At 39.9% G+C, this 144,179-nt stretch overlaps 3 protein-coding genes and 1 long non-coding RNA gene across 10 annotated transcripts; 1 reads left to right on the top strand and 3 right to left on the bottom strand.

Moving 5' to 3' along the window:
* Positions 1–17,601: 17,601 nt before the first annotated feature.
* On the bottom strand, positions 17,602–35,525 carry LOC131237508 (acetyltransferase At1g77540). 3 transcript variants are annotated; one of them, XM_058235327.1, is made up of 3 exons: positions 35,154–35,525; positions 18,989–19,080; positions 17,602–18,096 (listed from the first exon to the last, which is right to left on the bottom strand). In XM_058235327.1, exons 1-2 carry the CDS (start codon positions 35,427–35,429, stop codon positions 19,009–19,011), a joined length of 348 nt encoding a protein of 115 aa, XP_058091310.1. In that variant the 5' UTR covers positions 35,430–35,525; the 3' UTR covers positions 17,602–18,096; positions 18,989–19,008. The 3 variants fall into 3 exon arrangements, with proteins under 3 accessions (XP_058091310.1, XP_058091309.1, XP_058091308.1); XM_058235326.1 differs by having other exon boundaries at positions 17,602–17,983; positions 35,154–35,524; XM_058235325.1 differs by lacking the exon at positions 17,602–18,096 and having other exon boundaries at positions 18,794–19,080; positions 35,154–35,523.
* A 20,852-nt stretch (positions 35,526–56,377) lies between these two features.
* LOC131237504 (V-type proton ATPase 16 kDa proteolipid subunit) lies at positions 56,378–73,486 on the bottom strand. 3 transcript variants are annotated; one of them, XM_058235318.1, is made up of 4 exons: positions 73,345–73,486; positions 72,955–73,240; positions 61,867–62,032; positions 56,378–56,714 (listed from the first exon to the last, which is right to left on the bottom strand). In XM_058235318.1, exons 1-3 carry the CDS (start codon positions 73,421–73,423, stop codon positions 61,900–61,902), a joined length of 498 nt encoding a protein of 165 aa, XP_058091301.1. In that variant the 5' UTR covers positions 73,424–73,486; the 3' UTR covers positions 56,378–56,714; positions 61,867–61,899. The 3 variants fall into 3 exon arrangements, with proteins under 3 accessions (XP_058091301.1, XP_058091300.1, XP_058091302.1); XM_058235317.1 differs by having other exon boundaries at positions 56,378–56,649; XM_058235319.1 differs by lacking the exons at positions 56,378–56,714; positions 61,867–62,032 and adding an exon at positions 69,564–69,935.
* LOC131237505 (aldose reductase-like) lies at positions 73,465–99,655 on the bottom strand. 2 transcript variants are annotated; one of them, XM_058235320.1, is made up of 5 exons: positions 99,516–99,655; positions 99,099–99,170; positions 98,098–98,151; positions 96,230–96,406; positions 73,465–73,677 (listed from the first exon to the last, which is right to left on the bottom strand). In XM_058235320.1, exons 1-5 carry the CDS (start codon positions 99,627–99,629, stop codon positions 73,627–73,629), a joined length of 468 nt encoding a protein of 155 aa, XP_058091303.1. In that variant the 5' UTR covers positions 99,630–99,655; the 3' UTR covers positions 73,465–73,626. The 2 variants fall into 2 exon arrangements, with proteins under 2 accessions (XP_058091303.1, XP_058091304.1); XM_058235321.1 differs by lacking the exon at positions 73,465–73,677 and adding an exon at positions 75,640–75,776.
* On the top strand, positions 99,594–133,389 carry LOC131237506 (uncharacterized). 2 transcript variants are annotated; one of them, XR_009167288.1, is made up of 3 exons: positions 99,594–99,731; positions 100,453–100,533; positions 133,290–133,389. It is a non-coding gene; the product is annotated as an uncharacterized LOC131237506 (long non-coding RNA). The 2 variants fall into 2 exon arrangements; XR_009167287.1 differs by lacking the exon at positions 133,290–133,389 and adding an exon at positions 101,202–101,216 and having other exon boundaries at positions 100,453–101,148.
* The last annotated feature ends 10,790 nt before the right edge of the window (positions 133,390–144,179 follow it).

The raw sequence follows: 144,179 nt of genomic DNA, 5'->3' as shown, positions 1-144,179 counted from the left end.
TGTTTATCAGGGAAACAGCGTAGAGTTTCATTTGTTAAATCTGTTTCCCATGTTAATAAATTGCATGTATTGGATTTAGTTTATTCTGATGTTTGTGGTCCTATGAGGACAAAAACCATGGGTGGAGCATTGTATTTTGTCACTTTTATAGATGATGCACTAGGAGGGTTTGGGTTTATGCTTTGAAATCCAAAGATGGGGTCTTTGTTGTGTTTAAAATATTTCATGCTATGGTCGAGAGAGAGAGACAGGTAAATCATTAAAGTGCATCCACACTAACAATGGTGGTGAATACATTGGTGACTTCCATGAGTATTGTAAGTCCCTGGGTATACGGCATGCACAGACAGTTCCCAAGACCCCTAGCATAATAGTGTGGCTGAGCAAATCAATTGCACCATTGTATAGAGAATCAGATGCATGTTATTCCATGCAAAGTTGCCCAAGATGTTTTGGGGAGAAGCAATGCACACGGCAGTGTATTTGATAAATAGGTCTCCATCAGTCCCATTAAATGGAGAAGTACCTGAGAAGGTGTGGACTAGACAAGATCTATCATACAGTCATCTCAGGGTGTTTGGATGTAGGGCATCTATTCACGTACTAAAGAACAAGAGGTCTAAGCTCGATACGAATATCAGGCAATGTGTATTCTTGGGGTACGGTGATGAAAAGTTTGGCTACAGATTATGAGATTCGACTGAGAAGAAGCTCCTTAGGAGCAGAGATGTGGTCTTCTTTGAAGATTAATGTATAGAAAATATTTGTAAGCCAGAGAAGACCCAGCCTAGTTCAGGTGAGCTAGAGAACATAGATCTGGTTATTCCTCCTGTGGTGCTGATGACGAAGGAATATAGCAAGGTGTAGAGGACGAGGGAGTTCCTACAGAAGATGGATCGGGGGAGCAGCCTCCACTTAATCCACCTATTGAGCCACAGGTGAGGAAGTCATCTAGGGACAGACATCCATCCAAGAAGTACTCGCCGCATGAGTACATTATGCTCACTGATGGGGGAGAGCCAGAAGATTATTTTGAGGCCCTAGCCGATAAGCATAAGGGGGGAGTTGAAAGCCATGCAAGAGGAGATGAAATCCTTTTATAAGAACCACACCTATGATATAGTGAAATTGCCTAAGTGCAAGAAAGATCTAAGCAACAAGTGTATGTTCAGAAAGAAAGTTGAGCAGAAGAATTCACAAACAAGGTTCAAGGCCAGACTTGTGGTGAAAGGGTTTGGTCAGAGGAAAGGTATAGACTTCAAGGAGATATTCTTACCAGTGGTGAAGATGACATCTATACGGGTGTTACTTGGGTTGGCGGCTAGCATGGATCTGGAGATAGAGCAGTTAGATGCTAAAACTATTTTTCTCCATGGTGACCTAGAAGAAGAGATGTACATGCACCAACCAAAGAGGTTCGAAGTCAAAGGCAAAGAGTATATGGTGTATAGGCTAAGGAAGAGTTTGTATGGGCTAAAACAAGCTCCAAGGCAAGGGTACAAGAAGTTCAACTCATTCATGTTAAAGCATGGATATGATAGAACGGAGTTGGGCCACTCTGTGTTCATGCACAAGTTCTCAGATGGTAATTTCTTAGTTCTATTGTTATACATTGATAATATGCTCATCATGGGTAAAGACAACAAGAAGATTGACAGGCTAAAACAAGAGTTGGGCAAGTCGTTTGTGATGAAAGACTTGGGCCCGGCTAAATAGATCCTAGGAATGGAGATAACCCATGACAGAAGCAGTAGAAAGCTTTGGTTGTCACAAGAGCGGTATATTGAGAAAGTATAACCCCCTGAAAATGGGGGTCGAGCACAAACTCGACTCCCGAGTTCCAACGCATCACTTATGCAACATAGATAATGATGATTAAATGTTGTCCATATTAGTGCATTAAACATGAATGGGATTATACCAAAACAGTATGTCATACTCCAAAGACAAATGAATTTTGCGAGCGGAAGACTGTATTAGATGTATATGATATATGAACTGTAGTAAGTCTCCAAAGTATGATCGGGTTACTAGGTTAAACATATACATGTATACTCCCAAAATATACAAAAAAAAATATACATGTGTGCTCCAAAATACAATCATAACGAGTGTAATGATATCTAGTCAGCATCCCTGTAAGCCCCGTCAATCAGAACACGGTCTACATAGACACGCCTGATAGCTGCATATAGGAGAAACCCTCCTCATCATCCTCAAAGTCTGGCTTCGCCTCGCAGGCTACGCCATCATCTGAACCTACAACATGGTCTGGTTGGTGTGTACAACACCGTCCCATAACGTGGGAGTGAGTGATCAACTCAATGGAATAATAAAGCAAAGGTTGACATGTTCTCAATTCAGTCAAGCAGTAATGATAAAGTAGACATATCAAACATTCCTAGATACTCTTATTAATACAAGGATGAAATGTAAGCATGATGCATGCTCTCGCCTACACTCCCTCGTGCGACACCATCTTACGGTCGCGGCATGCTTTCTTCCCTCTATGCTCTTCAACCCGGGGCACATGCAGTGCGATGAAATGAGCATGATTACCGAGTTATTATTAGTCCCTTTCATAGAGCAGGATTGGGAATCCAAGGTACCTCCCTTGTATCATTCCCAAACAAGGATCCATTCTAGGGTCGTCAGTCCTATGTAATCTCATATGATGTTGCAGTTCTAGGTCATTGCAAAGGGCTCGTCACCTTATCAGTGCAGGCCTAGTGTACTCTTGTTGCTACGTAAGGGCTCGTCGCCTCTACGCCGTCTTAGCGTACGTTCGAGGTCACTACAAAAGGCTCGTCACCTTATCAGTGTAGGTCGATAGCTCGAATACAGTGTCTCATACCACCATATTCGACTCATGAGTCTGGGTTGCTCACTGGTCACTACGGGGAGGCTCGTCACCCCAGCGTAGGCTGACAGCTCGACCACGGTGTCCCATACCACCATGCCCTACTCATGAGTCTTAGCGGATCGAGGTACCAAGGTTAACGAGATTTCACTGGTAAGTTTGGTACCTTAGGTTCAAACAGTAGCGTCCATACATGGTGAACATATAATAGGGCCAATCGGGTTACTTGACGAGCTTGACTAGTACGAGCGCACGTTGAGTTAATTGACATGACCACTGCCGACATCCCAAGTACGACTCAGATTCATCAATCACGTCTTATATGACGAAACAACCTCAGCCACCTATTCAAAGCCCGTTACCGATTGCCTAGACTATTCCGTAGTCCCAAACACATTCAATTGTAACAGATAATCATCTAAGCTAATCAGAATAATAATGGATCAACAATTCCAATCATACAAGCATGTGAGCATTTGATGGATTTCAACTTAAACATGAATGCACACATATACAGTCCCTAAGTAAAATAGACAAAGAATATAAGTTACATGGAGGAAATCATACACATCGTTAAAATAGTTGAAAATCTCTTCTCAACGCCCATATATCGTATAATTTATTACACACTTGATCATTCAGACATTTCTACAAACACTTAGACTACACATTCCAACATACATGACGTATGTTCGTGATAGCACGTCTTAGGGCAAATCCTTTCGCAAAGGAGTTATTACACATACAACTAGCATAAACATATGACAATTCATCATGGCAAACACACATTCAAATTTCATACGTATACGATACTTTCTACATATACATGGAATACACTAAACTCTATATAGTTCATATATATCAGAAACGTGAAACAAACATCGCATTTGGCATGTGAAATAGCACCCACATCAGTAATAAACCATTAACCAACATTGAAAGCCTTGAAAACCATAACCTATACGTCTATAGTCCGCACCTTTCGCCGGTAGACTCGTAACGAACTCAGTTTTAAAGCTAAGTCTTTGTCTACGGCAGATTGGCAACCTATAGCATAAATTAGGTTAGCTAATTCATAACTTACACTATCTGAAACCCTAAAACAGATTAGGGTTAGGTTTTCTTACCTAAGAACAGGATTGGTATCGCCCGTATAGCGACACAGGAGTGGTGGCTAAGCACGTGGAGCGTCAGGGAAAGATCCCAACATCTATCTCTCACACTCTCTCTCTTCCTCACTTTCTTCTTCTCTTTTCTCTCTTCTTTCCCTTAGGGTTTGCAAAAATTCGTATGGCATATGAGAGAGAGTGTTTAAGGTCTTTATATAGGCCCAGGTTTGATGGGAATGGCCCCATGGCCAAGGTTTACTTAGGTTATATACAAATATGGACTGTTCCGGTCCAACGGAGCACTTCTGGTGGCCCCTTTTTCCACGTGCGGTTGGACTTAAGCTCCCTGACCATGGATCTAGGTCAGGCTGAGTTTTCGTTCCAATCAGATTTACAGATCAGCTGTGGCGGACCAATTTCAGTTCAACGGTCATGGTCACTCGATCAGGGCCACAAGTACATCGACATATGTGAGACATTTCTCCTGATCCGAGGGTGTATTTGGGTCAGATTCTGATAGTCTAAATCCTTATATTTGGCCCGCAAGCGACATGACTCAGATTACTTAAATTCAAATTTTATTTCTAAATATTTTCACGTTTCTCACATTCTTCGCTCCAGGCTCAAGTTGTGCGGTTCTAGACACAATTAAAACTCGATTTTCGAGGGGGTTGTCAAGTCCAGTATTGCGGTCATAACTGTATAGTTTTACGGTTATTGGACAGAAAGTCCTTAAGCGGTTCAATATGAATGCAACGAAGTCAGTCAGTACTCCACTGGATGGTCACTTCAAATTGAGCAACAATCAGTGTCCAAAGACGAAGGCAGAGGTGAATGAGATGAGGAAGATACCCTACGCGTCAGCAGTAGGAAGTCAATATATATGCAATGGTGTGTACGTGCCTAAACATAGCATATGCAGTTGGTGTTGTCAGCCGGTATCTTGCCAATCTTGGCAAAGAACATTGGGCAACAGTGAAATGGATATTGCGGTATCTAAGAGGCTCATCCAGGTTGAGTCTATGCTATGGTGACGAAAAATCTGTATTAGAAGGCTACACAAATGCAGATATGGCAGGTGACATAGACTCTAGGAAGTCTACATCTGGGTTCATGTTCACGTTTGCAAGAGGAGTGGTCTCTTAGTAGAGCAAGCTACAGAAGGTCGTAACATTGTTGACGACAGAGGCCAAGTACATTATCGTCACAGAGGCATGTAAAGAGATGCTTTGGATGAAGAGGTTCCTATAGGAACTTAACCTGAAGCAGGAGCAACACGTGGTCTATTACGATAGTCAAAGTGTTATACGCTTGAGCAAGAATCTAAGTTAGCACTCCAAGTCGAAACATATAGAGATTCGGTATCACTGGATCAAGGATACTTTGAAATAGAATGTGTTACAACTTAAGAAGGTCCACACGGATGATAATGGGTCAGACATGATGACTAAGGTATTGCTTAAGGGCAAGTTTGAGGTTTGTAGAAACCTGGCTGGCTTAAAGAGGGTGAATTCCTCCTAAGTTGAGAAGGAGGAGATTTGATGGGATTTTTCTCCTCAGTTTAAAGGAGAAGTTGTGCAGTGCAGATGTCCTAAATCTTGCTGGACCACGCTGCTTGATCGGTCGAGTAGCCTGCTCGACCAGTCGAGGGTCGCTCGACTCAAAGTCTAGCAAGCCATGGTTTTTTACCTCGACCAGTCGAGGGCCTGGCTCTACCAGTTGAGAGTCTGCTCAACCAGTCGAGGCCCTGGCTCGACTAATCGAGGGTTACGCAGATTCAGTCCGGATTTGGTGTGGACTATGTAAATTTGAGAAAGTTTTCGCAGAGGTACGGAAAGGAGTTTCCTAAACCATAAATAGGGGTCCCTAGGGCTATTCTAGGGTATGTTAAGGCTTCCTAAAGTGATTCTAGAGGAAAAGAGAAAGAAAAAAAAAGGAAAGCTTATGGAAGGGATGGTTCTTCTCGTAGAGGTGATCTACTGTGTAGTCGATGTCTCAGTGCTTCTACGTCTTCGTAATCGGTGAGATCTATCTGTTTTCTTTATTCTCTTATTATTCACCTACTCCTGCGTGAGTAAAGAAGGTTTGATCCAAGCTGTGTATGCTGATGATTGGTTGTAACATTCTACTTTATAGTGAATTGTTGCTCTAGACTAGGTCCTGTGATTTTTACCTCTTCGAGGGTTTTCCATGTAAAATCTCGTATTGTGTGGTTTGTGATTTGATTTATTTCATTGCTTTATTATATCCCATAATTCTGGTGTTTTTAGAGGCGAGATCCTAAGGTTTTTGTGCAATGCTCCCAACAGTGAGATGGACAAAATGATAGATAGAGTGGATGTCACATACCCATCACTGGGAACATCACGGTGCTTTGTTTTGCATGACCTCGTGATTGATGACCCGGATTGTGCAGTGAGGTGATTGCACCCATTTTTTTAAGGTGAGCTAACTCCAAAAGCCTGTCCTCAGTTCGGATCGCAGGTTGCAACTCACCTGCGTGAAGTCGGAATCATTAGTAATCGTCGGTTAGTTATATAATGGTGAATTCGTTCCCGATCCTTGTACACATGGTCCGTCACACTATGGAAGTTGAGTAGTGTAAACATTATGTAGGACCCACCGATGATGTATATTCTCTGTAACACCTCGAGTTTTTAGGGGTCGTGTAGGAACTCGGCTCCCGAATTCCCATGTGCCACGGGTACACTAATGGGCTTCAACTTTTAATTACATTTAGATGATGTCATAAATAATAGAGAGTTTAGCAAAGCATGAAGCATAAGTAATTCATAAAGCAGTATCAAGTGTCGCTAAATATAAAAATATCCAAACCATAAATCTCAAATCATCTAAATAGGGAACTAGTCTCACCCATACATGTCCCAAAGTGACTAGAGCCCTGACCCATACCCCGTGATAACCCGAACTCAGACTAAAAGGATCCGCCGAAAGTCTGGAAGTGGGGAAGCTCCTCTTCCTTATCCATGCTCACCCCGCTCGGCTCGTCGAGCTCCGCCTCACCTTCATCTAGTAAAGGGTCTGGTTGGTGTTTTAAAGCACCATCCCAGAGTGAGAGTGAGTAGCTAACTCAGTGGGTGTCATTAGCTATAAGTTACATCAAATAACAATTTCATAATGAATTTAATGAAAAGCATAAATTCATAAATCACTAACTAGTCTTTGTTAACGCATATGCATGAGTTATGTATGATGCATGACCTCACTTACAACACTCCCTCAGCGACTTCGTCTCAGTGTCGCGCATGACCAACACTCCCTCATTGTGACCTCAACTGCCGAGTCGCCAAATCCTAGTTAATGCAATGCATGGATAATGTTAACCGAGTATTTAGTTAATTCCGTTCATCCAACAGCTTGGGGAAACCGGTACACCCCGATGATATCAATGCCCTCATCCATTTGCGAGGCCAGGACCCCTCAACGTGCGAGACCAAGACCCCGCGATCCTTTATCCCATCGGAGTCCCCACCACCGATTGCAAGCACGTAGGGAGTGCTGGGAAGCGGGATGGCTCGCGGTCACTACGGGGAAGCTCGTCACCCTAGCATAGGCCGACAGCTCAGACATAGTGTCCTATTCCATCATGCCCGGCTCACGAGACTGGATCAGTTTCTAGTTGTTGTCAGTGGGCGTCAGTGAGCGAGGGGTGTTCCAGGTTCTAGACAGGCATGAATAAACATGGTTAGCAAGCATGGTTGGTCAGTCAGTGGACTAGACCACTCAAATTCAGGCGAACACTTAACGCACGACATTGGGTGCAAGCAACCCACGTAGTCCCACTACTGTCGCCCATTCACATTCGCCCAAACCAATCAGTTTAGTCACGGGACGGCCCAACCAACGGGACCACCCTCACAAATTACAGATACCTAAGCAATCTAGAGAATGGGCTATGTTCAATAACACTTCTAAGCAGCTAAGAGTTCATTTTCAAGTTTAGATGGAATTAAACGTGCAATACATCAAGGATAAAATTTCAGGATATTAAGATGAATGCAACTACTCTTAACAACATAAATTAGACATATGTGTGGGTGGTGGTGCCGGATTTCCTAAGAGCTAAAAGATCACACATCATCCATAGTGCAGGGAAATACAATCATACATTCAACAGGGAAGAATATGCAAATATCAGATGCAAGAATGAACATGCAGCACAAATTCTATGCCCAACAGTTTGGAGATTAATCAAACATCAATACATGCAGCACAAATTCCATGCCCACACAACTTGAAGACTAATCGAACATCAATTTACCATCGCATGCATGTTGGGTAGATGTATCATATAGGTTCCTAACTAGGTTTTCTCTAAATTATATATGCATATCAATCTAGCATCCACAATCATTAAATTTATCCTAGAATGGGTACTTGGCCACCTAAGGATAATGGTGCGCACCTTAAGAGGAAATTTTCATTCTTTGAGATCTTAGGGTTTGGGGATTTGGATAAAACTACCAATTCCTAAATCAAAATCAAGAAAAACAACATTAATGACTAGAAATCTACACTATGTTGCTTAATTAAAGGGAAAATATACCATTCTTACCTCTGATTCTTTACATAGGTAGATTTGGTGGAGGTTTTATAGTAGCCACCGGTTTGGTTGAGGAAATACCAACCCTACAAGCATCAAGATTCTCCTCACTCGCACAAATACTCTCTCCCCTATCTTTCTCTTTCTCTTCTCCTTCACCCAAGGTAGGGCATGAAATTCATATCGAAGAAGGGGGTGCCCAAATGAGGTCTTTTTATAATGCCAAATTTGGTGTAAATGGTCCCAAGGGTTGGGTTTTTACTATACTAGCCCTATGGGAGAGTTTTTCTAACCTCTAGGGCCCACTATGGGGTGTACATATTGATATACATCGTAGGATAGTTAGCCTTAACAATAATCTATATATGGACATGATCGGCCCACCATTTAGATGCGTCAATCGACAGATATGATTAGAAGTCTGTTCAACGGTTACCGATGGTCGATTGAGGCCACAACTATACAGATATGGGTAGAGAAATATCCTTACTCTACGTGTGAAATTTGGTCGTAAACTGACGGTCCGAAATTCTCAACTTTGCATTAGAGTGGACGACCTAATTCACTTAAGTTTTAGCTTCTTCCTTTAGGGTATTTGCACTTCTCATGCACTCGTCCTTCGGCTCAAATTGAGCGGTTCTGGACACTACCCACGTCCAACTCCCGTGATAGACATCGAGCCCAGTAAGACGGACATTATTTTATAGTTTTGGAACTAGTGGCCCACTAACGAGCAGTCTAGAACTTGTTCAGAAAATCGGGGCATTTCTGGAATGAATTAGGTATTGAGATTTCTCATAAGCAATGATTAGGGCTTGGATTAACTATATTTATAGTGACTATTTATAACTAGTGAAAGTAGAGGTTTGGTCATAATTACTCTAAACCGTCGGTTTTAGGCTAAAAGAGTAACGGGGTTGATTTGGTCTATTAGTCAAGATTCGGACCCTATCTAACTCGGTTTCGACTAGATCTTTTAATTTGTTACATTTGTCTTGATTAATCAGTGGTAGGTCGGTTAGATTTGAGCTCTGTGTGAGCAAATCATGTGGCTAAATTCGGTGTTTAAGTGATCGGGCAGATTCGTTGGCTTCCTACGGTTGATTAATCAAACTTATACAGTTCTTTACTGGTACCACCTGTGTATAAACTAACATTGAGTGCTAATGATCAGTAAGTGATATTATAAGTTAATTTTAAAAAAAAATCAAAGATTTTTGAAAATCCAAGACAGTGAAAATCCAAGATGTTACAATATTCAATTTGTTTTTCCAGCTCATTTTAAGGTAAATTGAGGATCCTTACTCTTGCTCCAGTGGTAGACTCCCGGGAATTTCAAGACCTTGTCAAGGGTTTGACCATCCATAGGTGGTCAAATTCCACTACGGTGTGAGTGTGTGGGGGTGTGCGTGTGTGTAAAATAATAATAATAATAATAATAATAATAATAATGAAGATAATGACAACCACCGTTGAAACATTTCTAGGGCCCACAATGACGTTTATTCATCATCCAATTTGTTCATGAAGTCACATGGACTTGGATGAAGGGAAAACACAAATACCAGGTGGATCCAAAACTGTTGTAGCCCCCAAAAGTTTTCAACAGTAAGTTTTCAATTCCCACTATTTTCTGTGGTGTATTTATGTTTTCCCTTCATCCAGATCTGTGTAACCTTGTGAGCAGGTTTGATGGAAAATACACATGCAATGTGTCTGGGAAAGTTTTCAATGGTGGGATTGTTGTCACCACTGCTTCCTGTACGTGGTGTTGTCTACTCGAGCCTTCGATCTGCCTTCTTTTTGAGATCACGGATTAAAATGATCTTTCAAAATAGATGGACAGCTTGGATAAAACACATATATCATGGCGGGCCTTGCAGAGCCCCTGATAGGACCATTCATCTCTAATTAGGTCCTGATGAGGGTAGTACTCAATCTATCTCCAAGGTTAAAATATTCTAACGTATGAGTTTTAATTTTTAATTTTTATTTATTCCCAAGAAAGGTGAGATCCATCGTATCAACGGATTGGATCACTGAAAGATTATGAGAAGGTTAAAATCTTGACGCATACTATAGCGATTGGTCGCAATGTATGGTAGAAAAGCTTCATAATTCAGCGTAAGCCTTTGGCCTCCAATAATATAAGATCTGCTTAGCTGTTTAGAGAAGGAATAAAAAACAGAGGGTATCTCTTGTTGAGCAGCTTAGATCTTGAACACGTGTGGCATGTTTCCACGTAAGCTAGATGAGGCAAAAAGGGACTGGATTGCCTGGTGACACAATCATTATGGTTATCCTGGGGTCGGCATGACGAAAATTGATTGGACGACTCGCGGCTGTCAGATATAAAGTCTCACCTAAAATGATGCCTACAGTATTCTACATGTCCTACAATGGCTTATGTGTTTTATCCAGGCTGTCCATTCATTTTGATCGTTATTTCAGGGAATGGGCCAGAGAGAGAGAGATCTAAATCTCAGGTGGACCATGCAGTAGGAAAACTGTGGTGATTGAACAACAACGTTAAAAACTTTCTAAGGTCCACTGTAATGTTTATCTGCCATCCAATCTGTTGATTAGATCACAGAAACACAAATGTGAGCTTGATTCAGAACTGTTGTGGGTCTCAAGAAGTTTTTAATGGTGTGTTCAATAATCACTGTTTATGTGGTGTGATATGCATGAGATTTTGATCTACCTCATTTTTGGGCTCATGTACTGCACTGAGCTGGGAAAATGGATGGACAGCAGAGATAGGACACATAATCAAGGTGGGGCCACATTGCATTGTCGGAGCTACTTGTAATGTCCATGCAAAATATGTTTGAAAATTAGAAATGAATTGTCCTAAAACAAGTTGGCCTGACATGATGAGATTTGATTGGGCAGGTGTGGCTGCATAGAAAAGTCTACGCAAAGCATGTTTTAAAGTTATTTGGTACTTGACCCGGCTGATCTTGATCTCTAACTGCTACACATGGGTCATTCAAATCTTGTCATGTCCTGTGATCACATGTATATGTCAATGAAATCCATTGTTTGATATTTCCTTAAATAAAAGTCAGAGCATGATTCTCATGGGTGGTGTAACAAAATATGTGCCAATTATAAAAATTAAAATTTTATCAAGTACACTTTTTCTGTATGTATTCCACAAATTACTTGTTTTTGTCCAAAGATGAATTTTTTTTAATGATAGTTAATTGTATTCATTCATTTTTTTGATGATAACTTGTTCTTCAGTAAGATTCCCTACATATTATTGAATGAAGGAATCCCATTGACCCAGCAATGACCTGATATGACGTAATTTGATTGAGCCATGTGCTGTCGTAAAAGCCGTACTCATTGGGTATGTATCAGACATAATAACTTTTGGCCTGCATGTTTTCCATATCTAATGGGAGGGTTTGCCACATCACCGTGAGGTCAGTGGTGTACCGGTCAACATGCAATCTATGATTATGTCCTAGGTTGGTTCTGATAGCAATGGCCCAATCAAAGCCCACCTTGCTAGGTCTCTGGGGAATTCCTATCCAGCCAAATTGCAAGCTTGTGCTAAAAAGCAAGTGTTAACTTAAGACTTGAATTTGGTGCAATTGTTATTTACAGGAGTCGATGTATGTATGAAATCCACTTTGTATATTTTATTTTAAAATCTGTGTTTATACACCTATGCATATTTTAAGCCCATCCAAATATTGAATCAGGTTAATACTTGGTTTTTCTCTTCATCTACGTGAGAATCTCTCTATGAGCGAATTGGATGACATATAAACATCACGGTGGACCCCACGAGGGTTTCAATGGCGGGATTCCCTATCATCACTGCTCTTTGTGGTGTGACCCATCAGAGTGTTGGATTGAACTGATTTTTTAGGCTGAAATCCTGCCATGAGATAGACAAAATGATCATAGGAGTGGATATTACATATCACATACGCATCACTGTGGGCATCACAGTGCTTTGTGTTGCACGCATTGCACGCCATTCCTATTTGTTCTAGGAAATTCCATCGCCTTTCAGCCAATTAATTAGATATGTCCCACCACTGCTACCCTACTTACCGAACGTGGATCTCCTGCGAAAGCCTTTTGATGCTAGGTGGGAGCCACCGCTATGTTTGTAAGAAATCCACTCCGTCCATTCGTTTTGTGAGTTCATTTCATAACATGCGATAAAAAATCAAAAGGATTCAAAACTCAAGTAGGTCGCACGAGAGGAAACAATCGGTTTTCCGCGAGCACCGTTGAAACATTCTACTGGCCTTGAAAGTATTGTATCAGCCTAAATTTGATGTGTTTTTACTTCATCCAAGTGGTAATAACCTTATAAGCTGTTTGGATGACATAAAAACATCAAGGTGAAGCCCAGGAAGATTTCAACGGTAGGAATTTCTTTCCCCAATTTTCCATCTCGTGAGACCCACTTGAGTTTTGAATTCTCCTAATTTGTGGTCGGATGTCATGAAATGAGCTCGCAAAACGGATGGACGGAGTGGATTTCTCACAAAATTATCAGTGGGTCCCACTCGCCAGCCTTTGGCAGGAACTTCAGGAAGTTCCTTCGCTGGAAACCTAGATGAGGCCCACCAGGATATTTGTGAGAACTCTACCCATTCATCGGTCTTGTGAGCTCATTTTAGGAGTTTAGACCAAAAAAGAACAGGATCCAAGACTTAAATGGTCCGCACTAAATGAAAAGGTGGGTAGAAAAATTCCTACCGTTGAAACCTCCCAGGGTTGATAGTGATGTTTACATGCCATCCATACCGTATATAACGTCATTTCTACTGTGATGAACAAAAACTTTTGTGGCCCCACGAATATTTCAAATGTGGAAATTAATCCTCACCTTTTCGGGTCCACTTGGGTCTTAGATCCAGCTCATTTTTGGCTTCATCCCCTAAAATGAGCTAAAAAAACGGATGGACGGGGTGGATTTCTCACAAACATCACGGTGGGCCCCACCTAAGTTTACGGGCCTCGAACAGAAGGCTTTAGCAGGAAATCCGCGTCCCTACTTATGTTGGTGATTGACGACCGGGATTATGTAGCGAGGCGCTCACCACCTCCTTACTGTGGTGCAAAGATTCTTTAGGGCCCACTGTAATGTATGTGTTTTATCCAAGCCGTTCATCCATTTTTCTGGCTCATTTTAGGACACGAGCCTAAAATTGAAGCCTATCCAAATCTCAAATGGACCACACCAAAAAAAAAAAAAAAAGATGGGATGACGAGGACCACCGCCGAAACCTTCTTAGGGCCACAATGACGTTTAGTTGTCATCCAACCTGTTCATAAGGTCACACAGACATGGATTAATGGAAAATAAAAATATCAGCTTGATCCAAAACTTTTGTGGCCCCCAAAAGTTTTCAAAGGTAGATGTTCAATTCCCACTGTTTTGTAGTGTGGTCCACTTGAATTTTGAATATACTTCCATTTTGGTCTCGTCCCCCTAAAATGAGCTGAAAAAACGGATAAAACACATACATCATAGTAGGCCCCACTAAGTCTTCACCACCACAGTAAAAGGGCGGTGAGCGCCTCACTACACAGTCCGCGTCCGGTAAAGCCACTGTAATAAGGTTGGTGTCCCATCCATCTCCATCACGCATGTTCGTCCATCACCAACAACCTGACACGCCAGGTGGACCCCACTGCGAAAATTAAACTGAACAGACGATCCTGATTGTCCGATCGTTGGCTCGCAGCAAAAGGTTCTCAATTTATGACGGTGGGGCCCATTGTACAGTTATCCAAACCGTTGATATTGAATAGCGCCTTCTGGATGGTTGACATACCAGAAATCTCCCAGATGGGGAGAATACTAATACCCACCGTTGATTTGAGGGCCAGCAAATAGGCCGTAAGGAAGAAAGCAAGTCTACATCCAACCAAAAGAAAGGACCAACCACTATGAGGCCTATCGCATGAATGATTTGGATCACTGAAAATGGGCCCACAAGAAAATTCCAGGCAGAACATTACAGAATACATCCACACCGTTGAAATTTTCGAATAAATATCTCAAAAGACGCTTTCATGTCCCACGCGTACGGATATCGCTGTTGGGGTCATGAGACATCGTTTTCACGTACCCACCAAAACATCGTTGAAATAATTATTTTGTCCATTTGAAAAGTGAGGCCCACCACTTAATAAACTACGTTATTGGAGTGCGTTTGGCAAAACTTAATTTTATAACTGAAAAATATCATTTTCAATGATTTTGATAATTCATACCAAAGACATTCAAGACATTCAATGCTTAAAATTTATTATTTATAGCATAAATGCATTTTTTTTATTTATTGAATTTTGACTAAAATATCTTAAAATTAACAAAATTATCCTTGAAGATATTCCCGTTCGAGAAAAAATTTCCCAAAGTATTCGAAGGTCAAATCCTTCTCAAATCATTACTTTCTTCGTGTTAATTTCCATTTGATTTATTGTAAAATTTTGATTTTTTTATGCCTTTGTAGGACCTATCATGATATTTATTTTCCATCCATACCATTCATAAAGTCACACAAACTTAGATGAAGGGAAAACATAAATATCAATTGATCTACAACTTCTCTGGTCGCCAAAATTTTCAAAAAGGTAGACGTCTAATCTATTTGCTCTATATGGTGTGGTCTGCTTAAACTTTGTATGTCTCATTTTTATGCCCATGCCCTAAAATAATCTCAGCAAATTGATGAATGGTTTAGATATAACACACACACACACATGTGTATGTGTGTGTATATACATGTAGGCCTAATGATATGTGCATCAGTTTGCACGGACTCCATCATACCCAATGTAAGTGCAAAAATCTGACAAGCACCTCATGAAACCCCTGGTGCCCAAATTTTATTTTGATCCAAAACTTTGGTGGGTCATGCAAAAATAATTTCTTCACTTGATTTGCATCTCTTTGCTATGGTCTATCAGAGTTTTAGATCAAGGTGAAAATTGGTCTCTTGGGTTTCATGGGATGTTGCATCACATGGACCGTTCGGATTATGTGTAAAGATGCACACGTGCATAGATGAGCATGCCTCAAATAGTTGAATGCTCAACTGCCCACAAGTTCGCACGGACTCGTGGGAACTTTTTTAGAACTCATCGTACGTCACGCAAGTCCAAAATCTTAACAACCCACGTGATGCAACACCCCAGGGAACCCAATGACTTTGACTTTTACTTTGATTCAAATCTTTTGTGGGCCATGAAAAAAATCGTTTCCTCCCTTGATTTGCATCTCTTTGCTGTGATCTATCATAGTTTTAAATGAAGGTGAAAATTGGTCCTTTGGGATTTCAAAGTACCTTACGTAAGTCCAAAATCTTAACTACCCACGTGATGGAGCCCCAAGGGCTTTGACTTTTACTTTGATCCAAAACTTTGGTGGGCCATGAAAAAAAATAGTTTCCTCCCTCAATTTTCATCTCTTTATTATAGCCCACCATAGTTTTAAATCAGGGTGAAAATTGATCCCCTGAGGTTTCATGGGATGCCACATCACATGGACCTTTTGGATTAGATGTCTATGGCACGTGTGCACCCTAAGTTGAAAATTGAAGAATGCTGCTTAGGTTGTTCATGGGCATGTTGACCATCCACATGGCACCCACTCGGATTTTTATGCCCATGACACGTATAAAGATGCACACATGCTTAGATGAGCATGCCTCAAATAGTAGATTGTAAACTCAACTGGGCCCACCATGATGCGTGTCGAACATATAAACCGTGCATTTGATGGGTCCCCTTTAAATTATGGGATATCCCAAAAATCAACCGTATACAAAACTCAGTTGAGCCATACCATCTAAAATCATGTGAAGACATGCCTAAAACATATAAAAGCACTTGGTGGGGCCCACCTGAAATTTAGATGAGTCTAAAACTTGGTCTAACTCCTCATCCAAGTGGGACACACATAATGGATGGGTTGGATTTGTGAACTACATCTCGGTGAGCCCAAAAAAATGATTATGAATGTTTTAATGGAGGGTTACCCCTCTCAACTTTTGTATGTTGTGTGGCCCACACAAGTCACAGATTGACTTTATTTTTAAGCCCTAGGCCCACCATGGAATGGTGCATCTAACTAATGGGTAGATGTTTGACACGCATCATGGTGGGGCCCACATAGCTCGACCTCATGGGGAGTTCCCATGAGCTCGACCATATATATATATATATATATGAACACGTTCTATGCGGTCGAGCTGTGTGGACCCCACCATGATGCGTGTTGAACATCAACACTATGTATTTGATGGGTCCCCTTTAAATGATGGGATATCCAAAAAATCAGCCGATATATGGAACTCAGGTGGGCCATACCATCTAAAATATGGACCTGGACCTGGACCTGATCTCAGATTTTCTTGTGACCGAGATGAGCCCGAGAACAAGACATTTTTCATGTTAGTGGATGGGTTGGGACTGAAATCAACGACCTGATCAGTAAGTGGGCCCAACCCAATAAGATGAAAGCCCACTGTACGTTGAAGGCTGTCCTGCAAAAGGTCCTAAGAATGTATTTTAGAAATTGGTAAGCATGAATGCATGAGCGTGCTTTCGCACATGTGACCTGGTGACACAAGTGCAGGATCCAAACCGCCCGCATGCTAAGCCATGATGTGAAAGTAACATGTTTCAAATTTCAGGTGGTGGGGTATTCAGGTGGGCCACACAAGCCCACATCTCCTAACCATTTGCGCCATTGGCAACAGACTCTATCAACTGCACTAACGCCGATCAGCTAAAAATGACTTAAAATCATTTTTTAGTGGCAGCCAAACAGACCCTTGTAATTAAAATAAATCCTTGTAATAATGTTAAAGCAGAGTTATTTTGTAAGGTTAAGTCCTAGTAACGCGCTGCCCGTTGATCGTTTTTTCAATGAAGCACAGCAAGCATAGACTGTTATATTATTTCAGCCGCTCAAGACAATACAGTCTACTAGAATAGAACTGATTCCGAAATTCACGGAGTTCATGCTATACGAAAGGAGAACACGGTCACCATTGGAACATTTAACTTTTGATCTCCTATGAGAAAACAGCTTATTTCAATGGTCATTGGAATCGGGTTTTGTACATGATCACGTTTCGAAGAGAAACTAATAATGATGCTGTTATGCATTCCCCATTCCGCGAGCTAATTAATAATAATACTAGAATTTCTGTTCTTTTAACAATCTAACAACCATTTGAATAGCGAATGGAGGCATATGACAAACAAATGGTAGGAAGAAGGCAAAAAGAAATCACCCAATTCTTGCTACCACGACTTGTGAGAGCGCTCTGATACCAAGTTGATTTGAAGGAAAGAAGGAAGAGAGAGATTCAGCACGGTCCATTGCCACAACTGTGGCTAGTGTAGGAATCATAGAGGGTGCGTCAAAAAAGCCCAAGGAGATGATCTATACCTTGTCTAGCAGAAGAAAGGTGAGTGATTATCTTTCCAAAAATACAAACCATATAACACCAATCACGGAGCCACAAACCGACGACGAAGATAACTTCACAGTGAGGATCTGATCAAAGCTGGCAAAAGTTTTGCATCATATATATGGGGTAGGTTCCCATGTGCAGGTTCACATACAATAGTGTGCATGCACTAACACACGTAGTCCGAGTTATTACTCTAATGGGGCATGCAGCTATGCAACTATTCGATTTCTCCTGGGCAAACCTCACAACTTGTAATTGTAATTCATGTCAAAAACCATAAAATTTCAGAAATAAACATAATGGAAGAGAATGTCATGACATGGAAATCACATCTACTTAAGTTCATATTCAGAAGAAGACATGGCTCCACACTATGTAAAGAATTTCTATGCACTGAAGAAAAGCATCATATGGGGTTTAAACATAAGAGAGTTTCAAGGCTAATTAATAGGTAGGGAAGTCATGGTGCATCGGAACACGAGTAGCATCCTGGTGCACCATTCTATGCAAATGAGGACCATCCAAAATTATGATCAGATGGGCCTCACGATGGATGGCAGGTTCCCATAAATCTCCCAAATTAGAGGTTATTTACCCTTCATCACAAGTCTACAAACAAACAGTTAAGAGAAATCATATGCAACAGTTCAGAGAAAAAGGCTCAAGATCAGACGGACTTCAATCTGGAAGTCTTTTTGGGTCATCCCTCTAGGTCCCATATGATCAGTGTTCCAGACCAAAGAACTGTGGGGCCCACTTGTTCAGAGCATATGCATTAGGACACTATACATGTTATCATACATGGAGACTATAATTCTTCTTCAAGAGACAATGTTCAACAAGTTCAACTACTGCTACAATAAGGGCAGATACTTCATAACCATGAAGAATGAGTAAATCTTTGTATAAGTACACAGTCATTTTAATGGCAAGAACAGAGGCGGAAGGAAACTTTGTTTACAACATTGAGAGACTATGTTCATACCAGAAAGCAATACACAAATGTCATATGGAAGATTTCAGATCCTCAGCATACACGAGTGAATTCCATGATGGATTCCGAGGAAGAAACGTGTCCTGTGGTGAAAAAAAAAGATAATTCAGCAATTCCTCATCCAACAAAAGGGAAGTATCCCTTCTCACATGCAAAGAAATGAAGTAACAAAACAGCAACCAAAGCTATTAGAGAGAGAGAGAGAGAGAGAGAGAGAGAGAGAGAGAGAGAACTGTTCTTCCCAATTTCCTATTTACATTTTTATTTTTTTTGGGTAGTTGAGATTTAGGTTCCATGCAGTCTCATAACACGAATGCAGACTCAATTCATTCTAGTGATTTTTGAGCAAGTACTATCAGTTGTCCATGTATCCATCAAACCATCATGCAGACATCCATGCATATGTACGACATATCCAGATCCGACTGTCTTCATTTTAGGTCAGAACTATGAACAAGGGCAAGAAAAAGAATGCCAAAAGTAGGAAAAATAGATGAATATAAAAAAGATGATATTATTTTCTTACACTATTTGTCCTCGTTTTGAAGTTCTAAAAATGATCCATCTCCTTTTCTTTCAAAAGAGTTAATAAAACAAAATTTAACGAGTTTGCCTTCCGACATTGAAATCTCAAATAATTCCATGAAAAATATGTTTCATGTGTTGTTTTTCCTTTTCTAGACAATTTCCAACAAGACGCCTTCACTGGCAGATTTAACAGCTGATCACCTTGGTTTTAGGGGTGGGGCAACATAAAGAGATTCACAAACGCTTTTTCACTTTGGAGTGCCTCCTGGTATGCCTTGATGCACCATCCAATCGAATTGATTATTAATATAAAAAGTGGAAATGGCCGAATTGAAAAGGATGTTGCCCAAAGAATTCAATCTGGGTGGAAGAAGTGGAGACGTGCATCTGGAATTTTATATGATCGTTGCATACCACTCAAACCGAAAGGGAAGATTTAAAGAATAGATATAAGACCAGCAATGCTTTATGGGACAGAATGTTGGGCAGTTAAAGAACAACATGTTCCTAAGTTGTGTAGCTGAAATGAGGATGCCGAGATGGATGAGTGGCAAAACGAGGAAGGATAGAATTCGAAATGAATGCATTCGAGAGAACTTAGGAGTAGCACCAATAGGTAATAAGATGAGTGATGGAAACATCTCGCACACACCCATGCCCCTTATATGCACATATGCAAGGAGGAGGAGGGCCCCACCATCGATCTGAATCGATGATGACGTCCAAAGAGGGCCTCCTAGTTAGAGGACTGTGTTTTGGTTCCTTGGAGTGGACCCGATCGTCATGTGAATCCGACCATTGGATCTCATGATCGTGGCCCACTACTCTAGATGATCTAGTACTTTGAGTTTTGCTTATTATCATTAGTGGAAACATTATGAATGATTTTGATTGCGTTGATTAGTTGCTATTTTTGTTACTTCGTTTCTAAGTATTAGCATGCGCACATGGCGCGGCTTTTGAGGTTTAGGGTTTTCTTATAAATAGGCAACGCCATGTAGGCTTTTTTTTCATTGAAGTTTATGAATAAAATTCCGTGTTTTTCCTTCTTCTCTAGTTCTCTAAGTTGAAGAATCTAATTGGGTGCGAAACCCTCCCTTCTTCGAAGGGCTAACTACCATAGTGCGAAGCCACAACCATCTCAAACCGTCCTCACCTCCTACACCCTACATCCATCATCTCCCACAGCTATCCCATCTTCATATCCACCCTTTTTTGTACCCAAGTTTCCCCCTACAGCAGATTTTCAGATTCTGGCCTTCCAGGGGGCTGAAACTTCGGCGGAGCACCACGCAAAAACCGGACAGCAGATCAACGTGAAATCTGCGCACTTGCGTCTGGACCCCGCTAATGTCCACACGTGTGGAACCTCTCGGGTTCATCTCTCCTCTATGTCACTCCTCTAACCTTGTTTCCCGAACCTGAACCCTAACCGTAGATAATCTTAAATCCCATGTTCTATTCCACTTTTGCAAACCCTAGGCATTCCTGATTTGAAACATGTGAATCCCTTGGATTGAGAAGTAATCTTTTGCATGTGTGGATGAATCTACTCTCCTTTGAGCATTGTTTGGTCTATAATTTTTAATTGATCCGGCCCTAACATGTGTAGGCTTGGACCCTCGTAGATTCCCCTTGTTGAATGCTTGACTTTTTTTTGTGAGATGTGGAAATTTGTGATTATTTCAAAATTAGTATGATCTAAAGCCTGAAATCTTGCATATCATAATTAATTTCATGTCCTGCATCAATGAGAGAAAGTAGACTTAAATGGTTTAGTCATTTGCAACGGATACCAAGAGCCACAACAATTAGGAGTGAGTTGGTACAAGTTGAAGGCTCTAAAAGGGAAGGAGAAGGCCTAAAAGGACATGGATGGAGGTAGTAAGAAAAACTCGATGACCTATGGTCTAACTAAAGGTCTGGCCCTTGATAAAGTAGAATAGCATAATAGGATTGATGTAGCCAACCCCAATTAAACGGTATAAGGCTTAGATGATGATGATGATGATGATGTGAAATGGCCAAATTTCAATTGATTTTCGTAGCATTAATATTAAGGGATTAGGCTTAGATGGCAACAATGTCTTTTAAGTTTGACTTGAGAGGAATGTAACTGCAACTTGAGGGCTCTTTACCCTTTCAAGAAAGAAGAAGAAAGAAGAAAGCAAAAAAACAAAAGTGACCACAAACTTGAGGGCTCCTCCTCATCATGAGCATTGTGACAACTACTGCTAAGATTTTTAAAATCTTGCGGTATTTTAACAGAAAATCAATTAAATGATATTAAATGATAATATCGCAAGATTTTCAAAATCATGGTAGTTATAAATTTTCACAATTTTAACATAAAAAATTATTCGACAGTTAAAATATTTAAAATTTCACACATTTAAAATTTTGAATTTATTTATTAATTCATAATACATATTTTTTAAAGATTTTTTTGCGAGGTATTTCTGTAAAGGCGATAATAATGTGAGGAAAACACCAAAATCTGAAAGTCTCCTAAGAAATTCTCAGACTGAAAAATTGCCAAGAACAATATTTCCCACTATGATTACGGATACTAAGAAACTTCATTACAATTTGACTAGGTCCTCTTGCTTGAATTGACACTTTGCAATTCGATTCTTGTGCATCCAAACAAAGCCCAAGCATTTGGAACCTATTAGAGATCCTTGTTGGAGGGGAGTTGCAAAGGGCTTTCTCTAAAGCCACTCTTTCATATTTGCAAGGTGGAGAGAAGAGATAGGACAAAGTATCCTTATGATTCTTGTGCTTGCAAGGTAGAGAACAAAGATGAGATGGTGCATCACCAATGTTTTGTTGCTTGTTAAGGTGAGGAGAGAAAGCAATATAGTTTATCCTAAGGTTCTCTTGGTTGCAAGGTGATGAGAGACCCTTTTCTTTTTCTAATTGTAAGATAGCTTAGCTACTCTTTACATTGTGACAAACCACGTAAGTTGTGAGTTAGAGGTGGCAATGGGCCGGTGATGCAGGACACATGATTTAATGCTATCATGCAACGTGGATATTATGAAAGAGTCCATAAATTAATTCAATTAACAACAGATGCTAACCTACTAAGTAATTAAGAGTAAACAATAGAAAATAAAATCTAATTTAACCTAACTCACATGCCCGCATGCTAAGAAATCACATAAATCAATTAAAACTAAGACCGATGGAAGGATAGAACTTCCAATTTGGCATAGGCACATTTCACACTCAATAGACAAATTTGTATGTTTTACGATTAGGGTTAGGAAGGGAAAAATCTGAAATTTGAAAAATTAGGGTTAATGGAAATTGGAGATTTTGGAATTAGGTTTTTTTTAGAAATTGGAGAAGGAGAAAATATCAAGTCCTGCCAAAGATGGCTCTTCAAGAATGCATCTCCAAATATATGGGACATCAAGTGCTCCAAAAATCTCAAGGATAGCGAGGCTGATGAATATATGGCTCTTCAAGAATGCATCTCCAATTATAAGCCTACTCCCTCCCAACATGACAGCATTGTATGGCTACTGGAAAAGTCATCGATCTTCTCAGTCAGGTCCCTCTATGCAGCTATTTATCCTGCGGCCCAGCCTCAAAGTGAGGTCACCCCCTTTACTTGGAAATATCAAGTCCCGCCAAAGATCAAATGTTTCAGGTGGCTCGCGGCTCGAAACAGAATTCTTACTATTGATAATTTAACCAAGAGAGGCATGCAGATTGTCAATATTTGCCTCTGTTATATGCGCCAGGCGGAATTTGTGAATCACTTGCCGGTTCACTGTTCTTTTATCTCGCCTATTTTGATGGAGTTCTGTCAGCTTTTTTTGTCCTGGTGTGTTTCGAAAATGGTGGATAAACTGTTGATTGCGTGGAATGGGTTAAAGTTGGGTAAAACCAAATCAATTATCTGGTGCATGGCCATCCTTGCCATTTGGTGGGCTGTATGGGAGGAAAGAAACGACAGATGTTTCAACGATCGATCATCTTCGGCAAAAAGGGTGGGTTCTAGGGCTAATTTGATGATATTAGAATAGGCGGGCAATGTAAAGGATTTATCTAGGTCTTATCTTTCATTTTTAGGTCATTAGGAGTCGTCTGCTATCTCAGTAGTCCTCCTTTTTTGTTTTTTTTTCTCTCTTCTTTGTAGTTTGTTTCCCCTCTTTTAATGAATTTCTTCGTTGCTTTAAAAATAAAAATTAAAAAAAATGGAGAAAATAGGAAATTGAAGATCTAGGGTTTAGAAGGTTGTAATGGAAGGAAAAAGAAGAATATGAGAAGAAGAAGAAGAATACCTTTCGAAGAAGTGAGAGAATGGATGTAAGAAGAAGAATACCTTGGGGAATCCACCACCAAACAAGCTTCTACCCTTCCACAATTTAATTGGAATAGAGGGTTTTTTTGAAAAAAAAAAACCTTGAAAAATAATGAAGAAAATTCATTCACACAAGAGAGCTTCTCTCTTTTTTCTTTCTTCTCAACAATACCACTGGGGTTGGAACTCCACTCCCCTTGTGGTTTTATAAATTAAAAATTCAGAATTAAAATTCAACATAATTACAATTATGCTACTCACTTAAGTAAAGTGGCCTATCGTCCAAAATAAGAAAACTAAAACATTTATTATCAATTCCAATCATCAAAAGTCTACGCAAAGCATGTTTTAAAGCTATAGAAAGCAAGATCAGAATCCAAGGGGCCCAGATCTAAAAAATCTGATCTTCCCATAGCCTGATTGACAATATCCAACGGTTGGATTGACACTAAATAGAAATCATATTACTAAAATGATCTCCTGAGCAGCCCATATGCATCATCCCAAAGTGAGGTCTTCTTGATGCACGTCCAATACATATGGGGTCTTCAAAATGGCCCGGCGGGCTCTATCTGGATCTCATCTCCCATCAACAAAGAAAGTTGCAGTGATGTGGGTGGTCATTTTCGTTTCTGGTACACCCGAGTAGGTCCTTTGATGTCCCCATCAATTTCCCTCTGCTGAAGAGATTTCGCCTCTAACGAAATAAAGCTACAGTAATGCTCAAGGAGATCCAGGTCCCGTTGCTGAAGCTCTGCCTCTGTGATCCATGTACTGTCTAACTTTAGTCTGCCCTTCCACTTGACAAGGTACTCTTAGTAACTGCCATGTCGTGTAGAAACCACTTCTTCATCCAAGATATCTTCTATTTCCTCTCTTCTCATAGGTATAGATGGTACAGATGAAATTAGTTGATAAGAGGGGTAAGGTAATGGTCATGGGTCTTGGGACAGGTCAGTGGCATCATCATCAAAGTTCATGTGAGGATTAGAGGAAGGTCCTTGAAACGGTACAAGATCTTCCACATTAAATGTGGAACTGATACCCATGTTAGGTGAAAGATCTATCAAGTAGACATTCGAACCCAGTCTTTTCAAGATTTAAAATGGTCCAGCGCTACGGGCTTGTAATTTTATTATGATTCTCTGTGAAAACCTTTTTGAACGTATTTCAATCATGACCTCATCACCCATAACAAACTCTTTAAACTTATGGTGTGAGTCAGCAATCATTTTGTATGTTTCATTACTTATATTGATTCTTTTTCTATTCTCCACCTGCAAGTCATGCATATGTTGTGTAGATGCATGTGCAAACTCTGAAGGCCTGTGGAACACAGACATGGGTATGCAATCTCTAGGGGTCCTAGGCTCATCTACATGTCTTTCCAAATTCACTTCCTCCCCCTGACTCATTTAATCGTGATGAAGGTTTGGTAGAGTCAATGCGTGAATGTTTCGTACGAGTGTAAGCTCATTGGGTATGTCCTTTAGAATAACAACACTGGCCTCCTCCAATACTTGACTCACCTCAGATGGTAACTCTACACTACCCTTGAGTGCAACCTCAGGTGGCATCTCCATAATAACCTTAGGTGTGACCGTCAAATCAGTTTTAGTCTCTTTCAGAATCTTTGGCATTAACTATAGGAGAAGATTCAAGTTGAAGTTTTGTCACACCTTCAGGACCATGTTTCTTAACGTCCTCCTTTTCTGAGGTGCTTTTGAGCGGGAGAGGCTTCAAAACAATCCGTTTTGCCTCTATACAGAAACGAATACGTATTCGAGCGACCGAATAGTGTTGCATCTCTGTCATACAACCAAGGCTTGCCCAAAATGATGTGGCCTATATCCATAGGCAAAACATCACATCACAACGTGTCCATATAGGAAGCAAACTGGATGGGAATGGGACAATGCTGAGAAACCAGAATCAAAGATGCGTCAACCCATGAGACTCGATAAGGCTAAGGGTGAGGAATGGCTAGTACACCTAAGCAGTCCACAATGCGAGCAGATACTACATTGATGCAACTGACACTCTCAATGATCACCATGCAGTTTTTGCCACCACAATTAGCATAAGTGTGGAAAATTGAATTCATGCGCCAATCATCACTTTCTACAATTTAGCTTAAGGCATGGCTAATAATTCGAAGTGGCACAGTCTTAACTCCTTCAATTTGATCCCCAGCTTGTGATTGGACATCTTCTCCAGTATCAGGATTTGCCTGAAGGGAGGCTTCAAGCCGATTGATACACAAATTAATTACGGTCAATTGAGTCGCAATGGTCTTATTGTACACTTCAATAGCTGTCAGACGATTGTTAATAGCATTAAGGACCTCAGCAATCTGTTCCAGATTCATAGTGGGATATAGGCCAAAACCACATCCTGAACGAGTGGGCATACACAAGGACACTCTAAAGAAAACCCTAGGTCCTAGGACAATGTGATGCAATGATAGTACTAACCTAGAAATCACGCTAGACACACTAACCAGAAAATTCAACAAGTCGTTATCCTCAAATCTTACGTTGAAAATTCAGCAAGATAGTAATTCGAGGATACCAAACTGAAAATTCAGCACGGGTGTAACCTGAAAATTACAAGTTGACAATTCAGCAATGTGACAACCTGAAATTACTATGCTGAAATTTCAACAATAGTAAAAGTGGAAACGCTAACTGAAAATTCAGCAATAGGATACTCCAAAAATTTAGCAATATGATCCTATATGCAACGAATGCTCTACTAAACCTAGATGTGACTCTAACCTAGATGCAACACAAAAAACCTATGCTAAACCTATGGTCTCTTATACCAAATTTGATGCGGGATACATGATTCAATGCTAGCATGTAACGTGGAGATTATGAAAGAGTCCATAAAATAATTTAATTAACAAAAAATGCTAACCTACCAAGTAATTAAGAGTAAACAAGAGGAAATAAAATATGATTTAACCTAACTCACATGCTCATATGCTGAGAAATCACATAAATCAATTAAAACTGGGACCAATGGAAGGATATAACTTCCAATATAGCATAGGCACGTTCCGCACTGAAGGGACAGATTTGTATGTTTTATGATTAGGGTTAAGAAGGGAAAAATCTGAAATTTGAAAAATTAGAGTTAATGGAAATTGGGGATTTTGGAATTAGGTTTTTTTTTTAGAAATTAGGGAAAATAGGAAATTGAAGATCTAGGGTTTAGAAGGTTGTAATGGAAGGGAAAAAAGGAAGACAAGAGAAGAAGAAGAAGAAGAAGAAGAAGAATACATTTCGAATAAGAGAGAGGAAAGATGTAAGAAAAAGAATACCGTGGGGAATCCACCACCAAATAAATTTTTACCCTTCCACAATTTAATTGAAAGGGATGGTTTTTTAAATTTTATATATATATATATATATATATATAAAACTAGAAAATAATGAAGGATGATGGAAACTATCCTACAATGCAAGATGAGAGATCAATTACACATTAATTTCAGCAATCAACATGTAAAATCAAGCATATCCTCATAATAGATTTTAAAATTCAGAGTTATTACATGAAGATCCTAGGTTTTCACATACACGGTCCACGAAAATATAAAATAGTTCAAGAGTGGCCCACTTGGCGGTGGGGACTTCCAATCTAGTGTAGGCACGTTTCACACTTAAGGGAATGACTAGTAGGTTTTATGATTAGGGTTAGGAAGGGAAAAATCTAAAATATAGAGAATTTGGGTTCATGGGAATTGGGGATTTTGGAATTAGAGATTTTAGAAATTGAGAAAAATAGGAAATTGAATATCTAGGGTTTAATAGGTTATAATGGAAGGGAAAAGAGGAAGACAAAAGACGAAGAATACCTTTCTAAAAAGAGAGAGGAAAGATGTAAGACGAAGAATACCTTTCGAAGAAGAGGAAGAGAAAGGATGTACCTTGGAATCCACGACCAAATAAGCTTCTACCCTTCTAGCCAGACGGCCTGGCCCAGTGCCGCAGGGCTAGTGCCTGGGCCCAGGCCCCTAAACCACTTAAGGCAATGGGCCCCTAATCCAAGACTGATGCTCAGACCAAGCCGGGGCAAGGAAAATGATGAATGGCCTAGCCCGGCCCTAGAAGGAGGCAAAGGAGAGACGTGATTGATTCTATTAAATATCTAAGGATGCATCAAGCAAGTGGGACCTGTAGCCCGTCATGGCACACATGCTTGCGTCAGGAAAAAAAGAAGAAGAAAAAGAAGAAGAAAGAAAAACAGCCCCGACAAACTTGGCTTAGGTAATTCCCACCCCCGTGAATCTAAATAACCTAGTACAGTGGTTTTATAGAAGAGAGGTCAACAGGAAGCAGCCCACACACTCACACAACATGTTTATATATCAACCCTGATTGCACCTTCAGGACGATCCAATGACATACATATGGTTGTTTTCTCAATCATAAAAGACAAAGAAAACTAGAGAATACACGGCCGTATTTTTTTTATGTACTTCGTGAGAAGACTCGGCTATATATAGGCCATAGCTTGGCCTCTGAAATGGTCAGGCAATTACAAGCAAACATTCACTGATGTAATTGAAAAGGTAATTTAAGACTTCGCAATGTTTGAAAAATGGTTAGATCAATAAAAAGGATTTAGATGATTAATAATATACATATATATATAAGCTTAGGCCTCATTGTAGCCCGTCATGGCACACATGCTTGTGTCAGGAAAAGAAGAAGAAGAAGAAGAAGAAGAAGAAAGAAAGAAAAACAGCCCTGACAAACTTGGCTTCATGCATGTGGATTGCCGACTCGTCCGAGTCGAATGCAACTCCTCCAAATTGACTCATACTTTCTCTCTCTCATGAAAGAATCAAAGAAATTATATTGGTTCGCAACCCTGTTCTTTTTCTTTTTAAAGGGGTCGATTTCGGTGAAAAGAAAGGAAAATGGTGAAAAGAAAGGAAAATGAAGCACTTTTTCATAACGAGATGTTTCACAATGTGTGATTAACAAAGAAACTTATGGATTCCAAATACCAATCATTACACTTTTCAATAGTCAAATTCTTTTCCACACATTCCAAGCAACCATTGTCTCACAAAATTGAGATTGCCACTTGCTATAAAACAAGACCCTAAAAATGGAATTCATGTGAATCCATGGTTCAACAGTGCTCATGGTATTAATGGATTCCATCATCGGATAATCATTACACTTTTCTTTTCTTTTTCTTTACTTTCCAATGAATCAAACATGCCTTACAAAGAGTATTAAAACCCAAGGAAAATTTGCAAAAATACAAAATCTTCAATTAAATTAAATTGGAAAACAAACTAGATGTATTCCTATGGATTTCTACCTATATGATTAAGAATAACGCATTCTTTTTTTATACAATATGCATTGTATGGTATCCTTCCAACCAACTAGATGAATTTTTATTTTTTATAATCCCACAATTATTAGATTCAAACGGATGATTTACACACTCCACTTGTTGCCTACTCCACTCGTGACCATTAAAAGATGAAGCCAGGTGAGGAAGAAGGGACTAGAATTAACACCTGCTCCTCAACAAACACATAATTTGCTGAGTTGGATTTCATGCATGTGGGCCCATGGTTTGATGATCCAAACCACCACCATTGATGGTGGATGCTGTGTAGATCTCCCGGTATGAAGATCCCAACCCCTTATATTGTGGCCTAAAATACACCCATGAAAGGGAGGAAAAAAAAAAAAAAAGTACAGCAAACGTCCAAATCTACCAGAGAAAATGCCAAATATTAAAGTGGTATGATGTTTCAATCGGGGAGGAGATTATCAAGGCATCCCCCAACCATGCCGAGATGCATCATTTCAACAATTTGGATTATTGAACCATGGGCACTGAATCCTATAGGTTAGCTAAGATGTGGTCCTTGATGGGTGGATAGGCATAATAGAATTTGTGCAGCCATCCCAAGTATTTGGTATAAGGCTTAGATGATGATGATGAACCATGGGAACAAACTTATCAGCATGCAGGCCACAATAATTCCTCATTTACAAACAAGCAGAAAGATAAAATGGGAAAGATTGAATCATCACAGCGTTTAATCAATGAAATAAGGTTCACTTGGAATAGAAAAAGGATCGTTTTCATTCAACCTTAAATGAAAAAAGGACTCGTGTCTTGTTTGGTAGTCAATGAGACTGCCAAGGGCCCTTGGAACATATTGGTAGGGAGGTCCATGGGTACCCAGATCTATAGATACTCGAAGTATATGACATGATTGATCAGATCCTGGTCCAGATTTTGGGTGCTGGAAATTGAATTTCAAATTAAATGAGCGATACATATATTCACAGTAGAATAGCATACATGCATCCTCCATAAAAGCAAATGCATATATCCACCAAAACAGATACAATGTATTTACCACTATTCATGTATGTGCAATAATTGTTCAATGCATGTGACTTTTTACTAAGAGTGTTTTTTTTTTTGGTTAGCTTGTTAGTACACCCCACTGTCAGTTCACACTTCACTGTTAGCCACCCCCACTAGGGAATCGATACCATGACCTCTGTGTTAAAACGAGGTATCTTTCACTCAGTCTACCACTTGAGCTATAGATCAGGGTGTGACGTTTTACTAAGAGTTACCTAAGAGCTATATACATCAAATTTAGCACATTTGTAAACACACAAAAGCTTCTCTCATCATTCTGTGAGCTTTTATATGTTTGAGTTCTGCTAATGTCTTCAAAAGGTTTAGAGATGATGGCATATCTTCCTGGTAGAGCAAACTAGAAAAAACACCATTCCGGTATTGAAACTAGATACAGACTTTGTGAGAGCCTAGGCTTGGTTGAATCCCAGGGATGGTACGCAAGAGCTTTCTTGCATCTTTGGGAAGCGTAAACTGCCTTCAAGAAGAGGCATTGCAACGCCTTTGAGCCAAAATTCTTCAAGTGGGCTATCCTTTCATCATAAAAATTAACATTGATAACCTTCCTTATATGGGTATGTTTAAGTTGCAACCATCTCGATTTTCCATTGTGCTTTACACAAAGCAACACTGTTGTCAAAGTATATGGGAATAACAGGCCTTGGGTTGCTTCATATAGGTATGTCCGTAAATATTCTTTGAAGCTATTTTGCTGCCTCTTGCTGATGTTAGGCGATGAACTTAGACTTTATTAAGTTGCAACTATTTTCCATTATATGACCCACCATATAGTTTGAACAAAGCATTATTGTTGTCAAAGTACATGGGAATAGCAGGCATTCAGCTTGTTCCATAGAGGCATGTCTACCAATATCTCTGAAGCCATTTTGCATATTCACCTCCTAATAGTCGGCATTTGGCTTGTTCCATAGAGGCACTTGGCTTGGACTTCTAAGAAATCATTATGCCTCTCAAGGTGGAAATCCAACCACTTGAAGAGTTCAAATTCCAAGTGGCATCATTGTAACCTTCAATTACAACCAGATATCTCTCATCACAAATATCACACTAGCTCAGCTCATGAATGCATGCATCTACCATGCCACCAATGCTACTCATGCATGCATGCATCTACCTTCCTCCCGTGCACACATGCATGTCATACATGTGTTAGAATGCATGAACATATCTCAAGCATATGTCCAATCAATCATCAATGCAAGTGCACGTGACTCATCATACAAGAATCACAGCATGCATAATAGCCAACCATGCATCCTTATGTTCATGCAATCATATCCACCTATACATATCGCGATGCATTCATGTGATGTAATATCAACGTGCATTTCTTGTATCATCCACATTCCACACGTGCTATCCATGTTCCGGCCCATATAGACAGGTTAGCTAACTGCTATCTCATGTACACGTGTCGCACGTGTGACAAACCTTGTTGGCGGCTTATACATATTGAGTTGTATACTTGTGCCACACATGTAACAGTCCTTGTGCACGTGTCACCCGCTACATGACTAGCCCATCATACAACACAGAAAACATAACTGCAGCTTTCACAGGTAGCGAATTGAGCAATTTGTGGCCTGCATGTGTTGTGCAAGCAACAGCATGTGTGGCTAACCTAAACTACATTGAATGTAGGTAAAGCAAAGGTGGTCCCAATAAGATCCACACGCGCACACACCAAAAATACACAGTAATTTCAATTTTCCCTGCCCATTGTCAGTAACTCTCCTCATCAAAGCAACCAAGTCTTATGAGATCAGGATGGACCAGACTAACACACACTAGAGTGGCCATTTGGGAATTAAATTGTCTTTGAATTGTTAATTTCCATAAGGAAGGGATGTCCTACTTGAAGAATTTCGACTCATGTATGCATCCCCAAGGTGTACGCATACTATCCCCAGAATTCAACCGAGTCCAGACTCTCACAGTCTGTATTTAGTCTCAGTACTAGAATGGTGTCTATCACTGGTTTGCATTACCAAGAAGATATATTATCCTCTCTAAACCTTATTTAAGACACAAGAACTCAAACTCCAATACTCTTAGAATAAGGACAGAAAAAAAAAAAAAAAAAAAAAAGTAATCTACAAATGGACTAAGGTGGGGTGTATATATAGCCCTTAGTGATTCTTGGCGAAAGGTCATATACACTGAACAATTATTGCACATGCATGGATAGTGGTGAATACATCCTTATATCTTTTATGGTGGATACATGTATATGCTTTTATGGAGGATACATACATGGTACTTTAATGTGGATACATGTATGGCATATTTAATTTGAAACACAATTTCTAACATTGAGAAGATCCAATATTTCAAATTTGTATCTAGAATGAGCGGAAAAGTAAAAAAACAAGACCAGATATGATTTGCTCATTATGAGAAAATTCAAAAACTTTATTGACCAAACCAAGCATTAAGCTTCTAAGTAGGGGTGTACGCGAACCGAGCTAGCTCGGTTAGCTCGCTCGACTCGACTTGAAAAAGCTCGATTCGACTTGGTTCCAAGCTGAGTTCGAGCCGAGTTGAGCTGATTTTTTGAGTTCAAAAATGAGTTCGAGTAGGCCCCAATTCGACTCAACTCGGATCGAATCCAGCTCGAATCGAACTTGGATTGAACCAGTTTGGTGACTCAGTTACTTTGCCATTGATGTTGCTCACCAACTGTTTGATAAAATGACTCAACCAAATGTGGCTGGTGGCAAGGAAGGTTTGGCTAGTGGCAAGGAAGGTTTGGCCGGTGGCAAGCAAGGTATGTACATTAAACAAATACCTTTTTTCTCTTCTCTTTTTTTTTTTGGAGTTTTTATGTTACTTAGAAGGTGTTTGATAAAACACCTGTAAAACCATTGCCTCTGTTTTACATATTTAATTTGAAACACAATTTCTAACATTGAGAAGATCCAATATTTCAAATTTGTATCTAGAATGAGCGGAAAAGTAAAAAAACAAGACCAGATATGATTTGCTCATTATGAGAAAATTCAAAAACTTTATTGACCAAACCAAGCATTAAGCTTCTGAGATCTCCTTTATCCAAGTTTCTAAAACCAAACGTACATTCATTTTATAAATAATTGAAAGGGTTGGTGGAGTTTGATATGTGAGGCCTGCTACATATCGCAATAAGATACAACGGGACTCTAGCTGTTGGATTTTGTTTTGTTTTCTTTTCTTTTCTTTTCAATGACCCAAACAGTTTATGCGATGGGGCTCCCCTTGGATGGGGGATGCCTGAAAAAGTTCCTGGATTGTATATTTCAACCCACTGATGATACAAAGGTTATGGCGACTGTTCATGTTCAAATTAAAAGAGGCAAACTATCAAAGGGTTGAAATAATCCAATTGTGAGCTTTTATTGGTCAACTTTGCACCATCCAAAGTGGGACTGATCATATAAACAGTTTGGATCAATGGAAGATGACACAGATTCTAATGATAAAGTCCCAATGTATCAAATTGCCATACATCAGAATATATTTGAGCAAACCTCCCTATATGTTTGCAAGTGAGATAATTATTCCACTCTCGAATCCCTGAACTGATGATGAAGTTTTGTTTCTGCAGTGACAGATTTGGGTCCATGTCTAAGATCCAATTAGAGGTCAGTTTGGCTGCCCAAAGATTCTAGAGATGATTTGAATCATCCAATATGTGGAACCTTTTGTGCATAGACCATCTGAGATAGGACCCAGCATATCAATTGGCATTGGTCACCATCCCCACAAGGCCCGCCAGACAAATGGTCCTAATAACCAAGGATAGCCCTGCATGACGGTGGAGGTGCTGCAGGCTACAGTTTCCTGAAGTCCAGCGAGCTGGCAAAACCTTATTGAAAAGGTGAGTTATTTGATACTCCGGGCCACGTGTGATGCTTGATACACAGGTACTTGGAAATGGTACACATGGCATATATTAACACAAATTAAACCAACTAAATTCTGGAAGCCAACTGTCGTCAATTCAATATATAAAAATCAGATTGTCTTAACAATTCCTGGATCCTTACTCTTGCTCCAGTGGTAGACTCTCAGGAGTTTCAAAACCCGATCAAGGATTCAAGTATCCATAGGTGGTGAAATCCCACTAGGGCGTGAGTGCGTGGGGTGTGTGCATGTGTAAAATAAAAAATAAAAAAATAAAATAAAATAAAATAAACAATTCTATCCTCTGATTCTTGGGATGAGGATTGCCTTCCTGTGACGTGAAGCAACATGGCGCCCACTGTGATGTTTGTGAGAAATCAACCCCACCCATCCATTTTGCCAAATCACATTAGGACATGGGACCAAAAATGAGGCAAATTCAAAACTCAAGTGGGCCACACCACAGGAAAAAGATGATCCAAAACTTCTGTCACCCAACGAATGTTTCAACGGTGGACGTTCAATTCTCATTGTTTCCTGTCATGCAGCCCACTTGAGTTTTGGATCTGCCTCATTTTTAGGCCCATGTTCTAACATGGTCTGGCAAAACAGATGGCTGGGGTGGATTTCTCATAAGCATCACACACCTAACTTCCCCTCGCAGGAAGTTATTGCTGAAGCCTTTCGTTTGCAATTCATGTAAACTCTTTAAAAATAATAATAATCATAAGATCAATGGATATTTTTCAATTCTAGCGGTCAAATAAATGTCCACGAATCGATTAATAAGATAATCAAGTAATTTTTAGTTCATGATACATTTAACATGGAACCCACAATTTGGACCGTTTGATTTGAATTATCTATATCCCACGAAAGCAATTTCTAAGTGCCTGCGAATCATCCATTTCACTCTGACAGAATATCAAATTATTTCTCTTGGTAAAAAAAAAAAAAAAAAGGAAGGAAGGAAAGAAGGGAAGGGGAGCGTACAGAGACGTAAGAACAGGTAGGGATGACGGACATGGAGTGGGCCTTGGCATGATTTAAGGCGGAGATGCAGAGATGGGAGGCGAGACCTTGGCCCCTCTTGCTAGACGGCACGAACGTGTGGAGGATATCCATCACCTTCCCTCCATTCCTCACCTCGTACTCTAAGAAAGCCTTCTTGTCCTCCGTCTCGAACCGATTCTGGCTCTCGTTCCACACTATCTTGGCATTCCCGCCCCCTCCGACGGCTGTCGACGATGGTGATGGTGATGTGGCCATCCCTCTCTCTCTCCCTCTCTATAGAAATGATATGATATTTACACCCGTTCTTTTTATACTTCGACGATCTTCTCAGTCTCAAAATGATAGGGGAAAGTTATTTGCTAGTCCGGAACATATAATGCTCGATAAGCAGGCCGTCAGAAATTGTATACGTGGAAGCCCCCGTCTCCAAGATTTGAACCAATGACCACTGTTTCCTGTGGTGTGGTTCACCGTTTCCTGTGGTGTGGTTCACCTGAGATCTGAATCACCTTATTTTTATAGACCATACCCTAAAACGAGCTGGCAAAACGGATGGACGGCGTGGATAGGCCCATGGTTAAGGACTCGCTAAGCTACTACCCCTCAACTTATCCAAGCCCTCCGCTAAGTGCACACGTGTGTGCAATAAAGCTCATGCACAGGCCCACCATGTGGTAGCGCGGCACATCGGTGCGAGATCCAATTCAGACCAGATTGCTCCAACCTTTGCATGTTTTATTCCAAAAACAAATCTGGTCCACTCAGCATGTGGGCCCCATTCTTGGAAAGGTGAGATGGGTTAGAAAACTTCAGCTGAGTTTTTGAGCCGTGCATCTGTCCTGCAGCACACCTTATCAGTAGATCACTTAGGGCATCAAGATGTGATAGTAACTTTTTAATGGATGGATTAGATCTTAGACCTACTTTGCCATGTTGGCACATTTGAGGTGCCAACTTACCATGAGGAATGCTCACCTGCGCACCTTTTTACCTGAGCACCCATGCACACCTCTGCACATGCGTCGTGGGCAGATAATCTGAACGGTACACGTGAAGTGGCACCCATTGAAACTCACTGGGCACAATTTTCAGCTTGATCTAAAACTCCCGTGGGTTATGACAAAGAGAAATGCAAATCAATGGAGGAAATTGTTTCCTTTTCAATAGCCCATCAAAGTTTTGTATCGGGGCTAAAAGTTAGGTTTGTTGGGGTGCTGCATCATGTGACCCGTTCAGATTTTGTGCCCATGACACGTGTGCAAAGGTATGCATAGGTGCTCGCGTTAGAAAGTGTGCGACATTCATCAACTTACCTCCATTGCATGGGGGTGTACACGAGTCAAGCCGAGTCAAGCTTGCCACAACTTGACTTGGCTTAGCCACTAGTTGACCCCAGCTCAAACTCAGCTTGGCTCGGTCCTCGAGCTTGACTGGCCAACTCAGCTCCGTTTAGTCAATAACTCGAGCTAGTTCGAGCCAAGATCAAGCCTCTACGGCATTTTCTCAAACACATGGAGTGCATCTTTAAATTCTCACGGAACATGAAGTACCAACATCGGTTTACAGGTATTTCATCAAACACTTAGCAGACAACATAAAAATCAAGATACAAGGGTATTTTGTTTCATATTCATACCTTCATTGCCACTAGTCGACACTTCGTTGAATTATTTCATCAAACACTTGTTGAGCAACATCAATATCAAAATAACCGAGTTACCAAACTGGTTCGAACTGAGTTCAATTCGAGTTGGGGTTCAATCCGAGTTGAGTCGAGCTTGAGCAAGCTTGAACTCGGCTTGGAATTTTTTTCGAGCTAAAAAAATCAGCTCGAACTGAGTCAGCTTAAGCTTTTTCGAGTCGAGTTGAGTCAAGGAGATAACCGAGCTAACTCTTTTCATGTACACCCTTACTATTGCAAGTGTATGGACTTAGCAAAGCTCCGGTAAAATATATGCACAGGATTATTTTTATTTTAACCATCCACCATATGTCCACTAATTAAATAATCAGATAATTAAAAAGCTGATGGTAAGGCCCACTTTGATGCATGTATTCTGTATCCACGCCGTTCATCCATTTTGCTATATCATTAACCCAAAATTGTAGTAGGATGCAGCTGTCAGGGGATCCTAACTATAGGAAACAAAGGTCAATGAACTGATTATACATTTTGCAAATTTCAGACTAATACAATAATGTTGATCTTATGTTGATTTGCCATGTCATTCTTCCATAAGTGTCTACGGGAGAAAATTTCCTGCAAGTGCCCACGTTAATGCATTCTGTGTTACATCCATGAAATCCATCAGTTTTCGACAATCTAATGACCCATCTTTAAATGCGTGTAAAAAACATAATAGAGTTAAGGGGCCCCAAGAGTGCCGTCCAGGACCCATACAGAATTAAACAACATAGAAGAAATTGCAAGGATATATAAGATATATGACAAACCATGAGCATGCAGGTGAACTTCGCATCGAGATATTTACATAATATGTTTCGTAGAATTGACATTTTGAATTGTTAAACAATTACGTGTATTGGTCAAAGCACTATCCAAGATGCAGGAGTCAGCAGTGCATCATTTCCATCTATTTTAATATGGTCGTTACAATACGTAATACTATCTGTTTTTTTATTACGATAAATAACACTTCATGGTTAGAAGATATGCCGGTATATGCATTCCATCTATTGCATTAATATATTCTTAGATTAATAAATTACATGGGTAAGAGGAAAACAACTACATTACAATATCAATGGACAAATTATAAAAACAATTAAGCATGTATATTATCTCACCTAGAAGTATATAATGACCTGTATTTCTTTATACTCGATTTTTAAATGTACTCGAGTGACAATAGAGACTTATCCAATGCATTAGGTGAAAATATATGCATACGTCCGAATGAAGACTTGAAGATATCGAGAATCAGTATATGAAACTTTGACTCTGGAAATCCCGACGTCATCGGAACTATTTAGAATCCTTGGATACATAAATATAATTGTACGACTTTGATTTAGCATCCTTAGAAAGTCAATGATTTTGTGACATAGGGGAGGATGTGATGAGGTTGATCATCGTCTTCCTTGATCGATAAATACCTTAAATATAGAAGGTTCTCTTGAATCCACGAGAGCTTTTTTGAATCCACGAGAAAATTAAGAAATTTTTTAAAAAGTTTATTAATTGAATTAATTATAAAAATGAATTTAACACCCTTTAAATGATCCTAAACAAATCTTTAAAATGTAATCAAAGAGTCCTAATCAAAATAGGAAATAAATTCAGAAAATTATGCAAATTTCGTATGTCCGTCAACCTATTGTCGACTGGTCGAGTCAACCGGTCGAATATAACCAAAAAGTGTCCATGGATTTAAACTGAAAAATCTATGATTTTCGATTTGTCGACCCAACCTATCGACCTGTCAAACTGGATTTCAACCGGTAGATCTGATCTCGTCGACCTGTCGAAATAGGCAAAAAACATCTAGTGAAAATATGCAATTTCTAAAATTCCAGTGGAACTTCGATCTATCAACCACAATGGTCAACCGGTTGAACTATGCTAAGTGTGTTTGATCCTTCTTGGCTTCTTTTCTTCAATCCATCTTAGCCATGAAGGAATCCGCGACCCGTTCTACATCAATCCACTCCACTTCAAAAGAACTATTCCCCGAGTTATTCTTTGAATTTGGTTCATGATACTTGTACAGGTCTGCAACATCAAAAGTACGCGAGATCTCCATGTCATCCGGAATATCAACAACATAAGCGTTGTTATTGATCTTTCGGAAGATCAGTACCAGCTCAATCTTCTTGCTCTTTTTTTTTGTAGCTCCCAGTTGAAAATCTCTCATTACGTAAATGAACCATAATTTGATCGTCCACGTTCATACACCTTTTTACCACTGATGCTTGTCGGCTTGCTTCTTGTACTTATCATTCGAAGCTTGCAACTTGGCTTGCAGATCCGTATAAATGTCCACGATTCGGTCTACCATATATTCTGTTGCAATACTCATACCCGGGAGCTTAGGCAAATGGACCAAGTCAAGTGTGTAGTGCGGCACTCGACCATAAACGATCTAGAATGGGAACTTTCTTCTCGAGTAGTTCATCATATTGTTGAATGCAAACTCACTTGAGATAAGGCCGAATCTGACTACTTCAGTTTGGAACCTGAAATACAGTGGATGAGGTTTTCAAACGTGCGATTCACAACTTCAGTCTGCCCATCGATATACAAGTGGTAGGCACTACTGAACTGAAGTCGCGTACCAAACTAATTCCATAAAGTTCACCAGAAGTGGCTAATGAACTTTGTTTCACGGTCGAAGTAATGGTCTAGGGAACCCCGTATAGCCGCACGACCTCTTTGAAGAATAGATTTGTCATGTGTATTGCATCGATGGTCTTCTTATATGGGATAAAATGTGTCTATCTTTGAGAAATGATCTACACCACAAATACCAAATCCATACTGTGATGTGTTCGTAGGAGACCAAGCATGAAGTTCATAAATAAGTCCTCCCAAGGGGACAGCCTCCGTACTTCCCCATTCTCAGCTCATAGCACCCATACGCCAGATTCCGATCCTGGGATCCTACAAGGAGGATTTTTTAACGTACATTTGTCTCATAAGAAGCATAACCACAAGTTTACCCAAATCACAAAGGCAACATCATCATACATATCCACTAATATAAATAGTTGAATACAGAGCTGAAGGGGAAATATACATATATCGAAAATCAAAGCTCCAAAAGACTACTGCATGCTCCAAGCTCAACGCTGCTACAACCTAATGCCACCTGCACTCATCTATCGTGCATAAGCTTATAGAAAGCTTAGATGATGGTGTAAGTGTGTGAGTAGAATATGCGTGCTCAGAATGTAGTATCAAAGTAAATGGAAATACTAGTAAGTCCACGAACCACACAATATCTGAGTAAGTAGAAATACTACAAGCCCATAAAATATCATCAACCTCGTCTAGGATACGTGATGAAAAGACAAAGCAAGCCAATGTCGTATACTGAGAAAGTAATGTATGTTGGATATGTAATGCGGAAACATAATGATCCAAATATCAAATACCAAGGATGCAATACAATATGCAATTCAAAAGAGCTACGAATACCATCAGCCTCATCCGGGTCATATAAATACAGAAACATAGCACCTAAAATTCCATATGCCACGGATGTAATGCAATATGTGGTATGTGGTGTGTATGAAATGACCAAGATGTAGTGTGAAGTCAAGATGATAATATGTGGTATCGCTTGCTATGGGGTTTATCACAAAGACTTATATCCAAACCAATCTCCATACCTAAATTTGGATAGTTAGACTCAATGTGGTAAATCCCGATCTTAGGTTAGTCGTGCGCCCAACCGAAATCCTAGTCATACGAAGGTATATGTAACAAAATAATTGCGCACCACCAACCCGAGTGAATAGTGAATGAATGAATGAATGAGTATGCAATTCTCGCTCAATAAGTCCACATATCGATACGGTTCCTCTCTTGGGATCATCACCGGGTCTAGTACACACCACACCAGCTTACCACCCTAGCCGCACAGCCCAGCGGGTGGAAGAAACCACACTATCCGCCTGAGGAGTCTGTCAATACCTACCCGGCTCGTCGATAGCGGACCCATTTACGAGTGGTCAAACTCAGCCTATTACAGCCCCTCACTCGGGCGGATAAGGCTACACCCCCTCCCAATCGACCACGACACGGTGGAAGACGCGGCATACTAGTATTCGGCGGTGCTCATGTTCCACTAGGTCAGACGTTGGGGCAGATCCCATGGAGGTTTAAGGGCTTTCACCAATGGACATCTAAAGTGCCAGATGCTCGAACCAAATATTTTGGTGTCTCATCCGGCCATCCATGACATACCCGTGGAGGCTACGACCCGATGTCGCTAGGGCGTACAACGATCATGTCACACATATGCGAGATGCATGAGTCACACCGTCTAGTCATGCAGCAATCCTGCACGTACCGCGCGCTCATGTGGGTAACTCCTATAATGAGTCCCATGAATAGTCTACCCAATGACATATGCTATGATTAGTCACTACTCATATCAAACATACTTATGATTGATATGGCTTTATTCATGGATGTATACTAAGCATGTTATATGGTGATGAACTATCCTCACAACGAAGATGGGCATAGACGACCTACACATAACAAGTATGAGCCTATCAATGGGCCCTAAGGAGAGTCATAATGCGGACATTTAACCAACATTATCCTTATAATGTGGATGTCAAACCATCATTGCTCCCAAGGCATGGCCCGCCATAAATATCATTACACAAACCATAGTAGAATCACACATTGCAATGGACCTTAAGTACATCCCGTTGGGCCTCGACCCATGGGCCACATATGCATCACATGGATCGCATCCACAGGCCGCACCAATGGGCCTCATATATATCGAGTCGGCCATATCACATGGGCCGCACCAGTGGGCCTCATGTACATCAAGTGGACCGCGTCCATGGGCCGCACCAATGGGCTTCATAAACATCGATTGGGCTGCATCAATGAGCCGCACTAATGGGCCTAATACATATCACAATGGGCTTTGTCCATAGGCCTCAAATTCAAGCAGGTGGGTCCCATCACATGGGCCTCAAATATACATTACAGGTGGGCCTAAAATATAAATTATAGGTGGGCCTCAAATATACATCATAGGTCGGCCTCAAATGGGCTGGAAATATATCACAATGGGCCTTATCAAATGGGCCACAAATACATAACAAGTGGGCCCTGCACATGACCCTCAAATATATCAAGTCAAAAGATATCTGGACCATACCACGGCTGGATTGCACGGTGTGGCCCACCGTGATGTATTTGAGATCCAACCAATTCATAGGTTAACATAGCGATAGATGAAGTGCAAACAAATGTCAGCTTTATTTAAAACTACAGTAGCCCCTTAGAAGTTTGAATGGTGGATGTCACTGTCCTCACTATTTCCAATGGTGGGTTCCATGTGAACTATAGATCTGACTCATTCTTTTCTCATGCCATGAAATAATCTCTCAAAATGGTTGTAAGGTGTGGATACAACACATGCATCATGGTAGGGTCCACACATGTGGCCCACGGAACTTACTGACGTTAATCAACAACTCAAGCTGCTGGAGCCCACTGTCCCTTGGATGGTTTGAATACAACATTACATCATGGTGGGCCCACACAGAACTTGCTGACATCGGTCAGCTATATAGCTAGTGTGTAGTAGCTCAGCCAACCTGTTTCCACAATAAGTGGGTCCCATGTGGGACCCATCATAACGTTTATCTTCCATCCCATCTGTTCAAAAGGTCATAAGGACCTGGACTAAGAGGAAAAACAAATTTCATGCAGATCCAAAACTTCTGGGACTCAAAAAGGATTTCAGTGGTAGATGTTCAATCTTCTACTGCTTTGTAGAGTGGGCCACTTGAGTCCCGTGTATGGCTGATTTTTGAGGTGACCTGCTAATGAAAGGGGACCCATCAAATGCATGGTGTTGATGTTTAACATGCATCAAGGTGGGACCTGTAGTGGAGCCCATAGACCCTACGTCCAAGCAGCGGACATTGCTTGCTGTAGCGTCCTGTGGACGCTGGCAGCTCCCTAATGTTTGCTATATATATATATATATATTGTATTTCAAAGGAATTTCATAGGTGGGGCCCACATCGTGAGGATCCACCCCGCCCACTGGGTTCCCGGGCTCGTGACAAGTCCAATGAGCCCAATATTGGGTATGTTTTGGCATGTAGAAACATCAAGGTGGGTCCTAGTCTATACAATCAATATCATTGTTTTCTATGGTATGGCATAATCGGATTAGCTTCATTTTTTGGCTCAACGCCTAAAATGAGTGAGAAATAGGATGGACGGCGTGGATCATATTCATACATCAAGGTAGGGCTTGCATGAGCGGCCCAACCCAAGGCTTTGAAACAAAGCTAATATTTTTGTTGTTTGGTGGTCGGTTTGGGACACTGTCCATTCACACTTCATTGCATGGCCACGTCCAAGCATCCCTGACGCTGGACGGTTTTAATGCAACACTTATTTAAGGTGGACCCCACCTACGAACGTCTGCCTGGTGGGCCACCAAATGGCTGAATGGTGTAGATAAGACACACATCAAGGTGGGGTCCATCCGGGTGGGCCAAACGGCCACATCATCACACCAAAAATATGAGAGAGAGAGAGACACGTGCGATGGAGAGACCTCGACACTATGGGCCCTCCCTTCCATGCATTTAATCATACATCAAGTGGGTCCCAATACATGTGGGCCCACCAAATCAAATCAACGGTGGAGATTAATTTTCCACCAAAATAGAAGGTCTAGATGACCCTTATTAAACTAGAAAGCAAACATCATGATGGGGTCCATTGAGAATAGCCCTATCATGGAATGATTAGGACAATCAAGGTGGGTCATCGGCCACATCTAAGCTCCAAAGTGAGATCCATACCATCAATTGGTAGGCCCCACTTGACCCATTATCAAAAGAATTAAATCTAGGCCTATAGAACACCCACCTTTAATCTCTTCTTCCTTCTTCCCCCAATGCATGCTACAGCTCTATAGGAACAATTTCAACGGTTGAGATGAAACTTGGATGGTGGAGATGGGAGATAGAAAGTGGGCCACACATAGCTCTCTCATGGAGCTTGGACATTGGATGCTCTCATGGGGTTTGCTTGAAAAAAATAAAGAAATGAGAGAGAGAGGATGGGTGAGTGAGTGATGGGTGATGGGTGAGTGATGTGTATTTGACATGTAAGGGAAGGGTAGCTTTGACTTTGGGGTTGTTTTGGAGATGGGACATGTACTTGACATGTGAGGTGATTGATTGGATTAATTTAACATATTGTAGAGATTCTCTTCGGATTGCAAATGTGCATTTTTTCTCGAATCGAATGCGGGCCCACGCTCTTGCCTAAGTATCGCCTCGCACGTAATACGCAACGCCGAACATGCAGTAGCAGCGGTCGCAATGGTACAAGTCTCGGATTAAGCCAACTCGGATCTATAGGATATGACTTATGGTCTTCTTATATGGGATAAAATGTGTCTATCTTTGAGAAATGATCTACACCACAAACACCAAATCCATTCCGCGATGTGTTCGTGGGAGACCAAGCATGAAGTCCATAAATAAGTCCTCCCAAGGGTCGTCAGGCACATGTAACGGGGTGCAAAGGCCTGTATTCTGAGATTGCCACTTGGAGGTCCGACAAACATGATAGCGCTGCACCGCTTTACCCACATCACATATCGATTATAGCCAATAATACTATTCCTCAACAAGAGCCCGCGTCTTGTCTCGCCCAAGGTGTCCATCAAGGTCTACTCCATGTAACTCTTGAATAATCTGCTCCCTCAAAAAACTTTGGAGGATGCACAATTGATTTCTTTTGAAGAGGAAATTGTCTTGCATATGTAAGTCACTAGGATGACGCTCTTAGTACGTCATTCATGCATCCTTATAGTCCTCATTCTCGGCATACAACTCTTTGAGACAGTCGAAGCCGACCACCCCATTGTTTATCGTAACCAATAATGATGCATGACAGCTAAGTGCATCACCCACCTTGTTCTGCTGCCTTGACTTGTGTTTTAAGATGAACATGAATTTATATAAAAATACGACCCATCTACTATGCACATAGTTCACATTAGCTTGACTATTAATAAACTTTAAGGCTTGATGATTAGTGTAGAGAACAAACTCTCTTTGAATCATATAATGTCACCAATTTCGCAATACTTGAACCATTGCGTACAGCTCAAGCTCATATGTCCGCCATTTCTTTCGGGCTTCTCTGAGCTTCTCGTTGTAGAAGGCTACCAACATTCTGTTCTATGATAAAACTCTAATTCTGATATATGAGGCTTTGCACTCAACCTCAAACAGTTTGTTGAAACTGGGAAGAACCAAGACCGATTTTGTAGACAATCGATGTTTGATTTCAATAAAGCTCTTCTCCGCCTCATTGGTCCATTGAAACATCCCCATTTTCATGCAATTTGTTGTGGGTGCAACTATAGTGCTGAAATTCCGCCCGAATCAACAATAGAATGTCGTCAACTCTTGGAAACTCCTTACTTCATGAATGTTCATTGGAATCAGTCATTCCCTGATGACTCGCATATTTTCATTGTTCACACAGATGCCCGTGGACGTCACAACAAATCCTAAGAGCAACAAGTAATCCATTAGGAAACTACACTTCTTTAAGTTAAGGTACAACTTGTTAACTTCCAGGACCTGTAGCACATGGCTGAGATGTTTCATGTGCTCCGTCTCACCCTGGCTATATATCTGTATATCATCAAAATATACTACCGCAAATTGGTCAATGAACAGGAACAGCTTCAACACTTGATTCATCAGACACATAAAAGTATTTGGTGTGTTCGATAGACTGAAAGGCATAACCAACCACTCATACAACCCTTCATTGGTCGTGAATATCATTTTTCACTCATCACTAGGTCGGATACAAATCTGATGGTACCCGCTCTTTAGATCTAGTTTAGAGAACATCTTGTCACCTTTTAGCATATCACGAATCTTGTCCAACCGTGGTATCGAAAATTGGTATTTAATGGTAATCTTGTTAATTGTCTGGCTATCGACACACATGCACCAACTTCCATTTTTCTTCAGCATTAATAAAGTTGTCATGACGCATAGGCTCATGCTCTCTTTCAGAAGACCCTTATAGAACAATTTCTCCACATTTCCCTGAAGTATCTCACACTCTTTCTGTCACGCCCCGAAAATTGACATCGAGTATAGAGACCGCGGTCTCGAGTTCCCGGGTGTGAACCAAATGAAAATGTACGTGTAATCTCGTTTAGATTCACATTCATTTCACACATGAATAATCAAAGTAACGCAATTCAAGTTAGTGGATCCAAAGCAAGGTAGAGATAACGAAAAATTCAGAAATATATGGCTAACAATAAAAAATACAATTCTAATAGTAGTAGTCGCCCAAAATGGGGATTATACAATCTATAATGAACATACAACAAAATCAACATACAAAGCACACCTAATCGAGCACTCCAAGATATACAAGCATAAAATTAAATAAATGCAATGTCTTTTAGTTTCGCTCGATACTCCCAGGATATTACGATTAAAGTACAAGTCAATCCAAGCCTACCCGCCGGAGGCCTCGATAGAACCTGTATCAACAACAATGCTTAGTTGGTAAAACACCATCCCAGGTGAGAGTGAATAGCTAACTCAATGGTTCCATTAGTTCTAAGTTACACATGTTATCAATACAATCAGCACAAGCAATGATGAAACAAGAAATCAATTACTTCACAAATACTCTTATTAAATGCACATATGAGATTATGATATGATGCATGCTCTTTCCAACCAGCACTCCCTTACAAGCGACTTCAACGCCTATTTCGCATATGCCAATACTTCCTCACAAGCGACACCATCGCCCAATCGTAGAACCTTATCTAATACAATATGGTGAATGTGTATGTTAGCCGAGTAGTTATTAAGTTTCATTCATCCAGCATATTGGGGAAGCTATGGTACCATCATTTTATGGTCTCAGACGGATCACGAGGCTCGAGCAGCCGAAATGGCTCCTTACCTGTGTCCCTTGATCCATTTCTGAGCTTATCACCCAAACGACAACTCCCCACTAATGAGGGACTAACACTGTCCCGACCGATCACAAAGGACTCGGATGGCACAACCAGAACACACGGGGTTAGGCACCCAATCGACATGTGAAGGATGCCCACAATTGATGCAAGAGTCATCACCCAAACGCAATTGTGGGACGATCGTGGTATCATTCCAGTTAGATGTAATAGATTTACAGTTTTCTTGATTGCTCATTGGTCACTATAGGGAGCTCGTCACCCCAACTTATGCTAATAGCTTGGACACGGTATCCCATACCATCATGCCTAGCCCATGAGTCTAGTGGATCGTAACACTAATGGTTATAAGTAGATTCATTCAGTGGAAATGGAGTATCCTAAATTCTAATTGTCATTGTCAACATGGTGAACACACTCGATCATTCGATTCTTAGGCTAATTCGCTTGGCTTAGAGAACTTTGACTCAACTGGTATTAGGTGCGAGCAGCCCGTGTAGCCTAGCTACTATCGGTCATCCATGTTCGACCTGGGTCGATCGAACAAGTCTTGGATAATCGTCCTAACTCAGGCCACCCCCTTGGCTCAGGCGGTTAGCCAACTGACCCAACATCGTAACACTCCTAAATATCGTTACGGACTAAACACTACGTCATGCAATCTTGACATAGGTTCCACTACATAACCACTTAGGCATTTCATTGAACATGTGAGCATTCGTAGGGTGATATATTCACTAATACATTAAATCAAACATGTGAGCATGCATAGAGTAGTACAATCACTTAAGTATTAAATTAGCCATGTGAGCATCGACAAAGTAACACATTCCACCACTTAAACATTCCATCAAAATGTGAGTATCCATATCTGACTAATAGCATATATTATCGCTAAATCAAAATATGAACATATTAGCATGCACACATTCAGTTACAAGCAACTAATCATTGATCGAGACCCTTAACGGTCAATAAAAGATAACCTAGAGATCATGATCCGCACCTTATGATGATTCATCCAATTCACGGTGCTCTTGGGATTAGGGTTTTAAAGAAAATCTTTGAAAGTCCTAAACAAGCATACCAGCTTGTGAGATTAGGGGCAAACCACTCTTAAAATTGTAGATTACAAGTTAGATTCAACACTTACTTCTAAATGTTGCCGAGAAGCTCTGACGACGGCTCCAGTTATGGCGAGGCAACAAGAGAGGGTATGAGAGGGTGGAGGTGCACCAACACTCTCTCTTCAAGCTTTCTCTCTTCTCCTTTCTCCTCTTTCTCTTCTCTTTCCCTCTATTTTTCTCTTATTCTAGGGTAAAATGGGATGGGAGCAATGGATGCCTCCCAAAATCTCTATTTATAGCACCAGATTTGGTGCAAATGGCCATAAAGGCTAGGTTTTTACTATAATAGCCTTAGGAAAGTGTGTTTCTAACCTTTGGGGTCCACCATAAGGTGAGGGGTCGACATACACTATAAAATAGGTGGCCCTAGTGATGATCTGCATATGGATATGATCGACCTGCCATTTAGAAGCATCGATTGACGAGTATGATCATAAGTCAATTTGACAGTCATCGATGGTCGATCGAGGCCACAACTATATAGATATATATAGGGTATTAACTTAGGTCGTTATCCTAAATTTGATCATGATCTAATGGTCCAAAAGCCACAACTTTAACTAAGACCGGATACAAACAACTAACTTAAGTTATTGATTAATTTCAAGAATATTCACACATCTCATGTACCGGCCTTGCGAGTCCAAGTTAAGCAAATCGAGACGTAATTTCGGGTCAATGTTCCACGAGGATGTCAAGCCTACTAAGAAGAGAACATCTTTCTATAGTCTTGGTTTTAGTGGCCCACTAATGAGCGATATAGAGGTTGCTCAGATAATCAAGGCATTTCATGATTGAATTGGGTAGCGAGATTTCTTGTGCGTGATGATTAGCGTGTGGATTAGCTAAGTTAATAGTGCGACCTATTCACAACTAGTGAAAATGATGATTCGATCATAATCCCCCTTAAATCATTCGCTCTTAAGCTAAAGGAGTAATTGGGTTAATTTGGTTTATTAATTAAGATCTGACCCCCAGTTGTCTCGACTTTTGGTATATCTTTATTTAGTTATAGTTGTCTAGATTAGTCAATGATGGGTCAACTAGATGAACAAATTACGAGGATAGACTTGAGGTTTACATGATCGAGCGGATTCGTTGGCTTCCTATGGTTGGTTAATCAGATTTGTGGGGTTCTTTATTGATAACACCCACGTATAGGCTCACCTCGAGCGCTAAGGATCAGTAAATGACAACGTAAGCTAGTTATATCAAAAAAATTCTTGGTTTTTAAAAATCCAAAATAGCAAAAATCCAGGATGATACACTTTCAGACTCATTCGATAATGAGGGTGTTTGGGCAAGCCAGCCCCGAAGACCAAGTTTATAGGATGTTGGATGTCCCGCATAGGGGGCAATCAATCAAGTAACTCTTTGGGATAAATTTTTTTTTGAATTCATTTAGCAATGGCCTTAAAGTTGGAGGAATGTTTAAGGGCTCAGATTCCTCATTATTTACCACCATAGTGTACACTTCGCCGGTTTTCTTGGATTCCTCCACGAAATTCTAAATGGTCAGGAGGGAGCTCCCCTCCACTTTAGAAGCTTTGGGATAGTTCTCTGGTGCCATAAGGGCAAGGATCGTCTTGCGACTGTGTCACGCCCCAGACTCGGTGTCTCATCCTCAATGGGTCGTATCACGGTCTGATTATCATGGTCGATCGAGCAACATTTGATATACTTTCATCTCGTCTACGTCACAAAGTATTTCTCTTTATAATTCCCTCCAATTGAAAATGAGATGGTGCATTATTTAGTTACATTGGTCTCATACACTATTTTATCTAACCAATCGAGTAAGGGAAAGGATGTTTTGTCGTAGATAGCTGTAACTTGTCCACAATCACCTTTGAGACGATGTTCTTGCTACTGTCATTGTCTATGATTATATCATATACATTGTCGTTGACGGTACACCGCGTGCAAAATATATTGTGTCATTGCGAGTGCACCTCCTTCCTTGGAGTGTACAATAACCGTCTCATGACTAAAGAATCTTTATGATCCTTGGCCATACATTCTTTATCATAAGCTCATTCTTCAATGTCTTGTTCATTCTCATCAAATCTAAGGTCTTCTTTTACTGCCTCACCTTCAACGTCCCTTCAATAATGGTTAATTGGGTTGTGGGGCATTGATGACAGGTGTTTAATAAGTGGTACGGTTGGCCACAATGAAAATAATGGCCCGACCTTAGCCGATCATAAGGATTTGAGATCTTGCTCGAACCTGCTGCTATGGGCACTACACGTTGAGGCCTAGATGGACCACTCCTCGTGTCACGGTTTGTGGTTGTGGGAGGTTGAGGATGCCCTCCTACTGGTTCCTTTCCTTTGGCCATTGTCGAATCTTGCGTGAGACCTGTTATGGGGACCCGAGTCGAAGGATAAGGCTGAGTAGGGACCCTTACAAGCTGCATTTTTGCCATACCAACCAACTGAATCACTTCATCCACAATCTTGACTGGGTGCTCTGAACTCAATCCTGAATTATCGGTCATAAACCGCCTATGAATTGTGCTACCTTTTACGATTTGATCTCCAACAAATCATTCTGCGCTACCAACCGCTGGAATTCTTTGGTGTAATCTGTGATGGTCTAATTCTCATGCCAATAATTTTGGTATTACTGGAATAACACCTATTCATAATCACTTGAGAGGAATTGTGATCAAAGAAGGCATCTCATCTACAGCCATGATCAGATGGCGCCGTGTTCTGTCGAGCGCTTAAGAGTTGTAATTGCTCCCATTATGTAGGAGCACCGGACTTCAATTTAAACGCAACCAACTTCACTTTCTTTTCTTCCGGCATGTCCATGTAATCAAAATACCGCTTTACTTCGGCTAACCAATCAAGAAAGTCTTCTACATGCAGTAAGCCATTAAAAATGGGAAGTTCAACCTTACCTCGATAGTCTCTTTCAACACAATCTAGTCGATTGTCTCTATGAACCAACTGTAAGGTAATGATGCCACCGATGTCCTCGTCATTGGAGCTCGACTCATCTGGGATAGTCTTCGGTTTTCCTTCAAAAGAACTCTAGGAAAATTGGGGTTGTGTTCTATAACAATCATGGGCGGTCGAGTATCGCCTTGGGCTCAGGGCAGAATTAGTACATCCGTAATACGGTCGAGAGTTGCCTACAACCCTAGCATGGTCAACTGACTCTTCTGGTGGAAAACTTCCATTCTTTCCGATAGATAACGAATCCATGGATCATCGTCCACAGGATTTTGGTCCATTCTGTTGTTAGTCGACACCAATTAAAAAATGGGAGGACGTGATGAGGTCGATCACTGTCTTCCTCGATTGATAAATACCTTGAATCCACGAGGCTCTCTTGAACTCACAAGAGCTTTCTCGAATCCTAAGAAGTTTATTAAATTAATTAATTATAAAAATGAGTATAACACCCTTTAAATAACTAATCATAAAATCCAAAACAATAGAGAACATCAAAAATCCAAAAACATTCAAAAGATTTCAAAAACCCAAAAAATTAGAAAATCTTCAAAAACCTTTACAAAATCCAAGCAATAAGGTATCAAACTTATTCAACGAGCTGCATGAGTTCGAAGTCAACATCTATGATTTTGACATAGAACTAATCTTTGAACTCATGTGATTGGAAGAAGTCAAGGACAAGGGAAATAATGACCTAACGCTCAAACTTGAGGAACTTCTCAATAAGTTCGATTCCAAAGCCAGCGTTGTACCCGTCAACTTTGAGATGTTCAATCTAGGATCCCCCGAGACTCCTTGGAAAGTATGCATTGGAAAGAACTCGTCCCATGATAATAGGCAAAGGATGATCGAGTTATTGAAACCATGATTGTTAAATTTTTCCTTCTCCTATGAAAACATGTCAAGACTCGACAAAGACCTGGTTGCACATCAACTACCCATGAAGCATGAAATCAAGCTAGTCAAGTAGAAGTTAAGAAGAATGAGACCAACATAGATCCTAAAAATATGAGAAGAATTGATCAAGCAATACAATACGGGTTTTATGGTAGTATCCAACTACCCGGATGGCTCACCAACATCGGCCCAGTTTTCAAGAAAGATGGCAAGGTTTGAATGTCCATCGATTTCCGTGACCTTAACAAGGCCAGTACAAAGGACTTTCCACTAGCCCACATTATTACTCTAGTTGACAACACAACAGGGTATAAGATCTTCTTTTTCATGGGTGGATTCTCTGGTTACAATCGAATCAAGATGGTCATGGAAGATCGTGAAAAGACATCATTTATTACGTTGTGGGGAACCTTTTGCTACCGAGTCGTGTCGTTCAGATTAAAGCATGCCAGAACAACATACCAGCAAGTTATGATGATGTTATTCCATGACATGATAAACAAAGAACCCAAATTTTATGTGGATGAGATGATCATCAAGTCTTGAAGCATTGATGTGCATTTTAGAGATCCCGAAAAGCTCTTCAATCATTTGAAAATTTTCAAGCTCCGCCTCAACCCACAAAAGTGTATCTTCGAGGTAACTGGAGGCAACTTACTCGGATTCATTGTCAGGGAATATGGCTTTTGGGTCGACGAGTCGAAAGCCAAAGTAATCATCAAAATGATATCTTTGAAGATTGAGAAAGAAATCCAAGGCTACTTGGGCAGGATCCAATATATTCGTCGCTTTATTGCCTATCTCACGCCCATATGTGAGACCATATTGAAGTTACTCTACAAAAACACACCCAAAGAATGGAATGAGGACTATTAGAATGCCTTCGACAAAATCAAGGAGTACTTGTAGATCCACCAATACTACTCTCTCCAGTATTAGGACGATCGTTGCTACTCTACATCTTAATAGTTGTGGACGCTATCACATGCGTCTTTGGTCAACATGATGACACGGGAAGAAAAGAGAAAGCAATCTACTATCTCAGCTGCCAATTCACAAATTACGAGTTTAGATACTTCCCAATCGAAAAGACATGCATTTCCCTTGTTTGGGCCACTCAACGCATGCGTCAATACATGATTGATTATCCAATCCTCCTACTCGCACGTATGGATCTATTGAAGTACCTGTTTTAGAAATCGATACTAACTGCCACAATAGAAAAATGGTAGGTGTTGCTTTCTAAGTTCGACATTTCTTATGTCACTCAGAAAGCAATCAAGGGGAAAGCACTAGCCGATCATTTAGCGGCACACTCTTTGCCCGACTACCAACCATTAAAGACTTTCTTCCATGATGAGAATATCATATTCCTCAAAAGCCAAGTACCAGAGGTAGACGAGCGGACCTTATACTTTGATGATGCAACTAACACCAAATGAAGTAGAGTTGGGGCAATTCTCTACTCTTCATATGGCATCTCGTCCCTATCTTAAGAAGGCTAGCTTTTGGATGCACAAACTAGGTACCCGAGTACAAAGCAAGTATAAACAGGCTTAAAGTAAGCAATCATCTTGAGAGTGAAGAAGTTGAAGATCTTTGGTGATTCGCAACTCATCATCAATCAAACAAACGGTGATTGAAGAATAAAAAATGAAAAACTGGTTATGTATTGTTTCTATCTCGAAAACCTCACCGATGAATTCCATTGAGTCACTTTTACATACATGTCATGTCGTACACACCAAGAATCAATTTGCAGACGATTTGGCTACATTGGCATCCATGCTAGAAATTCCTAAAGTAGCTACCCAATGGGAACTCACAATTGAACTTCAATAAGAGTCGACATTTTGCCTATAAATCGAAGAGGCCCAAACACCCCCTGACAGACGTCATTGGTACAGGATATTTAGAAAATCGAGTATACCTAGAAAATGCCACACCAATGGACCGCCACACAATTCAACGATCGGCCGCATAGTTCACGATTAACGGTGACATTCTATACAAATGGTCCTTTAATTAGGTCCTACTATGATGTGTGGATGAGACAAGCTGAAAAAGTCATGTCTAAATTCCATGATGGAATTAACAGTTACCATATGAAGGCACACATGATGGCCAAAAAGATCCTACGGCTGGGATACTACTAGCTCACTATGAAAACAGACTCCTGCCAGCACATCAAGACATACTTTAAATGTCAAAAGCATGCGGATTAAATACACCTCTGTTGAATGGGAGCTGGGAGATAGGAGGTTGAAGAAATATGAGATGATAGAACTGAACGGCCCAAGCATCTAGCAGAGCAAGAGATATCACTTTAAAAAGAGATTGGAGCTAGAAGTAGTGCACTTTTAAGGGGCCTATAAGTTTTGTAAGTGGTACAAGTGGTATTTAGGAGTGTTGAATGGGAGCTGCGAGATAGGAGGGTTGAAGAAATATGAGATGATAGAACTGAACGGCCCAAGCATCTAGCAGAGCAAGAGATATCACTTTAAAAAGAGATTGGAGCTAGAAGTAGTGCACTTTTAAGGGGCCTATAAGTTTTGTAAGTGGTACAAGTGGTATTTAGGAGAAATTCACTTGTAAGTCACAACTTCACAGGAAAAAGTGACCGAAAACTTTATAGGACTAGGGCGAGGAAGTCACTTCCTCGTAAATAACTAACAGCTAAAAATCATGAAATTAGTTACAACTTAAAAACTTGCAGTCATCCAAACAACCTCTAAAAGAGTTGAGACAAATTGAGACTACATCACAGGAAATTACAATATAAAAAAGTGAAGGATACGAGGAGTAGCATAAACATTAGAAAGGATCCATGGTGAACAAGAGAAGACCATGAGTGGGTTAGACTAGGGACGAAGTGACAATGTTAGGTGTCCTCTTTCGGAGAAAGGCAATCTTGTGGCTAAACTGTAAATGGAGCGAGTAAGAGTAACGGGTATGGAGCAGATGCTAAGAAGGGAAGTGCGAGTCCCCCGGGCAGGAGAAGATCCATCTGTGTGTCCGATTGAAAAGCATTTGGATGGCCCATTCTTAGATATCAAGCTTGATTAGGAGCTCTGAAAGGGGACCAATCATAGTACCCCGCAAGCAGCAGATTAAGAGATCCAGGTTCACGCCTGCCAATCTAATTTCTCCATTGCATTTCAGCCACAGGACTGCCTTTCTCCGGAGAAAAACCGTCCATTAAATCATCGCTGCTAAGTCACTGTTTCAACCCACCAATTATCTTCATGTTCGCCTACTGATCCTAATAGCTACATGCAACTACTTGTTTTCCTTCACCTTTTTACTGTTAAGTTCCTTCTCCTGATGAAATCTCCATCCGCCTTTCCTCTGTTATTGTGCACTCCCAGCTTCCACAAGTTTTCTCAGAGATTAAAGTTCTTTGCTTTTTTGGCTTCTTCCATCCTCATCACCACTTCATTCGCCATAGATCCAAATGCATCAGTATATTTCTAGTCTCCACTCCAATCAGCAACTGTGGGCCAGGCATGGTGGGGACTGTGTGGACTATAATTTGCCTATAGAAAAAAGTAATCCATCCAACCCAACTATATCGTGGTCATGACCCATAAGATACACCAACCCAATATCTTTAACCAGTCGGCCAATGGGTTGAAATAAAAGATATTCAACAACCACATGAACATCCATTAATAAGAGGCAAGGATCTGTTTTTTTTTTATCGGTTTGATTTTCGGATATGACCTATCACCAGTATTTGGTCAGTTCCTTTGGAGTAACAGGTAGCTTCGAACAGGTATTAAAGATCAACACTGCAGGAATATTGAATAACTCTTCTTTTATCATTCACTGGTAAAATTGGTACTTGCAAGGGCAAATAACCACAGCCTACATGGACTGGGTTCTGGTGAGAGCCCAACCCCAACCATGGGCTACGGGCCTGAAAGCTAGGCCCACACCTGGCTGATGCCAGGTGCAAACAACCGTAGATTCTGGCTCAGGTAGGGCCTTGAATAGATAATGCTGTGGGATTCGGTACAATAATACCGGTTATGTTACTGAGGCTGCATCCCACCATTTGCTTTTGTATGGAATCCATCCACGTCCGAAAGGGCCACACCACCATGAAACTGGTAAGACCCAAAATAAGGCCGAAACAACCAGCACGTAGGCCACCACATGAATTTGAAAGTTCTTGGGGGTGGATATCCATTGTTTTCTATGGTATGGCCCACCTAATGATTGTATAGACCCCATTTTGGAGAATCCCAGCAATCATGGTGGTTTCACTTGATAGATGGGTTGAATGGCACCCACACATCAGTGGTGTAGACCCCAGAGAATTAAATAACATCAGCATGCAAGTGAATAAGCTTCCACGCATCTCTGGCGTCTTAGCTGAGCTGGTAGAGACATCCCTACGAGGGACTAATCCAGGCTCTGCGCCCAACTTGCCTTACCTTACGGACGCCTTGGAGGTTCCAACTTCCAACGCTTCACCAAAATGAATAAAGTGAACAAGAATTTAAGTATCCACCCAACTATATAGAGCAACTAAAGGGCCAAGAGGCTAGTTAAGAGATTAATCAGAATGAATCTGTCATTTACGTCTAAAAGAAACATGCTCAAGCTCTCCCCATTCCGAATGATCCTCCAAAATATCTTGGTGTTCCTATCTTAGAAAGAAGACCCAAAGCCCGTGATATGATATTCTTAATTGATAGAATAAATGATAGTCATCCCATTCAGAAAGGTACAGTTCCGACTCCAGCAGCTGGACAAACCTTGAAATCTGTAATTGTGGGAATCCCAAATTGTGCCATCAGTTTATAAACTTCCTCAACCAGCATGGAAGAACTTCAAAAGAAAAAAAGAAAAAAAAAATCAATGTGATCTCCTACAGAATAATAACAGCATTAACTTTTTTCAAAAACATGGTTAGAACAGATCTTTTTTTGTTCCTCTACAACTCTGCAAGTCCTATTGCCCTTAGATTTCATTATGCAAGAATAAACATGGTTGGCAAGGGCCTGTTTGGCTCTGCTTAAAAACACAACTTTGGACGATTCTAATTCCTGAAACTACATAATTAGTTATCAATCACAATTGGTTAGGGGTGGGTGTTAATTGCTTGTTAAAAAAGCAATTAACATAAAATTGATCATCCGATAAGCAACTTGGAGACATTTCCAAGAGCACTTTTGCTAGCGGACCTCACTTGAGGGAGGCAGAACACGTGTCAGATTAATGTGTACAACACATATTGGAGATCCGGGCCATATATGGAAACCATAGCACACTTCAACAAAAAAGCATCCACAAATCAGAGGCTAGGATTGTTCAACCAATCTAATCATTGGTCTGACTTAGCTATGTTGGGTTCCACAACCCAGTTTAATTTGAATTAATAAAGCAACATGTACAACATCTGATAACCAATGTATGAAGCACAATACCCTCACCAAATTATCAAATAAATCTGTCTACACGTATCGGTACAAAACATGTGTCAGATATCAGACGGACAATGCACATGTCAGAGATCCAAGCCATTCATCAAGTAGGGTACACCGTGAACACGCCACGGACCATAAATACTGTTGGTCCTCTGATCAGGCAGGGAAATGTCATTATCATGATTATGTACACCTTATACCAAATAATTGGGGTTGTCTTCATGAATCCCATTCCACCATTCCACTCTATCAAGGACCATGTCATCAGTTAAACCATATGTCATCAAATCTTTTCTTACCACCTCCACTCATGTCCTTTTGGGTCTTCCCCTTGCCTTTTTAGAGCCTTCCACTTGAACCAATTTACTCCTTCCTAGGACCGTCAACAGGTCTGGTTCAGACTAGGCCAAGGTCAGTCCAAGCCCGACCTGAGCCCATGATGGACCAAAATGGACAGGCCCGAGTCCAGCCTTGTAACTTAATAATCGGCCCAGCCAAGCCTGATCCTAGCCTAAGCCTATTTACCACCCCTGGAATTGAAATAGTCATCTAAGATAATGTTAATTGCTAGAGGAATTGGAATAGTCATTTACGAGAATATTAATTTCTATAAATAATTATGAAAAAGAATACTAATTGCTACTGGAGCTGGAATAGTCATCCAAGGAGAATGTTAATTGCTATTAAAAAGTTGTTGAATCTAAGATCACCCATTAAATATTTTAAAAAATATATTGAAAAAAGAAAAGAAAGAAAGAGGTGGAACTTTTGAATATACCCTTGGAAACCATAAACAGGCCAACCTAACGGGGCCTTTATACATAGCTCAAGCCTATCCCAATTAATAAATGAGCTTCATTTTTAGGTCCACCCCAACCCTTGGGCCACATATGCCAGCTCAAGTCAAGCCCGAAGCAAGCCAACCCATGGAAGACGAGCCATCCAAGCCCATTGACAGCCCTACTCCTAATTATTGTAGTTCTTGGTTTCATTGCCAATGCCCAAACAATACAAATCTATTTTCCCTCATCTTATTACCAATTGGTGCCATCCTAAGTTCCCCCAAACACATTCATTTGCAATTCTATCCTTGCTCATCTTGACATTCGTCCATCTCAACATCCTCCTTTCAACAACACTTCATCTTATGAACATGCCATTCCTTGACTGCCCAACATTTTGTCTTATAAATCATGGCTAGTCTTATAGCTACCCCATAAATTGTTCTCTTCAATTTGATCGGTATTTGGCAATCGCATAGAACTCCAAAGGCACACTTCGCTATATCCATCCAGCTGTAATTCTATGACCAACATCCTTCCCAATCTCCTCGCTTTATGAATTATCAACCCAAGACATTGAAAATGGTTAGGCAGGTCTAATTTGTATGAGAAAAGCGATGATGAAAATGATCATCATCAACTAAGCATTAACCAAGTAAATTGGGCAGGCTACATGCAATTCCGTAGTTCTACTGTACTAGGGTTGCTAATGGTTGAAGCTAGCCCATCTGGCTCCCGGGCTTGGCCCGCATCAGGCTGGACTCGGGTTGGCATATGCAGTCCTCAGACCTAAAAGTGAAGCCCATCTATCAATCAGGTCCAACATCCTTCTGGACTCTGGTTGGCATATGCAGTCCAAGGGCCGCACCTAGACTTAAAAGTAAAGCCCATCTATTAATCGGGTCCAACATCCTTCCCAATCTCCCCACTCCATGAATTATCAACCCAAGATATTGAAAATGGTTAGGCAAGTCAAATTTGTATGAGAAAAATGATGATGATGATAATCATCTAAGCCTAAACCCAAGTAATTGGGGTCGGCTACATGAATCATGTTCTACTGTTCCACTCCATTATAGATATTAATAGGCCAGGCTAGCTTGTTTGGCTCCTGGACATGGCTCACTTCGGGCTGGACTCAAGCTGGCATATGGAGCCCAACGCCAAGCTGGGCTCGGGTTGTTTACAAAGGCTCATCAACTCGGCCCGAGTCCAACACCGACAGGCTCGTTTATCATTTCCAAGGATATATTCAAAAGTTCCAGCTCTTTTTCTTTCTTTTTTTCTTTTTAAAAGAAAACGTATTTTTAAATTATTTAATAGCTAATCTATATTAGACAACTTATCAATAGTAATAAACATTTTCCTAGGTAATTATCTTAATTCAAATAGCAATCAACGTTCTCTTAGATGACTATTAATATCGTCCTAACTGACTATTCTAATTCCAATAGCAACTAACATTCTCCTAAATGACTATTAATAGCAATTCATATTCTCCTAGGTAACTATTCTAATTCCAGATATGGCAAATAAGGCCTGAGTCCAGCGCCGACAAGCTTGTTTATCATTTCCAAGGGTATATTCAAAAGTTCCACCTCTTTTTTTTTTTTCAATGTATTTTTAAATTATTTAATAGCTAATCTATATTAGACAACTTATTAATAGTAATAAACATTTTCCTAGATAATTATCTTAATTCAAATAGCAATCAACATTCTCTTAGATGACTACTAATATCGTCCTAACTGACTATTCTAATTCCAATAGCAACTAACATTCTCCTAAATGACTATTAATAGCAATTCATATTCTCCTAGGTAACTATTCCAATTTCAGATAAGGTAAATAAGTTTGAGCCTAAGCTAAGGATCTAGCTGGGCCAGTTATTAACTTACAACAAGGTTCCTGTCCATTTTGGTGATGATAGGAGAACTAAGAAATGATTTTTAATAGCTGACTTGACCTTAAGTGGCGTCTATACCACTCGTCCCAAATTTCTCCCTGCTTACAATTCATAGGTCAACTTATTACAACATCATGGAATATTTACTCTAATCAAGTACTTGAGAGGACACACACTCTCCCTCCCTCCCTCCCTCTACCAAAACTCGCCTATGCTCCAATAGAATTGCTCCACCAACATCAGAAGCAAGTGCCAGGTGCCTATCCATCCCAGCAATGTCCAGCAGTCCCCAAATTTGGTAATTCTCCTCTAATGTTTTCAATACAGAGTTAACCCCTACCACTTTCCCTAAGGGCCTGTTTGATTTTCCATGATGCAGGTAAATTCCTGGTAAATAAGTAATTATTATTTTTTCACTTGTTTGAAAATAGGTGAGTAATTCCACCTAGAAAATCGGTCCAAAAATATTGACTAAAATCCGTGGGCCCTACCGTAATGTGTATGATCTATCCGTGTCATCCATCTGTTTTATTAAAATATTTTAGGGCATGAACCGAAAAATGAGGCAGATCCAATGCTCAATTGGCCCACATGAAAGGAAACAATGGACTTAATTTGTCCACCGTTGAGAAGTTGCTTCTTGTACTGGACCCACATTGAGGTTTATTCACCATCTAACCCGTTCATAGGGTCACATAGACATGGATAAGTGAAAAACATAAATATAAGCTTGATCTAAAACTTCAAAGGGCCCCAAATTTTTTGTTTTTATGGTAGGCATTCGATTCTCACACTTTCATGTGGTGTGGTCCACTTGAGCTTTGGATCTGCCTAATTTTTGGGCTCATGCCCTAAATTTAGTTGGCATAATGAATGGGCGGTGTGGATATGCCACACACATTACGGTGGCCCCCATATTTATTTTACAAATTTCTCCATTTAAGTATTTAAAAAGAAACCGGTCAAGTCAGCATCTGGAAAGATGCAGTAATTACCTTGGTAAATAATGATTACTCATTTATAAGGTAATTACAGTTGAGCCAGAAAATCAAGCCCCAACGCAGCTTCTGACTGGTGGGCAAAATGGACTCTTTAGAAAATGCCACTCCCCAATTATGTGGCTAGCCATTTTACCATATACTATCCAGAGCATCTGGTGAACTTAACAATAGAATTTTCGACAATTGCAACTCCGAGACTCTAAAATTGGCCTAATGCTCCAAAAGAATCGCAATCCCCAACCCAACCAAAGAGAAAAAGACAAAAAGAAAAAGAAAACCACACATACACGCATTGAAAGCACTGGAGAACCATCCTAACAGCTCAAGGCTCCTCCTTCAGCACATACCACCTAGTAATTAGAGAGCCAGCCATATTTTAGCTTATGCTATTGACTTGTTGAAGACCTCTTGGCCAAGTGTGCAGTTTCGCCATACGAAGAGTGGATAGATCATCTCCTAGAAATGATTTTGGATGTTGTAAATATAGATAAGTCTAGCTATGCATTTGTTAGAACTTTAACTTAGTTTCTTTTACAAATTTTAGCATTTACAGAAAAGAAGAAAAGGTATTCACACCACGGGCATTTTACAATGCACAAGGCATAGTATCATCCTCTTTGTCACTAAGCCATTGTCCAACATACAACCCTACGACCATCCATATCAAGTGTTTTCAGAAAAGAACTATTCATATCAAGGAAGAAATTAAGCACCTCAGTTTTAGAGGAATGTCATTAGGGGGACAATAACAAATATATTGGAACTCCTCCATACAGAAAAGGTCCTTAATTGAATCACCAGGAGAATCAGAAAACTAAAAGTAATTGCAAGTTTAGCCGTATTCGATGTTCTATGTAGACATACCAAAGGTTTCCAAAAAGCCATGGGGCTTGATTTTCAATCCGCTCGAGATTGGCCAGCTCGAGACGAGAGAATAATACCAACAATCAGACCGTAGAGAGCGAGTGCTTCTGCAAAGATGAGTATAAGAATCATGCCCACGAACAGCTTCGGCTGCTGAGCATTGGCCCTGCAAAAAAGGAGAACGCAAACTTGTTACCATGGTCATATGCTCTATTTGCCAACAAATATCTTTTTCCCAAGTGTCAAACTAGCATTTGGGTGCATCACCACATTGTGGTCGCAAGGCTACAAGGTACCTAATCCTAGGACACTAGGTGGTGTGGAAAACAGAACGGCATTATGCAGCCCCACAGGCAAAACTGGAATTGCATTCAGATGAAAATAAACATTTTGAGAAATTCCTTTTGTCGATTATAAAAACCAGTGTAACATATTCTGGACACAAAGGCCAAGCAGTACTGGAGATTGTAAGATGAGCCTTCCAACAAGCACAAAATAGTCCAGTTTTAATAAAAGGAGACAACAAATTTTATTTGACCTGATATTCCTGAGTCAAGGATAAAGATCCTCGAGCTGAGAAACTGCACCATACACTTTTCAGTTCTGACAAATGGGCCTCATTTGTCGGAACACTCAGAAACAAGACCACAAGCATGCTATGCAGAGCCTGAGGCTGAGGATTTGAATACATCATTTCCTGACACTGCTGGTTGATGGGCCCCCAACATTTGGAATTACTGTGAACTAATAGAAGAAAGAGTTTGGACATCTCCTCAAAACCAAAAAAATTAAAACATGCAAACCTCGAAACCTCCCGAGTGAATGTCCATAAATTCACTGGGCCTCAAGTGAGGCAAGAAAACTTGGGTTTTTGAGATAATTTCTAAAGCCAACCAACTTCTCCAAGAGTGGGATACTACACTAGGCCTACATATGGCTAGTGTGCTAAGTTCCTTTCCCAGCATGCCCAACTTAGTCAAACCAGATAGTATATGCATACAGACTCGGAAGTATGGAGAACTGCTCAGCTGCTGATTTGACTGATTACACATTTATCACATAATCCAACCGCAATTAGTTAGATAAGCCTTAGATGATGATGGCACAGTGCCATTTATCACATAATCGAGTAAACTATTTTGTGTTTGATCTGATGAATAAATCTCATATAAAGCAGAATAAAACTATGGCTGCATTCAGAAAATGCACTCAAATAAGCATTCCATCCAAATATTCATGGGACGGATGTTGGTTTGAATAGAAAATCCGAAAATGGCAAAGCAGACCAAAGTTGCATGCATACTTGTCTTCCAATGGAAGCAATCCAATATTCTGAAGGCCATCTCCAGAATTGCAGCAGTCCTCCATGTATAGTATATTTTGAAAAAATTTAATACTTAAAAATCCAAAATGGCCACTTTTAATATCTTGGGTTCATAATTCATAAAAGTGGCAAGATTGGGAAGGATGTGACCCATAGAATTCAAGCTGGGTGGAAGAAATGGACACGTGTTATCATTGTGTACCAATCAAACTGAAGGGGAAATTTTATAGGATAGCTATAAGACCAGCCATGCTTAATGGGACAAAATATTGGGCAGTAAAGGAACAGCATGTTCTTATGATAAGCGTAGCTGAAATGAGGATGTTGAGATGGATGAGTGCAAAGACGAGGAAGGATAAAATTAGATATGAATGCATTCGAGTGAACTTGAGAGTAGTACCACTATGTAATAAGATGATGGAAAGTAAAATGGTTTGGTCATGTGCAATAAAGATGAAGAACTACACTGGTTAGGACTCGGGAGTGAGTTGGTAAAATTTGAAGGCTCTAGATGGGCAAGGGGAAATCTAAAAAGGTCATAGGTGAAGTTATAAAGAAAATACTTGATGACATATGGTCTAACCAGTGTTCCAAATATCAGTGATACTATCGGTATCCCCAGGACTATAATACTAAAACCCCAAGTGATATAGAAAATTCCAAATTTGTTAAACATATCTAATTTTGATATTATCCGAGATGTTTGGCAAAACCAACCGAACCAACGATATTTTGGACTCTGGACAGCATAAAAGTTCACTGGTATCAAGCAATACCAATGATAATATCGTTGATACCAAGGATACTTCCATAAAACGAATGAAATTCACAAAATAAAACCCAAAAATTGAAAAATCGGAAACAAACCGGAACTCAAAACTGACAATAAATCCATAGAAACTTCATTTTTAAAGTGTCAGCATAGATTGCATTGTCTATGCCATAATTCTCATGCATTGACATGGATTTGTAGCAAATAAATCAATATTTGATTGGGTAAAATGGGGAAATTTTGGAAAATTTTCAATTCCCTCCATTTTTACCCCTAAAATTGAGAATGAATGTTTAATTACTTGAGTGGGTAAATAAATCTATATTTGGGTAAAATGGGGAAATTTTGGAAAATTTTCAATTCCCTTTTTTTTACCCCTAAAATTGAGAATAAATGTTTAATTACTTGCATCTTACAGTATTTGAATGATATGAACTCATTCTGGAAATAATTGCACTGCTTTTCTCTGAAGACACATGGTTTAGGCCCTCGTAAAATGAAAACTTATTATGTATGGTTGTTTTTTGCAATACATTAATGCCTAAAAGTGTACGTGTCTTTTAACATCTCATGAAGTTTCACTGAAAAATTCCACCTTTTTCCCAATGTTTCCCTCACCTCAGTCAACAATATTTTTCCGAGTATCAATGATATCAATCATGTTCTTGCATCCCCAGTCATCAATACATGCAATGATACTGATACTCCAAACATTGGGTCTAACTGAAGTCGTGGTCCGTGTAAAATGGTGGAAAATGAATAATGTAGCTGACCCCAATTAGTTGGGATAAGGCTTAGATGATTATAGCGGTGGTGGTGATATAAAACTAAAAAATGTGTCACAGCCACAAGCATTTTATGCGAGTGCGAGGAAATGTTACTAGTCCTTAAAGAAACCAAATAACCTCTGAAAGATAAAACAAGGAAAGCAAATAGTAAGATATAACCATAAATCGCAAGATACTATTAGAATTTTTGGAGAACGATATTTAAGCATACGTATTTCGAATTGTTTCCCTTAAGAATTTCTATGAATTATGCGATTCAAATTGCAAATCATAGTTCTAATGACAATCGAAGAACCAAGCACAATGGTCATATGGATGAATGGCCAGTCTGCTCAATAGGGAATTTAGTAACAACCAAACACCACAAGTTTAAAAGTCCAATGCTCAAAACCAATTATGAATTTTGATCCAAAATAAGATAAGTGAAACCAATGGATCACAACCCCCCAATTCCAAGTTCTCTTATAAATGTAGAGGTATAAGCTTTGTGTCAATTAAGTAAGCTACCAAAAGTCACATTTCGTATAGAGTTATGGTACACATGATGGCAATGCATAGTCACCCTTCTGATGCAGCTCCAAAGTGGGCATGATCATATCAATGAACTGTTCAGTCATTTGTTGTGCTAGCATGGCCGCATACAGTATATCTTCAATTTCATAAAAGAGCCTACTTCTAATCAATTACAGGGTTTGGAGTTGTTTTGGGATTTTTTTTTTTCATGGATAACTTTGAATTTTGTTAGAAAACAAACAGCCTCTTCTCACCTAGAATACATCATCAACAGAATATCCATTCTATCGACAGGGATCATACAAGGATTGATCTCCTATCAATGATGAGGAGAGTTCTTAGCTGGCCCTTTTTTTGCAAGCTGATTAGTTGCAGAACTTGCATTGTGATAAACATGTGGAAATGATACAACCATATGCTCACTTTTCAAAAAATAAAAATAAAAATTGATACAACCATATGCTAACAATAATCTAGAGCCTCTCGATCATATTAGCAATCCTCCATGGAAATCTCTCCGATTTTGCCCATTTTAGCAATCCTTGAATCAACTTCAACAATAATCAGGGATGAATTAAAGTTTTCAACTACTTGGATTCCTCAAAGGAGCATAGTAGCCTCGGCAAGATTACAGTCCGAAACCCAATGGGCCCTGAGAACTGAATTTGCATGATGCCCTAAGAGCCTTCTCATACATAGGAATGCGGCAACGTCCTACTAGTGAATTCCGTATGGTGCTACAATTAATTGCTATCATGGTAGGAGTGATCGATTGGAATTTGGAAGATTGTGACTATAACTATGGTGCACTAGTAGAGATGCCCAAATTCTGTAGAGATCTACAACTGAAGAACTTTCTTGAGCTAACATCAACTTGTACTCTAGCGTGGCAATGAAATAACCTTAATCTCCTAATATCGTTGTAACATGTAAAACCTTCAGCATTATGGTTTCCACTTACAAGATTGGAAGCACTGTCTTCTCCCCTCTGCTTGCGATGTGTTTCATTATGGTAGACAGCTTCTGGCGTCGCATGAAATCAAAATAGTTGTCCAACAAAAAGTAGCAAATCTGAACATGAGTGAAATCCATCCGCCTCCTTCCTCTCTACGCTCATGTGATCCAACCCCTTGCTAGCATCCACATGGGTCCAATTCACAAAATCCTAATATCACTGCCGCATGTAAAACATTTGGCACTGGGTTCCTACTTGCAGCACCAGAGCATTGTCTTCTTTGTCCCCTCTTGCAATGTGTGGTTATAGTGGTTCTATGATGTTACCTAGCTTGTCATGATTCTTTAAGTCATTTTTTGACACAATGATGATTTATAATATATGTTATTATGTCATGAGCTGACCCAATGTCACAGCCCGAAATCCAACATTCGGGTTGGCCAGACCCTAATCTCGCATCTCAGGACATGATTCATATATATAATGTACATATGAACAATAACCACAATTTTAAACATCAAATCACATAATATTATTCCACATTACATACACTTTACAAATATAAAGAATAAGTATACAACCACCATCAACAAACTTAATCTCTCATCCACTATAATTCCTTTATGATAAAATTCAAACCAAAAGGAAGCAAATACTAGCAAAGCGGAACTAAACTTCTAGAATCCACTCCACTCGCTCTCCTAACTTGATTCTGATCCAGAAATTTTAAATCCCAAAAAGGATGAGCTGCGAAGTCCAGAGAGGTAAATTCTTACAGGTTTCCAAATATTTATGCTTTCCAAAAATAACACTTTTTACAAATAGAACTTTCCAAAGTAAAACTTTATTATTTAAAACATTTCCAAATTAGCTCACTTTCCAAAAATAACTTTCTTTTAAAAAATAACATACTTCCTAAAAATAACTCACTTTCCAAAGATGACAACATATCAAGAATAACAGTTTTTCAAAATTTTCAATTCTTCAAATACAACAATTTACCAAATATGGTTGTTTTTCAAATCAGTTTACCAAATATAACAGTTTTCTGAATATAGCAGTTTGTCTAGATACTGCAGGTTGACCAACTTAGCAGTTTTTGTGAATCTAGCATTGAAAATCAAGACAAGTAATGCAACTAATTAGAAACAAAATTGCTCCCAAGAATGAACTAAAATGCAATGATAACAGATGTCAAATCACATAATGCATGATGCAATGTACAAGGGGTGCGCCATCACCCACAAGTACGAGTCATCGGTAACACCAGGGACTTTTTTACCACCAGTAGGCCATAACCCTTTGCCAATACAACGCATGTCCAAACCATGGTCTCTTGTAGTTCTCATTATGTTCATCCATGTGGACCCACAGTGAGGCACACGATCAGCTCGGTAGGGCAAAAACTACATGCCGTTCCTATAAGTGACACTCGCACAATACACCTGAGCCAAGGTAGGCCAAAAGGATCCAATTGGGGCTTAAGGTTTGAACTAAGGGTCGCTAAGCCCCACTTATTTTCACTTTTAAGGTCTTTCAACATAAGGGATAGTATATCGCCCTACTCTTTGCCGGTGTTTCGGAAACCCATGATCAGGTTATCAGTACCCCATTTGTTTATGCATTGCAATTTCTCCAGGGAGGTTTGGGTTTCCATCCTTCATTTTTGTGGTGTTACCTGGGTTTTCCCAGAAAGCATCGTCGATTTTTTTAGGCAGTGGCATCATGGGAGATTTGGAAGGGAAACCAATAGGGTTTGGAGATTGTTCTTCTTAGCAAGGTTGTGGGCCCTTTGGAAGGAAATAAATTGCAGGTGCTTTAGGGATTCTCTCAATAATCCCTCAGGGGTTTGCTGTTCTGCTAGATCTCTTATGGTCCAATGGAGGGAGTGAGTGGAGCAACGTTCTAAAAGTTATTTTGTTTAGCTAGTTTTAGTTTCCTTTTACTTTAAATGTATTGTAAAAGATTTATACTGAAGAGTAAATGAGTTTTAGTTTGTGGCGATTGTATATTATTTGTTTATTTCTGAAAAGTGTATGTGTTGTGGAATAATATTATGTGTTTTGATGTAATAATTTGTGATTTATGGTTTATTTGCATTGTATATACGAGTCATGTCCTAGGATGCGGAGTCGGGGTTGGGCAACTCGGGTGCCAGATTTCAAGGGCGTGACACCCCAATTGTTGGCATAAGGCTTAGAAGATGATGTTGTTATCTCATGAGAGGAGCTTTTAATTTCCTTTTAGGTTCTCTCTTTTATATAAGAAGATAATCGCCCTAACCCTTCTAATGCCACAGACAATGGTGACCCTAGCATTCATTGTGATGCCCGAGAGTGACCCACCGCCACATGAACATAGTTGCGCAACTTGATCAACCATAGGTCACTTTCTCTTAGGGCATGTTTGGTTTTCCAATTATGACGATAAATGGTTGTAAATGGGTAATGATTATTTACTATTGTAATTGTGTGGTGACATCACTTACATTTGATTACAATGATGATTTTGCATTGTTTGTTTCACCCAAAAATCACTGTAAAAATGGTAGTTTTATAATGTGAAAATGTAATGATTATAATTTACTTTACCTACTTCCTTTACAAGTGCATTTGACTCTCATCTACGAGCCATAATTCATGTTTAAACAAACAACTATAAATGATAATGACGGCTCATTTACTTTGCATTATAGGAACGGGCCCTTAATGTTGCTGAAACAATCCATTGAAATCAAGAAGCCCTGACCACAAAAATCCATTACCATCGGAAATTGGCAAATGCCATGGTTGACATTGTCATGATTGTGGAACTCTTGCAACTATCACATCATAGATGTTTTAATGGTGGTGGGTTTAACACGAGTTTCTTACGCCATTGGTTGTTGACCATTCAATGTCACTAAATTCCGGCACAGACCACAAAACTCCAACACATGTGAATTTGGAAACGAATCTTTACGTCGTTGGATCTGGACTCCAAGGTGGTGGGTTTCCTTTCGGGTTTTGGTATGTGAGCGATTGAAGATAAAGCCTCTTATGGGATTGGATTTGTATTTTGGGCTGAATGGGCCATTGAATACCAAATTTATGAGTCGACCCAAAACAGATCATAAGTCATAACAAGTCTTTCCTAATAGTTGCAACTCTGTGTGTCTCATCTCTAAGATCATGGGTTCAAGAACCCATGCATGCGTGTGGTGTAAGAGTGTTGGTCTCATGTTTCCAAAATAAAAATAAAAATAAAAATAAAAAATAGTTGCACCTTGCCTCATCTCTTCTCTTGGCTCAATGGTAGACACTATGTCTCATCTATGAGGTCATGGGTTCAAGAACCCATGTGTGCATGGGGTGTAAGAGTGTGTGTTTCTCACCTTTCAAAAAAAATAAAAATAGTTGCACTTTTGCCTTGGTTACGGCCACCTGCAGACTGTGTTGTTTGACAGTTAGTGTTCGCAACGGGGAGGCTTCAAAGTTGGCTCTGATGCAACCAGCTTGCCCACTTCACAGATATATGGCTTTGAGGATACCTTTTGTGAAGATTGATTTGGTTGGATCTGATGTATGTTGCTGGGAACACATAATGAGATCCACCAGAGCTGTCTCCACAAATTGCTCAACCATGTGAGCCCTATTGTATATACAATTTGCATGGGTGCACTTGTGTTTTTTTCATTTGCAAGAGATTTGAAAATCTTCCAAACACACCATCGATGACCTTAACAAGAAGAAAAAGTCAGCACAAACTTCAACACTAGAGCAAAGTATTAATCATGTCTTGACGGACTTGATTGATATTTTGAGAAAAAAAAATTGCACAAGGCACAAGCAATGAGACCATGTGCACATATAAAAATGGACAAGAAAATACACCTCAACCAAATACACCATTCTTAACACTATACATGACAACTCATTAGGTCATTTGAGAAAGATGGGTTTGGCCATAGAGTCCTAATTGGAACTATGCAAGTGCATTTGATCGAGACTTTTGAGTCCTCAAATGTGGGTGGAGGCATATACTTGCCCACAAATGCATCCATGAAGGACAACCTCATCAAGTCAATAATTATGAGATGATCTCTGACCTAGTGGATGCGGACAGTCATTCATTGTCAAATAAAAGATTTAACACGTATTCAGGACACACCTGAATTCATGGGAATTTATGAAAGACATACTACTACATAACAATTTTGTAAAGACTCTCGCAAATCTAATTCAACATTTGGATCTACAAGCTCTTGGAGAAGTGCTACAAGCTCCAGCCATTGGATCCGTCCTAGAGAGGTGTGCTCGTAGTGCATCTTGTGTAAAAAAGCTCGTGAAAAAGTGTGCTACGACCTTTGGTCATTGTGGCATCATTAAGACCCAAAAAGGCAAGATGAAAAAGAAGTGTAGAGTAGGAGTAACATCCCCACCCTTAGGAATCCAAAATCCCCTAAAGCTTAAGTGTGAAGCTAAGAGCAAAGTAATAGTGAAGGTATCTCTTCGACAAAATAAAGATGCCATGTTTTGCATGTGGGAGGCTAGGGCATTTTGTCAAGGAATGTCATATTTGTCTTGATTAATCTCAGATTCTCAGTGCATTCAAGTAATGTTGGAACCAACCATTGATGCCTCCAATGTGGATTGCTTTTTGGATCATGAACAACACAACATGTAATGAGCAATGAGGATTTATTGAGCACCCCCAGGCGAGGCTAGAAGAGTAGTAGATATTCATGAGGAACAAGGTGCATGGACAAGTTCAAACAATCATCTTTTCACATGAAAAACACAACGATGTAACCTGAAAGTTATTAAGTTCCTCATTGGGGGTTGGTGCAAGTGCACAAACATCTAAGTGTGGTTCTATGGTGCTCCCCTGAAAGTTGCATCTTTTGGTTCCTTACTTGGGAGGACGAATATCTTTTCTTTTTTTTTTGGAGAGAGTTGGAAGAGGTTCTTGATTATTGATAAACTTCAAAAGGGGTCAATGGTTGTCCCTAATGTGTGTGCGATGTGTATGATAAATGAAAAATCAGCAGACCATCTAGTTATTCATTGCCTGTTTGCACAGAAGGTGTGGATGAGTTTCTTTAGGCTTTTCAATATGTCATGGGTGATGCCCGACTCTATTGGCAATCTCATCATGGATTGGCACGGTGTTGGGCTTGGGAAGCAAACAAGGGTAATTTGGAGATTGGTTTTGCAGGCAGTCCTTTAGGCAATTTGGGTGAAAAAGAAATGGAAGATGTTTCAAAAATGAGAATAATCAGAAGTGAAAGTAGGGCAATGCTTTATATGGTGGGATGGGCCCCTTCTGTAAAAAGTCCTGAGGATAGTAATTTTTCGTTCTTTCTTGGGTTGTAATCCTTTGCGCTATCTCAGTGCTTTTCTCAATAAAATTACCCTTTTTTTAGAGAGATAAATTACCATTACCTCTCAGAAAAACCAGAACGATGTAACCATATGTTATATTATACTCTCCTAAGATGAGGAGAAATTTAATGCTATGTTGCTTCATTTGGAAGGATAGTTTTGGCATAGTATCTAAGTCATGCACAATTACTTAAGATAGAGCTGTACATGCTCACAATTTTTAATTTGGATGGTTTATTTAAGTTAAGAGTTAGTTATAGAACCTTCAGTTAATTCAGTATTTCCCTTGTCTACTTTAACAACTGTAGATCTACCTTATGCTATTGTGAAATTTCTTAAGTGCAAGCTAGATTATGGCATATAGGAAAGAAGAAGCTCACTAGACTTGCTTAAGAGAGTTTGTTGAAAAACCTAACCAAAATTGACCTTCCCCAATGTGAGCATAGTTGTATATGGCAAGGCATCTAGGAAACGATTCTCCAAGAAAGATGGTATGATAGACTGCTGCATCTAATTCACTCAAATATTTGTGGACCACTGAGTGCTAGCACCTAAAAGGACCTTCTTACTTCTTGTAATTCATCAACTATCTTTTGAGATATGGCGTGCTATAATTGATGAGAAAAAATGAATGGCATGGTTTACCTCATATCTCACAAACCCAAGGCTCTAAAGCAGCATTTTAAGAAACATAAAAGATTGGATATCCTAATTCAAGTAGGAAGTTGGAGAGGAGAGCCAAAAAACTTATCAATTCAATGTCTATCATCATCATCATCATAGCCTAGGTCTGGCCTAGAAAACTTACATAATAGAAAAATATATACGACAAGCATACATAAAATTGTTAGTTCAACACTCAACAGTAGCTTATTTACTTACAGGGCATGCCAAAGGTCACAAGTATACGGAAAACGAAAAACAATTCTCCATTGATAGATTCACTGATGGACGGAAAAGAAAACCCTTAACAATTGAAAAGAAGGCGCCGAATTACTTATCCTACACATTGAATAAAGAAATTCTGGCATTGCATGGCATTATATGTGGTGTTCTAAACCATTAATCTGGCAGGCACCCATGAACAGGCTATAGTTAAATAAATAATTTAAAAAAAAAAAAAAAAAACAATTCCACTGATCAGATTTATGACTACAAACATGCATAATGAAGAATATTAGCAACAGTCAGGCTCGATCAAACATTATCTACATATAAATGAATAAGAATCTGCACAATGTACACAAGTTAGAAAAGACACGATCTTCAAAAATCCAAATGAATAAATAAAAAACCTGAAGAATGCTAACTGCTCAGTCACCAGACTCGCTGCCAGATCTACAAAAGAAAATGAATAGAGAGAGATAAATTACCGGACGCCAGCATCGCCGACAATCCCAATTGCCATCCCGGCCGACAACCCAGCAAGCCCGCAAGCGAGCCCCGATGAGAGGTGCGCATACCCATCAAAAAGATAATATGATTTCGCCTTCGGGTTGATTCCAGTGCTTATAATAACGGCGATGATCAGGCCGTAGATTCCAAGGACTCCAGCCATGACGACGGGCACGATCGATTTCATGACGAGTTCCGGGCGCATCACGCCCATCGACGCGACACCGACACCGCTCTTTGCCGTGCCGTAGGCGGCCCCCATGCCTGCGAAGAAACAGATCAGGACCGGAGATAGAAGAGAGACGGACATAGATAGAGATCGTGGCCGTAGAAAGAAAGGAGGGGCAGATCAGAAAAGAAGAAATTACAGGAGAAGACGAGGGCAGCAGCGGCGCCGAGGAAGCCGAAGAAGGGAGCAGTTTCGTCGCCGCTGAAAGTAGAAGACATCTTCTCCTTGCTTTTTCTGCTGCAAATCTAGGGTTTTGCTCTCTCTCTCTCTCTCTCTCTCTCTCTCTCTCTCTTCTCGGTGTTTTTGGCGGAGAAGAAGAGATTTCTGGATCCGAATTATTATATGATTGAGGATGATGATGGGAGCTCGAGGATATATGTATTGTGTACTCGGGCATATTCATGAAATGAGGCCAGATCCACTACAAAGCTGTGTAGATTAAGGTCAACCAACAATGTGACGTGTATACGGCCTACCATGATGTTTACATGAAATCCAATCCGTCCATCATGTTTTTAATTTTATTTTATATTTAAAAATAAAAATCAGTAAGATCCCAGTCTTAAATGGGCTACAATAAAAGTAACAGTTAATATGGGGGTGCCCAACCATTGAAAACATTCCAAATAATTTGTCGGCCCACCGTAATTTTTTATGCCATCTGATCCATTCTAAAGTTGTGCCCCACCAGGATGAATGTGAAACCCTAAAATCAGATGGTTCTAAAACTCAGATGGGTTACACAGGAAAAACCATGCCTAAGGCCTCTAAAATCATGGGATCCACTAAGCTTTGGATCATCCTGACATTTGTCCTGCAAGAACATGAGATGGTGCCCATGATGGACAGATTGGATGGCGTGCACGCATCATGGTGGGCCCCACACATCTAACGTATATTAATCTTAACATGTTATGTATTGGAGCACACAGCACCGGCGTCCGTACCGGTCGGTGATTCGGTGCTGGAAAAGCTCTGGTTTGCCCCACCATGTATGTTTTTTGTCCACACCGTCCATCCAGTTTGCCAACTCATTTTAGGGTAATATCTCAAAAATTAGGCAGATCTAAATCTCAGTGGACCACACCATAGGAAACGGCAGTAATAGAACGCTTACGGAAGTTTTGGATCAAGTTTATGTTTGAGTTTTTCTTTTGGTTGAATTAACTGAACAGGTTGGATGGCAAATAAGGTCCTTACTCTTGTGCTCGGGTGGTAGGTTCCCACAGCTCCAAAGCATTTGATATTAGAAAGATGAAGAAACAAGGATAGCATGGGAATATATGTTAGACAATTAAATGAAAATTAAAGAAAATTATTTTGGTTTAATAAACGTGACAGCCAGTGAAGTTTTTAACGGTCGGCATTCAATCATTACTGTAGTGTGGTTGGATTTGAATTTGCCTCCCGGCCGTGTCCAATAATGAGTGGATGCGAATTGCCAGTGGCCCTAGGCACATGAAAATCCTGTGGTCATAAGCTACGTGGGCCTCACAGAAATTCCCGTGACAAATCCACTCCGTCCATCAGTTACTCAAGATCACACTAAAACAGGAAAATTTTTAAAAAATAAAAAATAAATAAAAAAATCAAACAGACCCAATGCTCAGGTGGGCAACACTACATGAAACAGTGGGGATTGAAGGTCCACCATTAGAAACTTCGTGGGGGCCACAAATTTTGGGATGATATTCGTGCCTACAGTTCATCTGAGTGGTAATAACCCTATTAACGGTTTAGATGGCATATAAATTTGGTCAGCTACTCGTGCTCACTGTTTCATGTGTGGCCCACTTAAGTTTGAATCTTCTTAATTTTTAGATTCTTCATTTGTTATCATCTTGAGAAACTGATGGATGGAGTGGATTTAAGAAACTGATGGATGGAGTGGATTTATGACTGCTATCTCTGTGCCCCACTTAGCTTACCCCATGAACTTTCGTCCAATATGAGTTGGCAAAATGGATGGACGGCGTGGATAAAACACATACATGATGATGGGCCCACGGATCTTTTGCAGCATCGACCAGTGCCAACGTCATTGTACACTATGCAATACGAATCCATGCTATTCATCCCACTACATATTCGACCGTTGGCTGTTTCTGTTATCCATTGTTATTTTAATAGCCAGGTATCAGAATAATCAGATGGGTAGGAACGTCCAACGATAGTAATTTTTGAAATAGAGACGATCCTGTTGCTTCTTGCAACATCACCAGCCACGTGTTCCATGGAGAGATGGCTCTACCTTCTCTGTCTTCTCTCTGAATAGAGGAATCATATATAATGTATGCCACTGCAAATTTCTTCGTACATTTAAACATTGACAGCTAGCAATTGATATTTGTATAGATCTCATCTGGAATTTATAAGGGCCAATCATAGGTGGGCCCCACTAAGCAACATAGCATATCAAATTTGGACCTGCGAATAATGAGCTAGCCGATGAAATAATGGGAAAATGAATTGATTTGAACAATCTGCCCGGCCGTTGCTTGAATTCAAGAAATCCAATAATAGGTACATCTGCAATGGGACCCTTCAAATCAATGGGCTAGAGTGCCCGGCCTGCAGGGAGCAGAGAAAAAACAGGCATATTTGAAATCTTGGACTCCATTGAAAGAGAAAATAGTCTCTCTTAATCTGACACTTTTCTGCCATTTGACACGTAAGGGAAATTAGATTTCACAGAGTCATTAGGCTTTTTCACCTATAATTTTTTTCTTACACAAGAAACAAAAGTAGAATCAATATAAGATTTCAGCTGAGTTTTCTCTACAGATCAAGCATAACCTAACATTTGGAATCCATTATTTTAATTTGATGGTCGAAATAATCATTATCGTTTCCTTTATACTCCTATGGGATCCATGATTTAAAACAAGTGCCCAGGGCCTCTTTGGAACTGGCGATTAAATGGTATGGAATTACATCAAATGGAATTAACACTATTATTGCACAATAATTCATTGTAGGGAAATACCATGTTATTTTGGCTGTACAATTTCACATTTGGGATTAAATTCTTTCTTTGGAAAAATCACTATATTAAGTGAAACCTGCATTTGGTGGTCAATGGAATTGTAATCAATGGACCAGATTTCACAAAAGATGCCGGTCGCTTGTATGCAAATTGTAATCAATGAAATAGATTTCATGACCTATGTCAGTCCCCTATACACATACAACTCGAAATGTCACTTATAAGGGTGCATATGAATGGGCAGCATGGATAAGACAAATGCATCAATGTGGGGCCCACGGATGAGGATTTCAAAATCCACTAGAATCCGGTAGAGTCTACTATTGGAACTAGATGATATGATAACTAAATTAATCTAATCCTTGCCTCATTTCCGGACATCAAATAAATTTTGCATGGGAATAAATGCAATTCCATGCCACCTAATCCCATGTACCAAACGGGCCCTTAGGGTGTTTGTCTTAGGAAGTTATTGCCCCAAATGGAAATTTTTAAGACAAGAAGAACCAACGTGCTAAGAAAAACGAATTTTAGGGTATCTAACATTATCTTAGTCGAATGTGATTTTAAAAATGAAAATTTTGGCCGTTGTCCCGTTTGAGCATTTAAAATAAATTCACTTGTATAGAGATGTCAGGAGTGATTTTAGCCGCGCAAGGACAACTCGCAATTCGCATAATGAAAACTAAGAGTGGATGTTGTAAACTTGAGAATCTAGAGAATTATCCCTGATGTTTTTCTATATTGCTTCAACCCAAAGGTGGGTTTAAATAACCACTCTACGAGACTATACAAGGAAGCTTATTTAGAGCTTCTCTATACATAGTATATTACATCTAATGATAACTCAAATATGAAATATTCTCATACCCCCCTTAAACTGATGTGGAATAATAAACTAATATCAGTTTGCCACGAAGAAACCTATGATGGGATAAAGTTATAGTTTTGGTAAATAAATCAGCAAGTATAGGTCTGATGTCACATGAGGAAGAGAAGTAATTCTAACTGTGTATTTTTCTATCACAAACTGGCAGTCCACTTCAATGTATTTAGTGCGCTTGTGAAATACTGAATTAGAAGTCAACTGAATAGCACTAAGGTTGTCAGGATATAATGGAGTCGGCAAAGACAAATGAATCCCAAAATCTGTAAACAATCCCCGAAACCAAGTAATTTCACTACATGCATCTGCCATTGCATGGTATTCGGCTTCTGTACTGGATCTAGATACCGTGATTTGCTTTTTATACTTCCAGCTAACCAATGATTATCTTAAGAAAACACAATAGTCAGTGGTGGACCGTCGTGAAATGGGACAACCTCCCCAGTCTGCATCAGAGTAAGCAAATAATTGTATATCATGTGATGATGGAAAAAAAAAAGCGTCTGATTGAGGGTACCTCGAAGGTATCGAATAATGCAATGAACTGCCTACATATGCAATGTACAAGGTGCCTCGACAAACTGGCTAACAAACTGCATATGAGATATCAGGACAAGACATGATGAGATAGACTAATATCTCCACCAGCTGCCTATAGGATGTAACATCTAGGAGAAGGTCTCCACCATCTTTCCCATACTTGACATTAATTCCAGATGAGTCTCATGTGATTTGTTATATATAAGATTTACTAACTTGATCAGATCACAGGTATACTTCCATTGACTTATGAGATAACCTTGAGTATTATAAGAAATGTCAAGACCTAAAAAATATGTTAATGGCCCTATATCCTTCATATGAAATGAGGAGTGAAGTGATGATTCGAGATCAACAATTCGTTGAGCATCACTTCATATGATGAGAATATCATCAACATAAACCAATAAAGCAACAAGACCTGAATTAAACTTGAGAATAAACAGTGATGAGTCATATTAGCTTTGAGAATAGCCCAGCGTGGTTAACACCTCATGAAAATTTTCAAATCATGCTCTTGGTGCTTGTTTGAGTCCATATAAAACTTTAGATAGCTTGCAAACTAAACGTGAATCCTTGGACTTATAATCGGGAGGTCGCTTCAAGTAAACTTTTTCTTTAAGATTCCCATGAAGGAAAGCATTCTTGACATTGAGTTGATTGAGTTGCCAACCTTTAAAAGAACTTATAGCGATTAAAGAACGGACTGTTTTCATTTTTCTACCAGAGCAAATGTCTCATAATAATCAACTTCATACTCTTGTTTATAGTCCTAAGCCACTAGCCGAGCTTTGTATTGATCTAAGCTCCTATCAGATTTTAATTTCATAAGCCACTATACCCATTTGTTGCCTATCAAGAGACAGTCCCAAGCTCGCAACAAGACGAAGAAGAATGACCAAAAACAAAAGATTGCAACGCCTCATCCAAATCCTAAGAAGGGGAAAGGAAAGAAGAAATCAAGAAAGTCAAACATACTTTGCTTCGTTTGTGAAAACTTTGGCTACTATGACCGCCAATGCATCCAAAAAAATGGAAATTCCTAAGTCACTAGATACTTTGTTTGTACGCATTTGTTCCAAAATCCTTTATGTTGATACTCTATCTGACAAGTGGATTTTGGATTTAGGTGTAACAAAGCACATGACACGAGATCGTTGATAACTTGAGGAATTCCATCCTATAGCCAATGAGAGTTACAAGGTGTACATAGGGAATAATGTTGCCTAAGACATAATAGGGATTGTCGTTATTATCTTTGTACGCTCATAGGGAGGATAATAACCCTTTGTGATACTCATTTTGTACTGGACATGTATCAAAATTTAATTTCTGTTTTTCGGTTGTTAGTTGATGGTTTTGATATTCGTTTTTTCGGGACAAAAGTTTCATTAAGACTCAATAACTTCATCTTTGCATGAAAATTTTTAATTTCATATTTATTTATTTTAGACATAAATAGTGATAATGCACATATTGTTTTATCTCATATGTCGAATGAAAATTTAGTCTCTGAATCTCTAAAATGACATACGAGGTTAGGTCACATTAGATAAACCGTATGACAATACTAGCACGTGCTGATATGTTGAGTTCATTATCTAAAGTTGATTTATCATTTTGTTTACGTGTCCGGAAAGACTTCTCAAAAACCATTCTCTTAAACGATTAACTCAAAAGGTTTACTAGATATAATCCATTTAGATATCTATGCACCCTTGAATGTGTGTGTTAGAAATGAATGTCAATACTTCGTCACTTTTATTGATGATTACTCGCACTTAGATATGTGTATCTCATCTCATACAAATCAGACTTTTAATTATTTTCTCAAATTCAAAGTTGATGCAGAAAATTAACTTGAGAAAATGATTAAAATTCTTCGATCTGATAGAGGTAATGAGTATACATATGAAATGTTTAAATTATATTGTGAAAACGTTGGCATCGTTTGACAATATAGAATGACTTATACTCTACAACAAAGTGGAGTTACAGAGAGAAGGAACATGACACTATTAGACATGTTTAAATTGATGGTGGCACATGTTAATCTCTCTACCACATTGTGTGGAAGCGCTGCTAACAATCATCTATATACTTAATAAAGTCTCATTTACATCCATTCCTAAGACCTCATACAAGATGTTGACGAGGATGATTCATTCTCTAGCCGACCTATACCCTTGGGGATCTTTAGGATATGTTTTGGTACCTGCTCTATATAAAAGTAAACTTGAAAGTAAATTTATTATGTATTTATTTAGCACCCCATGTACTCAAAAGTGATACGTTCTAGTTTATGAGGATTGTAGAGGATGGACTGAGATAGAATCTCGGGACGTGAATTTCCTCGAAGAAAGATACGCTAGCCGAAAGAAGCAAAAGGCTGCAATATATATATATATATATAAAAATTTAAATCCCGATGTATCTTAGGAAAGTGGGATTTTTACTTCACAAAATAAAGATGCACCTATAGTTCATTAGGATAGTGGGAGTACATCTCAACAGCCTCCTGAGTTACATCGAAGCGAAAGATGATTGATTCCCCGAGGATACTTCGATATCGATGGTCAATCCTTCTCTTGCGTTGCAGTTGACAACGATGAACTTGATTTTTATCAAGATGCGTTATTGTCACCAAATTTGGCTGATTGGGTGGCTGTCATGGATGAAGAAAACGCCTCTATGGAGAAGAATAAGGTCTAAGAACTTGTAGATCCGTCTTCTAATCACAAAGTGATAGTAATAAGTGGGTACTCAAGATCAACAGAAAGGCAAATGGTACAATGGAAAAGTATAAAACACAGTTAGTTGCTAAGGGTTTCACAGAGAAAGAATGTGTTGATTACGATGCAACTTTTTCACTTGTTATAAAATTCTTCTCGATATACATAATCTTGTCCATTGTCGTAAGTTTAGACTTAGAGTTATATCATATGGATGTAAAAATCACATTCTTAAATAGTTATTCGAATGAAGAGATATACATGCAACAATCCATAGGTTATGTGGACAAAATGTATTCAAAGAAAGTCTGCAAGATGTTAAAATATATCTATGGGTTGAAGTAATCTTCAAGATAGTTGTACATGAGATTCTACTTAGCAATCACCACTTTCAAGTTCATAATGAACCAAGAAGATCATTATGTATACATGAAATGGTCTGAAAGATGTTTTATGATACTATCTCTATATGTAAACGATATCCTAATAGTTGGTAATGACATGCAACTGTTGGCGATGATTAAAGATTAACTTTTCTCAAATTTTAAGATGAAAGATCTTGGTGAAGCCAAATTTATTCTCGGAGTAAAATCATCAAGGACCATCATATGAGATTCTTAAGATTGCCACAAGCCACATATATATAGAAGATCTTAGAGTGGTTTTAGATGGAAAATTCAAAAGTTGTTGAAACACCTATGAGGAAATCTAATAAGTTAGACAGGAAATCGTATCCCCAGACTGAAGCCGAGAAATTGGTTGTCCTCAGTACCTTATACGAGTGCAGTAAGTAGCTTAATGTATGATATGCTTTACACTAGACCGGATATTAGTTATCCAGTTGGCATAATTAATCGTTACTGAGTAACCCAGGACAATCTCATTAGCAAGCCATTAAGCGTATATTTTGCTATATCAGAGGAACAAAAGACTTGATGTTGTGTGATGAAAGCACGAGTCTTGAGCTTAAAGGATATTCTGATGCTGCCTGGAGTAATGACACCGACGAGGGACAGTCTACTTCAGGATATGTCTTCTTGCTTAGAGGACTAGTGTTCACTCCCCAAGTATAGGGTTGTGATATAGTAATAAACTCGGTGAGACCGAGGTAGAATCCCAAGGGACTGAAACTTGTACGTAATCTGAAACTAAGTAAAAATAGAACTAGACTAAGATAAAATCTAAATCGATTGAATTTGAGGGAATAATGGTGAAATATTAATATAAAATTTAGAGAAATCAGAGGTAGGAAACGAGGGATTTAGAGGATCCACTTGTAGAGATCAGGGAGATCTTATGCCTGCTTCAAGAACTCAACTGGACTTAAAGTCCCCTCTTCATCCAATTAGAGGGTGTAACCATGAAAATCAAAACTGAACTTCCTTTGATCTAGTTTTCAAGAGATGAAAGGTATAAGAATTTAAATGGATTCCATCACCAAACCATGCCCAGGAGACAAAGTAAACAACAGAATTAAATTAATTGCCAACCAATCATCGTGATATGAAGGCTAGGAAGGGTATCGTCATCTGACCATGCCCAGGAGACGATGGTGAACAACAGGGCTTCCTGACGTCATAAACATAAAAAAGCAAGAAACATGCTGAAAGCTATAACAGACCCATTGTAATTTCAGTCACAACAGACCATTAAAAACTAAAAAACATTCCCATAATAAAATTAAATCAAGATCCATTCAGTCTAAACAAAAGGCACAAGCACAAATTCTCCCATCACGCTACAAGCTTCACCTCTTAGCCATAGCTAAGAGGTTTAGGGCCTGTTTGGATTCGCGTATAGTATTGTATTGTATTGTATTTGGGTACTGTTCATGTATACATTGGACAGTTTTCAAAATACATCCAAATCAATCAGATACTAATCAATGTTTGGATAGGAGGTATTGTTTCGTATAGTATACAATACGTTATACAGATCAATGTTTGGATAGGATGTATTATGTCTGCATATTGTACAATCTTAATGTTGTCCCTAATACTATGATTCTCATCTTAATGAAACATAACAATGCAAATCTCCACTGCATAGGTACCAGATATCTTGTAATCGTACAAATGAACGGCCCTGATCTTACAATGCATAGGTACTAGATATCTATTAATCATACAAATTTCAAACTTTCATCCGCTATCGAATACAGCGCAATGAAATCGAAGTATTGACAGCAACAAAGCCCACTGACAATACCATCAGTTCAAAATTTTCGCTGGAGTTTGTATTCGCACGCATGGGATTCAACTCCTATTCACTCCAATCCAAACACGGTAAACGTCAAATCATAACTTCTAATACGATACAATACATCTCTAAACGCGTATCCAAACAAGCCCTTGGCAACCCATGGACATGATTGCACTGTACCTTAAGGGCTTGTTTGGATTCGCATATAGGATTGTATTGCATTGTTATACAATACAGCAGTAATACAACGGCGGATGTAGCCCTTTTCATTTTTGATCAGACTGGTTGGGAAGGACTGGCTTTGCATATGTAATCAATGAATGTATGCATGTTCAATGTTTATTGAAGGATCGATCTATGTGGACCTCGTCTTCACCACATACACTCATTACACCATCAACCATCACGTAATATCTATGTAGGCCCCATCACGGTTTAAGTATTTAATCCAAACCGCCAATCAACTTATATACATTAACATACAGAATGCGTCAATCCACCGTCCACATTATGACGGTGTATGTTGGCACCCCACTTCTAGACTATGCACCCACAATAACAGTCTGATTTACTTATTAGGTGGGCCTTCTTTGATTTGGTCTATCCACCGCCTAGATTTCGTCACCTAATGATCTCCAAGATAGGGCCAACCTTTTCACGTCGTGTAGATGTAGACATGGCAGAAAATCGGATTGAAAACTTACGGCGGATAGACCCTCTGCGTAGGGTATAGGAGAGAGGTGTATACGGAAGTACTCATCTCCTCCTGTAAAAGAGGGTACACGAGAGAAACGGTATCCATGAATGAAAGGAGGGATATAGTCCATTTAGAACAAGGATCAGTTGTTGTCCCAGAATGTATAGTGGGAAGAGAAAACCATACCTTCTTTCACTTCTGCCCTTATAGTATGAAATTTTAGGCATAAGAGAAACCATGTTTATGGAATGATGGCCCTAAGATGATGACATCCCATCTTCAACGTAGGCGAAGAAGACGAAGCAAGCAACTGCGTCTACGTCTAAGATGTGGCCGTAAACCCATCCATTCCTTTTACAAGAGGGTTGAAAACAACGGAGAAGAAGAAGGATGGCACAGGAAGATGAGATGGACACACGAAGCACATAGAGGTTTGACAGAGTTCTCTGCTATGAGAGGCGGTGCAATGTAATGACATCGCTGCACTGCCCGATGTCCTCGTGATGTACGTCCAAACTGCATGTCCACGCGCTTCATGTTCGGCGCTGTATTCACATGCCACGTACTACCGCGGATTTTAAATCCAATTCAAACGCGGTATATTGTATTTATTCAACTTAAAACAATGCAATACATCGAGTCCGGGTGATCCAAACAGGCCCTAAAATAAAAACAGAAAGATAACAAAAACATCTACTCCCTGTCTCTCTGCTTGCACGTTCACATTTCCGATGAAAAAATCCATTGCTCTCTCTCTCTCTCTCACGTCCCTTTATAGGCGCTGCAGACGGTAGATGTGTGTAGAGCACCGACCTGCCTTTTGCAGGCTGTTTGCAATAGGGTCGGACTCTGTATCGCACAACAACAGGGCTTCCTGCGTAAGGATGATTGGTGGGGCCCACTTTAGCTATCATTTGAGAGATTCATGCCGTCCATTAGCTTCTCCTCGGAATTTCGACTGGAGATGGTCTATTTTGATCGTCCGTTGATGCAGCCCAGGGAAGAATTCCTGCTGCAACAGTGTTTGAATGGTCATCTTGTGATTGCTGTAGCGGACATGTATGCATGTAATGATGAAAACGGTTAGAATATTTCTGACCAGATTGAGTCTCTCTACATTATGGACGGTTCAGATCGGACATCCGATCATCACTGGTGGCCCAGGACGATTCGGAACGTCTGGTTCTTCCGGACTGCGAAACAGAGCAGCGTAGTTGACACTGTGACGATGGTGGGCCCCTTTATCAGATTCTATGGAGAAATCCACTCTGTTCATTGTGATCCTTTCGAAAAACCAGTAAAAAATGGATGGTTTCAGATTAGATTCAGTGTGTCCCACAAGATCGTCTGTGCTACCGTTCATCTTGCGTGCGGCTGAGATCTTCACACGTATGCTTGTATGGTGGAGAAGGGACACCTAGGCGTGGGTTGTGGCTGACCCACAGACACAATGGACGGATTAGATCATCCGAATGAGTGATCGATGGGGCCCACAAATAAGAAACGGCGGACGGTCATCCGTCCGCTATCCCTGCGCACGAAGAAAGACGGGTCAGCCCGTCTTTGACCGGGCTGCCCGTCCAGTGCACGGCGGCTGTGCCTGTGTTGTGCACATGCACCATCTAAGGTGGGTCCCTCCTTGATGTATACGACGAATACGCTCCTTCCATTCCTTTCCCAATGTAGATTAAGGGATTGAAACCAAAATTGAAGCATGTCCAGCGACCAAGTGAACCCCAAATCACTGTTTTAGGGGTTGATCTGTCAGTTGGGCCACTTTCACAAAGATACAATGGCTGAAATTTGACATGTACGGTTAATTTATAGTCCTCAGGGTATGTATGAAGTTTCAAGCCGAAAAGATGGTGGAAACCATGTGATCTTGCATTCTGGATGACTTTCAGGCAACTTGAGCTTCAATTTCTCGATTTTCTCAGATCTCTGGCATGTAAATCCATTGATCTTGGTCCCTTGGGGTCCGTCTCATGATTTGGTGAATTCTGAGCGTTAATTATAAGCTTTTAGCACCCTATTTCGATCCAAGCTCGTAAATACACCCTGCATCACAAACACGATTAAATCAGGCCGTTAAACAGTACTATGTTTGTAAATCCAGACAATAACTGGGGTTTAAAATGCAATATTTGACCCTCAACAGCTAGCTATCTTATGGTCAAGTAAGAAACATCCACAACCCTTTTTCTATGAAGGTCGAGTACATTTCATGTCGTGCTGCAGTTCAAGAGCGTTTATGAGTTCATAGATTCTTACTAGGTTTGGGTGTTGTACCGGGCGTTTGTAAGCCTATATCATTAAGGATAGACAACACTTCTATTATTGACTTGGTAAAAGACCCCAAATACCACCAGAAGTCCAAACACATTGAGATCAAGTATCATTACGTCCGTGATCAAGTAAGAGATAAGCAGGTCGCCCTTAGCTACATTCCTACCAAGGAGATAATGATTGATCTCATGACAAAACATATAGGTAGAGATCTATTGCAGGTTCACGCCAGACAATGTTTTAAATATCGTTATCGTAATGTATCGTATCCTCGGGATACGAATCCATATCGGTTATTGCATGGGATATATTGGTTGTATCTCTCGTAGCATATCATTGTTGTTGGGAAAGATGAGAACATTGGAAAATTGGTCAATACACACTTACAAATCAAAACATTACAAAAAAATCAAAACATTACAAAAAAATGCACATAGTAGGGTTTTCCTTATGCACTTTTCAACTGAACTGATATAAGTATATTAAAAGTCTATTCATATAATTTATAAACATAAGAATACATGTATGGAAACACAAGCAATACATTTAAAAGCAAAAATCATATTATATATGTGTAATTTTGTGTTTGGATATAAAGATTGCAACTGATTTGCGATAAATTAAGAAATTTTGATTTTTCTCAATTTTCTACAACTTGACCCATCTCCCCAAAATCTCAAAATCGAAGTTCCAAATCTATGATGAAGAATCATAAATTTGTAACCATATGACACTAGTTTAACGTGATTTACAACAAAAACATGGATCAAAATTATTTTTTTTAAAATGCTCATTGGATCGAATAGGTGGGATATATCGGCACTACTTATGTATTTCATGTCGCACAGGTGGGATACAAGATATATTGTAGGATATATCAGCTGATATTGTTGATATTTAAAACATTGACACTAGATAGATGGGATTGAGGAGAGCTTGAGTGATATGCTTGTATTATATACCTTTGATCTTTCATTAATGAATAATACATTCCTTTTATTCAGTATAGACTAGGTGTGTAGATCATCAATATCTACCTAGAGATCATGTAGGATTTCTATCTTTGTCGGCAGGCTGGTCACCCACTCACACTAGTTGACCAGCCTTGAATGTACAAGAGGTACGTTAGGAGTGATGTTCATATGTTAAAGTGTGAACTACCCTTTATTATGAATAATAAAGGATGGGGGTACGAATGAGTTGTATACGCCTTCAGTCTTAAAACATTGAAGATGAGACTGATCAAGTCGAATAACATAATCGCTTCATTACTCTTCATGCGATCAATGTTATAGCCTGAATCAAAGTAAGGTCGAGGATATGAGATGAATCATACCTCATGTAAGATAACTTGCAGATTGTAGACCCAACATATACATAGTATTGCCTACTTCGGGCGTGGATTGTAGTCATGTGCTAGGACTTTTTACCTTTGGATTGTTTTCATTTGATTTAATCATTAAAACGTGCAAGTTTTCGACCTCGTAAGAGATACTTTATGTCCTTATCTACCCTCCTCTTCTGTACAAGAGTATGAGATTAAGTGTCGCTACTTTAATATATGATGACAAAAGGCTATTGATTGGTCAGACACAGTTAAGGAAAGCGGATAGATCAATTCCAAATTACTCATATGCATGGGGAAGATCCCATGATAACTATACCAAGTTTATACAACTATGAATATGAACTTGACTTATTCGCCAGTAGTATTGAGTTTTTGATAGATTTTTTTTTTTTTTTTGCAAACACTATTCTTTTTTAAAGGGGTGTGTGTGTGTGTGTGTGTGTGTGTGTGTGTGTAAAACTTTAGAAGAATTCAAATCGATGTTTGCAAAAAATAAAGATTTTAAAATAATTCGATAAGTTGGATAAGTGCGTATGTTGGCCGAGTACTCCATATTGGGAGTTAACTCCATCCGGTGTGGTCATGCGGACTAAGATAGTCATTACAAAGTTTTGGGTTATTGAGTGTTAGTTAGGTAGTCACTTAGTATTCAAACACTTGTGAGAAGATAATGGTGTTCTAACTAGTCATATGCTTCTAATTATTTTGATCACGATTTTTTTTAAATAAAAAATAAATTTTGGTTGTTATTGTAAACAAAGAGAAAATGATGAAGGCTTTAAGGAAAATGATTCTCCTTTGCTTTTCTATGTATTTGAGATAACCCTGAAGGGTTGAATATATAGAGCTTTACAACGACTATACAAAGTAAAATGATAAATACAAAATCTTCTACTTATGCATCATCTATAAAATCTTCTACTTATACATCGTCTATCTATAAAATCGGCTATACAAGGCATGTGACCTATTTAACATCCCCCCTCAAACTAATGCTGGTCATCAACAAGTAATAATTTGCTAACTAAAAATGAGTGTCGTGCAGAAGTGAGGGACTTCATGAAAATGACTGCAATCTGATCATGGGATGCGACATGTGGTAGCTAAATGAGCCGAGACTGAAACTTCTCACGGATGAAGTGACAGTCAACTTCAATATGCTTTGTCCGTTCATGGAAAATCGAATTAGAGGCAATCTGAATGATACTTAGATTATCTACATGGAGTGGAGTAGGATCTTGTAGATGAACACCCAAGTTAGAAAGAAGTCCATGTAACCAGATAATCTCAATACAAGAAGCTGACATTGCTCTATACTCGACTTCCGTGCTTGATTTGGAAATAATTGTCTGCTTCTTACACTTCCAAGAGATGAGAGAAGTGCCGAGAAAAACGCAATAGCCAATGGTAGATCTGCGTGTGAGAGTACAACCTGCTTAGTCAGCATTTGAATAAGCATGAAGGTTCAGAGGGGCCGTGGAGGAGAAGAACAGAGATCGATCCAGAGCTCCACGTAAGTACCGTAAGATACGCAATACTGCAGTCATATGAAGAGTCCAATGAGCAAAAACAAATTGGTTGACAACTTGGATTACATAGGCAATATCAGGGCGATTCATTGTTACGTAAACCAGACTCCCAACAAAATGGCGATATAATGTGGGTTCCGCAAAGAGTTCACCATCGTCACGACCATATTGAACGTTAAGTTCCAAGGAAGTCTGAATCATCTTCTGATCCGTTAATGAAGTTAAGACGAGAAGATCCTTGGTATATTTATGCTAGCTAATCAGGATTCCTCGTATAGAACGCGAAAATTTAAGTCCAAGAAAGTAGGTCAGATGTCCCAGATCCTTCATCTTGAAGGATGACGTCAGAACTTCCTTTAATGCCGAGATGTCATTATCATCGCGACCAGTCAGAAGTAGGTCATCAACGTATACAAGAATAATGACGATTTCACGCTCAGTGGTGCGCAAGAATAAGGATGGATTATGACCACTTCGAGTAAAGCCAGCTCCTATAACAACATCATGAAATCGTTGGAACCATGCCTAAGGGGCCTGTTTGAGACCGTATAGAGCTTTCTTCAGGCGACAAACCTTATTAGTAGGGATTAAAGATCTAGGAGGAGATTTTATATATAATGTTTCTTGGAGGTCTCCATGAAAAAAAAAATATTTTTCACGTCCATCTGAGTGAGTGGCCAAGAGCGAACTGATGATACTGTCAGAAGAGTGCGAACATTTTTCATCTTGGCCACAGGAGCGAATGTCTCATCATAATCAATTATGTGTTCCTGTTTGTATCCTTGAGCGACAAGCCGAGCTTTGTATCGATCCAATGATCCGTCAGACTAGAACTTCACAGAATAAATCCATTTATTGCCAATTAATTGTTGGTCAGTAGGTCGAGTAACAATGTCTCACGTATAGTTGTCATCTAATGCTGCAAATTCTTCTACCATAGCCTTCTATCAACAATCATGACTGGCTGCCTGATGGTATGAAGTAGGAATAGATACAGTATCCAGGATAGTATTCATGGCAGACATATAGTACATTAAGCGATTAGGCTGTCGATGTACATAAGTGGAACGACGTACCAAGATAGGATCTGGATCGGTTACGGGTACAGTAGGGAGAGTAGTAGGTGATGGATCTGTACGTGGTCGTCGTGAATAAGCCTACAATAGACAAGGATGTGTACTCGAGGCAACCGGAATGTTAGGAAAAATAGTAAGACTATGAGAGTCTGGTGTGGGCGAAGGAGGAATAGATGAAGGGAAGGCAATATACTAAAAAAAAAAACATGTCATGATACCCGTACACGACAAGAGACCGGATCATAGCAACGAAAACCCTTCTGAGTTTCTCCAAATCCCAAGTACATACATTTGACTGATTTTGAGAAAAGTTTGTTACGTTCACGTGATGCTAGATGAACATAACATACACAACCAAAAACACGAAATGTGAAATATGTAGGAAGTGAACCGGCGAGAACAAAGTAGGGAAATTTACTATTCAGGACTGTGGTTGGCAACTAATTAATCAAGTAGACTGAATGCATCATAACTTCCGCCCAAAAGGAACGAAAAACACTCATAGTTGTCATTAAGGTATTGGTAGTTTCAACAATGTGGCAATTTTTTCGTTCTGTCTATTGTGGAGTATCAGAACAGGTGATTTGATGAGCAATCCCATGACCCTGAAAATATGTACGAAAATTTGTGGAGAGATACTCTCCCCCTAAGTTAGAGCAAATAGTTTGAATTTTTGCTCGAAATTGAGTGTCCACCATATAATGAATATTTTGAATTTTTCAAAAATCTGTGACTTAGAGTGCAGAAAGTAAATTTAGGTGTAATGTGTGAAATCATCAATGAATATAACATAATATTGTAGTTCAGAGAGAGACATAATTGGGGAAGGGCCCCAGACATCTGTATGCACCAGTTCAAACATAGATGATGATTTTGTAGTACTTAGAGGAAAGGGAATACACTTACTTTTTGAAAGGCAACAAGAAGAATAAGAATAATCCAAAATACTTTTATTAAGAAAAATATTCTCTAACATGCTAGAAGAAAAGAGCTGAATCAAACGATCAGAATGTGGATGACCCAGGCGAAAGTGCCAGAGTTTCCACATTTTATTTGCCGAACAAATATCCGAGGAAGAGGGAGAGAAGAAACAACGAGTCGGAGTAACAGATGGGTGAAAGTCCAGCACGTACAAACATCCGTGCCGCCTACCCTTCCCAAGTATCTTCCCCGTTGCCAGATCCTGCACAAAATAACAATTGGAAGAAATATGACTAAGTAGTTATTGGATGTAAGTTTACCAGCATAAATTAAATTTGAGAAGAGCTTAGGGACATGAAACACATCACGAAGGATAAACTGGTGATAGTCAGAAGGAGAGAAAGTTAATGAACCAACGGACTAAATGGGTAGTTTAGTGCCATCCGCAGTAGAAATAGTTTGATTTCCAGTGTAGGGATGAATATCGCGAAGATGTGATACATCACCAGTCATATGATTGGAAGCACCTGAATCGAAGAACCATAGAGAAGATGAGGTTATACCTAGCATATTGGTCGCAGAAAGGGCCTGCACGATCTATTGGAGGATCGGAAGAGTCAAAGGTAAAGAAAGAGCTTCAACAGAACCAGTAGATGCAGTATCGTTAACAAAAGGCTCGAAAGAAGTAGTCACAGAAGTAGCAGAAAGAACACGACTACGGCCACGACCTCGATCAACACGTCCAAAGTCGAACGAGGATGTATAGGCACGTAAACGGCAGTCCTGAATACCATGACTAGTCCTTCGATAATAAGCGCACCAATCTTTGCACTGATCGACGACATGTCTCACTTTGTTATAGCCACGACAAGTTAAAGAAGTGAAACCACGGTTTGGTGCAGAAGTGGATACAGAAAGTGTCAGGTCAAATGGTTCCTAAGATGTCCCCTAAGAGAGGACATGTAGTCGTTGTTACTCGGCTAATAAATCATTAATAACTGAATTCATTGAAGGAGTTGGACTACGGTTCAGGAGAGAAGCCCTGCAATGCTCAAATTCCGGACGCAGTTTCATAAGAAACTGTCTAACTTGCGTACTTTTGCACATCGTGTGGAATATTTTAAAGTCATTTGAGAATTCTGGATCCATCATGTCATCTCTGTCCAAACTGTAACCATTGTAGAGTAGAAAGTTTGAATACTTTTGTCACCCTGAGTAAGGTGAACCAGATCTTGTTCTAGGCGGTATAACCTAGCCGCATTACTCTGTTGATATATTATCTGGAGATGCTCCCACATAGCCTTAACATTGCGATGTGGCGTGAGGCCAACAGCTATTGATTGATCAATCGAATCGAGAATCTAGATAATAATCCGTCCATTTTTCATTTCTCAATTAGCCATTCTGTCGGCATCGATGGAAGTGGGGACAATAACAGATCCATCAATCAGTCCCCACAAACCACGACCCTTGAGAAAAATCTGAAAGTGGATGGCCGATAGATTGTAGTTGGTGCCATTGAAACTACATCGTGGGGCCTCTGTACAGGAGTCTTTATCCATAAATAGAAAAAGATAAAACTATGCTAAAAAAGAAAGTACCTTGTAGCCACAGATCAGAACAGCAACTAGCAAAAGACAGAGACAACAATAGATCAAAAGAGCAGACAACAACAGATCAACAAACAGAGACAGTAAGATGTGCAATAGCAGGTGCAGCAGGAGGGATCGGAGTAGCAGAGATATGCGCAGAGACGTGCTCAGGGATGTGCGTGCGCAGGGACGAGCGCATGTGCGTGCGGACAGGCCTGGGGAGGATTGGACGTGCATGGGGAGGGTCGGATCTGACAGGGCAGGGCCGGATCTGACAGGGGAGGAGCTGGATCGGACAGGGAAGGGTCGGATCTGACAGACGGTGGTGCCGGTGATGAAGAAGATGCCGGATTAGGATTGGTATTGCTCTGATACCATGTAAATAAAGAGAAAACGATGAAGGCTTTGAAGAAAATGATTCTCTTTTGCTTTTCTGTGTATTTGAAACAACCCTAAAGGGTTGAAGATATAGAGCTTTACAACGACTATATAAGGTAAAATGATAAATACAAAATCTTCTACTAAAGCACCGTCTATCTATAAAATCTTCTACTTATACATTGTCTATCTATAGAATCAGCTATACAAGGCATGTAGCCTGTCTAACAGTTATGTGACAAGCTAGATGGACAATCTATGATGAGCCCATCCCATGACGTGCTTGAGTGAGAGATGTTGGACATGTGCCTGTGGGGCCCATTTGTGGGCAACCACTAGTGGGTGGGCCACATATTTCTTTCACGTTACTTCTTTAATTCAGGACTTTGTTTTAGGCTTTTAAATTCAAAGTGAATTTAAAATTTAATTTTATAAGAGGGAGAGATATGGAAGAGGATGGGATAAGGACTCATCCCTCATCTCTCAATCCCTCGTTCTATAAAAGTTTCTCTCGATGAGACAAGTAATCCAGAATTTGAGAGTTCCCAAGGAGAGAAAAAGAGAACAATGAGTTTTTGTTCATCTGGCCCATCCCTTGTACGATTCAAGCCGTATATCATAATCTGATGGCATATATACCATAGAATCAAAGGGGTGATCAGGCCCATCTACTCATACAACGGTTAAATGGATTGTTGGACTAATAATATTCATTATTGGCTTTTGCAAAGGTCCCATATAGTATAGACCGTGGGATTATGCGGGCCCACTCTTCCTTGTTGACTTTCAGAATTATTGCTCTTGGCCAAGCTCGGCTCTCACTAATGAAGCTAGGTGCTAACCTAATCCTTTTCAAAATACCCATGATGTATTAGATCCTTTGTTTTAAAATCAACAAAGTTTCTAATCATTATGATTAGTCATCGAGTCATGATGACCTTTTTCAGTACTCTAGTTGGTTTCATCGATTCATAATGCTCATCTCTTTGTAAAACATTATCAGGATGTGCCTACCAATCACCTGCCTTCTGAAGAAGCTGCTCATCAGGAGGTGCTTTACCAATCATCTACCTTCTGAAGAAGCTGCTTGCTGCTTAGCGGGGAGTCGTTTAGCAAGTTTTGAGTTTATTTAAGTGCATTCGGACTTCAAAAGTCATTTGGTAGCATAGATTCAGATGAATTAGGAATTGGAGGTATTTAGAAAGCATAGTTTGGGTATGTTTTGAAATCTCTCTTTTGCTGCGATTTTAGAGTGAGATTTCAGAGTGAAACGCCTTTTTTGGCTCCTTTTTAAAGGCAGGAAAATGAAACATGTAACAAAGGTATCGCAAAGCTACTAATCCATTATACATGTGCCACTCTAATGAATGCCCCCCCAAAAATCAATTTATCAGCTGCATCACTAAAATTACATCTATAAAATGGTCCAAACAACCTAAACATTGGCCATGTAAATCAATGGTTAAACAGCTCGCAAGTCACTCGCACGTGATCATATGCTTGTGGCCTACTCAAGGCTCGTAATTTCATCTTTTTTGGCCAAAGTATATATTTCAATAGGCCTATTACAATCATTCTGTTAAATATCATGCATTCACTAATTTGGGATATTTTAATAACCAAATTCGAATTCCTATAAATATTACCATGGATGTCCGTGCATTTCCAATTACAAGCTGCCAAACACAACATAAGATTGGAAATCACCTTAAGCTGTAATTTGGATTGCAATGCATTCCAAATACAAGCTCCCAAACGAGCCCTTATGGCGCGTTTGGAGATGCAAAATCTATTTGGAAATGAAAATTGTTTTCACTTACAAGACAGTGGGCCTGGCTGTTTGAATATGCCAACTCTACACTAATTATTTACTCTTATGAACTCTAGCACAAGAAATAATAAGGTGAGAGTTGTCCCATCTTTTGGAACCCTATTTTCTAAGGCAAACATGTAAATTATCACACAGGATCCAAATAGAATTCACATATCCAAACAAACCACACTCTTAGACAATCAAGTTCATTGATCCATTCTGTTCATTAGGTCCACTGCACATTTCATGGGCGACACCATGCCGACTTGAGAAATATCAATCTTTTCACTTGATCATTGACTTCTAATACGGACAGCTAAGATCGTTCATATAAAATAGATCCAACGCACGGTTTGATCTACCCATGTGAAGCCGACTCTTAAAGCAATGTGTATTGTAACATTATATTCGACCACCACGCACATCGTATACTAACGAATGCACATAATATGCTAAGGACCTGGTCTGTCTACGCATTAAGTCACATACACCACTAATCTAGTGACATGGTCAAAACATTCGCTTATCCAGTGCCTACAAACAAACTAGAAGGCATGCCTAAGTTGTCCCTAGCTAGGCCTGGATTTGGCGTAGTTAGCCATTCCTAGCTAATCCGCGACAGGTCCAATACTCTTGTAGAGAACCAAAGAGAGAGAAAGAAGGAACTTTTGTGCAGAATGAAAAAAAAAAAAAGGATCGGGCCCCGAGTGTGCCCCTACATTAATTAAACCCGGTATAGAGTCTCAAACACAAGACCTCCCACTCTAATACAACTTTGATGCAAGACAATTAACCACTTGCTCTAAAAGCTCGAACTGATAGAGCATGGCGAATTAATCCCTTAGCTCATAGCCCAAGCCCCACATCTCATAGGTTAGGACCTCAGTCGAACCCCCTCGTGGTCCCCACTTCACATGAGCCACCCGCCTCACACGGGCCGCCCACCCCGAGTGTGCCCCTGCATCCCATAGGCCATCCCACTCGAGCTCGGTGTGAAAATGCCCCTACATTACCTTTGTTACCATCCTGACTATAATCCAACCCACAGACCAACCATAATGAACTCAGCTAACCAACCTCATAACTAAGTGGACCATGTAAATCCCGTTAACTAAACCAACTAAACCCTAACCCTAGCATGGTGTGAAGTCACATCAGATCTACAAGTTGTAGCACCTTGAAGAAACACAAACATATGACATATTTGCACAACACACTCCTTAAGTCAAATAAAAGGGAACATAGCACTTAAAATTCACAAAAGTTACTACTCAGTACCTAATTACTGTAACATTGATCGATGCAAGCTAGTCCTCGCTGTCCCACAGCTGTGCCACGCTCTTGTACGGGCCCTCACTCTTGTTTATAAAGAGCTCTTCTCCATCTATAACTCTCCTCTGCACCAATCACAATCATGACCACACACACAAATGAAAATCACTTAAATCACACAATGAGAGTTGAACAGAGCTTTGCTATGCGCATATGCATACACATGTACAAGGCAGCTCACATACACTAGTGCCGTGTGGCCTGGCCGACATGTGCAATATTCAGCAGGAGGGCCATGTTAGTAAGAGAACTCCAGCCACACGCACGTGCACACATGTAAATTGTGGCCTACCTGGTAAACTTGTGGACCACCTGATTTGCGGGAGAGAGAGAGCGGTGCCCCTCATGGGTGTTCAGATCTGACACCAATGTGCAATGCTGGCACGTGTGGCATGTACATGCATTTGGCCTAGCAAAGTATGTGAACCGTTCAATCTGATTGTGGATACATACAACCATTCATCATTGATGGCCCATGTGTAGGATGGATCATTAGCCTAAAATCACACTGAACAACCTTCAGCGATCAATGGATTAATTTGATTTCTCTAATCTGTGCCAATTTCAGACCATGACCCATCTCATTGTTTTTATTTTGGTCAGTCCAAATGAATTGGCGCTGCAACAACACCAACCAACATAGTTGTGTGAGACTAGACAACAAAGGAGACCACAACTCAAGATTAAAAGAAGGCATTTCACGTACCTGGTCAGGGATGCTACTCAGCACTTGAAAATCTTCCTGTGGAATCTCCCACCCAGCAACCATAATATTTTCCTTGATCCTGTCTGCATGTGTTGATTTGGCGATGACACTTGTGCCTCTTTGGAAAGCCCACTTCACCAAGACCTGAGCTGGGCTTTTATTTACCTTCTTGGCAATCTGATTTGTGTGGTACATGTATACATAAGATAGAATAAAAAGAGAACCCCGGAAAAGGAAAAGGATGCAACACTGGAGCTGTCAATGGGTATATCTGATGCATCAGAGGAGATTTAAATGGGTCCAGTTTCATTTTTGGGCCATTAAAAAAAATTAATTCCCACTATCTTGGACACTGAAATAAATCAGACCTGCCACGACTAATGATTAATTTTAATTGGGTTGGGTGAGGTTTGGTTACTTGGTTAGTTTTAATATCAACACTCCTAAATCTAGACCATTCAGTAGGTCCAATGCACATTCCATGGGCCACCGAACAAACATCATATACTGATCTGGCAAATATTTACCATTTGATGAATGAACTTTATTGTGAATGGTCAAGATTGTTTACATAAAACTACGTCAAAGCAACCATTTGATCCATCTATTTGTTAGGTACCATCATGAATTGCTGGTGATTCTAAAGAATCACCTCTGCTACGCAATCATAACCAGTTATGGAGAATATGATGGTTATAGAAAATGAGACCATCAATGATGGATTGGATCGTTGCATCAATGCGATGCTTACATCCTATACCGTGAAATATTTTTTTGATTTAATGGACAGTTTAAATTGACTAATTGGACAGTCCAATTGAACTGATGCAACTAGGAGCCATATAACTTATGTTATGGAGCAGTGGAGCATTTCTCTTGTATGTTAGAGGCGTGTCTTCTGGGGGTGTTTGGTTGCTGGTGTTTATATTTCTTTGCTTGATTTTCATGAAAACAATGTTTGGTTCACAAATTTTCATCAGTTTTTGCAATTCTCATGAAAATGTGTGTAAGATATGATCAGTTCGAGGTGTAGATGCCTTTACATGTATGCAAGATCCAATCCATCCATTAGGTGGGTCTGATGGTATATATGCTCTTAACCCACCAGCCCAAGCCTGACCCAAAGATGAGGACTAAGACCATAAGGATCCATGATGGGAATCCGACCAGATTGGTATTGGGTCCTCAGATATGGTATCTAGATAGGCAATAGCACTGGACCCATACACTTATTAACTGTGACAATTCATCCACCTTACATGGGGCATACACATGCATCAATCAGCACTTCCAAATCTTGGATCCCACTGTGGTCTACAATAAATTCGTCATCTGCGTCCATTAATCCACAGGTCCAAGTCATTAATCCAATCATGGGTAGACCATGGACTGAAAATCACATAGACAACCATCAGATTTTGCCCATCGAATTTAGGTGCAGACCATATTTTCCAAATTCCACCCATTCAATTTGCAGCACTGACCATATTTGTTCAAATATCCGTTTTATGGTTAGAAATGTGTAGGGTCCACGATATGGATCATTCTTCGTTCGGACTGGTCCGGATTGATGCAAATGTATAATTGACAAGACTTGCACAATTGACAAGATGTAGCTGCTTGACAGATAATGGAGAACACACACCTTCTGCCAATATGGTGCAACCCAATCTGCTTGTTCACCATCCCTTTTCTGGGGTGTTTGACAAAAGCGGCCAGGGCAGTAGAATAGCCTATCCAATATAGATGTGTCTCAGACAGGCTTTTGTCGATGGAGTGTCTAGATCCATGACCTGATTTTGATGGTTTCCAATGGGCCCTTATGAAAGCAATGAAACTTTCTTTATTAAAAAATAAATAAATCTAACCATCTCAACGACAGGATGGTGGATCAGATTTCCAGATCCAAGTGGTGAATAGGCCTGCAAGTAGCAAGGGTAGATTCATCATGCACATTGTCTTTCAAGAATGACAAAAAAAATGTGTAGTGAATTATGAAATGTCAATTGTTTTTCATTTAGATTTAATAAGAAAGTGAAACTTAAGGCATTGCACATTAGCAAGGAATCGGCAATCCACATGTTTTCAAGACAAGTGTCATTTTCTGAAACTTAAGGCAAATGCCACAATTTCAGGAGATTGTTAATTAAAATGGCCACAATGTTTGAGGTATTGAAGTGCACAACAATAACTATGAACTTTGAACTAACATTTTGAAAAGGTTTTTTTTTTTTTTTTAAATCAATACATTTCAAAATTTTGTTAGGATCTCCTTTCGTTTGGTCATAGTTGGAAATCATATTTTAATGGGGGCGTATGGGCTCCTCCAAAACTTGATTGGAAGAGATGCACCATCCAGGACACCAGGTCATCAATCTTTTGTTAGAAAAATCATGATAGCCAGCCCCAAATAGCAAGGAAAAAGCTATGGTGGTAATGAGGTAGGAATCTTGGGAACTAGCAATGAACGATGACAGAGCTTGTTGCAGTTTTGGGTTTTGTGCAACGGAGACGAAGAACTGCACAGGTTAGGAGTAAGTTCAAGTTGAAGACTCTAAAAGGAAGGGCCAAAAGGACATTATGGGTGGAGATAGTAAGAAGATATTCAATGACCTATAGTTTAACTGAGGATATGGTCCTTGAAAAAAAATGGCGGAATAGGATCTATGTAGCCAACTCCAATTGGTTCTGCACATTACAGATGGCAATTATATGCTGGTTGGATGATCATGCTGTTGTCCAACTAGTTGTGTGTGATACTTCCTTCTACATTGGTACAAGTTATGGTGACTTCCCAAAATTGAACTATCAAGAGAATACATCATTGTACATTACATGAAACAGCATTATTTCGTTTCAGCTCTCTTACCGTAACATGGATCCCATTCCTCTTGCATGCGTCCAACATCTTATTGTTCCTCCAACCAGGGTGCATCTCCATCTAAGCCAGAGTGAAACAAGACGATTAGATAAAAGAATCTATGGAATTAATCTCCACCACATAAATTAATGGACACCCTCTCAAGAACTTGCTATTATATAACTATAGGGCCCAGAACCCCTACAAAACTTTGTGCGTTGAGCTTAACATACAACAACTGTCTGAGTGCAATATGACGAACTCAAAAATGTTTTACATCTGAACTGTATTTAGACCCACTCAGGCACATTTAGACGGCAAATGTATTGGATCCAGCCTTATAACTGTAAGTAGAAAGAGAGGTTGTATCTATCAACAAGGGATGCTGTATATAGTCCCAATATTTATAGAGGCTGGTATACGTACTTGGCACACAGAAGGCGTGGTTTGGGCAAGCTTGAGCAACTTCTCTAGTTTTCTTATGGTGAAATTGCAAACCCCGATGTCCCTAACAAGGTTGTCCTTCACTAGCTTCTCCATTTCTCACCATACTCCTTCCATGTCGAAGTCCGATATGTCACCTGGCCTTGGAGGCTTTTGTGCGCCATCTCTCAGGCGAAATGGCCAATGGATCTGTATCATGTCACAATTTTAGAAAGCAATTAGCTAAAAGAAAGAAAGAAAGATAGATAGAGCCTATTTGGATTTTTGGATCTACACATCTTAAAAATCTTGCTTTCCATAAATCATGTTGCTAATGCTTCAATGCAAGGCCCAAATAACTTCAAAAAATTATGGACGATGGAATTAAAAAAATAAATCCAAACACCAATTGGTCCTTAGCCATGTTTCAATCACCAAGTACTCTAGTTAATAGTAATTCTCAATGGTTTTTGTTGTTAATATCTTCAATGATCAATTACTTTATATCAATTTCCATCTTTCTTTGAGTACGTTACTAGATAGGACCCACATGGATGCATAGTTGACAATTTGAACCGTATATCTAGTTGACTGCACCGCAGATGAACCATTGTTTAAAAATCATGTGATGGGACAATTTTTTCAATTGAATGTGGACCATTGAATATCTTTAATTGATTCTGTTAATTTGCAGAGATAAGATGGTCAATATCATAATCGAAAATGATTAACAGATCACTTTTGGCCAGTCATGGTCAGTGAAAGCTAAGGATAATCGAAGCACTCATCCACATGGGCCCATTTCGTGACACATGCTGGAAGAGCTGGAGTTGCAACTAGTGCAACATGTATGCATGTTCATTTCCTATTATAAATGTTACTGCATATAAAAGCACAAAGAACAATGTTATATAAGTTGGTACAGGCTGTATTGGTAAAGGTCGAGGTAGTCGAGTTGCAGCTCTTGGAGGGTGTTGTTCAACGCATTTCTAACTCTTTCAGGGGCTAGATCTGTGCACCTGTACAATCACCACCCATTTGCAAGAGGACATTCACAAGATAATAAAAATAAAGAAAGGAACAATGGTTAATTTCATGCAACAGTTCTGATGTATAAATGGTAAAACTACAGAGCATTATTTAGGATAGAATCGATCATCCCATTCCTAGAACAAAGCTAAAGATGAAATATGCCATCATATTGTTAGATAACATGTTCATTTTGGTGCTCCACCATGCCCTTTTGTAAAAACTCTTCTATTAAAACGGTTTGAGTCATTTGCCCCCTAACATGGCATTTTTCCAAATCTCTTCTGCCTTCTACATGGCATCAGAGCTATGATTTCCCCACTAGTTCTCTCTAATGGCGAAGCCTACATGTTGCAATATGGGATCTACTATTTCACCCAGGACACATTAGTGGCTTAGATCCTGGTTATCGGATTGCACATCAAATTTTTTTTTGGTTGGGTCCAATACTCAAATGGTTTTAGATGTTTTTCCAAATGTTTTAAAACGCTATATATTTATTTATTTTTTATCACCGTTGAAAATGTTTTTGAACTTGATAGATATCTGATTATTAAGGTTTAAAGGTCATTCTCTTAGCCTTGCATGGATTTATGCGCCAAGGATGGTGCCACTCTTAGTGGACTAAGAAGGATTTTGTAAATTTGGGTGCATGAATAGGTATGATTATAGGCTTTTGATGATATTGGGCATATTGAAGCATGTAAGGGTGAGGAGCACCATAATTGGTAACATGACTCCTTATAAATAGATCATGTCCACATAGAGAGAGAGAGAGCTCTTGGACATGCCCCCTTTGGACATTTGGAGAGAGAACTATTGTCGTGTAAAAGTTGTAGTTTAGGGATTTTCTCTTCCCTCTTTTATTTATAAAAAATATGGAAAATAATGTAACGGTAGTCAAAGGTCTACAACACGTGATACACACTTACATCCGCTTTGATACCATGTTGTCAAGTAAAAGTTGTAGTTTAGGGATTTTCTCTCCCCTCTTTTATTTATAAAAAAAAAAATATGGAAAATAAAATAATGGTAGTCTAAGGTCTACCACACATGATACATTCCAACAAGAACAGAAAGAGATGAAAAGACAAGACAGAGAAAGAAGAAGAGACATCTCTCTTTGTTGGCGTGATCAGGGAGAGACCTCCTATGATGGAGGATATACATTGGTCTTCATCATCAATCAAAGGAAACGAACCTACCATAAGAATTCAAGGGTTGGTTTGTTTTCTATTGGAATTTGATTGCACTTACATGGGGATCCATATTAGAATCTTGAAGTTTTCTAAAGTTCATGCTTTCGTGTCTTTTAAAAACTTCATACAATTTATAGGCTTCTTAAGTGCACCTTTGAAGATTATATAAATCTTCTCAAGTTTTAGCTAGAGAGATCCTAGAGATCTTCTCAATCCCATCTAAATTTTTTACCAAAATTACAAGAATGCCTTCTCCATACATATAATTGCAAAGAATGCCCCAACACAAATTACACCACAAAATTTCAACGTACACCACTATTTCCTCACATGGGCCTCCTCACACCAAACCTATTTTGGAATTAGATCTTGAGAGGTTTTTTCTCTTTTTCTTCTTAGAAAATAGTATGATATTGTAGATGACATTGCATATAAAATGGCCTTTTCTATCGTTGAAAATGCACCTCAACCTTTTATTGTGTTCCATTTTGTGTTTGTGTTATGAGTTAAAGAGTCCCTCATTAGATACATATGGAGAGTGGGTCTTAACTCAAGTGGGTTTTAACTCCTATTTATAACGGGGATTAAGTCTTTCAGTCTTGTGAACCAATTGTGTAAGCAATAGCACCCTGTTCACCTAGGAGCTCTAATCTAGTAAGAGTGCCCTGGCCCTTCTTTTAATATAGATCACTCGTGTTTTTCTCTTTGTTTAGTTTGTTTAACATGGTAGTGAGTGGGTTGGATCCTGTCAATTTTATTTTTGTCAATTTGTTTTTTCTTCTTTGTCATCATCCAACTGAACTACTTAAGAGGCTTCTATAAATATCCTCACGATCAACTACCTCTTGGCATCCATATTTTCACCTTTGCACCTTCTATCCTCCTGCCTTAAGTAGAAGCCCATCGTTGTTGTAAACATGGTCATGCGTCATAGAATATGTCCATATTTGCAGTGGATCGATGCCCAAATGATATGGTCCAGTTGCTACATGTTGATTAGAAGAGCTGCAGATTGTGACTGGTTGATTATAAGAGCAGCAGATTAGGCCACGGATTGTCGTCCTTGTCGAGGGTACAAACTCAACCTTTTATTATGTCATGCTTTATGTTTATCATCTTGTGAGTTTAGTTCCACATTGGATGTGTTACTATATTGGGCTTACTGGGTTTACTATTTTGGGCTCATGGGCTTACCCCAATTGGGCTTGTACTTCCATTTTATCTTCGGTATTGTTGCGGACTACCCTATGTTCATTGCTAAAAAACAATGGCTAGGGAATCATTTTCCCTAATCCAACTTTCGCCCCAATAGCATACAGTAATTCCTACTTATGGAATAATAAACCCTAATCAATCCAATACAGAAACACAATACAAGTGGGAGAGTTGTTTCTAACTCCTGTTTATGCAAAGGGGCTCAAGTCATTTAGTAGTGTGAGTGGAGTGTGTAAACAATGTAGCACCTTGGGTACTGGGAGCTCTAATCTAGTAAACTAGTAAGAATGCCCCACCCCTTATTTTAATATAGATCTATTGTGCTTTTGTCATGTTTGGTTTTTTTAACAGCAATAAAGCGGTGTAGTAAATGAACATTTAGAAAAAATATATATATATATATATATGGAAGAGAAACAAAAAAGAAAAACAAAAGAAGGATGAGGAAAGGTTCATTTGTTCTTAGGAATAGTTACTCGAGCATTGTAAGTTCATTGACATTGGCAATGTTCCTACAACTAAGCACGATCCAGACCAAAGACGGATCCCCTTCAGCCTGACATGATTACAATGAATGAATTTGTTGAATCAACTGAATTATTAATGTTGCCCCTTCATATGTGAATTTCTTCCCACTTTTTCCTACCCCTAGCTAAGCTCTCACCTGACCCAAGAATGACACACAACCTTTCTTAAGGATGAGAACTTAATCACTGTGCAATAAAATATACAACAGCAAGCAATACGTGATAGGAAGTGATAACATAAAAGAGTTGAGAATATGAAATGAAGATTGCAGAGTATAACTAATGATTAGAGGTGAATTTTATTCTACACTACTCTCACTAATTGTTAAATCACTGGTTTTGAAAATAAACCAAAATCCTTTAAATGGAAAAAATCTTGCCTTATGCTTTAAATTTTCAAAGGACACCTAAAGTTAATTGAATTGTTCTAGATATGAAGTCCATACCACAACTTGGAAGTGATAAAAAGATCTTTCCTATCTATCCCTGCTTTCATTGCAGCCTGCAATGCTTCTCCCACCTGAGATACAAAAGCATATTATTCTTAGTTCCAAAAAGAGAATAATAAGGTATATTGACCACTGTATTATTCAGTGCATATCTATCAAATGATATCAATTTGTCAATAATGGCGTAACAGTGTATTAACCTTATCATTTCTAAGTGTATTAACCTTATCATTTCTCTTCACAGACTGCTTATTTTCAAGAAATATATTTTACCTCCTTTTGTACTCCGTACAAGGCAGCTGTGTCGACATGTCTATATCCAGCCTGAAATAATAATTGTTTGATGATCAGATAAGATCTTACTGGGAATGATAGTCAAAACTTTTAGGTCATAAAAAGAAGAAGAAGAACGAAAGAAACGCATACCTTCTTTTTATAAATATATTTCTTACCCAGGATAAAAGAAACTTGATTGTGATAAGCATGCTATCACCAACAAGAAATTGTAAGAAATTTACTGAAGCAAAAGACTTAAGTAATAAATGACTTAAATCAAATACAGAAGGTCAACCTTAAGTGGATGCATCTAAAGGTAATACACCTACCACGGACTTCTTAACTCCATTGCAGCCTCACCCGTGAGGTGTTGGGTTTTTTCAAAATAAAGAAATAAAAAAAAAAAAAGTTATTTTTTCAAATATAAAAAGGAAGAAGAAGATAAAATCTAGCAATCTCCTGTCCTCCTCCTTCTCCATTTTAGGTTGTTTTTAGAGAAGTTGTGTAAATTGCAGTTTTTTCAGGGGGTAAAATGCAAACAGGAAAAACTCAAGGGGTAAATTGTAACAGCAAATAAGTCAGGTGGATGCTGCAAAAGTGTGTTCAGGGTGAGGTTTTTCTGTTTTGTAGGCTGAAGCTCATATTTCTTTGGTTTAGGAGAGGAGGCTTCTAGTATCCTGGAAGCGGATTTACTGCAACCCTCTTGCAAACTGGTTTAACTACCGAGAGAGTGTGAATACCTCCCTAAAAACAGCAACATTATAACTCGCCCTAAGCCTATCTTTAAGCATGTTTTTTCTCTTATTTTTCCACCTCTATTCTATCATGAGGCACCCATGCAACACCCCAGCTCTCGCATAGCGCCCCAACACTACAACCTAACTCTCATTTTCCCCACCAATTTCTACACCCAATAACCAAGGACTCAGGGAGAACAGGAGAACACCAAAACAGTGGATAGGAATACTCATACAATTATACTGTACGAGGGAAGATGACAACTCTTGAGGAGTTATTAAGTCCCAAATGAGAGGGCTTCCTCCTCATATCATATGGACCTAGGAACTCTCCAAAGACCACACAATGGCTAGGATAGTGCTATATCTAGCATATTTCATCCAATGGTCAAGAACATTTTAGAAGCATACTAGAGTACTCCGGAACTCTCCACAAATCAGTAAACAACTTTGTAATAGTGTAGACCACTCCACAATTATTTGAAATACACTACGACACTCTAGATTTTATTAGATGCCTTGAGACACCTTGTACATTCCTCATATGTACAAGATGTGGTAGAAATGGCTAAGTTCCTAAGTGAACTTCCACACCCATGACAGCTCCATAATATACACCATCTAAGAACAAAAATACTGAAGGATAGATGATATTCCAATAATAATAATAATAAGTTGCAGCCGAGCTTATGGCATCAAAACACGGTCCGAAGGCACCATTGAGCACTATAAAGCTCGATTAGCTGCAAAGGGCTTTCATCAACAGCCTAGCGTTGATTTTTGAAACTTTAGCCTTGTTGTAGAACTGGCGACTATCCGAACTGTCCTTAATATTGCCATCTCATGTGGTTGATGCATTTGCCAACTTGATGATCACAATACCTTCACAACATCTGAAGAAAAGAGTTTTACATGCAACAATCTCTAGGATTTGTTGATTCAAGCTGCCCTCACCATGTATTTTATGTTTATAAAGTTATTTATGGTCTTTGACAAGCATCACAAGCATGGTTTCACGATTAAGTGGATTCCTTCTCAATGTAGGTTTTTGACACAGTGACATTGATTCCTTCTTGATGTCGGTTTTTGATACAGCGACGTTGATTCCTCTATGATTGTTCATCACACCATCAAACCTATTGTTCCCCTCCTACTGTGGAAGCTCTCCAATATACTCATCCTGATATTGCCCATTCATGCATGCTCCAACATGTGCACATGCAGGCCGTCAAACGTATACTTCATTATCTCAAGGGCTCTTTGGGTCATGATCTTGAACAAAAATCAGGACCATTGATTCCCTTACATGCCTACAATGACGCTGATTGGTCAGAATGCCCCTCCATTGGTCGATCGAGGTCCAGTTTGTGCACGTTCCTTGGTCCAAATCTTGTCTCGGAGCTCAAAGAAACAACCCACCCTTCAAATTGTTTCCCTTGGTCCGATCCACCTGAATTACTAATGGGGTTGATTTTTTGGCCCCATGCCTAAAATTTGGAGTGCCATCTAATGGTTTGAGTGGATTTCACATAATCATCACAGTGGGCCCTATAAAAGATCAACAATGGACGTCTCTTTCCCAATTGCTTCCTTTGGTGTACCTCACCTGAATCATAAATTAGCCTGATTTTTTTTTTTTTTTGCCCTAGGTCTAACATAGGGTTTAGAGTTTAGGGTCTCTATTAGCTCGTATGGCTATTATAGATGGTAATCTATATTGGTATCGGAGCCCATAACTTGATCACGGGGTAGCTTATCAAAAAGTAGCGTTTTACTAAAAAAAAATATTATTATTATCTAGCGGGATTCTAAAGCAAGCAATTTCGCTTAATGAGGACTCACATGTCCTTACAATTACAGTATCCAGTGCAAAGATCTTTACCGATCCAATACTGGTTGCTTCAGAAAGACGGCTAATCCATATCATCTTATGAGAGATCTAAGCGGTCTCAAAATATCCCTTACATTTTGAAGACCAGACTTAGTATATTTTTTTTCAACACTATCATCTTCTCGAACTCGAAGAGGAGATAGCTTGGACTAACTATCAAAACATTACAGGATATTGGCCTTATACGACATACTTAAGAAGACGACAAGAAACTCCTTACGCCACTTATCAAAGAGCTACACTTAATAGAATAACGTATCAAAACATATATAACCTAGCCATCCAAGAAGGAATCATATTCCTCATAAGCTTTGGAAGAGAAAATTAGCTATATGTTTAGACCCTTAAGATAGAATAAAGAGGTTTTTATTCTCATAAAAAGAAGGTTACCGGTTGTTAGCCCCTAGCAAGCGATCCTAAAACAAATTGCTAGTATCCAAAAAAAAAAAAAAAAACAGAACATATTAACCACATAGCCTTTGAATCAGCAAACAAACATACCTTAGCTTCTTTAGGAAATTCTATCCAAGACAATAAACAGTGGATCCTCACGGCAAAATCAAAGATAGCCACCCAAAACCTCGAAATCGAGAATCATATAAGGAGAATAAATTTATAGATTCTATTAGAATTCAGAAGATCTATTCAAATAATCATTGATAACACCAACCATATCAACCAAATCCAATTAGATCTCGCAGAAGTTAAGAAGGCATTAGGAATCCAAGATGGAAATAGTTCAGCATGAACTACCTAAAATCACAACATTCCAGCCAGCCTCCTCAGATAACTTCCTACAAAGAATCAATATCCTCATTGATTATGAACAAGAATGGATCATTCAGAAGAAAGAAAACAATAACTTAGCCTTACTTCAAAACTTAGTGAAATCAGGAAATTTTATCAGCACAAGTATAGTCGAATTACAGGGTGAAATGCTCCAAAATGAAGGATACATCTCGACAGTAATTAATAACCAACTAAGAGGACTAGAAGTATTCTACCAAGACATTGTGCAATTTCAGATAAATCTAAACTTAGCGATGAGGTAGCTCAGAAGCGTCCTTGAAAACATACCTCAAAAGGATCAAACTATAGAAGTAGAAGTACTTGGAGAAAGAATAGATCTGAGGTATACAGAGGTCTTAAAATAGCAAAAGGATGATAAGAGAGGTTAAAAGGATGATAAGAGAGGTTAAAAAAAGTTCCTTTCCTCCCGAAACATACATGGGAGCTTTGGAAGAATTAGGTAAAGCCATAGATAACATCAACCAAAAATTGGAAGAACATAGCCGACATCTAGAAACATTGCTAGGCAAAACAGAGAAGTTAGAAGATATCACTACTTTGACCGTAAATGAACAGAGATGTGAAAGCCTTGAGATAAAAACAGCAATAGCCAAATTCATAGCCTTACAAGATCAACGCCTTCACGAGCTAGGTACGAAACTCAAGCAAGACCTACATAGTACAGAGCAAACACTCCTCATAGAATCAGAAAATTTTGAAAATGACATCCACATGTTGGCCTTAAATACCTTAAGTAAGCTAGATGCTATCCTAGAACAAACCAAGCAAGGACACACCTATTATCGGAACTGAAGACTTGAGAGGAAAAAGAATCAAGAATGATGGGTTAGACAAAACCCAAACCTTTGCACCCATTTATTTTCCATTCAGAAGACAACATAGGATTGGAATGCTTAAGACATTCCAAACACAAGTACTTAGGCTGAAGGTACATTTAGCACAAAAGACAGCAGAACATCTCAAATGGGAGAAATTTACTGAGCTAGAATGGAAAAACATCTCAGAACACTGCGAAAGATCTAATCTTCATCTAACAGACTACGTAGACCTATATCATTATAGTAAAAAACCCATAACCAGCAAATACCAAATTACACATAAGACAAAAACATACAAAGTCACTAATGCATACGAGAAAATCCCCATCTTTTCACAAACGTGGATCAAAGATCAGAAAGAACAAGGATTCAGCTATGTGAATTTCGGGATGTTTCAAGCATGAATAGAAGGGTTGCATACACCAGACATGGAAATAGAAATTATCTGCTGCCTCATAGATGAAAGGTGGAAATCATTTGAAAAAAGCCTTTTAGGAGTAGCACAACTCCATCTCATAGAAAACGTAGGATACTTCAACGTAGTACCTGGATACACCATGCCTATAGAAGCAACACAAAGTATCAAGCTAGTCATAGCATCCAAAGGATATGACGACTTTGACCTAACCCACGGAAATATAAATGTAGAATCACAAATATATGTCCAGTTTAGCCAAGAAATGATAAAAGGACTTCATAGTAAATTCCAAATGGGAAAACTAAATGAAGAAATATTAGTAAGAACTAATTACTCTCAATTTAACCATACATATATTCGAAAAAAGGCAACAGACATGGTAAAAAGCTCATCAAACCTTGGGAACTAAGGGAAGCAATTCCAAAAACTAAGCAACAAAAGGAGTTGAACTATATCCACACTAATCCCCAGACTGGAAACGTATCTTTACAATTTAAACCAGCAATATACATACCAGACATGAACCAAGAAGAAGAATATAACAAAACACCTTTCAAGTTCATAGAATCAAGAAAATCCTATCGCTTAGAAAAAGGTGAGCCCAACACCTCTAAGAATAAACTTATATCATACGATGATATAAATCTAGAGAAAGTTAAGATCCAAAACTTAGGAGAACCTCCTAGCCAGGAACATATTCAATGTTTCAAGAAAAAACTCGAAAGAGCCAAATCACACAAGATCAACATGATACACACCATCCAAGAAAGTAAAACCTTAGAAGAACTGGAAAAGGCTCTTGAACAAAAGGAGAAAGGAAATGTTGCCAGATTCCTAAAAACCCTTAGCAAGAATAGCCATGGCAGAAACCGTAATTGTAGAACATGCCTAAACCAGCAATCAAACCAATCCCACCAACCAAGCTATTATCCAAAAAAACAATAGACAAGAACCTAGAAGAAACAAAGAAGCCTATATACCAATATACAAACAGAGGAGAGAAAGACCTAGATTCTTTAGAGACTTGCCTACAAACATCCAAGCATTCCAAAGCATAAAAAAGATGGCCCAGATCCCTATAAGCCCCCTAGGCATATACCTCAATCTAGATAACGTCAGAAATATAAAAGAAGCACTCAAAGCCTGGAAAAAACAAATGGAACAATGCTTCGACCAAAATAATGAATGTAGTATAGACGTTTGTAAGGCTCTTGAACAAAAGGAGAAAGGAAATGTTGCCAGATTCCTAAAAACCCTAAAAAGGGATACAAATCCAGAGTCAGTAGCCCAATACGAAGAATTTAACAGACGATATGCAAATGAGCAAAACGTAGATGGATATGAAGCCTTATTCAAAAATGAATTTATCAGAGTAAACCGCTTCACTAGACAGTCCGAATCCAAAGAAGCATGAATAGCATTAGCCTAACTTAGTATCTACGATATAAAAGACAGTACCATATCCAAACAATTATGAAAACCTCTACTATTTAATAGAAAACCATGGAGAACCATTATACATCCGCCTAAGTCTCTTAGAAGATACCAACGATGCTGTCACCGCAATGATCGAAACCGGCTGCACTACTTCGATGTGCTCCGCTACAGCCTTTCCCCTTAACTGGAGTCGTAGTCAACGGACAACCCTTCGTATCAAAGTTTATTACAAAACCTATACACTTTTGCCAACACAACCGGACATTCACCCATAAATTCTGGGTTTTCGATGGACCATGCACCGGTTTCCCTAGCGACCTTATGATAGGGACAAATCTACTTAGACAATACTTACCTATTAGCGTGTCAGAAACACATTTAGCGCTAACACTCAAACACCCTTTTGACCTACAATTCCCACTACTACATGAAGACCACCTCGCTACCCCAAAGTCAGAGTTGCACACACAGAAGCCTGGTGGACCTGACAGACAAACCCCATGCAACTGTCCAGGAAAAAAATGCCACTTAGCACTCTTAGAAATTGAGGCAGAAATAGAAATTAACCATAGAATTGCATTTTACCAACAAAAGATTTTATTTTTTAAAAAAAAAAAAAAAAAAGAAAAGAAGGCGCTATCAGAAATTAAAGAACTCACAAAACAAACAATAGGAACGAACCCTCTAGCAACATGGGAACAAGATAAAGCACTATGCGTTATAACACCAAAAGATCCTAACAGAATCATAAAAGGAAAACAATTCCCTTGCAACCATAGAGATCGAATCGAATTCCAACAACACATTGGAAAACTCCTAGAAATGAACCTCATTAGAGAATCAACAAGCCCTCACAACTTGCCAGCCTTTTTTGTAGAAAACCATGCTGAGGTACTTTGCAAAGAACGAAGCATGGTTATAGACTATAGAGAACTAAACAGAAATTGAGAAGACAATTCATACATGATTCCTGATAAAGATAACTTAATACAACTCATAGAAGATAAAACATGGTTCAGTAAATTCGATTGTAAATCCGGATTCTGGCAAATCCGAATGGAAGAAGAATCCGTAAAATGGACAGCATTAAGTGTTCCGCAAGGAAAATACGAGTGGCTCGTCATGCCATTCGGCTATAAAAATGCCCCCCCAAGTCTTTCAAATAAGAAAGGACAACATTTTTAGAAAACATCAAGAATATTGCTTAGTTTATATTGACGACGTCCTCGTAGCCTGCAAATCAGAAGACAAACATATTAAACACCTTAAAACGGTAGTAAAAGAATTTAAAAACTAAGGACTCATAATATCAGAGCCAAAAATGAAACTTATGCAAAACAGCATTGACTTCCTCGGGTTTCAAATAGAAAGAGGAAAGATAAGACTACAAGAACACATCACAAAGAAACTCCTAGAATTCCCTAATAAGATAGAAGGGAGAAAACAACTACAATCATTCTTCGGAATACTAAACGTAGCCCGAAATTTCCTAAAAAAACATAGCTAGCCTAACGAAAGGGTTTAACAGCAAGCTTCAAAAAACAGAAATTACTAACCCATTCAAATGGAATAAGTCCGATGAGGAAGTCGGAGAAAAAATCAAAGAAGTAAAAAAGATTCCCCCTTTAGACTTACCAAATGCTAAAGATTATTTCATCGTAGAAACCGACGCATCAAATGAGCAATGGGGAGTTGCTTACTTCGCCACTCATTATATCACAAGAGAAAAGAAACTCTGCGGATTTAAATCAGGGTCATTTAACAAAGCCGAAAAAAATTACACTACCCATGAAAAGGAACTTTTGGCCGTGATTCGAGGATTACAGAAATATGAGACCTTCCTCCTACCGAAACTATTTACAATAATCACAGACTCCAACTACGATGTCCATTTTAAAGAAAGCAAACTTAGAGGAATGGCGTCATTGTTCACAGCCCCAAGTGTAGGGTCGCGATGTAGTAATAATCTCGGTAAGACCGAGGTCAAATCCATAGGGACTGAACCTTATACGTAATCTGAAAGTAACCAGAAGTGGAACTAGACGAAGATGTAATCTAAATCAGGAAAACTTAAGAGAATAATGGTGAAATATTAAACTAAAACTTGTAAAATTCAAAGGTGGGAAACTAGGGTGCGAAGGATCCACTTGTAGCAATTAGGGAGATCTATGCTTGATTCACGAACGCAACTGGATTTAGAGTCCCATCTTCATCCACTTGGAAGATATATCATTAAAAACCAAATCTGAACTTCCTTTGATCCAGTTTTCAAGAGATGAGAGATGTGAGAATTAGAATTGATTCCATCACAAAACCATGCCCATGAGACAAAGCAAACAACAGAATTTAGTCAATCCACAACTAATCTAAGAGAGTTATGAACGTTAGGAAGGATTCCATCATCCAACCATGTCCATGAGACGATGGTGAACAACAGGGCTTCCTAACTTCACAATCATAATAATGAAAAGAACATACTCAAAGCTATCGCAGATCCATTGTAATTTAAGTCACAATAAACCATTAAAAACTATGAATATTCCTTATAATCAAACCAAAATCAAAGATAGTTCGACGTAACACGAATCAAAACCATAAACAACGCCCCATCACGCCACAAGCTTCACCTCTTAGCCCTAGCTAAGAGGTTTAGCTCATCATAGACATGATCAACTAAAAACTCTTTAAAAAAAAAAAAAAAAAACACCAAAGGAAGGAAAATAAAGAAGAAGGAGAAGAAAAACTCCTGGCAGCCGTCCGCTCCTCCTCCTCTCTCTCACTCTTTCTCGTCACGTCCGATCATCGCAAAATCTGATTTGGCTCCATGGTGGTGGTCGGCCTTGGCTGGGCTTCCATCTGGACGTTTCGGATCGCTCAACTGATCAAAATGGCGGGCCACAACTTCCCGGAAATTCCAGGCGGCGTCTGGACATTCTTACGCACGCCTCTTGCGTTGAGATGCTCAGTGGGCCCATGGACAACATCATCAGAGAAATCCACTCCGTCCATTGGATTCGTGGCAGAATTTCAATCGGAGATGGGCAGTTTTGCTCGAGTTTGGTGCGGCCCAAGGAATCAAATCGCATTGCAATTGTTTTTAACGTTGCAGGATAGTCTTCTTGTGATCGTTGTGGCCGGCACGTGCGCGTGCATGGATGCATGGGGTCAACATGGGTTTGACCGTTTTTTTTCCCCCTCTACATGATGGACGGCTTGGATTATCTAAGCGGGTCATGATCGTGGCCCAAAGCAATTCGCACGGAGGACGTGCGTCCAGTTTTACAGCAGCGTGAAAACGGAAACTTCCGTTTTTTGAATGGGAGTGTAACGTCTCGGAAAAATCCGTACAAAGACTCGAGTATCACCTCAGGCAGAAATCACTAAGGACCGAATCCTTTAGAAATTAGACAAAAATTTATTAAGTGCTAAACTAAATAATCATTGGAATTAGCTTGAACCACTTTCTATACAAACTGCATGACTCAAAACCATTAGGATCGCCGACTCAACTTCATCTTAAGACCTAGGAGCAATCTCAAAACCTAGTTGCTCTCGGGAGCACATTGAAACTTCGTATCAGACCTGGACCGTGCGTCGAAAGTTCGATAACCATGAAACTATACGGTTATGACCACCTTACTAGGCTTGACAACCATCACGGGAATCGAGCCCGAATAGTGTCCAGAAACGCACAATTTGAGCCCCGAGTGAAGTGTGTGGGAAACGCGAATATCTTTAGAAAATGACTCAGATTTAAGTGATTTGGGCCGTTCGCTTGCGGGCCAAATTTAAGGTTTCAAACCGTCAGAATCTGACCCAACTACACTCTCGGATCAGGAAAATTTCCTAACACATGTCAGTGTACTTGTGGCCCTGATCAAGTGACGATGACCGTTGAACTGAAACAGGTCCTCCACGGTCGATCCGTAAATCCAATCGGACCGAAAACTTAACCTGACTTAGATCCAATGTCAGGGAACTTTTTCCAAACCGTATGCAGGAAATGGGCCTCCAGATGAACTCCGTTGGACCGAAACAGCCACTCTTTGGCTGTAACCTGGCCATTCTCATAAGTTCTAGGCCTATATAAGGACCTTTACCCACCTCTCTCATTCCATACGAATTTTAAACCCTAGGAGAGAGAAGAGAGAAAAAGAGAAGGAAAGAGTGAGGAGAAGAGAGAGAAAGTGAGAGATCGTTGCTGGGATTCATTCCCACCACTCTATGTGCTGAATCGCCTATCCTGTGTCGCTACACCGGCGATTCCGATTCCGTTTTTGGGTAAGAAATCCTAACCCTAATCTGATTTAGGAATCCAAATAGTAGAATCGGCGAAATAGCTAACCTATTTCGTGATTCAAGTTGCCATTGTTCCGTAGACCAAGACTTAGTGTACAAACTGAGTTCGATACGAGTTTACCGGCGAAAGGTGCGGACTATAAACGTTTAGGTTATGGTTTTCAAGGCTTTCAATGTCAATTAATGATTTATGACTAACTTGATTGCTATCACATGTACTTAGATGTGATGATTGTCGTATATTACACATACATATAAACTATGTTGAATATAATACATTCCATGTGTTTGTTGAAATGTTTGAATGAATATGGAATTATGATTTGTGCTTGTCATGGTTATTGATTGAGAATATATGATTGTTGTACGTGTGACAACTCCTTTGTGAAAGGATTTGCCCTAATACATGTTATAACCAAGTTATATCATGTATGTCGAAATGTGTAGTCTAAGTGTTTGATAAAATGCCTGAATGAGAAAATGCTTGTGGAAATGTATTTAATGAGGGTGTTGAGATAGGATTCTCAACTACTTTATTTATAGTTACAGTTTCCTTCGTGTAACCTATCTTACTTCTACGTGCTTTATGGATGAAATGACTATGTATGATAATATGTGTACGATGTGTTTGTTAAAATGCTCAAATGAAATTTATACTAAAAATTGGTTGTCACATGTTGTTTGACTATCACATATGAATGCCTATTGTGTATGAATATGATTGGGACTACTACGCAGTTCAGGCAATCGGTAATGATTCCCGAATTAGTGGCCGAGGTCGTTTCGCCACACAAGACACGTTCGATGAGTCCGAGTTGTATGGTATTGGTTGACAGTGGTTAGGCTACGTAGAGTGCTTATGCGCTCCATGTCGATTAAGTCAACGTGCGCTCGTACTAGTCGAACTGTCAAGTAACCCGATTGGCCTAATGTGTGTTTACCATGTATAGATGCAACTGCTTGAATCTAAGGTACCACTTACCAATGTAAAGCTCGTTTAAACCTTGGTACCACGATCCGCTAAGACTCATGAGCCGGGCATGGTGGTATGGGACACCGTGGTCGAGCTGTTGGCCTACGCTGGGGTGACGAGCCTCCCCATATGACTAGTGAGTAACCCAAACTCGTGAGCCGAATACGGTGGTATGGGACACTGTATTCGAGTTGTCGGCCTTCATCAGCGTAGCCTGGCTGTGGTCCCTAGTCGGGTTAATGACAAGCCTTCGAAAATAGACTGTCAGTTGGTAGGGTGTTGGTGGTGTGACCTCGAGTACAAAATAGACCTACGCTGATGGTGACGAGCCTCTCGTAGCGACCTAGAGTGTAAACTCTCGAACTTGCCTATCGTATGTGATTAACTAGGATTGACGACCCTAGATGGATCATTGTTTGGGTAAATGATATAAAGGGAGGTACCTTAGCTTCCCAACCTGCTGTATGAATAAGACTAAGTAAGAACTTGGCTAATCATGTACATGCACCGCATTGCATGTGCCTTTAGCGTTGGAGTTGAGCACAGAGGAAGGGGTGTATGCCGCGATCGTGAGATGATGTCGTAGAGGGAGTATAGGCGAGGGCATGCATCATTAACACATATCATCCTTGCATTAACCAGAGTACCTAGGAATGCTTGTCCTATTGCTTTATCATTACTGCTTGACTGAATTGATAACATGTTAACATTTGCCTTATAGCTCCACTAAGTTGATTACTCACTCTCACTCTAGGACGATGTTTTAAAACACCAACCAGACTCTATTGTAGTTTCAGGTGATGACGAGGCTTACAAGATGGAGCATGTCTTTTATGATGATCAGGAGGAGTTCTCCTACATACAACTCTCTGGTGGGTCTATGTAGACCTGGAGTTGCGTATCGAGGCTACAGGGATATGAATAGATGTCATTACACTTCACCATTTTGTATATTTTGGAACTAAACATGTAATTATTTAACCCGGCGACACGTTCATACTTTGGGGACTTACAATCACTTCTATGCTTTATATACTTATCACAGTCTTCCGCTTGCGTAATCTAATTGTCTCTGGAGTATGACATACCGATTTGGTATAGTCCCACTCATGTTTAATGTACCAATACTGACAACGTTTAATCATAATTATCTATGTTGCATACGTGATGTGTTGGAACTCAGGAGTTGGGCTCCTGCTCAACCCCCGATTTTCAGGGCGTTACAGGAAGTCAGGTCAGCGTATGCTAACCGACTCCCTTGGTTCAATGCGCCTCAAGACCTTGTGCATGGTGTGCACGTGCCTCCCATATGGGACCCACTGAGACGTATTTGGGGAAATCCACACCGTACATTCATCTTCCCTCATAGTGTAAGGGGTTGAGTCCAAATCTGAGGCATATCCAGAGATTAGGTGGGCCCTAAATGGATGATTTTGTGGTTGATCTTTCCGTTGGGCTACTTCCACAAAGATCCAATGGTTGAAATTTTACGTGTACGGTTACTTTATGATCCTCAAGCCAGATATAAAGTCTCGTACCAAACGGATGGAGGGAACCCTGTGATCTTGCATTCAAGATGATTTTCAGGCTTCTTTATTTTCAATCACTTGATTTTGTCAGATCATTAGCGTGTGAATTCTTCAATCTCGGTCTCCGAAGATTTGCCCCTTGCCCTTGTGATTCTTGGGTCTCAAATCTATGCTTTTAGCACTCTTTTCAGTTCAAGCTCATCAATTCACCTTGCAACAAGAACATGATTAGAATAGAACATTTAAGCATTATCATGTACATAGAACCAAGTAATAACCGGGGTCTAATATGCAATATTTGACCCTCAACACAATCCCCAACTAGCATTTTGCTAATTCCAAGCAAAGTATGCGAAAAATATTTCGAGAACCACAGGACATTTTTTTTTAAACTCAATTGTTTTTTGAGAAGCAATCTAGATAATAGAGTTCTAAGATTCATGAATGTTGGGTGTTACTTTCTCCTAGACTCAAGCACACGGTAAACTTCATGGTCAAGTTCAAAGTAATAATCCATCAATTAGAACAATTCTAATCATTGAGTTCCATGGGTGCAGAGTGCAACCTTGACTTATCACAATTAAAGGTCCAATTCTCAATTTTCATGATATCATTGGTAATTAAAAAGAGCATTCCGGATAACCAAACCTAAGCCGAAACTTGTCTTACAGTTTAGCCTTTTTATTCTTCCAGCTTTTGATTTTTCCATCGATGGCTTCACGCTTTGTCAACCTTTTTAAGGATCTTTAACAGGTAGCTGTTTTCAATGACAATTGTTTTTTTAGCTGAGTATTCTTTTTTTTTCTCTCCTTTTATTTATATATATATATATATATATTATATATATATATATATATATATATATATATATATATATATATATATATATATATATATATAGTGGGAAATGGTACTATGAGGTTGAGCTATGTGGGTATATATATATGGGAAAAGGTACTAAGCGCTCGACCTCACGATAAGCTCCCGTGAGGTCGAGCTGTGTGGGCCCCACCGTGATGCATGTCGACCATCAACACCGTGCATTTGATGGGTGCCCTCTAAATTATGGGATATCCCAAAAATCAGCCGTATACGGAACTCAGGTGGGCCATACCATCTAAAATCATGTGAAGACACCGTTAAAACATATAAAAGCACTTGGTGGGGCCCACTTGACTTTTAAATGCTACTGAAACTTGTTCTGAACCCTCATCCAAGTGAGACACACATAATGGATGGGCTGGATTTGCAAACCACATCTCGGTGGGCCCAAAAAATGATTATGAATGTTTTAATGGTGCACGGCCCCTCCCCACTTCTGTATGTGGTGTGGCCCACACAAGTCACGGATTGACTTGATTTTTGAGACCTAGGCCCACGATGGAATGGTGCATCTGACTGATGGGGTAGATGTTCGAAACGCATCACGATGGGGCCCACACAACTCGACCTCATGGAACGAACTCGTGAGGTCGAGCGCATAGTACACACTCACACTCATTGAACATGATGGACAAATTCCCCAGGCTAGATCCTTTCATGCTTAGTGATCACCAAGTTAATATTTCAATATCGAACTAAAACCTTAATGTGTACGCTAGATGTGACATGTGAAATCCTGACTCAATCAATGTTTAAAACTTTTAATCATGGATTAATAATTCGAACTTAAACTGTGAAATCTAACAGGTAACTGAGTCCAAGAGTCATAAATCACCAACATTAAGTATCTTATACTTCTATATCAAGGATGGCCTTCAAAATCACTCGAATTCACAAAATTTCCAGAAAAATTTTAAAAAAATTTTCAGAATTTTTGCTCAAGACTAAGAAAACACTGATTAGGTAACCTAATCTCTCATCCCCAACCTAAAATCTACATTGTCCACAATGTAAAAGATATACGCATGCAATGCACATGAGACAATGAAAAGAAAGGAGAAGTGATGGAAAGGTAGTACCTGATGAAGAAATCAAGAGGCTTTTCCAAAAGGATCTCAGCGTGAAAGTGGGTTAGCACAAGAGTTAAACCAATAAAAAACAATCCTAGAACAACTGAAAAGCAAACTATCCTAACAGCATAAAGCCGACTATCCTAGACATAACATGAAAGCATTAAACTAATCTTAAACTAGGAAAGTAGGGGAAAAGCTACTCAGTCATGCCGCAAAGTTCCTCCTCCAGCCAATATCTTAATAAATTCCTTAGTAGGTTTCTCAACAAGATCATCCAAAAGCCCTTTTTACAATAGGATGGGATGCCCTGGAGCATGAATTTCCACAGAAATTGATGGACCTCAGCATAAGGTTTCCTTTTAATTTCCTGAAGTGTCCAAAGTATATATGATTCACCTGTGACAGAGAAAGTTTCAGAGTTAATATCCCATGGTGAATCAGAGACTACAAGTAGATAATATTCAGAAAAATTTTCAGAAATTGATATAGTCTCAACACATTCCGAAGTTTTGGACTCTGGATCAATTTTCAGCTCCTTTAATGGTAGACATTTAGGATCTCGGGAAGGAGGGGCTTCAGAATAAGGGCTCTCTCGGTCAGTGACAACTACTGAGGTGTTGTCTTGCGAGGCATCCACTATTTCTTTTATCATAGGATCGTTCGAATTTGCAAAGCGTGCCAAGCAATCGTCCAAAGAGTTGGGAAATTCAACTGAGTGACTCATTTTCTACATTAAAGTGTGTGATGATCTGCCCAAGGATTCCATCGTCTCTGGAAGTGGATGGAGGCATGCTCTCTTGCTCTTGCCCTGCACAGACAAGTTGAGGATCAATAAGTGACGCATTGATGTGAAAACTCTGTTCATCGGTACCACCTAGTAAAGACATTGTATTATTAAGGGTTGACAACTCATATGGTGGCCTTAACTGAATGGTTTCAATTCCCAGAGTCATATCAAGCGACTCGTCCATCTCCCGAATCATATCATCATTCAATTCAGGGGAGTGGTCTAAACATGTCTCTTAAGAGTTAGAAGGGTCAATTGAAAGGGGCTCATTCTCCATATTTAACTCAGTCATGTCAGATGGGTGGAGTAAATCATTATGGTCAACCACTTCCTAAACCCCTTGATCATTGACCTGGACCAAACTTGAGATTGATCCCAAAGGAATTTGAGCTGTACATTCATGACCGTCATCCCAATACTCATCATCTTCCAATTCAGTGCAATACACACTTGGGATGGGATTGCTTCCCTCACATTCTACTCCTAAATTGGGTTAAGGTTCGAATAAACTAACCTCTCCCTCATCATTGAAACCAAGTGTGTCATGTAAGTGAAGTGTGTCATCATCATTATATTTGAAAGACACCCACGTCTCTTAATCATTCTTTTGAACAATCATCGAAATCGACTCATTGGGAAATTGAACTGTATGCTCATTAACGAAATTCAGCTCCTCATTCCAAATAACAGAGTTCTCCACAATCGCATCACGTGAACTCCACTATTGAATATCTTTTCTAAGTTCTTGCAGTCTTTGGATTGTATTTTGCTAGCAGAGCTCTAGAGTTTGGAAGAAATTTTGAATTGAATTCTCTTGGATTGTTTCTGATTGAATTTCAAAGATAAAGGACCTAACAGAATTATCACTATGATACATTGCTGGTTCATCTTCCCAACGTTGATGTTTCCACTGATTATAGTCATACGGATCATAGGTGGGAGAATCTGATGGTTGTTGATACATATTATCACCCATAATATAGTCCTTCATTGTTGTCTTCTTATCTGATGGGTGATCATAATTCTCACTCCCATAATTATTACAACCCCAACATTCACATACTGTTTCCTTAATCTGTGGAGTGTAATTGTTCTCCCACATATGATTGCGTAAAGACTTTTTAACTGGTAGAGCATTATATTCCGGTCGGTTCTCAATGATGCTTTCAGAAAAATTTTGAGACATAGGTTGATTTCTATCATAATCATCATACATCCCTTCCCAATGTCTCTTAGCTATCTCAGCATACTGACGTTCCCACTCTTGAATGGTGAAACCCTAACTCTGAATTTAATCTTAAAAATAAAAGAAAAATCCTACGACAATATGGAAGTAGAGGAGAAGTGAGAAGGAAGTTACCAGATTGGAGGTGATCTATGTTAGGATCCTACAAAATAGAAAAACAATGTTCATTTCTAAAAAAAAAAAAAAAAAAATGCAGGAAAAATCCTAAAAACAAAATTCTAAAATTAGAAAGTTCTAAAAACAGAAAATAGAAAGATGAGCTAGTTTCTAAAAAGGAAAGTTTCTAAACCTAGAAATAGAAAGCTAAGTTAGTTTCTAAACCTATAAATAGAAAGCTAAGTTAGTTTCTAAAATAATTCAGAAAACCCTAATCCTAAAAATAGAAACTAGAAAAACCCTAATCTTAAACTAATTCCAAAACTAGCTGTTCTCAGAAAAATGCAACTGTCAATCCTCGGCAACGGCGCCAAAAACTTATTCACAACCCCAAGTGTAGGGTCGTGATATAGTAATAATCTCGGTAAGACCGGGGTCAAATCCACAGGGACTGAACCTTGTACGTAATCTGAAAGTAATCAGAACTAGAACTAGACGAAGATGTAATATAAATCAGGAAAATTTAAGAGAACAATGGTGAAATATTAAACTAAAACTTGTAAAATTCAAAGGTGGGAAACTAGTATGCCAAGGATCCACTTGTAGCAATCAGGGAGATCTATGCTTGATTCACGAACACAACTGGATTTAGAGTCCCATCTTCATCCAGTTGGAAGATATATCAATAAAAACCAAATCTGAACTTCCTTTGATCCAGTTTTCAAGAGATGAGAGGTATGAGAATTAGAATTGATTCCATCACAAAACCATGCCCGTGAGACAAAGCAAACAACAGAATTTAGCCAATCCACAACCAATCTAAGAGAGTTATGAAAGTTAGGAAGGATTCCATCATCCAACCATGTCCATGAGACGGTAGTGAACAACAGGGCTTCCTAACTTCACAATCATAATAATGAAAAGAAAATACTCAAAGCTATCGTAGATCCATTGTAATTTAAGTAACAATAAACCATTAAAAACTATGAATATTCCTTATAATCAAACCAAAATCAAGGATAGTTCAATGTAACATGAATCAAAGCCATAAACAACACCCCATCACGCTACAAGCTTCACCTCTTTAGCCTTAGCTAGGAGGTTTAGCTCATCATAGATATGATCAACTAAAAAAAAAAACCTTAAGGAAGAAAAATAAAGAAGGAGAAGAAAAACTCCTAGCAGCCATCCGCTCCTCTCTCTCTCTCTCTCTCTCTCTCTCTCTCTCTCTCTCTCTCTCTCTCTCTCTCGTCACGTCCAATCATCGCAAAATCTGATTTGGCTTCATGGTGGTGGTCGGCCTTGGCCGGGCTTCTATCTGGACGTTTCAGATCGCTCAACCAATCAAAGATGATGGGCCACAACTTCCCAGAAATTTCGGGCGGCATCCGGACGTTCTTACGCACGCCTCGTGTTGGGATGCTTAGTGGGCCCATGGACAACATCATCATAGAAATCCACTCCGTCCATTGGATTTGTGGAGGAATTTCAGTCAGATATGGGCAGTTTTGCTCGAGTTTGGTGCGGCCCAAGGAATCAAATCACGTTGCAATTGTTTTTAACGTTGCAGGACACTCTTCTTGTGATCGTTGTGGCCGGCACGTGCACGTGCATGGATGCATTGGGTTAACATGGGTTTGACTGTTTTTCCCCCTCTACATGATGGACGACTTGGATTATCAAAGTGGATCATGATGGTGGCCTAGAGCAATCCACACGAAGGACGTGCGTCTGGTTGCTGCCAAAAGCAAAACAACGTAGAGCTCAAGAGAGAACTTGCTGCCAAAAGCAAAACAACATATACAGAAAGCAACATATCTCAAGACAGCAATGAAGAAAGATACACAACGGTAGCAGGAAAAAGAAGCAGTACACAGAGACCCATCTTAGAAGGGATTAATGACATCCTAATCCCACTGGGAAAAAACGCGAATAGCGTCGTAGCCCGGAACAGGCTAACAGGAGGATTATTTTACCCTGTATATTTAGAGATTAGGTAGGCCCCAAATCGGTGATTTATGATTGATCTCTCTGTTGGTCCACTTTCACAAAGATCCAATGGCTGAAATTTTACGTGTACGGTTACTTTATGATCCTCAAGCCAGATATAAGGTTTTGATCCAAACAGAAAGTGGAAACCCTGTGATCTTGCATTTATAACGATTTTCAGGCTTTTTTATCTTCAATTACTGGGTTTTCTTGGATCTTTGGCATGTGAATTCTTCAATCTTGGTCCTCTAAATCTGATTTGGCTTCATGGTGGTGGTCGGCCTTGGCCGGGCTTCTATCTGGACGTTTCAGATCGCTCAACCAATCAAAGATGATGGGCCACAACTTCCCAGAAATTTCGGGCGGCATCCGGACGTTCTTACGCACGCCTCGTGTTGGGATGCTTAGTGGGCCCATGGACAACATCATCATAGAAATCCACTCCGTCCATTGGATTTGTGGAGGAATTTCAGTCAGATATGGGCAGTTTTGCTCGAGTTTGGTGCGGCCCAAGGAATCAAATCACGTTGCAATTGTTTTTAACGTTGCAGGACACTCTTCTTGTGATCGTTGTGGCCGGCACGTGCACGTGCATGGATGCATTGGGTTAACATGGGTTTGACTGTTTTTCCCCCTCTACATGATGGACGACTTGGATTATCAAAGTGGATCATGATGGTGGCCTAGAGCAATCCACACGAAGGACGTGCGTCTGGTTGCTGCCAAAAGCAAAACAACGTAGAGCTCAAGAGAGAACTTGCTGCCAAAAGCAAAACAACATATACAGAAAGCAACATATCTCAAGACAGCAATGAAGAAAGATACACAACGGTAGCAGGAAAAAGAAGCAGTACACAGAGACCCATCTTAGAAGGGATTAATGACATCCTAATCCCACTGGGAAAAAACGCGAATAGCGTCGTAGCCCGGAACAGGCTAACAGGAGGATTATTTTACCCTGTATATCCAGAGCAACGCCAGTTTCCAGATATAGCCAAATACAGAGAGCATTTTAAGAATGAAGAACTGATCATCGCCAACGCTCTTTGGCATAATGTGTATCATGGGCTGATCGTAGATTATAAACAGAATATCGTGTCGGTTATCCGGCATATCAGAGATCTTAGAAGAGAAAATGAAAGAACCATAGAACTAATCGAGCTCGCACAGCCATTCCGGAAGAGCCAGAGAAGCAATCCTGCTAGCTATTTACTTACAGCCACAACATTCAACCCAGCAACATTGACCTATAAACGAACAAGTATTTTGTTTCCATCAGCATACCCCATGGAAAGATAGATGCCTTCGATACAGATAATGACCTTCTCCTTGAAAAAACAGAAGTCATGGACTTGGCTACAGAACTATGCCAAGGAAAATTAGAATTGTTCCTAGTCGCAGGTGTTATTCCCTGTTTACCTTTAGGGCCTGTTTGGATGCCTGTAAGTTCTTTTAAGTTGTAAGTGACTTACCTGTAAGTCACTTACAAGTGAAAGTTATTTACAGGTAACCTGTTTGGATGTAAGTTGTAAGACAGTTACAGGTAAGTTAGTTTTTCTGTTTGGATAACCTGTAAGTTTCTTACAGGTAGAAACTTGTATATTCACATCAAGCAGAGCTTAGATTAGAAAATTGTTCTAAAATGTTATAATCATATAAAAAAAAACATGGGATCAAATATGTTATTTTGTTAAGACCATCAAGATGAATATTTGAGATAATTATTAAGATAAATCAATCAAGTAGGCTATAAAAGTGGGCCCATTCAAAATATCTATAATATGGAGTAATAACTCAATTTAAACATTGAGAATAAACTTCCTCAGTGAAAAACTCCACAACACAAACAAGGTGGGCCTAAAATCCCTGATGGAGAAATGGTTGGGCGGAGTGGATATATAACACATCATCAAGGTGGGCCCATGGCAGGGGTAACACCCACTACTGTGTTACCAGTGATGCAATCAGACTACATACTGAGTTGTTGCTTTACTTTTATTACACAAAGTAAATTCAGTTGGGCCCACTGTTAATGTATAAGGTTTATTCAATCAATCCATCCATTTTTTTCATCTACATGCAGAGGTCGAGCCATAAAATTAAGCATATCCAAAGCTCAAGTGGACCATACCACAGGAAACAGTGGAAAATACTGATTTAGACTGTTGAAACCTTTCTAACGCCCATGGTGATCTTTATTTGTCATCCAACATGTTCATGAGATCACAAAGACCTGGATGAGGGGAAAAAAATTAGTTGATCCATAACTTCTGTGGCCCCCCAGAAATTTTCAACGGTATACACTAAGTTCACACTATTTCCTCTGGTGTGGTCCACTTGATCTTTGGATATAGCTAATTTTTAAGATTAGGACTTAAAATTAAATATTAAAATGGATGGACAGTGTGGATCAAATACATATATCATGGTGGATCCCACAGAGTTTACGCATTACTCAGCACTCAATCCCTTCCATACTCAACTGCGCACAAGTTGGCAAGAGTTCTCCTGAGAACTTTTTGAGAACTCATCATACATGACTTGAGTCCAAAATCTGAACGGTCCACGTGATGCAAAACCCCATGAAACCCTGTGAACCAACTTTTACTTTGATCTAAAACATTGGTGGGCCATGAGAAAAGAAAACATTTTCATTTCTTGATTTGCATCTCTCTTTTATATGGCCCACTAGAGTTTTAAATCAGGGTGAAAATTGGTCCCCGATGGTTTCATGGGATTCTGCATCACATGCACTGTTCGGATTAGAGGTCTATGACACATGTGAAAAAATGCACACATGCGCAGGTGCGTATAAGTGAGCGTGCCTCATTGAGTAACGTCAAGCCACCACCGTTTTCAAAGAGAAAAAAGGGTTGATGAAACCCTACCATTCTAGGAGGAGAAGAGACGGAAGGCGGTAATTGCAAAGATGGAGAGAGATTGTAGAGAGGGAGGGAGAGAGATTGCAGAGATGGAGGGAAGGAGGCGGAGAGAGATTGCAGAGAGGGAGGAGCAGAGAGCTTGGGATGGAGAGGCAAAACCTTCAATCCCCATTGGTGCGTTTCTCCCTCTTCCACTCTTTTTTAAAATCCGACCATTGAGCCTGTAAGTGACTTATAGAGAAGTGACTTCTCACCCCCACGCCCCTGCAGTTTTTTGGTAGATTTGCCTGTAAGTTACTTACAGGTGATTTTTCTCCCCCAAACACCACCTGTAAGTGACTTCCTTGTAAGTTACTTCCCACTTACCCAACTTACAGCCATCCAAACAAGCCCTTAGGGTATATAGATGAAGAACGAAAAGATGATAAATACATGCTTATGGCCAAGCATGGACTTATCAAGATGATCAAAGTCGAAAAGGAAGAAAATGATATCCCCTATTTTGCACCAGAAATAAGAAAAATTATAAAAAGGTGCATGAAGAATTTTTATCCCTTTAACATCCATCTTTGGGTGTTAAGACCAGAAAGGCAATGTAAAGGATTCTTTCTTCTCCAGTTGACAGACAATGAGCAACTGGTCGTCATCGAAAATAGAAATGACACCATCATCAAGTCCTTAGACCTATTCAGACATAGAGCAATGACTGCTGGGGAGATAATTCAACTCCTCATTGACAATGCAGATAGATGTACACTGCATATTTCTCTGAAGACATACTTATCCAAACTGCCGAGCCCTATAACGGGACTTTGGCGAAAGAAAAAGAACCAATGACAGAACTTAAGCATGAAATAACCCTCCTTGAAGCTGGGATTTTAGTTGTCAAAGATCCAGAAACCGAAAGAAGATTAAAGGCGATCTTTCCAGAAGGGTTCAGAGAAGAGGAAGAAAACCTAGACGGTATAAGGTCAGAAGCAACGGAGACACCAAGAAAGGAAAACCTCTCCAGCACCGAGGACGACGTCGTCTCCAACATGGATCTATCTGCAACGTAAAACCAGGCAACGTAGACAGAAAATCACAGAAACAAGATGAGATAGCCTCAGAATAAGAAAACCTTTGCAAAAAACAACATGTAGCACAAACTCCAAGACCATCGCCTAGCAGATTTTTGCAAAAACCAGAATTTTCATGCTAAACCAGACACCAACCCATGGTTTCCTCAAAACGGTACCCAAAGACCGAGAGTGGTTTGCATGATTCAGAAACACGTGTCAGAGGAAAGCAACATGTGGCAAAAGAGAAGCCTATTTAACTGCTAGCAGATCCAGTAGCCTGCATGAGTCAAAGACAAACGTCAGAAGAATGGAGCACGTGGCAGAGGAAGTACTCATCAGACTGCCAGCACATCTGATACATAACACATGTCCGTTTGCTTCTAGTTGTAACTTTTATGCTTAAAATAAGGCTCTCTATATATAGGGCCTCAGCACTACTTTGTAAGGCACTTGAAAGAAATATTATCTAATATAATCTTTCGTACTCCATCTCTCTCTGTCTATTCTTCTAAAAAGGATCTCTGGTTACTCCATCTCTCGAACCATCACCAGGTATGATGGCTAACTAAGCCTCTTTTCAGTCTAAAGGGAAATGGCTTAAGATTAAAAGAGCTATACAAATTATATTTCTCTAAATATATTAGCCACCTACCTCTTTTAACCTAAGTTAGGGTTAAAGACTATATGCAACAACACATAGTAGGAAGGCCATAGTGATCAAACGAGAGTTTGGCCTTTGTATCCAACTGTCGTTGTCAGAAGGGCGTTAGGCACAGTGGATGTTGCTATAACTGTTTGAGAAGACAAGTCCTACCTCGATTGTCTTGTTAACCCTAATTAGTAAAAAAGAAGGTCACTAGTAATATTAAGAAGCATCTTTAGCCTATCCCTATAGACTGATACTTTTAATATAATTTTCTTATCAGTTAGCATAAATACGCATGTATTCTGGCAAAAAGGGTTCACCTTTTAAGGTTTAGGGTTTTAATCCGAAATTAGGCTTTGCTTTTTAGGGTTTAGGGTCTCTCTAGGGTTTAGGGTTTAGGGTAAATAAATAAAGTAAATTGACGGAAATGGTGAACAAGGTAGATTTCTCAAAAACATCATGGTTTTTAGAGCTCCACCGTTCTATCGTTTCAAGCCATGTGGCTCACTTGTGTTTTAGATCTTCATCATATTTTAGCCCACTGACTAAAATGATTTGTAAAAACTGGTGGATGAGTAGATTTCTCAAAAAAATAATAGTGGGCCACACGAGTTTCAAGGGTGCGTTGGCACCATTTCAACAGTAGGCGTTCATACCATTGTTGCAAGTCGTGCGGTCTACTTGAGTGTTGGATTTGCCCCATATTAGGGCCCACCCCTAAAACGAACCGATGAAAATGGTGAATGGTGGATTTGCCACAAATATCATTATGGGCCCCACTGCTTTTTCGTTAGTTTGGTCAATGGATAACTAAAAGCCCAAACTACACTAATGTACCCTATGATGATGATCATGCCTATTAAGGCCACTGTGATTTTTATTTGCCATCCAACATGTTCACAAGGTCACACGGACCTAGATGAAGGGAACACACAAATATCACCCTAATCCAAAACTTTTGCAACACAAGAAGTTTTCAATCCTTGTGTTTTGTATGATGTGGTCCACCAACGACGCCTTTGTGACAACTATTTGAAAACACCATCCATGTGAAGTAGGGGCAACTAGATGGATGGAACTGATTAATTCATTACCCTGCCTCCTATACCATGGAGAGTTGTCAAGACCATATTCTAGTCCCACCCACTCTACCGGATCAATCTCCTGAAATGGATATTTTCCATCATGATTTTTTGAATGCCACACGTGTTGGGGAGTGTCGCATGAACATCCCGTATCCTGCATACGTGCAACACATATGTTCAATGCTGTTGGGCGTCATAAGTCACCAAATCCCTGACAATTATCCACCGCACGTACATTTGATGTACATGCAAGCAAATCCAGTCCATCTAAAGTATGGGCCCCACCATGGCACTGATCAATCAATCACAACAGTCCAGTTAGTGCCAACAAAACAAAAAAAAAAAAAAAAAACTGGCTTGTTTTCATCCAAAATGTAACGTCCAGCCCACTTGAATATATTTTTTTGGAAGGTCTTTTCTAAGAAGCTACTCATTGCTTTCAGTTCCCAATTTCTACATCATGCTTTCAATCCCCACAGTTTCGTTTATTATGGTCCATCCATCATAGCTTGAAAATTTCTAGGGCCACAAAAGTTTTGGATCAAGAGGATATTTGTGTTCCCTACATTCTAGTCTATGAGAACCTATGAACATGCCGGATGACAAATAAACATCACACTAGCCCTAGTAGGCACGTTTGTACTTGGGGCTTTTTGGGTAGTTGTCCATTGAACCAACGGTTGAAAAGCAATGGGATTACGGAGATGTTTGTAAAAAATCCACCTCTTGCACTATTTTCATTAGCTCATTTTAGGTGTTGGGCTCAAATATGAGGTACATACAACACTCAAGTGGGCCACACGATTTCAATGGTATTGAATGCCCACCATAGAAACACAGTCAGCACGCCTTTAAAACTCGTATGGCCCACTGATTTTTTTGAGAAATCTGCCGTGTTCACTAGGTTTCCAGCTCATTTTAGTTGGTGGGCTCAATTATGATGAATATCCAAAACTCAAGTGGGCAACATGACTTGAAACGGTCGTATTCAACACCCACCTTAGAATGGGGGAGCACTAAAAATTCGTGTGGCCTGCCATGATGTTTTTGAGAAATCAACCCTTCCACCATTTTTGTTAGCTCATTTTAGGGGTGAAACCAAATATAAGACGAATCCAATACTCAAGTTGCCTACATTAAAACGCCCACTGCTACAACAACACCAGCCCATTGTTGAAACATTCATGATCCACTGTGATGTTTTTGAGAAATACACCCCATCCACCATCTTCGTCAGCTTAGTTTAGGAGGTGTGCCCAAATATGAGGTGGATTCAACTCTCAAGTGGGCCACACAACTTGCAACATAAGTATTGAATGCCTACCGTTGAAACAATGCTAGCACTCATTTTATGTCCCATCATGATGTTTTTGAGAAATCTATCCAAGCCGCCAGTTTTGCTAGCTCATTTTAATCAATGGGCCCAAATATGATGAAGATCTAAAACAAGTGGGCTACAAGACTTCAAAATAATGTATTGAACCTAACCGGTAGAACATAGAATCTCCAAAAACTTTGTGACCTCGTGATTTTTTAAGACATCCACCCCTTCCACCATTTCCATCAGCTCATTTCAAGTAGTGGGCCCAAATTTGAGGCACATCCAACACTCCAATGGGCAACACTCTCCCCATTGAAACATCGCCAGCCCACCTTTTTAAACATTCAATGGATGGCCCATATTAAAGGTGGAGCCCATAAGATGGATGGTCCACATCAAAGATAGTCTCCACATGATGGGCAATGGACATTGAAGATGGGTCCCACATGATGGGCAGTGGACATTAATGGTGAGCCCACATATTAGGTAAGCCACATCAAGGTAGGCCGCACATAATGTGTGGTCCATATCTAAGGTTTACCCCGAATGATGAATGGCCCACAGCCAAGGTGAGCTGCGCAGATGGATGACCCACATTGAAGGTGGGGCCCATACGATGGACGGTCCACATCAAAGGTGGGCTCCTCAAGATGCAGTGTACATTGAAGGTGGGCCCCGCATGATGGATGGCCCACATGAAGATGAGGCTCAAATAATGGACGATCCATATCAAAGGTCAGCCCTTAATGATGAATGGCGCACATTCAAGGCGGGCCTTGCATGATGGACAGCCCACATCGAGGTGGGCCCCACATGATGGGCAATAACATTGATAGTAGGCCCAACATGCCATATAATGGCGGGCCCAACATGAGAACAATTCACATCAAAGGTCTCTAATGATTAATGGCCCACATACAAGGCAGACCATTCATGATGGACAACCCACTTCGAAGTTAGGCTCCGTATGATGGACGGTCCACATAAAAGGTGGGACTCTCATGATGGACAACCCAAATCAAATGTTCGACATGATGAACAACTCACATCCAAGGTGGGCCCTACATAATAGATGACCCACATCAAAGGTGGGCCTTGCAAGGTGGATGGTCCACATTGAAGGTAGGCCCCACACGATGGATGGTTCGCATTGAAGACAAGACCAAGGTAGGCCCAATGTAAAGAACGGTCCACATCAAAGCTTGTCCCCACATGATGGATGGTCGATATTAAGGTTGGACCAAGCTAAATTAAGGGATACACACAAACTAAATTAAGGGATAGGTATTTATGTAATGTTGGAAACCAAATATACTTGTTAGCTGATAAGTACGTTATTTACTTAACATACTTATTTGCTTGCAAATAAGTAGATACCGAGATAATCTAATTGAGGTATAAGTAACTTACAGTCCAAACAAACCGTTATTAAGGTTAATCAATCAACAATTTCGAACATTGTGTGACATCCAGCCGGTTGGACTTGAATAGGGGTGTACATCGGCTCAGCCACTGGCAGACCTCAGCTCGAACTCAGCTCGGCTCGGTCCTCGAGCCTGACTGGCCAACTCGGTTCAGTCAGCAGCTCGGGCCAAGATCGAGCCGAGTTAGCCATTGAGGCATTTCCACAAACACCTGAACTGCAACTTCAAAATCCCACTGTTTTACAGAGGGGCAATGGTTTTATAGGTATTTTATCAAACACCTTCCAAGCAACATAAAACCACGAAAAACAAAGAGAAAATGGGTATTTTTTTCATGTACATACCTTCCTTGCCACTAGCCATGTTATTTTGAACCATCCATCTCCACATTTGGGCCGACTGGATTTACTTGATTTATCTTACCAAGTGTGCTCTGAAGAGATAGCTGTAACATATTCTGGTCCAACGGGCTCTAGTGTATCATCTTCCCTGTTATAGTGCTTCTCTCTATCTTTGATGGTGAGAAAAATGCAAATTCAAAAGGCTCCTCTTTCCTTACGTCGCCAACTAAACTTAGGCCACCTTCCATCTTATGGTTAGCTGAATTCGGTGTGCGGAGGCCACTTGTTTGGATGACCGCAACTATCTAATTTTATCCGTTGAATTTGAATAATAGATATTTTCTTTTTACCATTCATTTGATGGGAACTAATTTCCAGCTAGGGTTGTTTGATCAGTATGACTTACAGTCTATGCTCCTTTGGTTAAGTCATTTTATCAAATAGTTGTTGAGCAACATCAATGGCAAAGTAACCGAGTCACCGAACTGGTTCTATTCGAGCTAGATCCGAGCTGGATTCGATCCTAGTCGAGTCGAGTCGGGGCTTGATCGAACTCATTTTCGAGCTCAAAAAAACGGATCGGCTTGAACTCAGCTTCAAATCGAGCATACTCGAGTCGAGTCGAGCGAACTAACCGAGCTAGCTCGGTTCGTGTACACCCCTAGACTTGAGAGTCTCTCCGTTGTTCTACATGATCTCGTGTTATTTTAAGACCCAACCCGGCCCGCTTAATAAACTATGATTTGGATTTCAAAACCTTGATGGGCCTCTTGGTTACCATCATATAGCTGTGTATAGTGTCTTCTGAATATGATCATTTTATTGAGCCAACACATCAGATGGACAGTGTGGATCTCGTTCATGTCCTCTTTGCCCAGTTGCCTACATGATGGACGGCCTGCATATACAATACATACATTGAGCTTTGGATCTGCCTCATTTTTAGGCTCATGCCCTAAAATGAGCTGGTAATATTGATGGACGACATGGATGAAACACATACATCATGGTGGGGCCCATAGCTTTTTCACCAACTACCTTGCTAGTGTAGGGCTCACTGGCCAATCCGGGTTCGTCTCTGCAAGCTCAACTAAGGAGCCCAAGTGTGTGAACCCATGCACCAAATCCAACAAGATCGGAACATCGTAGCCATTGCATGTTAGTATTTTCTTGGTTAAATGTGGACCGTTGACCTGTTTTTTCCTAAGCAACGATTTAAAAGCCAACAATTCTCACCATAGAGTTTTTTTTTTTTTTTTTGCATGGGCCATCCACAACTGGCTCATATAACTCATGCAAACACAAAGAAAGAGTTCCAAGTACCTCCACTACTGCAGTGAAGACGGAGTTTTTAGCTTGCGAACCAGATCTCCAAGTGCCCAAACCAACGGCTGGGATGGAATGCCCACTAATGAGCTTAAAAGACCCGGTTTCCACTTCCGAGGGAACACGAACTTGCTTTGCCATCTTCCTTCTCGTCCAGCTACCTTGCCTTGGTCCAGAAGACCATTGGATATATATATATATATATATATATATATATATATATATATAAAAGATGAACGGCGGACAATCATTTGCATGAAGTGAAACGTGTCAGCAACTTATACACGTGTAAGGTAAATCTCCTCGGGTGTTGCATGCAAAGAATCTTGAAAAAGTGTCTACTCTCATTTTAAGAAAGCAGAGTTGTGGGACAGGAGTCGCAAGGGTGGACCGTGGGGCGCACTTCTCTGTATGTGTATCTACGCCGTTCATCTGTTTTACCAACTCATCCAATGGTATTGCCTAGAAAAATGAAGCAGATGCGAATCTCAAGTGAACCACACGGCAAGAAACAGTGGTGATTGAATTGAATGCCCTACCATTAAAACCTTCCCAAGGCCCATGTAATGTTTCCTAATTTTTAATTGCCATCCAACTTATTACTATGGTAACATAAAATTGGAAGAAGGGAAAAAAATATCAGCCGCGTGAGTTGCACTGAAGTCGTACGGCACCAGGTTTTAGAAGAACCGTACAAGTGCGGCACGTGCCCTGGTACGCACATGTATGTACATGGACACCCATGAGGGTGTGTCGATGTGTTGGATGTTGTAGGACTAGAGTTGTACACGAGCAGCCTAAGCTCGGTAACTCACTCGACTCGGCTCAAAAAAGCTCTACTCAACTCGGATCGAAACGCTGTTCGAACAGAGTCAAGTCATATTTTGGGCACTCGAAACATTTCGAGTCGAGTCCAAGCTGGACGTAGCTCTACTTGGCTCGACTCGGTATTAAGCTCGACTCGACTAGACTTGACTCGACTTTAAGTTAGTATATAAAGGATTTTTAAAAAACCCTACCCAGTCGCCCGACCCTACCCAGTATGCCCAAATCAGCAACTCTATCTGTTCTCCCTCCCTTTCGCCCAAATCGTCCCATTTCTCCCTCCAAATCAGCCATCCGTCTGGGTACATTTCCTTCTTCCAACGACTGTCTGGCGACATTTCTTTCTTCCAGCGTCTGTCCGAACGAGCTCCCCCCAATAATCTTCGCCCGGCGACATTCTCTCTTCTCGCGTCTGTTCGGACGAGCTTCTCTTTGAGAGTGAGTCTTACCATCCACTCTCTCCATTTTTTCCGGTCGTTCGAGTAACGGAACCCATCCGACCAACGACCACTGGCCAGGCTCAAACTCGACCGAGCCGAGCACTAGCTAAGACTCGAGTAGTCTGAGTCGAGCACGAGCTGGGCAAAGCTCGGCTCAGCTCGACTCGTGTACACCTCTATGTAGGACCCAACGTGATGTATATGTTTTATATTTATACAGTCCTTATGCCTTCTTTCCTTATGGTGGTGTATGAATTTTATTTAATTTTCTTTTTTTTTTTAAAGAAATAGACCTAAAACTCAAGTGAACCACACCACTTGAAAAACTCAAGTCGACTACACCACAGGAAATAATAGTGATTGAACATGGAACATTGGACTTTTAAGGGTCATGAGAGTTTCAAATCAGGCTGATACTGTATTTTCCTCTCATTCGGATCAAAATGATAAAGTTGGATTACAAATAAACATTAAAGTGGGCCCTAAAAAGGTCTCAATGGTCGGTATCCTTATCCTCATTGTTTCATGTGCTGTGGTCCACTTGAGCTCCTGCTTTATTTTTAAATTCATATCCTACAAATGAGAGGGCAAAAGAGATGAAAGGCGTGGATATAAAACACAAACGTCACGTTTTACCCCACGCGCGCAGAACACGTCAACACACCACAGCCGGGGTGGTGTTGGCTACACCACCTGCTCCGCGTTCGTTTGCATGCATGCTGATGTTAGAAAAACCGTACAAGTGTGACACGTGCCCCAATACTCACGTGTATGTATATGTGCTGATGTTAGAGCCGTAACAAAGGTCTGAATGCCCCATTATATATATATATATATATATATATATATATATATATATATATATATATGTAGATATATATATATATATATATATACATATATATATGTGTGTGTGTGTGTGTGTGTGTGTGTATTGCAAGGAAGTTAATGTCGGTCGTGTCTTAGTGCCAGCCGTTGGATGATGATAAACATTTAAAATGCGCGATGTGACGGTAAGATGCTACAACCTCTCGGGAAAGCTTAATTGATAGGAAGCTAGTTAGGGCCCACCATCATGTTCTGAGAAATCCACACCATCCATCTATTTTTTTCATGTCATGTTAGGATATGAGACAAAAGGTGGGGCAGATCCAAATATAATGTGGGTTCACGACAGGAAATAGTGAGGAATGGATGTCTGCTGGTGAACATTGGTGGGGTTACAGAAGTTTTGGATTAAGCTAATATTTTTGTATTTTTAGTTCATCCTAGTAAGAATGACCCTGTGAACAGTATGAATGGCATGTAAGAATAATGGTAGACCTTAGGAAGGTTTCAACGATAGGCATTTAATTACTCACATTTTCTTGTTGTATGGTCCAGTTGAATTATAGATATACCTCATTATTTTTCTCACGTCCTAACATGATCATAAAAAATGCATGAACGTGGTGGATTTCTCATAAACATTATAATGGGCCCACCAACTTTAGATAAAAATCCCTTTCCACACGGCTGTCAGCGTGAGGAGTGTATTAGGCGGGGCTCAGGCTTGACGCAAGACGGTGCGGCCCTTATTGTTGGCCCACATTGACGTATGAATTTTATATCCACTCCACCCATCTGTCTTTATAGATCATTCTAAGATATGATTCAGAACCTAAAATAGATCCAATTGTCTGGTGGACCAAACCATTGTAAAAGGTTGTGATTGACAATTAACGGGCCACTTATATTTTGGATGAAGCTGATATATTTTTTTATTTTACTTCATTCAGGTTTATGTAACCTATCAATAGGTTAGATGGAAATAAGCATGATGTAAACGTTACAGTGGGCAATGGGAAGTTTTTAATAGTAGAGTATTCAATCACTACTATTTCCGATAGTATGGTTCACCTTGGAATTGGATCTTCTTTATTTTTGGAATCAAGACTTAAAATTGTCTTCCAAAACAGATGGACCGTGTGGGTACATAATATGTAGATCAAGTTGGGCCCCACGATGAGGGATGCACTGTCGTACATTAGGCGGAGGCCGCACCTAATCTGCTCCCTTATGCGTGGGAAGCGGAAAAGCTAGTGTGCCACACACCACGACCTTTTTTTTTTTTTTTTTTCCGGTTAGCTTGTTAGTACACAAACATGTGAGTACACACACTCCATGTTAGCCACCCCCACTAGGGATCAATACCAAGACCTCAAGTGTTTAGTATCTCCACTTAGTCTGCCAATTGAGCTATGGATCTGGGTGTGTTGCTGTCACTAAGTTCCGTGGGCCCCACCATAATATAAGTGATGTGTTGCCGTCACTAAGTTCCGTGGGCCCCACCATGATATAAGTATTATATCCACACCGTCCACCCATTTGGAAAATTCATTTTAGGCATTAGCACAAAAATTAAACAAATCCAAAGCTTAAGTGGACCATAACATAGAAAGTAGTGGGGATTGATCGCCTACCATTGAAAACTTCTTGGGGCCACAAAAGTTTTGGATCAAGATGGTATTTGTTTGGTCCCTTCATCCAGTTCTGTGTGACATTACAGACAGGTTGGATGTAAAATAAACATCATGATGGGCCGTAAAAAGGTTTCAACAGTGGGCATCATTTTCCCCACTACGTTATGTGCCGTAGTCCACTTGAGGTTTGGATCTGCCTTAGTTTTACGGTCAAGCCCTAAAATGATATCTCAAAATAGATAGACGGTATGGATATAACATATATATGGAGGGCCACATAATTGGTGACGGCAATGCACCCCAAGATTGTATAACGCCGATTTATCCGGTTTTGCCCTCTTGAGGTTTGGATCTGCCTTAGTTTTACGGTCAAGCCCTAAAATGATATCTCAAAATAGATAGACGGTATGGATATAACACATATATCATGGAGGACCACATAATTGGTGACGGCAACGCACCCCAAGATTGTATAACGCCGGGGGGGGATGGCATCTCCTATATATTTTGAAAATTTATCATCCAATGGTTCGGCCTAAGACAGGACTCACCTCATAGTACCATTTCCATATATATGGCATCTCCTGTATATTTTGAAAATTTATCATCCAATGGTGCGGCCTAAGACAGGACTCGACCTCATAGTGTGTGTGTGTGTGTGGGGGGGGGAAATGGTTCCACGCAGTCGAGCTCATGGGAACTTCCCATGAGATCGAGCAGTGCGGGGGCCCACCGTGAACACGTCAAGACACACATGTGTGTGTGTGTTATGTGTGTGTCCATATGCTCAACTGCCCACTAGTTGGCATCGGAACTCATGCAAATTTTTTGAGAACTCATTATACATGATGTGATTTGCATAATCTGAACAATCCACATGATGTCGCACCTCATGAAACCCCAGAGCTCAACTTTTACTTTGATCCAAAACTTTGGCGGGCCATGGATAAAGAAAACAGTTTTCTCACTTGATTTGAATCTCTTTTTTTATGGCTCATCAGAATTTTAGTCAGGATGAAAATTAGTACATTGGGATTTCATGGGATGTGGCATCACGTGGACCGTCAAATTAGACGCTTTTAACACATGTGCAAAGGTGTGCACGTGTGTAGGTAAGCATACCTCACACACACACACACACACACACACGCACGTGTGCGTGTGTGCCTGCACACCAGGGGTAGGATGAGGTCAGGAACTTCCCATTAGATTGAGCAGTGTGGGCCTTACTGTGGCGTATATTGAACATCTATCCAATCAGTCAGATGCACCATTCTACGGTAGGCCATGGGCTTAAAGTCAATTCATGACTTGGGTGGGCCACACCACATACAACAGTTGAGAGGGATTACTCTCCCATTAAAGCATTCATAATCGTTTATTAAGCCCACAGAGACATGGTTCACAAATCCATTTATTGGGCCCACAGGATGGGTTCGAACGGCATTTCAAATTACCTTCTAAAGAACTTGGAATCATTCCAGATTAATTAGATATGAGCAAATTAATCCTTGAAACCGTGCAACTCCGAAAGGGACTCGGAGACTTTGCTGTACATCGAAGAGAAACCGAGGATATTATTTTGAGGGTCCAAAGGTCACCCAAAGACCTTTCGAGAAAGTCCCAGATCAGCTAATATGAAACGTTATAGCTTCCTCTTTGCAAGCCAGTAGACTCAGAAAGCTGGGAAGCTCACAGTCTATGATCATCTTTCCAATGGTTTTGGAATCAATCTAATTGAAGTTGTAACAAAGGAGATAAGATTATTCTATTGAGGTCACGCTTTTCTGCCTAAATGCTAATTATGAGCTAAGTCAGCTCTGACTAGCACACCACCACCAAGTGGGATGCAACTGTCACTTGGCGCCATATGGGCCACTCCCAAACTGCCATATGGCAGGAATTTCCCACCAGTAACTGTTATGGAAATAATCAAATGCGGTTGTAAGACATTGTACATTATCTATGACTAGACATGGTCCACATACAGACAAGACTGAGCCGGACTTCGACTATAATCTCTAAAAGCGCCTACAATGATCATTCATATTGCCTACGAATTGGCGACCCAAGCCTGTATGTTGTCGCAATCCACAAGCTCATTGGGTTTATTGTACATCGATTGCTACTCCTCTCGGCCCTGAGGATGCTCACTAGGTGACGCAGGGATGAACGTGATGAGGTTGATCATCGTCTTCCTCAAGGATAACTACTCCCGAATCCATGGAGCTTCTCTGGACTCCTCACAGAGACTTCGAGAATCCGCGAGAAAAAAACAAGAAAATTAGAAAATAAATTCTATAAAATTATTAAATTGATTGATTGATGAAATAAACGAGTTCAAAACCCTTTAAATAGAGATACTAAGCAATGTGAGAGATTTCAAAATCAAACTACAACTAAAACTCCTAGAATTCATGACTTTCTACAAACAATAGATTTTCTATTTATAGTAAGTGTCCTATGTGGCTGAACCATGTTATTCTCCTAATGTTTCTAAACACTTTTCATGTTGGAGACAACTCCTAAAGCCAAATGAATGAAGAGTTATAATCAAACTAAAACTTACTAAAAATAGTAAAAACGGAAATAAATATAATGGTATTTCGCAAATCCGGCTTACGCATTGCAAGGCTGGGCGGCTAAAGTAGCTCGTTCTACCCCAAAATCAATCATATATTTTACGTCCGAAAACTCATTTCGGATTGCGAGTTACGCCCAATTTAAGGTCTAACAGTCCGGATCACTTCTGTCGTCGACTCGGCCTTTTCTAATCCATCTTGGCCATGAAACTGTTCGCGATCCACTCTACGTTACTAGGCCTTTGACTCACTTCTATGGTTCTGATACCCTCCAAGCTCACCAACGCCTATAAAGCTATGAGGATTTCGAATCAGACATGCACCTTTCTCTCAAGCCGCTTGAGAAGTCAAACCACCCTGTGAGAGACCTCTAATATTCAGGACAACATTTTGGACTCCACGGGATCATCGTCCAGGACCGCTCGGATGACTCTCGTTCCCTTCATGATTTTACAAGCCATGTTCACGTATCATCATGCATATCATGTCATCTTATGCACTTGCATCTATATGTATATATAGCATTGTATCTTATCTCATTCATGGCTCTTGTGGTGCCTAAGGATGAGATCACTTGGCCTCATCCTTAAAGATAGTTGAGCCCTCTTATAGTCCTAACTGGCTCCTTTATACCCTCTGCTAGGGATGATATATAGCACACGACCCCACTCATGCCGATCATATCATCATTCCTCACACATATTTCTACTCATACGACAAACTAAGGCCGTGTTTGTTAACGCTGAAATTTTGCACTTAACGTGGAACGGAGAAAATTTTCCATGTTTAGTGGTGTTTGTTAATGCGTTGTTAACGCGGAAAATGGAAAGTGGTAAGTGGTTTTTCACTGAATTCTTTCCGTGATAGGAGTCTAGCTTAATGGTGAACACGGAATGCGCTCCGTGATTCTTCATTAAACAAAAATTTTTTGCTTCCAAAAATACCCCTTTTTAAGTTACTAAGGAAATTTTTTCTTTTAAATTATTTGCGCAATAAAAAATCAACCTTTAACCAGGAAAACTTCTTTATGCCCCACCATGATTTATGTGTTTGATCCACACCGTCCATCAACTTTTTCAAATAATTTAAGGTGTGATCCAATAAAAGAAGCAGGTCCAATGATGAATTGGACCATAAGGTGGGGATTGAACGTCCACCGTTAAAAATTTCTTAAGAGCTGGTGAAGTTTCAAATCAAGCTGATATTTGTGTTTCACTTCATCCACGTTTACATGACCTAATGAATAGGTTGGATGGTAAAAAAACATCACAGTGGACCTGTTAGCTTGTTAGTACACAAACATGTGAGTACACACACTCCATGTTAGCCACCCCCACTAGGGATCAATACCAAGACCTCAAGTGTTTAGTATCTCCACTTAGTCTGCCAATTGAGCTATGGATCTGGGTGTGTTGCTGTCACTAAGTTCCGTGGGCCCCACCATAATATAAGTGATGTGTTGCCGTCACTAAGTTCCGTGGGCCCCACCATGACATAAGTATTATATCCACACCATCCATCCATTTGAAAAAAATCATTTTAGGGCATTAGCACAAAAATTAAGCAGATCCAAAGCTCAAGTGGACCATAACATAGAAAGTATTAGGGATTGAACGCCTACTATTGAAAACTTATTCGGGTCACAAAAGTTTTGGATCAAGATGATATTTGTTTAGTCCCTTCATCCAGTTCTGTGTGACATTACGGACAGGTTGATGTAAAATAAACATCATAATGGGTCGTAGAAAGGTTTCAACAATGGGCATCATTGTCCCCACTACTTTATGTGCCATGGTCCACTTGAGGTTTGGATCTGCCTCAGTTTTACGGTCAAGCCCTCAAATGATATCTCAAAATAGATAGACGATATGAATATAACACATATATCATGGAGGACCACATAATTGGTGATGACAACGCACCCCAAGATTGTATAACGCCGGGGGGGGATGGCATCTCCTATATATTTTGAAAATTTATCATCCAATGGTTCGGCCTAAGACAGGACTCACCTCATAGTACCATTTCCATATATATGGCATCTCCTGTATATTTTGAAAATTTATCATCCAATGGTGCGGCCTAAGACAGGACTCGACCTCATAGTGTGTGTGTGTGTGTGGGGGGGGGAAATGGTTCCACGCAGTCGAGCTCATGGGAACTTCCCATGAGATCGAGCAGTGCGGGGGCCCACCGTGAACACGTCAAGACACACATGTGTGTGTGTGTTATGTGTGTGTCCATATGCTCAACTGCCCACTAGTTGGCATCGGAACTCATGCAAATTTTTTGAGAACTCATTATACATGATGTGATTTGCATAATCTGAACAATCCACATGATGTCGCACCTCATGAAACCCCAGAGCTCAACTTTTACTTTGATCCAAAACTTTGGCGGGCCATGGATAAAGAAAACAGTTTTCTCACTTGATTTGAATCTCTTTTTTTATGGCTCATCAGAATTTTAGTCAGGATGAAAATTAGTACATTGGGATTTCATGGGATGTGGCATCACGTGGACCGTCAAATTAGACGCTTTTAACACATGTGCAAAGGTGTGCACGTGTGTAGGTAAGCATACCTCACACACACACACACACACACACACGCACGTGTGCGTGTGTGCATGCACACCAGGGGTAGGATGAGGTAGGGAACTTTCCATGAGATTGTGCTGTGTGGGCCTCACCGTGTATCGAACATCTATCCTATCAGTCGGATGCACCATTCTATGGTGGGCCATAGGCTTAAAGTCAATTCATGACTTAGGTGGGTTGCACCACATACGAGAGGGATTACTCTCCCATTAAAACATTCATAATCATTTATTGAGCCCACAGAGACAGTTCACAAATCCATTTATTGGGCCCACGGAATGGGTCAGAACGGTATTTCAAATTGCCTTCTAAAGAACTTGGAATCATTCCAGATTGATTAGATATGAGCAAATCCTTGAAACCGTGCAACTCCGAAAGGGACTCGGAGTCTTTGCAAGAGAAACCGAGGATATTATTTAGAGGGTCCGAAGGTCACCCAAAGACCTTTCGAGAAAGTCCGAGATCAGCTAATATGAAAAGTTATAGCTTCCTCTTTGCAAGCCAGTAGACTCAGAAAGCTGGGAAGCTCACAGCCTATGATCATCTTTCCAATGGTTTTGGAATCAGTCTAATTGAAGTTGTAACAAAGGAGATAAGATGATTCTATTAAAGTCATGCATTTATGCCTAAATGCTAATTATGAGCTAACTCAGCTCTGACTAGCACACCACCACCAAGTGGGATGCAACTGTCACTTAGCGCCATATGGGCCAATCCCAAACTGCCATATGGCAAGAATTTCCCACCAATAACTATTACGGAAATAATCAAATGCGGTGGTAAGACATTGTACATGATCTATGACTAGACATGGTCCCCACATACAGACAAGACTGAGCCGGACTTCGACTATAATCTCTAAAAGCGCCTACAATGATCATTCATATTGCCTACGAATTGGCGACCCAAGCCTGTATGTTGTCGCAATCCACAAGCTCATTGGGTTTATTGTACATCGATTGCTACTCCTCTCGGCCCTGAGGATGCTCACTAGGTGACGCAGGGATGAACGTGATGAGGTTGATCATCGTCTTCCTCAAGGATAACTACTCCGAATCCATGGAGCTTCTCTGGACTCCTCACAGAGACTTCGAGAATCCGCGAGAAAAAAACAAGAAAATTAGAAAATAAATTCTATAAAATTATTAAATTGATTGATGAATGAAACAAATGAGTTCATAACACTTTAAATAAGGATACTAAGCAATGTGAGAGATTTCAAAATCAAACTACAACTAAAACTTCTAGAATTCACAACTTACTATAAATAGTAAACTTACTATTTATAGACAGTGGTGATGCCTACTAGTGGACAAGGTTTTCAGCCAAAAATAGTGTCTTATTTGGCTTCATCACGCTGTTCTCCTAATTATTATAAGCACTTTTCACATTGGGCGCAACTCCTAAAGGCCAACGGATGAAGAGTTATAATCAAACTAAAACAGAATTAAAATAGGGAAAAGGCTGTCAATCTAATGGTATTTCGCAAATCCGGCTTACGCATTGCAAGGCTGGGCGGCTAAAGTAGCTCGTTCTACCCCAAAATCAATCATATATTTTACGTCCGAAAACTCATTTCGGATTGCGAGTTACGCCCAATTTAAGGTCTAACAGTCCGGATCACTTCTGTCGTCGACTCGGCCTTTTCTAATCCATCTTGGCCATGAAACTGTTCGCGATCCACTCTACGTCACTTGGCCTTTGACTCACTTCGATGATTCTGATACCCTCCAAGCTCACCAATGCCTATTGAGCTATGAGGATTTCGAATCAGACATGCACCTTTCTCTCAAGCCGCTTGAGAAGTCAAACCACCCTGTGAGAGACCTCTAATATTCAGGACAACATTTCGGACTCCACGGGGTCATCGTCCAGGACCGCTTGGATGACTCTCGTTCCCTTTACGATTTTACAAGCCATGTTCATGTATTATCATGCATATCATGTCATCTTATGCACTTGCATCTATGTGTATATATAGCATTGCATCTTA

This window comes from Magnolia sinica, chromosome 2 (genome assembly GCF_029962835.1).
Source record: "Magnolia sinica isolate HGM2019 chromosome 2, MsV1, whole genome shotgun sequence".
NCBI lineage: Eukaryota > Viridiplantae > Streptophyta > Magnoliopsida > Magnoliales > Magnoliaceae > Magnolia > Magnolia sinica.
The sequence above is the reverse complement of the archived record's forward strand: the minus strand, read 5'-3'. Positions and strand labels throughout refer to the sequence as shown.

Excerpts from the sequence above, each read along its gene's own strand:
- LOC131237508 (XM_058235327.1), bottom strand. The coding sequence starts at position 35,429 with ATGGCCACATCACCATCACCATCGTCGACAGCCGTCGGAGGGGGCGGG. Across the intron at positions 19,081-35,153 it reads CTACCTGTTCTTACGTCTCT|GACACGTTTCTTCCTCGGAA; the intron begins GTACGCTCCCCT and ends TTTTCACCACAG.
- LOC131237504 (XM_058235318.1), bottom strand. The coding sequence starts at position 73,423 with ATGTCTTCTACTTTCAGCGGCGACGAAACTGCTCCCTTCTTCGGCTTC. Across the intron at positions 73,241-73,344 it reads TGCTGCCCTCGTCTTCTCCT|GCATGGGGGCCGCCTACGGC; the intron begins GTAATTTCTTCT and ends GTTTCTTCGCAG. Across the intron at positions 62,033-72,954 it reads GTCGGCGATGCTGGCGTCCG|GGCCAATGCTCAGCAGCCGA; the intron begins GTAATTTATCTC and ends CCTTTTTTGCAG.
- LOC131237505 (XM_058235320.1), bottom strand. The coding sequence starts at position 99,629 with ATGGAGAAGCTAGTGAAGGACAACCTTGTTAGGGACATCGGGGTTTGC. Across the intron at positions 98,152-99,098 it reads GGAATGGGATCCATGTTACG|GCCTATTCACCACTTGGATC; the intron begins GTAAGAGAGCTG and ends TGCTACTTGCAG. Across the intron at positions 73,678-96,229 it reads TGAGTAGCATCCCTGACCAG|GCCGTATACACGTCACATTG; the intron begins GTACGTGAAATG and ends ACATCATGGTAG.